Source organism: Podarcis vaucheri (genome assembly GCF_965113315.1).
Source record: "Podarcis vaucheri genome assembly, chromosome: 5".
Taxonomy (NCBI): Eukaryota; Metazoa; Chordata; class Lepidosauria; order Squamata; family Lacertidae; genus Podarcis; species Podarcis vaucheri.
This window is the reverse complement of record NC_138763.1, coordinates 64744838-64884703: the sequence shown is the minus strand read 5'-3', so window position 1 is coordinate 64884703 and position 139866 is coordinate 64744838. Positions and strand designations below refer to the sequence as shown.

At 41.3% G+C, this 139866-nt stretch overlaps 1 protein-coding gene across 1 annotated transcript; it reads left to right on the top strand.

Moving 5' to 3' along the window:
* Positions 1-22554: 22554 nt before the first annotated feature.
* On the top strand, positions 22555-117837 carry DNTT (DNA nucleotidylexotransferase; the record flags this gene model as incomplete). The annotated part of the gene is made up of 11 exons (XM_082223752.1): positions 22555-22586; positions 27296-27464; positions 34842-34970; positions 47486-47656; positions 48277-48348; positions 54697-54820; positions 57489-57621; positions 89878-89980; positions 99823-100086; positions 101611-101694; positions 116387-117837. 11 exons carry the CDS (start codon positions 22555-22557, stop codon positions 116471-116473), a joined length of 1368 nt encoding a protein of 455 aa, XP_082079878.1. The 3' UTR covers positions 116474-117837.
* Positions 117838-139866: the final 22029 nt, after the last annotated feature.

Here is a 139866-nt window from a genome sequence, read left to right as displayed (position 1 = left end):
AAATGTTAAAACCATTGTAATCTGCCTTAGTTACTACTCCATCATAAATTCATGGTTTAGTTAGTACAGCTGGGGAAAAAAGAATTGTCCGTCACCCTCTTGCTACTTATGCATCAAGAATTCCGTTTCATCTTTCACTTTTTAATGGCTGTTGCTGAAGTGCTCAGTTGTGGTTTTGTGTGCGTGTGTATTTCAATGTGCTTCTCAGTTTAATTGGGCAATTTCTTTGAATTATATTTGTTCTTTGGCTGCAGTCATATCTTGGGCTTTTCAGAGTCTCTGTTGTATATACTGTTTATGGCAATCGGTTGATATCAAAACCCCACTCAAAAGGAATTTGCAAAATCTATGATAAAAAAAGAAAAAAATAGTATTGTGAAAATAACAGGGCTGTGCCGAATGTTTTCCTGTTAACATTTGTGGGATGAACACTGTACTTTTTTTATTCAAGAGTCACAAAACGTCCCTGAAAACCTTGGGTAGTATCCATTGCAGCTGTTCTACTGGTGCTTTGCTATCCTTTTCTTTTCCCTTTCTCCCCAAGGGCACCCTCAGGATCTGCTGAAGAAGGCTGGAGGATCCCAGAGTTTCTTATGAAGAGGGATTTATGGTTAAATCACTCTAGGAATTGTACCCTTCTGGGGGGAAACAGGCGTTTCCTAACAACTCTCAGCACCCTTAACTAACTACAGTTCCCAGGATACTTTGGGAGAAGCCCTGATTGTTTAAAGTGGCAGCTTAAATGTTAGGATGTCTAGACGTGGCCTAGACATCTATAGGATGTTTCAGCCAACAATGCTGCAATACTCCAAAGTTGTAGCTGGAAACCACTGGCGCTTGCTCAAAGGGCACACACAATGGCAATATCGATTCAGCAAGAAAATTCTTGCTAAGCATGAAATGAGCTTTCAACTTAAGACTTTATTTAAAGATGATATGTAGCTCTTGGTTATAAGCCGCATGGCGTCTAACACAGTGTTTTGATTGATTAAGCAGCACTTTAAAGCCAGGGAATTGGGATTAAAGGAGCTCTGATTGCAGTTGCTCCACGTGCTTTTTTTCTGCTTCAGCAGCTCAGGTTCAAAAAGCTGTGTCAACAGTATGCTAGGAATAATACCTTAATCTCCACCGAGCCTTTTACAAGAACAGTAAAAATTTCATGTGAATCTAATAAAAACAACATAAAAACACATTACTGCTTTATACTGACCAATATTGCCAGAACAGTTGCGGTGGTATTTCCTCCCTGACAAGCCCAATTGTTAAATTTGTTAGCTTATGTTGTGTGTAAAAATGCACTAGATGATAATCAATGAATAACTGGCCAGTGAACATTGGGAAGAATCAATGTTAAGGGATTCTTTTTATTTTTGTTTTACAAAAACCAATAATGTTGGAACTGCGTAACGTCAATACCCATTCTTTTCTCTTTTAACTCTCTTATCTCTTTTGTTGTTGATCCTTAATGGGTCAGGGAGGGATTTACATTTCAGAATTATTGTCTCCTGCTGTATTGAAGCGCCAGCTCTACATTATTACCTCAGTACGGAGAGGGAAGTGTAATCCCCATACCCCTTAGGGAGCTCATCCATTTGCCAGTTTAGGATATCGACAAACAAAAACAAAACTTTTATTTTAAAGCATGGAGTAAGTTTGTTTCTATTGAGGACATTTTGTCACCAAAAGATATCTATCACAGTGTATCACTCTGATACCAGCCTTGGGGACAGAAGGTCTAAGACTTTTTGGCAAGGGGCCCTAGAGTTGGTGACCTTGTTCTCATGCAAGGTTAAACCATAGTTCAGTAGTGGAAGCTGTGATGGTAAAGGTAAAGGACTCCTGGATGGGGAAGTCCAGTCAAAGGTGACCAAGGGGTTGCGGTTCTCATCTCGCTTTCATACCAAGGGAGCCTGCGTTTTTCCGCAGGTAGCTTTCTGGGTCATGTGGCCACCATGACAAAACCACTTTTGGTGCAATGGAACACCATGACGGAAACCAGAGTGCACGGAAATGCAGTTTACCTTCCCGCCGCAGCAGTACCTATTCATCTACTTGCATTGCTGTGTTTTTAAACTGCTAGGTTGGCAGGAGCTGGGACAGAGCAACAGGAGCTCACTCCACACCAGGGATTTGAACCACCGACCTTCTGATCGGCAAGCCCAAGAGGCTCAGTGGTTTAGACCACAGCGCCACCTCCATCCCATGGAAGCTGTGATGACACGGTAGTGACTCAGCTTTAGGTGAGGCCAGGTGAGTACTGGCACTCACACCATGCTGTCTGCTGCCACCATAGTTAAAAATGAAACTATGTTTTGTTTTTCAAGTTTTGATAAAAAAAACTTTCATTAAAAAAGCCCTCTAAAATATGGTTTAATGTGAATAAGCAGTGTGCTGGTGCGTGCTGTTTAAAGATCCCTGCTTTATTCCACTCCCACTCCTGACTTTGCCATGTTGGATGGGAAGGTGTGCAGGGCAGGGGGGGGGGCATAAACTAGAGGCTGGATTTGCATCATGTGTGAACCAGAGCTCATGAGCTGTTTCACCCCCAAACATAATAATGAGTGGGAGCCACTGGTAATATTTGTTCTTTCCATCTCATCCACATGAAACCATAGTTAATTTTTAAAACATCTTAAAACACTTGCTAAATATATTTTAAAAGATTTTCACCCCAAAAACTTGCCTTTGACATGTGAATTTGGAGATGGGGCTTTGAAATCTCCCCCATTCCCTAAGCTCCTCTTCTCATTCCACAGTTAGGAAGAGCTGTTTGACTTCTTCCTCACAAAAGGGAATAACCAGCCCTTGCTCTGGCCCTGCTAGACAGTTCGGTGGGCTCTGGTTGCTATACCTGTTGCTCTGCAGATCAAACGCCAGTTCTTGATTTGCAGGGGTCTCTTAAGAGGACCCCAAAGGTGAATTCCATTCTGTTTGCCTCAACAATATATTTCAGTTTGAAATCTCTTCGGTGTTCTCTTGAGAATCTCTTGATTTTTGCTCATTCCACCTGAGGTGGTTACATACTGCTCCAGAAAATACTGCACAAAAGAGTCTTGTGTTGAATTGGCCTGCAAAGAGGTCTTTCCGTTTGTGGAATATTGCATGGCTTGACTATGTAATAGCGCCATTGATTCAGATTACAGCAGCTTTAGCACATCTTAAATGCTTGTTCATTCCATTCATTTGGTTTTTTTGTTTGGGGGCATGAAAACTAGAGAGGGGGCATTGTCTGGGTTTGGATCTTTCAAATTGATAAATATGTCCTGGATGTGCACACAGAACATTTCTCCGCCAAGCCTTTGCCATTCTCCATATCCGACAAATTACAGCTAGTGCAGTTGTGAAGAATGAAGGCCCTTAGCAAGTACATTTCACGGAAATAAAATTCTTCTCTGGCAAATGCTTTGATTAGCTAAAACAATTCCTTCTCTCTTTCTCTTTCCTCTCTCTCACACAACAATTTAGACTGATATAAGATGATAAATGGTTGTTGTTAGCTTGATTCGATAAACATTCTCTAAAAAAATACATTAGGCCTGGCTTCGGAAGGATGGATGGATGCATAAAACAAAATTTGCCAAAGTATATCTGAATAAAACCAGACATCGTTCTCATGTGTGTACAGGGCTGGCTCAAGAAATTCAGTTATTTGAGGCAAAGATGGTCTCCACTTTCATGTATGCAAACGGATCTAACAGGCACTTAAACCTCACTTCAACACCTAGTAGAGGGGCAAGGTCTTGAAAACAATGCTTGCTCAAATGCAGAAGGTATATCTAAGAGAGTGTAGGTCATGGCACAATATAAATAATAAATTTTTTTTTATTTGTACCCCACCCTTCCCGGTTGGAGCCGGGCTGAGAGTGGCTAACATCATATAAGTAATACAATATGCATAAAAACAAGCAATCAATCGATTGAAATGCACCCCAAAATTAATTCAAATAAATTAAAATTAAAACTGAACAAATGAAAGTCCTCAGGTTAAAATTGAAAGCGGTTAATACTCGCCAGGACCAGCTGTTTCCACTGGTATTATAAGGACCTGTGAACGGGCTGGGAAACCTCCTTCGTGCTTGTTCTTGTACAAAGAGAAAATGAGTCCGACTTCTGTATTCGTTCCATGCCCCTCAGCACCGGCCACCTGAGGTGACCATCTCACTCTGCCTAATGACAGGGCCGTCCGTGTAGAAAGAGAAAACTAAATAATTGCACTGGATCTGAACTTGCCACTGAGGGTACTTCCAGACAGGGGGTTTATTGTGAGACGGGTGCTCCCAATGCATGAAAATCTTTAGCACTATCTAACAGATGTCACTGGCATCAAAATGGCAGCCTGCATCTTCCCGCTCCCTTTGCTATTCAACCTGGATATAACCTTTCTGCTAAAAGTGTGATATGTTAAAAATACCTCACCGGTTGCCTACAATCTAATGACCTATTTGCAATATTAGGTGCCTGTCCGGAAGCATCCTAAGAAACTACATATTTACAGAGCACGTTATTGGAATGCACATTTCCTGCTGTGAAAGATATTACAGTAACCCGGGCAGTAAAGTCATAGTATGTGCTGCTCTCTCTATACTGCTGAAGTTTGCTTTTTTTCAGAAAATCAGGAAGAGTCCAAGGATAAAGCAATAAAGGTTTCCCACCTTGCCTCCCAAGCTGCAGAAGGAAGTTACTAAATCAGTAATAAACTATGTAGGCTGACTTATTTATTTTAAGCTTTTTTTTTTTTACCCTGTTGACCATCCTCCAGTGCATAATAAGCACAGCGAAAGAAATAGCACATCATTAAACCAAGTAAAATAAATAAATAAATGCATGCGGTTTTTAATAGCCTTATTTAAAAGGTGGCAGCGATGGCATTTTGCCTAGCTGGCTTCTTCTTCGCAGAGCAGTTGGCTGCATCAGCCTCTGAGGGAAAGAGGGGCCAGTCCTAGCTGCTGGAAGCAAGAGGCAGAGAGGTGTCAGTGGTGACAGCTGGCCTTTCTGGCTGTCCCTGCTGCTTCCAGATACGGAAATGCTCTCCTCTATTGCTGGAAAGGGCAGGAGGGGAAAAGAGGCCTTCGTACCCTGCCTCTGGGCTTCCCACAGGCATCTGGTGGCCGCTGTGAGAACAGGGTACCAGACTAGGCGGGCCATGGGCCTGATCAAGCAGGGCTGTTCTTCTGTTTGTTTGTTTGGGTGGGTGGGTAGGTGGGAGGAAGAAGAAATGCTCACACTACTGGCTGAACAGCCATCTCCACGTTTGTAGAGTAGATGGGAGACCAGGGGCATCTGCAGGATTCCCCCCCCCCAAGAGATTTTAAAAATAATAATAATAAAAACATTAAAAGTGCGAAGTCAGGCTGATTTCTTAGAAAAATTGAGAACAAGAGCGCATGTGCATTTTCTATAATAGCTGAATTTATACAAATGCTTGAAACATCCCTGTTTAAAACAATGAAGTCTGGGAATCTGTGGAATAATAATAATAATAATAATAATAATAATAATAATAATAATAATAATAATTTATACCCCGCTCATCTGGCTGGGTTTTCCCAGCCACTCTGGGCGGCTCCGAACAGAATGTTAAAAGCACAATAAAACATCAAACATTAAAAACTTCCCTAAACAGGGCTGCCTTCAGATGTCTTTTAAAGGTAAGGTAGTTTATTTCCTTGACATCTGATGGGAGGGCATTCCACAGGGCGGGTGCCACTACTGAGAAGGCCCTCTGTCTGGTTCCCTGTAACTTCACTTCTCGCAGTGAGGGAACCGCCAGAAGGCCCTCAGAGCTGGACCTCAGTGTCTGGGTTGAATGATGGGGGTGGAGATGCTCCTTCAGCTATACTGGGCTGAGGCCATTTAGGGCTTTAAAGGTCAGCACCAACACTTTGAATTGTGCTCAGAAATGTACTGGGAGCCAATGGAGGTCTTTCTGTTGCTGTCTCCCCTGTGGATATCCATGGGTGGGGCCTCTGTGTGTACTTTAACTTTTTTTTTAAAAAAGTATTATCTTCACTATACTGGAAGATGTAACTGGATGGCAGGGTGGGGGAGATCATTGCTCAAATGCTCTTATGAACTGGCCCTCAGCCCAAAGCCAGTACACGACAGATTGCTGCCTGAGGCGAAAGACAAGATGGCACCCATCTCATTCCACATATAGAATCTGACCAGACTGACTGTTTGAAACTTACTTTGATGTAGGAATTGCAGTGAGGGAGCATCCTCGACTGCATCTGTTTTGGAATAGAAATGATGGCTTCATGCCCCAAAGTGAAAACTAAGGCTTAATTTGTTCTTAAGTATTTTAAAGAAGGTGCAATAGGTCACTTAGGTTCTTGAGCAAATTAACAGCTCTTGATTGTTCTAACAGCTGAATGGTGCTTTTAAGTTACTTGCAAGCTGTGGATTTTGCTGAAAATTCTTTCCTGGGTGGGCAGTGTCAGTGACCGTCAAAGCATAATTCTGACAATGAATTATGAGTTCAGCAGGGGGAAAAAGGCTTCCTTTAAATTTTTGGTCATAGAGTTATTGCAAATCAACTTCATGGAATGATCAAAGGTTCTAGAATTTTGAGGCAAAGTCAAACAGTAAGTTAATATCCATTTGAGTTAGGAGATATTGCCTGAGAATTAGCTATCATTGCTAAATGGACCCTCTGCTTAGGGAGATTGCATAACTTAATAATGCCAAATGGCAAGAGCTGAACTGGTTTTGGATATTAAAATCACTGGACTAGAAACTCCTGTTTGGCTGAGGTTGGTGGGGCAATGTCCTATTTGCTTTAATGGACTAGCGTCCACTAACTACAGACCCAAGATTTACCTGTAGGTCCAGATCTACCTTCTTTTAAAATACAGTGGTACCTCGGGTTACATACGCTTCGGGTTACAGACTCTGCTAGCCCAGAAATTGTGCTTCAGGTTAAGAACTTTGCTTCAGGATGAGAACAGAAATCATGCTCCGGCGGCGTGGCAGCAGCAGGAGGCCCCATTAGCTAAAGTGGTGCTTCAGGTTAAGAACAGTTTCAGGTTAAGTACGGACCTCTGGAACGAATTAAGTACTTAACCCGAGGTACCACTGTACAGCAGGTAATTTGTAACTGGGCCCTTTGCACACCCAGTGGTTTATTATTGTTTAACATACTTAGAAGGGAATGTCAAACCACCTGAGAACATCTGATACCTTCCCAACATGTGCTTAAGAAGATTGGATGTGTTTAAAGGACACATACCTTTTCTTTACCTGCTGATGCATCTTTATTTGACTCCTTTCTTCTGCACGCAGTTTTGTTTTTTCTCTCCCTCACAAACTTTAATAGGGAAGGAGCGATGCAAAAAGCGGAACCAAAGCGTTCTGTGCAGATTTCATGGGAACCAGAAGGGGGAGATCAGGAGCTTGCTCTGCGTTCCTCATCAATGCAAAAGCGATGCTTTCATTTTCTGTGACCCAGCGATTTAAAAGTCAGAACAAATTTACCCACCAGGTGATAGCAGTAAATGCTTTTTATATGTTCCTGATTGGTAGTAAATTAAGTAATTAAAAATGATTCTTGATCCTATATGGAATTCAAATGCCCACGTGTAACATATAGTGGTATTTATTCACTATTCAACTGATTCACTATAACTGAAATTAAACTGCTAAGATATTTTGTTTGAAATTATTAGATGCCCCTCTTGTTTCCCAGCTTTCTCCTCTATCCCAAGTTAACCTAACAATTACGGTGGTATCTAAAGGTATCAAGAATTTCCATTGCAAATCAGATTGAAATGCTCAGATTACTGGAGATAGAGAAAAAAAATTTAAAAAAATAGCCAAAGGTCTCTTTACAGAGCAATTATAGGTATGTTTAAAGGGACCCCTGACCATTAGGTCCAGTCGTGGCCAACTCTGGGGTTGCGGTGCTCATCTCCCTTTATTGGCCGAGGGAGCCGGCGTACAGCTTCCGGGTCATGTGGCCAGCATGACTAAGCCACTTCTGGTGAACCAGAGCAGCGCATGGAAACGCTGTTTACCTTCCCGCCGGAGCGGTACCTATTTATCTACTTGCACTTTGACGTGCTTTCGAACTGCTAGGTAAGCAGGAGCTGGGACCGAACAGTGGGAGCTCACCCCGTCGTGGGGATTTGAACTGCCGACCTTCTGATCGGCAAGCCCTAGGCTCTGTGGTTTAGACTTCAAAGTAAATCCTAGTGAGTACAATGGATCTTACATCTTGGGAAGAATGCATAGCTTGGCATCTTCAGGCCATTGGAAAATGGTTCCGGAGAAACACACACAGATTTCCCCCCCCCCTCCATTTACATAATAATGACACTGAGTGAGTGAATTGAACGTATGGCAATCATAACATGGCAATCATGAAATGTTTTTCTCTGGCAAGAGATAATGCCCATTTGGAATTCAGAGTTATAGCGAAGAAGAAAGTGGAACTAAAAAAAACCTTCACACAAAACACATGGGAGATCAATGGGTATTACCTAGGGTAGATAGAACATATATCTCCTAGGTAATAATGTTCCTCAACAGATGGAAGTGATCATTTAGGAATGCAATGTTCTTTAAGGGCTCAGTGCCATTGCAAATGGCCTTTAAAGCATCTGGCTCTGCCCCATGTGAATGTCATGCAAAGGGATTGGATGATATATTAGTGACTGAGTATACACCATACAGCTAAAGTGCATTTAAAGCACACCACCCCCAAGAATCCTGTTAAGGACTCTGTAAGGGGTGGACTATAGTTCCCCAGATTCTTTCTTTGGGTGCGTGAGAGCATTAAGTGTATATAGTGTCTATCCTGCCATTGTCCTTAGCGATACAATTTTTACTTTCTTACCTGTCAACATTTGCCTTTTGGGGCTCAGGTGTCCAATGCAATCTGAAATCAACAATGAGCAAATGTGATCACTCACTGAAATGATCAGATGCCAACATAGAAAACATCTCCAGGACTTTCCTGTGTCTCCTTCCCCCTTGCAGGGACGGTAGCCAACACCGACTCGAAAGGTAGTTTAAACCATCTTGAAGAGAGTCACAACTGAAGAGTGTAAGGAGCTAAAAACACAAAATGCGGCACTATCAAAAATACCTGCACAGGTGCAGGAAGCAGATCTTGTTGGACAGCAAAGTCTAGGTGCTCTTTATTAGATGGGCGCTGATTCACATAGCCTGCTTTCTCTTGCTCCAAAAGGAGTCTTTGACTGAGCTACTTCTAAGTACCGGTACATGTTTACCCCTGTTTTACAAAAACTCTTCTTTGTTTTACAAACTCTTCTTTGTCTAGACTATGCAAATATGCATTATTTCAAAGGTATGTGGCCTGCTGTGTTTCTGGCCAAATCTTCATTTTGTCAGAATTCACAAGGTTCCTTTTTTGATGCTGAAGGGTATGGAGTTTTACTGTTGAAACTGATACTCGAGGTTCATATTTGTCAGAGATATTAACAAAGGTTTGTTTAACCTTTCCCCAACCTGCGTAGCAGGTATGGGAAGCCTTTTGTCCTCAGGGTGTTGCTGAACTGCAACTCCCATCAGCCCCAGCAAGTGAGGCCTAAGGCCAGGGATGATGGGAGTTGTAATTCACAAATTCCGAAGGACCAAAAGTCCCCCACACCAGCTGTACTGTGCTTATAACCAACCTTCCTCCTTTTGATACCCTAGTTCCCTGAATAATAACAGGGAACCATGACTTAGTTCATACAACTATAATCTCTGGCCACTCTTTGTACAGTACCCGCCCCTCCAAATCTTCAAAGAAACTACTCCACCTGCAGTGCCAATGGACACATGTGTTAACTCGTGCACACAAACACCAATCGGAGGGCATTTAACTCTGCCAACTTGTATAGCACTGCATGCATTGCTGTTGGATAGCCACCAGATGGGCACAGAAGGATGTGAACAAAGCAAATATAATTAAGAGTGGCAGGGGATAATTTAGTGTTGCTTTAACTCATCTATGAAAGTGTGCCACAGGACAATTAATATCTGCAATGCCCTTCCTTTGCCAGAGGTGCCAGCTGACATAGTTCTGTCTCATAAAACATCTGCACGATATATAATAGATTGGTCAATTATTTCAAATCTTCCATTAGTAGGAAAGTAATTATAATGAGAACCTACACCTACCTGGCTTATAATTAAGTACATTTCATTTCTTCTTTAAGTGTTGTATCAAATTAACACAAGGTGACTTAAGTGGCATGCTTATCGCAGGCACGAAGCCCGATATAAACTTTTGTGCACATCTTTAGCCTCTTAACAATGGTGAGCAGCCTCTCTATGATGTCTTCAACCATGCAAAACGCAGCAAAATCTCAGACAACTTCCACCCTTCAGGGAATAAATGTGGTATTGCAATACAACAGGGTTGGGGAATTTGACCTCCCATTATCCTGACTCTTGGCCATGCTGATTGGGACTGGGAGGAATTGAGAGCCAACAACATCTGGTTCCTCATCCCTGCAATGATCACCTTGAACTTTTGGTCCTACAGATGTCATTGAACTGTATCAGCTCCAGCAAGCATGACCAATGGCTAGGGAGGATGATGGGAGCTGTAGTTGTAGAAACATTTGTAGAGCCTCTGTCTCCCCATTCCTGAGTTTATATATAACTTGGCTTCCAGCCTTCTCTATGTCATGATAAGAGACCAGGCACTACAAGCTCATATAAACTAGTTGGCCTGGTTTTTAGTTTCTTTTGCATTTAGCTCTTGTCTTGGTTTGAATCCTGGTTGGCTGAAGACATTGTAGTGCCTGAGGTGGCTCACAAAGTTAAAGCGAATTGTACCCCAAGGAATTGTTTTGACAACCGCTGCAGAAAATCCCACAAGTGCCTCTCCCTGTCCCTGGCAGTAAAAATACAATAATAAAGTAATAAAAAAAATGCTGCTCTTGCTTGCTAACTCAAAACCAGCTGATTGAGGTAGTCACCTCATTTGCAAATGATATTCCCAGTAAAAGCTCTACATATTGATTACTATCACTATGTTGAGCTATTACTGGAATAACATTTGTGATATTCTTGTTCTTAGTGATTATATCAGATATAACATGTTGACTTGTAGGCACCGTGCAGCATATTTCAGCTTTTTTAATGGTGGTGATAGGGAACAGAAATATATTTTAACTTGCTTTATACCACTCTGAGAAGTTGGGTCTCATTCTAGTTTTCAAGCCGCGCACTGAATTCCTGCTTATGTCAAAAACAAGATTTTCAAGGGCAGTTTATTTGTACGTCCCATGATATTTCAGCCAGGAGCAAATGAAAAGAACGATAATGAATTATTAGTGTATCTATAGTGGTGTAATGAAAAACCGCAGCTGAACCAAATTGCCTCTAAATTATAAAACAGCAAGGACTATTTTTTCTTTCTTTTTGGTTTGAGTTATTTGAAAGCAGAGTTCCAGCTGATAACTACACTAGTCAAAACAAATAGGGTTGTCTGGTATAAATAACTGCTGTTCTCCAAGCAAGTACTTGATGGGCATTAATATCAATTTAAACTGAGAATATGTGAAATTCTAAACAAGGAAATCTATCAGAAGACAGCAGTCCCGATGGCTTTTCAGTGACAGGGGGCCTCTTAAGGTGGAATGGTGAATTCTAAAGCAGCCATGGGAAAACTGAAAGGCTGCGGAGCCATTTTGTTGTTTGCTAGAACTCTGAGGTCCATGAACCAAAACCAGGTGTGAATTGCTGGTCTGGGTGGTTGAGGTGGTAACAGAAGCAATTGTCTACTTGGCCACATGAGTTATACACTCCAATTGGAAAAGAGCCTTTACCAAAGGTGTCATGGACTTCGAAGACACCCGAACTCAGGACTAAAGGGAGAAACATGCTAAGAGGAAGGCATGCTTGGCAAACCCTCGCCATGATTAACTCCCACCTCGAAACCTTTGTCCCCACTGTGGAAGGAAGTGTGGATCCAGAATTGGCCTCCACCGTCACTTACGGACTCACTGCTAAAACCCTGTTTTGGAAGACAATCTTACTCGGCTACGAGTGATCGACAAAGAAGACGACACTGGGATGACCTGTATGCAACAAGTACAATCTTACATCTGAATTGTACAATCTTACATCAAGAATTCTAACAGCTGATTTTTAGGTGATGGTGGAGCCCTTTTATTGATAGAGATTTGCTTACTTGCTTATATGTTGTATGTATTGCCTAACAATCTCCCAGTGGATCTCAGTCTACCATTTGTCTATCTCTTTGCTACAGAATATAGGGGTGTCTCTAAGGCTGCCACTACCACAGTGTAATGGCTATGTAAAAGTGAAACACCGCTTGCAGTGGTGGACCAGGATTGAGGCGTTGCACTCTCACTGGAGCCTGGCCAGCCAACCCAGGGAAAGACAGAACATACACACTGAGGATTCTCTTAGACAGCACCTAGTCTTCTTGGAAACTGCGTCCAGCCTGGAAATGGTAGTAGCTCTGTTTAGAGTAGTCCCTATAGGACTCTAGCAAAATCCAACTCTTTCTACAGCCCTGACTTCTTATCTTATGTTTCCGTTAAAGCTGTTTCAAAAGCTAGCTGCCAACTGCCACGTTATTGTCAGCCATACTGATGCCTTGCAACCGATTGGCCAGGACTGGAACGCTTAGGAATTGAGAACGGCTTTACTTCTGACCAAGTAACTGGGTAGAAGGCTGCCAGCACATTGCTCCTTATGTATCTTGGTGTGTGAAAAGGGTAGATTTGTTGCTTAAAATATGGAAATGTGACCATTCAAGGGAAGGGCTGAGGTGGTATCTGGCTTGGAGTGGATTTCATGGTCTGGTCCAGCAAGGTGATTCATACATTTGTTCTCACATGTTTGCCATTGACAGTTGGTCAGGAAGCCTCTTCCCTTCCCTTTCTGTGCTTTCTCTCTATGGTGTGGTTTTCTTCATCTGGAGCCAGTTACTTTTGCAGGCAGCTTTGGGAGTGCACCTGCTCTGTTCTTGTGGTATGCTGTAATCTGGATTGTGTACATTGCTCTGTAGGGGCTGGTGGCTGGGTGCCCCTGACTTTGGGGGAAGGTTTGGACAAGGTGACCTCTGAAAGTGACTTTGACTTTTGGATTGTGAACACGCCATACATATAAAGTGCATGCCTTTTTTGAAAGAATCCTGGGAACTGTAGTTTCTTAAGGGTGCTGAGAATTGTAGCTGCATGAGAGCTAAATTATGGTTCCTAAGATTCTTTTGGCCAAGTCACATGCTTTAAATCAGTGGCGTAGCATGGGGGGTGCAGGGGGGGGGCGGCCGCACTCGCAGCTGGGGGGGCGCTCGCACTCGCAGCTCTCTGCCCCTACCTGGCTCACTCTCTCTCTCTCTCACTGCAGTTCTGGCTGTGCGAATCTGATCCGAGCCGCTGGGTCGCTGACCACTGTGGAGGGGGTGCGTGCCAGGCATGCGGTGCGGAGAGAGAGCGAGGGACTATCTGGGGGAGGGACAGTGCAGCGGCCGCCCAGCGCAGTGCTGAGCGCGGGAGAGAACCACACCAGACCAGACCAGGCAGCAGCAAGAAGAAGCTGGCAGCGGCGGCAGGTTAGGGGTTAGGGGGCACAAATTACTTGCCTTGCCCCGGGTTAGGGGGCGCAAATTACTTGCCTTGTCCCGGGTGCTGACAACCCACACTACGCTGCTGCTTTAAATATATGTAATGTATGCAGCTGTAGAAAAATGAGGCTGCAATAGCAGTTCACACAATCATCATCTTCTATATTCTTATTTGTTATTGCTTTCATTCTGTTTTTCTAATCTTAGTGCTTTGACTGATTCTACATTGTTTCTGAATATTACAAGTGGAAAGTAAATTTGATATATGGGATAATTCCCAGTGAATAGCTTTGGTGATTAAAAAGTCACATTATTCAGCTGAAACCCTCTGGGTCACTTATCGTCAGGGGAATCATTTTCATTATCTAAAAGTTGTTCAAGGTGTTCCTCTACAGCAGATGTGGTAAACACATCCTTGGATGTGATGGGGGTGGAAGGAATCCAAACTTCCCTATTTAAGGCATGAATATTCCACAAAGCTGCCCCAGTTATGTGACTGCTTCCTCTTTCTCACGATTAAAAGGATCATTCCTTTCCTGTCTTTCTGTTTGTCTAAAAATATAATTAAGAATAATCAACCTGGCTTAATAGTAATTTAAGACCTTAACCAAATAAACACAAAAGCACAACCCAAGCCCCAAAGCACTCTCCCCTCCTGTGGTTTCCAGCAACTGTTACTCAGAAGCATTTCTGCTTCCAACCTTGGAGTCAGAACGTAGCCATCATGACTAGTAGCGATTGATAGCCTTTAATTTGTCCAGTCCTCTTTTAAAACCATCCAAGTTGGTGGCCATTACTGTCTGCTGTGGCAGTGAGTTCCATAGTTTAACTATTCCCAATGTGAGTAAGTACCATATTTTTTGCTCTATAAGACTCACTTTTTCCCTCCTAAAAAGTAAGGGGAAATGTGTGTGCATCTTATGGAGCGAATGCAGGCTGCTCAGCTATCCCAGAAGCCAGAACAGCAAGAGGGATTGCTGCTTTCACTGCACAGCGATCCCTCTTGCTGTTCTGGCTTCTGAGATTCAGAATATTTTTTTTCTTGTTTTCCTCCTCCAAAAACTAGGTGCGTCTTGTGGTCTGGTGCGTCTTATAGAGCGAAAAATATGGTACTTTCGTCCAACAATTATTAATCCACCTCAATAGACTATTATTGTGTCTATGACATGTTTCAGAAACCTGAGGAACCCACCAGTCTGGAAGAGCCCTGAGCTTTATGAGTAAACTTGAATAGGCTTGGGCTGCACAGGACAGAGGAACTGAAAATAATCAGCTGGAGAAATTATATCATCTCTCTCCTGCTAAGACAGCAGCAACATGCAATATTTCTTTGCATCACAGTTAGTTCAACAATAGTTAAATGCCTCCCTTTAGTAGATCAAATGCCTGAGAATATTGCAACGTGGACTGCAATACTAGTTAAGCATGGCTTTTCTAAGTACTGCGGCAATAGCTTTGGGGATCCTTTGGTGTTCCTAGTGCATTCTCGGGCTATTTGGTTCATATTTACAGAATAAGAGGCAGTTAATTGATTCTGAACCTTCACTTGGGAGCAAGAACCTCCTGCATCTCATCTAACAGTTGAACACCTGCTTGGCTCTCTCTAAGGCAAGAGGAAAGGGGCATGTATCTCTTTCAACCTTGTTGTTGCAATTTCTGTTATCTCTCTTGAATGGAGAGTACAAAGCAGACACCATCCATTTGAACTCTCTAACGCTGAACTACAGTTTTGAACCATGTGCTTGCTTCAAAAAACAAAGCCAGCTACAATAAAATGAAGACACCTTACAGAAACTGGATGCTGATATTACAGAAACTGGATGCTGATATATAAGGAAGAAGATGTTAAGTTGGATCTAGACATAGTCATACTAAGTGGACTGCACTGAAAACACATTACCTTGTAATCAGTAGCGGACAGCATGGTGGGATGGAGGTGTTTATCTGATCTCCCAGCAGGTGAGTCATTGCTGCTGTTTTTTGGGTTGGGGAAGGATGAGGCGGTGGCAAGGTTGGTGTGGTGCAAACACACTGGCTGAACAAATCAAGCCTTCCTGCTTGTGTGTTTGCAGCACACCTGATTTACCTCTACCTCTTGCTTCCCAGTAAACTGTAGTGACTCATCTGCCAGGAGGTCAGGTAAGTCCCTCTGCCCCTAAACACCATCCACTGCTGCTGCTATCATTGTACACTTTACAGAAACCTGTCATTTATCCCCATGGGAATATATTCAAAAGAATTACTTTTAAAAGGTGGTATCTTTTTTTTACACTACAAATCTTATTTAAACCCAACACTTTGGGTTGTTTTCATTCATTTCCACTAATTAATATGTACCTATCTTCGCGAAGTGTCATATGTTTTCCACCATCAGTGGCACATAATGCATTGTAATCAGTTACTGTTTGGATTTTCATACAACTCTGTTAATCTGGAGAATAATAATAAGACAACACACAGAGAAAAGTGTTTTCAACAAAATTAGCAAAGCATTAATTGAATGTGCACTTTGGAAATGTAGCAATGGCGCGGATTTATTAGGTACAAGTAGCAGTCTTCTTGATATTTACTGGAGTGTACTAGAGAAAGCATGAAGTCAAGCAGAAAATACTGTTTTAACATAAAAATTCATAAAATACTGTTTTAAGTCAATGAGATATTGGACTGTGTGTTTCCATGCTCAATCTTGGTGGCATTGGTTTGTCAGAGCATCAGTAGGGATGTATTTGTTCTGAGATTACATACAAACACTCCCAAAATCATGGAGTTTGTCTGTGCTGGATCCAGGCTCAGGGACGCGGACTTATAAAAAATATTGGGGGGGCCCGGGAAAGCTCATGAATAATAAATAAGCTCATGAATATGCAAATAAAGTGGCGCCGCCTCCTCGTGAGCGAATAGGGGAGAGCGTGCTGCGCCTATTAATCAGCTCCGGAACAGCTGATATGCGGGAAACGTGGGGCTAGCCGGAGAAGAGAGGGCGAGCCCCCTCCGCTCCGGCCCTAAACCACTGAAACCGCCAGGAGGAAGGAAATTCCCCCCGGCAGTGCCTTGGGAGTGGTGGTGGTGCTGCGAAGCAGCGAGGCAGGAGCCCCCGCCCCCGGGGATTCCCTAATCTCGCGGGGGACGGCTGGGGCTCTCCGACTAGGGCGCGCGGCTGGCTGGCTGGCTGGCCAGGGAGCAGGAGGGGAGGAGGCGGGGGATGGCGGCGGCGCTCTGCTGGAAGGGCGCCCGAGATTATTGGGGGGGCTGAGCCCCCCAAAAAAAATTTTGAGGGGGCTCGAGCCCCCTCAGGCCCCATGGAGTCGGCGCCTATGTCCAGGCTTTAGGAACCTTTGGGGAAGAAGGCACCAAGGGGCCCTCCTCCTTGCCACTGTTGGCATTGCCCATTCACCTGACCTCTTCTCCTGGGCCTTATCTTATCCAATGGCTGGTCAAAGGGAAATGCAAGGTGAGTGGAGAGAGCTGCTCTTTCTTCTCACTGCTGCCAGCTTCCTCACTCGGAGGGTGCAAGTGAACAGACATTATCAGCAAGGAGGAGTAGGGCCTGGGGGTTCTGGAGTTGGCCGGGGCCTGCATTCTGAGGGGTATGTGCTGCCTGAGAGTTGTCTTCAGTGCAGAAGCCAGAAATTGTTTGGCCAATGTCTCAGAAATTAGCAGGCTGTTTGAGTAGCATTACATGGGACCCATTTGGCTTTGATGCCCTATGACTCCTTACGATACCTCCTCAGCAGTAGAAGCACAGTAAATCAAACAGGTTCAGCAGATATAGCCAAACAAGAACCTGTATTGGACTACTACTCCCAGCCAGCATGGCCAACGGTGAGGGATGATGGGAGTTTGAGTCCAACCACAAAAACAACTGGAGGACCAAAGTTTTCCCAACTTATATTTAGAACAAAGGCTTGTGCATATTCTCAATATTTGCTCCTCTCTAGTGCTAGCTCGCCTCTGAAGCCATAATCATTTTAAAGTAGCAGGATAATGCTTTGTTTCTTTAATATCCTACTGCCTGAATGAAACCTCTGTGTGCAGTTTATCATAATTTATACTAGAAAATGCTGGGAGACACTGTCTCCAGAAATAGATACATATGGTGTGCTTTTCAGGGGGAGTATTTGCTGATGCAGCAATTAATGTCCAATACATCTGATCAGAGCTATAAGTCATGCAAATCCTTTGTGTGCACCTAGTGGAATCCATATCCTTAGAGCCTGATGCGCTGGTAATATTTTGCTGCGGCCTGGGGCTGCCAACTTAACAATGACAGCAACTACAACTAATTAACACTTTACCCAGACAGAGCTGGATTACGAACAGAAGTTTCAAGCTGTAATGAATGCAGAATCATTCCCTGGTGGTAATAAGAACAGATGCCTGAAGTGATAATAAATTAAACAAAAAGAAAGAAAGAAAATACAGAAAACAACTTTAGAGTACATCTTATTTATCAGTCTTATACCTGGCTTACCGTATATTTATTTGTTTGCATGTGTATGCCTTCGCCCTATTCAAAGCAATATGCACCCCGTCCCCCGAAAACCCCCATTATCTATAACACATGTATCCCTGTTCTAAATCTGTTCCTCTGAGATTTTAGTCAAAGACAAAGAAAAGGACCAGTGGCAAGCTACTTCTAAACGTGTAGACTTTGGTAAAACCGGCATTGGTAACAGATGGAATGCACAGCAGTAAATAAAAACCAGATCTCAAACGAACAGCAAGTCTCGTAAGAGAAACAAGTGACAGAAGGGCTACAAAAATGACGGGGAAGATATTCTGAGACACTGGAAAATGCTAACAGTTCTTTACATCTGAGGAAAGAGGTGACAACACACCTCGAGCCATGTCTTCACAGATCGTTCCAGCACATGTAATTTTGCACAATTCCCTTGTAAGGGGTGTCTTATTTCAGTCTTCACCCACCTGGTGCCTTCCAGAGGGATTGGGCTACAACTTCCATCAGCCCTGGCCAGCATGAATGGGGGGGGGGCACCAGGTAGGCAAAGGCTGCATTGTTTCTTAATAGGTAAAGGACCCCTGACCATTAGGTCCAGTTGTGACCGACTCTGGGGTTGCGGCGCTCATCTCGCTTTATTGGCCGAGCAGGCGTACAGCTTCCGGGTCACGTGGCCAGCATGACTAAGCCGCTTCTGGCGAACCAGAGCAGCACACGGAAACGCCATTTACCTTCCCACCAGAGCGGTACCTATTTATCTACTTGCACTTTGACGTGCTTTGGAACTGCTAGGTTGGCAGGAGCAGGGACCGAGCAACAGGAGCTATTTTATTAGAATAGTTGGTTGGCTGCTTTATAAGTGTAAAACTCTCTCAAGGTTACTTACGGAATGCAATTCACAAGAAACACATGGATCTAACACCCTCAGGTCTGTTGTGTGCCAAAGTCTGTATGGGCACCTGAGCTTTCTGTTGAAATCAGAATCAGAATTGTAGTGTTGGAAGGGACACGGAGGATCATCTAGTCTAGAGGTTCTCAACCTGTGGGTCCCCAGATGTTGTTGGACTACAACTCCCATCATCCCTGAGCTCTGGCCTTGCTAGCTAGAGGTGATGGGAGTTGTCGTTCAACAACATCTGGGGACCCACAGGTTGAGAAAGGCTGATCTAGTCCAACCCCCTACAACACAGGAATAAGCAGTTGTCTCATATGGGGATCGAACCTGCAACCTTGGTGTTATCAGCACCATGCTCTAACCAAGTGACCTACAGATACTTGTGTGTATTCCTGAGTAACTTGTTCATAACTCAGAACATTTCAGATAATGTTTACTGAACTAAGACACTTCTAAAGTGCTATCTAAAGAAGAGCCTACTGCATCAGGCCAGAAACTCATATATTCCAACATCCTGTTCTCACGGCGGCCAACCAGAGAAACCCAAAAGCAGGACTCAAGCATCACAGCACTCTCCCCTTCTGTGGTATCCAGCAGCAGGTATTCTGAAGCATACAGCCTCCAACCACAGAGGCAGAGTATAGCCATCATGCTTAGCAGCCACTGTTAGCCTTTTCCTCCATGAAATTGTCCTCTTTTCAAGCCAATCCACTTGGTGCCCATCACCATAGGTTAACTATGAGCTGTGTGAAGAAGTACTTTTGCCTGCCTTGAATCTTCCAACCTTCAGCTTCTTTGGATGTTCCTGAGTTCTAATGTTATGGGAGAGGGAGAAAAACATTTCCCTATCCACTTTCTTCAAGCCATGCATAATTCTACACAATTCTATCGTGTCGCTTCTTACATTCTTTAATGTATTTTTAATCTTTGTTGGAAGCCACACAGAGTGGCTGGGGAAACCCAGCCAGATGGGCGGGGTACAAATAATAAAATTCTTATTCTTATTCTTATTGTTGTTGTTGTTGTTTATTTATTTACTATTATTAAAACTAAAAAGGCCAAAATGCCTATAACCTTACTTCACAGGGGAGTTGCTCCACACTCTTCCTCATATTGGTTGCCCTTCTTCTGAACTTTTCCTAACTCCACAATTTTCTTTTTGATGTGAAGCGACCACAACTCAACACAGCATTCCAAAAGTGGCCATACCATAGATTTTAATAGTGGCATTATAATATTGGCTTTGTGCACCACTACTGGTGGAATGATCTCCCTCAGGAGGTTGTGAATTCTCCTTCCTTGGAGTTTTTAAAGCAGTGGTTGGTTGGCTGTCTGTCATGGATGCTTTAGGTGAGAATCCCACAGGGGTCCCTTCCAACTCTGCAATTCTATGATTCTGTGATTCTACCTGCACCTTGAACTTAGCTTGGGAGCTAATTGGTAGCCAGTGCAATTCTTACAGCAGCAGCATCATAACATGGTGGCGATAGTCTGCACCAGTGAACAGTTGTGCTGTGACTAAAACACCCCACCTGAGATTCTGGAAAGCTCCTGCCAGTCAAAGTAGACAATATTGTGAAAGAGAGAGAGGATGAAGGAAACTCTCTATGTCCCCATTCTGTATAGGCCCAAACTTTATACAGCTTACTGTGAGTAAGACTTAGTGGGCTGGGCACAACCTAGCCAAAGTTAGTTGCTATTAATGGTCCAAATGTTTGTGGAACTCTTTTCTCTCTGCTCACAGCCTGGCTATTTGCTTTTAAATAAGCTTTGAGTGTTCCTTATCATCCCTGCGCTGCACACAGCACTCAAGCAGCTTCACTTACAAAAGGCTTAAGGGAAGTCTAAGACACACCCTGTACCACAAACAGTTCTGTGGCCATTATGGTTTTGTACTACTAGTCATGGGTGGTGAAGAGTAAGACATTGCATATGGTGCTATGACTCAGATAACTGGAAGTTTTGTAGGGATGTTTTCACTTTAGGTTGGCTTCCCGCCAGCCTCTAGACAACTTGGTTCCACACCTGCTGAAAGTGGTCATAAAGGGAGAGTGTTTTTTAAAAGTCTAATGTAATATTTGTGTGGTCTTTCAGCATGCATTGGAAATATAACATCTTTCTCTGTTCATGTATTGATCTGAATATAGGAAATGTGTCCAGTAGTCATGATGGTCCACAATATTGCACAGAGCAGTAGTCCATAGTGCATTGACCCATTGGTATATTGTATTGGGTCAAGGGATGTCATGGATCATATGAGATGGAGGTCCTGTTCATTTTGCCACAGTACTCTTTGGTGTGTATCCTAATTAACTGCCTTTACAGGTTGACAATATTAAGCCATGGTACTAAATCATGAATCTGTAGACTGTATTTGGCCTCTTCAGAAGAGTTTCTCTAGTACGAGTTGATTGCTCTTGGGTTGTGAATTGACTAGTGACATCCAAGGTAGTGCAATGCAAAATGTGTCAGGATGGAACCATGATTTTACTGAGAACACAATTGTGGGCCACACATTGGACCACCCAGTACTACATACTGCTAAATGGAAAACACCAGGATTGGGAGATGTCTGTGAGGGGTTAGATAAAGCAGAACCCTGTGGCAGGAGAGAGAGTAAGGAGAACTCTGTTGTTGGTGGCTAGAACAAGCTTCCAATCAGAGGATAGGATTTTACCAAGTTTCAGTCTCAGTGCTTTGGAAGAGGAAAACAAATGTGTTTCAGTTCTGATCTCCTCCAATTAATTGTAAATCTTGCACACAAAATCTGTGGCTATTTTTTAAATTTCCCAATAGTGAATGGAGAGGGGGAATTGCTTTGTTTTTCCTGAAGTTGACTCTGCCACAGATCCCGAGCCAAATTGTGCAGCCTGCAAAGTGTTTCAGACTGAGTCAGACTGATTTCTGAAGCACCAAGCTGCAATCTGATCTGAGTCGTGTGGTTGGGGCACACTTCTAGCTTAAGAGAAAGAAACCTGGCAGTACCATTTCACTGTACTGATGATATTCTTATTTCAAAACCAGCTGAAACCAAAGTTTTCTGAAGCTGCTTCACTATCTTCTTGGACAGATTTTTCAAACAGAATTGGGAGTGACAACTGCACTACCTTTTCTGCTTTCTGACTTTAGAGAAACTTGTAAAAGTTGCGTGAATCACACAGAGTCTGAAAAAAGCCTGGTGTGTTTACTCCCATATAGCTTTGAGCTTGTCAGCCTGGAAGAGAAATAGAGCAAAATGACATCACTGGATGGTGCCATCAAAAGCTGCCTGTTGGCTGGGCAGACAGACTGAGTGCAAGCTGGTTTTTCTGAGTGAAGCGTTGGTTTAGACAAAATCTGCATTGTGTCATGAATATGATCAGAGCTACAGGCCTTATTCCCATGAGGAAGAAGTGGAAAGGGACGCAACTTTCAGCTCCTGTGAGCAGCTACAAAATACAGTTCAATGACATAATCATTTTTATTGTTGAGAAGAAGATGGGAATGAGCAGAAGGACATTCCTGATGGATTTAGCAAGAAGAAAAGGCTTCAGGGTAGAAAATGAGCTAAGGTATGGGGAAAAAAACCACCACTCCACCCTCACCATTCATTAGATTCTTTTGTATGTAGACTTGGAGCTTAACATCTTTTGCTGACAGTGCAGTCCTATGCATGTCTACTCAGAAGTAATTTATCCCAGGTAAGTAGGGATATGGAATTGCAGCCTTGGTTTGCAAGGATGTGCTTAGATATTCTGTAGCTGTCTTTTAGTAATTTTTCTGTCGCTTAAAAGTTTTGGAAATTGACAGGAAGATAACGAAGCAAAGAGATCTGAACTGAATAGTAAGTGGAATAAGTGGGCTGTTTAGCAACATTTCTGTGAAACTTCACTTAGCATTCGAGTTACATATTTAGTTTGATGTCTATATAGCTTCAAGGTAATGAATGTTCAAATGCACTTTAGTTCAACAGAGGTGTATTCTGTGCATAGGCTACAATTCTTGACTGCTGCAAGAAACTAGCATCCCTTAGGAACATAGGAAACTGCACCATACAGGATCATACCATTGGTCCATCTAGCCCAGTATTGTCAACACTGGCTGGCAGCGGCTTTCCTGAGTTTCAGGTGATCAAGATGCTGGGGATTAAAGCTGATACCCTCTGCATGCAAAGCATGTAGTGCCACTGAGCTTCAGCCCTTGTCCAGATGACCTTCATGTGAGTCTTCTTCCTAGCTTTCAGCATAGAATCATAGAATTGTAGAGTTGGAAGGGACCAGAAGGACATCTGCAACACAGGAATCTTGCCCAACATGGGGTTTGAACCAACAACCCTGAGATTAAGGGTCTCATACTCTTCTGACTGAGCTCCCACATTTCCCCCCTCAATGGACCTCTAGGCCATTTAGAAAAATTATAGGAAAATGTGGGAACCACAGTGATAGTGGCTTCAGATTTGGAAATCCTCCTGAGACAAGTTATTGTATCAGTTCTGAAGAAACAAGAGTCCTTCATTTTACATTGCTGCTTCTCAGAAGACTATTCAGACATTTCATTCTTTTAATGATAAAGGAATAAATTGGTTTCTAAACAATTTTCAGATCACCAGCCTGAACACACACACACACACACACACACACACACACACTTTATCTTCCTCTGTTTGTTATGTGTCGACACATCCCTAAACTCTGTACCTAAATGTATTTGTAGAGTTCACTCATAAAATCTTTTATCTCCCTTTCTGCTAGAGTCTGAATAGGCAGTTCTTTCAAATGCACCTTTTAAGAGGCTGATGTGCTTTGGAGTTGAACAGATTTCCATTCTGTCATTATTTTTAAATCTTTTCTGATCTGGGCTGAACAGAGTATTGCAAATAAAGGCCTCTTCCTGTGTCTTTTGAGTAAACACAGACATGCTTCTTTTTCTCTTCTGGTACAACATGGTCGATGGCATCCACAACAGGCTGTGTGCATTCTTTGCCATCATGTGGCTGGTGACTAATGATTTTCCGACCAGTTGTCCCAGTTGTCTGACCTTTTTTGTCATTCCCATGCTTTAGGGCACCAGTGCAGCAAAACTGCTAATCACTTTTGCTCTTAATTCTTTCAAATAGAATCTCTCAAGTCAAGTAGAATATCAGGAGTGCATCTAATTCATCTCGCAATGGCTTTCTTATCTCTTTCCATACCGACAATGGTTCCTGACCTAACATGATGGTATGATGAAATTTAATCAAACATGCTTGTACAGTGGTACCTCAAGTTACATATGCTTCAGGTTACATACGCTTCAGGTTACAGACTCTGCTAACCCAGAAATAGTGCTTCAGGTTAAGAACTTTGCTTTAGGATGAGAACAGAAATCGTGCTCCGGCAGCGCGGCAGCAGCAGGAGGCCCTATGAGCTAAAGTGGTGCTTCAGGTTAAGAACAGTTTTAGGTTAAGAACGGACCTCTGGAATGAATTAAGTACTTAACCTGAGGTACCACTGTACCTTATTTCCTAACAAATACCAATTGCACATGTAAAAGAATGTGCAGGGATGGTGAAATGTATGTTCCATATGTTGGACTACCATCATCTGAAGCCAACATAGCCAAGGATCAGGGATGATGGGAATTGTAGACCAACAACATCTAGAGAGCCACAGGTTCCCATACCTGCTCTAGTGTGACCAAGATACAGAATTCAAAGCAAGCCTATGTTAATGGGGGCTGGGGTGGTTCCTGGAGGCTCCATTAAGTTATTTAATCCTTGGCATTTCCAGGCTAGGAAAGATACTTGTGTGTGTGTGATTGCAGAGTAATGCCTTTGGAGCAAGGAAAAGGTGGAGAAACAAAATCTTGCAAATATGCTTCATATTGTTAGTGAGGAAATGGAATGCATCGCTTTGTTTTCCTGCATCCGTTCTGAATTCACTTCAGCCAAGACCATTTAACCGTCAATTTTAAAATATTGTCAACAATAGCTGTGGAAATCCCACACTTCTTACATTTTTTTTTTGCCAAGAAGATGATGCAGCAGCTGTAAAAGTATCAGAGGAAACTGTGGCACTGTTGGCTGAGCTGCTGTTGTTGTGAGTGCAGAAATGGCAAAGTTCCCAGATCGTCAGCTTTATACATATACATTAAATATGCACATTTTTATATAAAGGGATATAAACCACAGGAAGCAGAAGTTAAACATCTCTAACTGAAATTTGTTGTTGTTGAGACAACAAGGCAGAACCTAGCTCGGTGTTGATAAGAACATTGATGCACAGTGAATCTGATTACTCAGATATGTTTTTAACTTAGGAAACAATATCCCATCTTTCTAGCAAAAAAACTGAGCTTACAACATCAATGGAAAAATGCAATAAAACAAGCAATTAAAACAATTTATAATCCAAAGCAGAAGCAGGATGGCAATTCTTTGGATCCTCCCTTCTCTAATATGCCTGACTAGTGGCATTTCAAGATGTATTAGGGTCAAACTGCACATGACCTTCACTGTGTAGTTCTGCCCTTGAGGGCAACATCCCTCTCTCCCCAGTTGCCCTGATAACTGGATTGGGCTCCCAGCAAGCTGGGTAGAGAACTTAATCCTACCCGCCTCCCTGCTGCAGCCTGCAGTTTGCACTGCAAACCAAGTTTTCTCTGTCTGTGACAATGAATCCTGTTCCTCTGAAGTCAGTTATAGGAACATAGTGGTGAGTATTGACCCAGCTCAGGCACATGGTGTAGTGGCAAAGGCAATAGTTGGTTGTATTGTGATGGTTTCACTCCTACCTGCAAGGTCATACTAGGGGGTGGTTGTTCAGCTCTGTGGCTTTTGTCCTGTGGGGTCCTGGCTGCAACTATCCATCCAGTTGCTTAATGTTATTCAGTTGTTGTTGTTGTTGTTGTTGTTGTTGTTGTTTAGTCGTTTAGTCGTGTCCGACTCTTCGTGACCCCCATGGACCAGAGCACTCGAGGCATGTTATTCAGTATTTGTATGCAACTACTGGGAACTGCTCTTTGGCTTTTTGGAGCACCAGGTCATTAGTACAGCTCTGTCTCTCCATTCCATCTGAATCAGGAGGTGCCTGAAATCAGTGACACAGTGCACGAGGACCAATGTACTGACGCTGAATCCTGATAAGGCAGACATTGCTGTAGATGGACAGTTCCTGTATCTGGGAATTTGGTAGACAACCTGTTCTGGGAGCGGTTGAAATCCTTCTGAAATAACAGGTTCATAGCCTGCGGGTTCTCTTGGATTCCAGTCATGTCACTGGAGTCCCAGGTGGCTTCTATGCCTAGAGGTGTTTATGGTCATACTAGGCTGCTTTGGCAGCTACAGTTCCTGGACCAGGGCAGCCAGGGCTTAGTAATCTATGCCGTAGTGACTTTCATCTGAACTACTGCAATGCACTTTATGTGGGGCTGCCCTTGATGACTGCCTGGAGGCTGCAGTGAATGCAGAAATGTAATAAATACATAATAATTGTTAATTTTTCTGCTCTGCAACATATTCCAGCATTCTCTGGAAGGCGTTGGCTGGTTGTTAGCTGCTGTGGCAAGTCAAGTCACTGTGCCACTGCAGCTAAATTTGATTGATTGGCTCTTGCTTCCATCTGGTAAATTAATGACTCACCATATATTTCACATATGGCTTATGCCACATGAAATTATGCGAGAAGGTGCTATCCTATTTGGGCAGTAATTTTAGAAACAAGTTTTGGTAAGTGTCTTAAACGGCTTAGCACGCTATCCCTTGAAAAGGACATTTGAAGCACATTTCCTCCTCAATGAATTCTGGGCCCTGTAGTTTATACCTCACAGAGTTATGATTCCCAGAAACCCTTAACAAACCACGGTGCTCAGAATTCATTGAGGGACAGAATGTGCTTCAAATGTCCTTTAAAGGTATAGTCACTATGCAGTCCCTGCTCTGCTTGGATTAAACCAGAGGACTGGTATATTGAAGATCACAAGCCTGTGGGCATCAGGCACAAGGCTTGTGCTGGTTTTCAGCTGCCATATGTAGAAGCTCAAGTACAGACAGCTTATTGAGACATACCAGCAGTAGCACTGCCTGAAGGGTTTAGCCCAACTGTCTCTTAACTGTTATGAAGCTCCAAGTCAATGAACAGGCACACTGTTAATTCTCAAGGCTGTCAGATAACCTTAAGGAGGCTCTTCATTGCAACAGCATGTGGGCAGGCCAAATGTTTTCAGTGCTGCAGGCAATGGTGGGGGAAAAACATGTGCCTTAAGGGCATCAATTGATACTGAGCGTCAGAGGACAGTCCAGTCTGAAGGTGTCATCGAAAGCATCCTGGCGTCAAATCACTTCCCCCTGTTCATTTTGTGAACAGCAAAATTCCAGGTTATGCCTGATAACTGGGAGAAACACTTTTTTTCTTTATATTTGTTTCTTTCCTAGTGATTCTGTCACACACATTGTGACTGAGAATAATTCTTGCGCTGAGATCTTGAAATGGCTACAAGCACAGAAGGTGGAGGACAGTGCGAGATTCAGGATCCTGGACGTCTCGTGGCTGACAGCCTGCCTGGAGGCAGGAAGGCCGGTGGATTCAGAGAAATATCGGCTTGTAAGTAAAGTGGACTCAGTGTGAAATCAACAGGCTGGGCAACATGTTGGAAAAGTAAAACCACAAATACCTGTAATGGATGATCATGCCAGAATACTTAGGTTTAAATGGATTTGAAGGCTGGCTTCATTGAATCCAAAGTGGCTGAAATCCAAGGTACTTAACTTGCTTGTTGGATCACAGCCGGACTTGGCTTACCTAATTTATTCTCCTGCTAAAACATGGCTTGGGGTTGTTTTCCTTCTCTGTGGAAGCCCCCTGAGAAACATGAAGCAAACAGATAATGGCCTAGAGTCAGTGCTGGTACACATGATCTTCTCTACCCTTCTGACTACCCACCTCCATAATTTCCCTGATATCCAGCTGTGATGATCTTGGAGTGTATTTGTATGGAAAAGCAGCATACAAATTTAGATAATCAATAAATAATCTATGGCAAAGTACATGGTGGTGCACATGTAATTACCAAATGCTGAACTCTGAGTTGGTCAGATTTTGGGTGGGTAAGGGGCTGCTGCCACTGAGACCAGGTGATGTATCTTTTTTCTTTTCAAAAAACACATTTTCTGTCATTTATCCACTTACAGAGAAGTGGACTCTCCCATTTCCCACCTGGGAGCCCACTTCTTCTCCCAGTCCCTCAGCCTGGGAAGAAGAAGAGGAAGAGTTTGGATTTGATATCCCGCTTTATCACTACCTGAAGGAGTCTCAAAGCGGCTATCATTCTCCTTTCCCTTCCTCCCCCACAACAAACACTCTGTGAGGTGAGTGGGGCTGAGAGACTTCAGAGAAGTGTGACTAGCCCAAGGTCACCCAGCAGCTGCATGTGGAGGAGCGGAGACGTGAACCCGGTTCCCCAGATTACGAATCTTAACTACTACACCACACTGGCTCTCCACACCACACTGGGAGACCCTTTCTACCCTGCCTTTCATGTAGGGAGGTCGGTCATGGATCCTAAACCCCTTCATTCTGCTGACATGTCCCTCAAAGCGGGACTGAAGACATAGGAGCCAACTCCTAGGGGCCAAGGTCCCTTCACCCCCTCCCCTAAAATATTTGAGGGGGCCAGGTCACAGCTAGCCAACAGAACAGAGGACATGGTGGTAGCTTCTCAAAGACCCCCCTGTCCACCCCCCCCACCGTAATATTGCTCTGTTGCAGAATGCTTTCAATGCAGGAACTTTCAGTTTGTGTGTGAGCACAACGTTAACTCTACAATCCGTCTTGAACATTATAGCACTGTCGTTTTCCCTATAACTTTAGTAATGTGCTTCATGCCACAAGCCAGAGAACCACACCACTAATTGTATCTGCCCAGCTGAGTTTGCGACTTACTTTCTCACCCCCCCTGCCCAGAACAGCAGCCCCCACCACAAGCAAGACACTGTTCTTATTCATTTAAGCCTAATGCAGCTCTGTGGCTATCTTGAAGAAAGTAATTAGGACAGCCCTGCTATTGGAACTCCTTATGTGTAGTCCTCATCCCATGTCAATTACAATGCCCAAAGAATGGGCATAAAAAGCAGGAGCAATTGCTGCCATCATGGCAAGCTCAGCAAGTGCCATCATGACTACAGGAGGGATTGCAAGGCTGTCCAGTTACAAATGTGAATGCCGTGCTTTAAGAGATTGTGGGTGTGAGCAAGTCAGAGGATAATTACATGGAGAGAACAGTGGCAGCACCGTTAAGTGTGAACAAGCTGTTAATGTATAGTATCACTTCAGTCTTTTTGTTCACAGAACCTGGATAGCTCATAGTTGGAGAATGCTAGAATTAGTTCTTATGAGTGCAGAGCCAGGGAATGACAATTGATCAAGAAATATGGATCTGGCATCATCAATAATTTAAACGCTCTGCTGAGATGCGAGTCTCTATCACCTGAGCAGATAAAAAAATATACCGCAGTTCCCTAATTTCTTCAGGATATTGCAAGGCCCAGATTTCTTTGGGATATTGCAGTTGACTGATTTGTTCCGGATATTGTGATCGCTCTGTTCAGTACAGGTGTTGCACACCCTGGATAATTTGCTAAACTTTAAGAAGGAACAACTCTATTTTGGGTGAGCCCTAAGCATGTGTCTAAAATCAAGTCGACAATCCAAGTCTTGTGTTAGCAAAATCCACATGTACCCACCAGATGGCGATATTGCTCTCAGGCACCGGACGTTGTACAGCGCTTATATTATTTTTTTGTAAAAAAAATATTGCCAATGGATTTGTTGAAGAAAAGAATATAGTCAATACTTTGGATGATGCCTGTTTATGTCAATACATTTGTTGATTTATACAGGTTAAGCTTCGGTATTGGCTTACATGAGGGGCTGTGCTAAAAGATTAAAAGAACAGGGAGCAGGAACAGGTAATGAAAATCCCTCTGTGTGTGCATGCATGCATGTTTGTGAGTGCACACACACACACACACACACACACACACACACACACAGAGAGAGAGAGATTAACTCAGTAATATTATATACATTTGCATAACAATTAAGGGATTTGATGTATAATAACCGAGCTTTCCAAGTTTATGGAAGCAATTTCTCCCAACTGCGCTACTTATGCCCCAAACTACAGGACAGATGTCAAAGATTTGAGATGGTTAGTTCTACTCAGAGTTGACCCATGGATAATGATGGCCATGTACGGTGTGGATCTGGTCATAGGTGCGTTAATTTCAGTGGACCAACCAAGCCCAGGAAGCTTCTGCCTGGTTTAGGGAGGGAAGTGCGATGCAGTGATGGGGTCCAAGAGCCACCCTGCCCGGTTTTGGGAAGGAGGCAGTAGGGTCCTAGCATTCTGTCAGACGCCTGAGAAGCTTCAGCCTGGCTTAGAGAAGGAGGCTTGATGCTCACATGTACAACATTGTGATGTTGTGATATCGCCTCCCCAATTGCCCTCACAAGCTGGCGCCTCTGTCCCTAACTGCTCGCCTACAAAAAATTTCACCACACACCACTGTTTCCTTCCTCAGGCTGTGGCTTCTCTCAGACCTGATGCAATTCTTTATGTGCTGCAACACAATCCTTTTCTCTATGGCTTAAAACAGGGGTCAGCAAACCTTTTCAGCAGGGGGCCGGTCCACTGTCCCCCAGACCTTGTGGGGGGCCAGACTATATTTTTTGGGGAAAAAGAATGAATTCCTATGCCCCACAAATAACCCAGAATTGCATTTTAAATAAAAGGACACATTCTACTCATGTAAAAACACCAGGCAAGCCCCACAAATAACTCAGAGTTGCATTTTAAATAAAAGGACACATTCTACTCATGTAAAAACACGCTGATTCCCAGACCATCAGCAGGCCGGATTGAGAAGGCGATTGGGCTGGATCTGGCCCCTGGGCCTTAGTTTGCCTACCCATGGCTTAAAAGGTGCAAATATTTCATGCTCTAAATGCTTACCCGTGTAGGAACAACTCTGGCTTCGTTCTGTACAAGTCGGCTAATTAGAATCCATCTCAAATGAACTTTTCATAATCAAGACACATATCAAAGCAGTAAGAATTTTAATGAAATTAAAACAACAACAACACACCAAACACTGAAATTGAACAGAAGGCAGGGAAGCCCTTGCCTTAAGCATGTTTAAAACCAGCCCATGACGTTTTGCTACCAGAATGGTCTTTCAGATTTTCTGCTGCCTCCAGGAATAAGGAAGAGTTGAAATAAAGGTTAATTGGTTTTTAAGGGTTTTTCAAATTAATTTTGTTGTAATTTAATTGGAGCAACATGAAGTGGAGATTTGTTTTACAATGATCAGCTAATTTTAGACAAGGGTCAGTGACAAAATAATGGACTCTACTGGAGTGTGGACTCTGCCACTGCAGGGGAGCCCAGCGAGAGGAGGAAAGGCCAGGATTAGCCAGGAGGTGAGGGACAAGGCAGTGAGCTAATGCTACAACTAGGCAGAATGAGGTGGTTATCTCAGGTGGCAGATTTTAGGCAACATTAAGCAATAGCATTAAAACAAAAAAAAATCATTTGACTCTCACATCCAGCCACACAATATCCTGGTTGCCCCATCGTGATTTTGCTCTGTTGAAGCTGCACAGAGCTAGGATCAGACACTGGGCAACCACCCCTGTTCTGAGTGGGGCGACCAAGATGATCAAGGGTCTGGAAACCAAGCCTCATGAGGAACGGTTGAAGGAGTTGGGTATGTTTAGCCTGGAGAAGAGAAGACTGAGAGGTGATATGACAGTTATCTTCACATAGCTGAAGATGGAGTTAGTTTGCTTTCTGCTGCTTCACAGGGTAAGACCTGTGGAGGGTAAGACCAATGGATTGAAATGAGAAGAAAGGAGATTCTGACTAACCATGAGGAAGAACGTTCTGACAGTAAGAGCTGTTTCAGAGTGGAACAAACTAGCTTGGAGGGTGTTGGACTTTCCTTCTGAAATATACTTGGAGTCGCTCTTGATTTCATGCTCTTTATTGCAGCTCATCAAAACAGTAAATGAACCCCCCCTTCAGAAACCATTGGCTTTATATTCATTATTTGCACAATAGGTCCCGTGTGATTGGCTGATTCTGCTTCCCTCGTGGAGCCTGACTGGCCTGCTCCTGCAGGCCAATCGGTTGTTGCATTCTAGGATCCTACTGGCCTTATAGGCCAATTAACTTCCTCCTGGGCCTGATTGGGGTGCTCCTGCAGGCCAATCAGGTTGTTGCATTCTAGGATCCTACCTGCCTATTATTCTAGGATCCAAGCTCAGAACATAACACCTTCATTGGAGGTTTTTGAACAGAGATTGGATGGGTATCTATCAGGGATTCTTTAGCTGTGATTCCTGCATTTCAGAGACTTAGACTAGATGAGCCTTTGGGTTCCTTTGAACTCTTCAGTTCTATAATTTTGTGATCTCACCATCCCCTGCAGGTCCCAGCAAGGAGGCAATTTTCTGTTTCAAGTCTATTTGTGTCTTCAAAAGCTGGCAGAATGCAACTGATGCAGTATTAGTGTAATATACTAAATTGACCAGGCTCCTGTCATAAGTCTTCATGCCACATTTTGCACCAATTCGAGTTTCCGGTCACTTTTCAAAAGCTGTCCCATGAACAACACATTACATTAGTCTAATCTGGAAGTGACTGGAGCATGTGTAACTGGCAATTTCCTTGTTGCAAAAATGTAGCATCACTGATTATATATGTTACAAAATCCTCTGTCTAAACAGGCTCTTGGAATTAACTTAAATCTCAAGAGAGTACAGTATAAGTTTTATATTGAAAGGAACTTGTTTAAGGTGATTAAATTATTTTCCAGGCCATGTTGATACTTAATCATGTTGTACCAGGCAAACTGAAGCTATAGGTCATAAATTGCACATAATAGACATATTCTTCAGCCTGCTCTTGCATAAAATCATTGAAACTAGAGAACTCAGAAGTTGGAAGTTTTACAAAGTTAAGAGATGACTTAACTTCCGAAATTTCCCACGCAGCACTACTGTCTTCTGAATTTCTTTAGCTGGCATTGGGTCTCTGGCAGCCCATTTAGCTGTGATATGATGTCTGCAGTTTAAAATCCACCATTAAAGTATAATTCACAGATTGTATTATTATCAAGTCTGAATGATTTTGTCGCAACCTACTGAATCCCTTTGGGCTATTTGCCAAGGCAGGCTCAGACATACGCACACTAATTTCCCTCCTTTCAAAACACACAGCGAAAATTACCAGAAAGCCGCGCTTACTACTGCTATTAGAAATTATCCTAATACAAATGCCATTGAACAAGTAAATGAATTTCTAGTCTCCACTGGATCATATATAATGCCAACTTTTAGATGAAATATTATTAGCGGAAGGGCTTATCTAATTTGGCAAAAGTCTTTTGTCCCATATATTATAGGCATGTCTCTGACGTAGACATGGAAGAAAGCTTTTCACGCTATACCGGGTTTCCTACATCTTTGTCCTTAAATGTGTCAATACAGAATGAACCAATCTGGAATGGGTGCTTCCCCCCCCCCAAACTGAGATGTTCTATAATTTGACTTTGTGAATCATATTTATTAAGAAGGGGAGCAGTACTAGGTGCTCTCAAGTAACCTTAAGAATCGATTCTTTGACAAACTCTGCTTTTCGCAAGAGGAAACCACTTATAAGCCACTTGTTCCTTGATTCTCTTGCTGGTCAGCTGGGATTCAGTTGACAACTTTACCATGTTACAGTATCAGCTCAACATGGAGTCCCTGTGGTCTTTGGAAAGGAGGAAGCAATGTATTTTCCTCATTTGGGTACTGGCTAGGATAAAGAACACAGGCGTGGAGAAGTTTTAATACTAGTCAGAGCATGTGTGGCAATATGGCTTAGCCAGTCTAACCCAGGGGTAGGAAGCCTCAGGCTTAGGGGCGAAATGTGGCTCTCCAGGTCACTTTGTGTGGATCTCCCTAGCCACACCCTCTTTCCTGAGGCCACACCCCTCACCAGCCCTTGATTTACATCCTGCCTTAGTGTTTTTGCTTGGTTGGAATGTGCCCTTGAACTCTAATAATGACTCTTGCTGGAGGATAGAGAGAGGTGTGTGTTGCATTAAGAAACCAGCCTAATGTACTACAAAGCTAAAAATATATATATTCATTGTTTTGCCCAGTTTTGTCTCTGACCCTCCACACGAGTGATAGGTGAACCTGAGAATGTTGCCCAGAAGGGAATGGGACCCACAGGCTGTATGTTTCTTCGCCCTTCCAGTCTATCCCTATCTTTCTCCAGAGTCTGTGTTTTATGGTCATTTGGTCACCATAGAGACATTTTTCATAACAACTTTTTCATGGCAAATGTAAAGTTTGCCCTCTGGGAGAAGGGCTACACGCCCTGGGTATGAACCCTGGGATCTCCTGGAACATCTCCTGGGCAACAGCTGCCAGTCAGTTTAGATAATACTGAGCTAATGGTCTAAGCTGATATAAGGCGGGTTCCTGTGTTCCCATGGTAACTCAATACTTGAATAAAAAGCATCATGTCTGGGAATGATGGGAGATAATATGATAATATGAAAATTCTATCAGTGGTGTGGGTCCCATTATGGATCCTTCAGACACAGGCCAAATGATGCTGCGGTCATTTGGTATCTCCCATAGCTGGCAGTAAGAGGCGTTTGCGATGTTCATTCTATATTGGGAGCATCACAGTTTGAAACTGTTGCTGTCAGAATAAGAGAAAGATGGCATGAGAATATGGGTGGGTTTGTTCAAAAGCACATTGTCTCCACGAGAGAAACAGAAGGGGCTGTTTGCTTGAAATGTTTTGCAGCATGGCGAGAAAGGAACTGAATATATTCTGTAGAAATAGAAACTTGGCAATCAGGTTTTGAGGTAATTATTAGAATGACAAATTGCCCATTTCCCCCTCTTCTCTCTTTCTAGGTGGGTGAAAAGTGTTCTGCTACTTCATCCATGCAGTCAGTGGATACGTCAGTCCTTGGTACGGATAGTGTCTCCCAATATGCCTGTCAAAGGAGGACAACATTAAATAATTACAACAAAAAATTCACGGTAATATACATAATCACTTTCTTCTCAGAATAGATCGTCACACTAAACCACAGGCACCTTGAGGAACTAAATACGTTGTTCATACAGTAATACCTTTGTGAACGTCCACCTTGTCTAGCATCCATTCTGGCAAACATCTGCAGCAAAGCTGGAAGTATCGGAATGGCTCATGCATGCGCAGAAGCACAAACAGCTCCGTGCCTGTGCGCAGATGTGGTGCTTTGCCCCGTATCCTTTTCGGCTAGTGACCGGAGCTCCAGAATGGATCCCGGTTGCGAAACAAGGCATCACTGTATAGCTGCCCACGAAACAGCAACACCTAAGGCGGAGGATGAACAACCATCCTAGGCATATTTATTAAGAAGCCTATCTTGCTTACTTTTATGGGAACTATTTCTAAATATGCACAGAGCTTTGGCACAATTCTAGTTAATGAATACACTTTTTTAAAAAAGCTAATCAATAAACCGTGTTTTTTTTTAAAGCACTTGTTCCTTTAGAATGGCTTCTTGATCTCACACAACCTTGCTGTGGTGTCATGAAGCACTCCTGGTGGTTGTGTGTGGGTCAAACAACTTTGTGGATAGGGTTTTTCTCAATCGATCAAGAGCTGCACAATCAACTTTTTCCCACATGGCTATTTAGTTCACACACTTCCCAGCAACATGGGATCATGTCGTGGGGAAGTAATGTAATGTTTCTTGGTTTTTTAAAAAAATGTTTTTGTGATTATTGCGAGCTGCTTATGAGCCCAACATTTGTTGTTGGAAAAGCAGAACAGAAATGACTTGTAAACTGCTTCAAGAATTGCTTTAGCAACTTAAATTATGCTTCCTGATGGACACAATAAAAATGACTGTCATGTGGTTATATAACCATAGAGTTGGAGAGGACCTTGTAGTCCAATCCCCTGTTTGATGTAGGAAACCTCGAGTTAGAGGCTTCACCCCCAACAGATGGTTGTCAGGCCTCTGCTTAAAGGCCTCCAGTACAAGAGAGAGAGACAACCAACCACCTAGTGTCTAGGTCCATTGTCATTTTCTCCTTAATGGGTTGGGACAGATGGTAGCTTGTGATTATTTCAATGTGTGCCTCATTGGCATTTTCAACCTACATTTTCTGTCCCACCGCTGCTATTACCAATTAACCTTTTTAGACTAGAGCTTTCCTGCCACATGGGAATAAAAAATGGTTCTGTTTTGTGATTGGCAAACACCGAAACAAGCTCATGCCTCATTTCAGTGCATGGCTAGTTGCAATGTGGTTCTGGTCAGTGAGCTCAGCTTAGTTAAGCAAGCCATTCTCTCTCAGCCAAAACCTTTCCACCCCCCAATTTGTAACATTTGTTGCTGTTGTTAATTACTCTTGGCCTACTTTATAGGGTTGGAAACATTACTGAGAACTGTGTAACCTTTTGAGAACTTGTGAAAAATGCCATGTAAATGTCCTTTTCTAAGGAATCTTTCCCCATGGTATCAATAGCTGGGAGATGGGCTTTCAGATAGTAAAGTTTTTCTGCTCTTTCTGTATTATGTCAAGTGAGTATGAGCATCCTCTGTTAGGCCCTGAGGATTCTAATCATTCTACCAAAATGAGGAACAGATTGGCTATGATGGGCTACAGACTGCAACTGACTCCAGCTGAATGTTGAATTTCATTTTCCTGAGCCACTCAAAATTCAGAGCCTGTTCAAGCTGCTGTGTTGTCCTCCTTAGTTATGAATTTTCCTCTGCAATCATTGGCTGCATATTACCCCCACAATATTATTTCAGATATGCCTAAACATAAAGATTTATTGCCTTGTTTTGGCTTTTTAAAAGTTAAGCTCTTTTGTCATTTCCCCCCTACCTCGTTAAACTGACAGCTCAAAACAAGGGCATTTATTATATAGTTTTTGTGCCTGCTTCATGCTGCATCTGAACTCACTCGCAGAATCTCCATCTCTCTCATGTCCCTCATTAAAGTAACAGCCATGACCCTTTTTGTGTTTTCCACAAGTAATACTAAGTCAAGGTGGTGCTGCCTAGGGAGGATGGGGCCGTAGTCCAAAAGATTGGGAGGGCACTGGGTTGGGGAAGCCTGCTATAGCATAATTTGGAACCATTTATGAGGCCTACTTTGTATGAAGGCAAGCAACTGCTTATAGATATACAGTGGTACCTTGGTTTAAGAACAGCTTAGTTAATGAACAACTTGGATTAAGAACGCTGCAAACCTGGAAGTAGGTGGTTTGGTTTGTGAACTTTGCCTTGGAAGCAGAACATGTTTCGCTTCCTGTTGAGTGTGTTCCATTTGTAAATTGAGTTCCCCACTGCTATGGGAAAGCACACCTTGGTTTAAGAAAGCTTTGGTTTAAGAACGGACTTCCGGAATGGATTAAGTTTGTAAACCAAGGTACCACTGTATAGGTATTTCCAATGAATTCCAAAAGTCTGCTCAGCAGTTAGTTAAGTGGTAATGAGAATAAACGTGAGTAGAAAGTCTGTGGAGGTGAGGAATTACAACCTTCTTGGGAAAGACATAACCCGCCACGAGCCATGCTGAGCTTATTGACTAGGCTTGCCACCTGCCCCTAGAAAAATGTGATTGTCCATTTTTAAAGAGTAAAGTGTCTTGTGTCCTGTTTGGATGCCTTTTTTCATGTTTTCAAGCTCATCCTCCTCCTCCAAACTGTGTGGGCAGAGAGTGGGTCAGAACAAGAAAGGGGGTATGCATGGCTTTGGTGGAGAGCAGGTGGAAAGATTTTTTGTGTGGGCAGAGGTTGAAGACAGAGACTCAGAGTTGGAGAGCTGGAGAGAGTAAGGGCTTGCTTTGAAGTCATTTCTGCACCAGGTAAATTAATTTTTAGCTCCCCAATTCCCCCCCTGACCTGTCCTGTATTTTGCCCAACCAAAGGTGGCAACCCTGCTCTTGACTCAAGTGTCAGATTGGGGAGGTGGCGCCCCCCCTGCTGTTCTGCCCAAGCTCCTCTTGTGCCGCCTGAGTCCCTGCTGATCTGCATGTAAGTTCAGGACCAGTAAATTAGGTCAGACTGCTTTAAAATGCTGCTGCATAGCAAGCTTCTTGTCCAAGCAAGGGCTTCTGATGGGGACCTAAATGTCCAAGTGGGCAAATGTGGAGGCGGGTCATACTTCAAGCACCCTGGCACTAAGGCAGGACATGAATTAAAGGACAAGACCAACACTTGGAACTGGGCCCAGAAATAGGCTGGGAGCTGTTCCAACCACTGAAGGGCTGACATAATATGCTCATAGCAGCTGTTCCCAAGGAGAGAACAATGTAACAGTATTGAACTCCTTGGAGAAAATGTAGTGTATAAATGTAATAATAATTTGTCTTGGTGACTCGCACGTTGCGTAGGCCTCATGTTCTATGCTTTCCTTTTCCTGCCTTGTTTGTTGCCCTCTACAGTGAAGAGGCATTATTGGCTATTTGAGCTCAGTAAATTCCTCCATTGAGAATAGGCCTATCCCTTGTCTTTTAAATGTTAATGTCAAATAAAATTATATATTTACTCCATCAATAATAGGTTGTATGGTTAGTCGGCATCCAGCGGCTACTGAGAATGCTCAATCCTCATCCGTCTTTTGCCTCCCCCTTTTGGGTACTCCCCCTTTTTTTGGTACTTTGGGGTTCTTCCAAGCATGCCGATATCTCCCTCTTGTGTGTAGATGTTGCTGCTTTGGCTACACAAGCAGTAGTGTCCATGCCAGGACATGGTAGTGGAAGTGACCCATAATGAACAACAACATTGCAAAACAAGATGATGCCTCTGAGGGGAGGGTGTGCCCAGTCAGTCCATTGCAGCTGTACATGCATATAATTTTGATGTCTTTCTTCTTATTTCAAAATATAGTCCAGCTGGCTCTCAAATCCATCACTCTAAAGGTCAGTAAAATTAAACTCTGAAAGGCTGAACAGTGGCAGTTTTAAACAATTGATGACTACACCCCAGTGGGTCATTTTGTAGCACCTAAATAAATCAGATGTGTAGTTTATTTATTTAAAAAAAGTTTGTGTGATACTTTTTACTATTATTTTTACTTATTATGTTCTCTTCATTTGAAAGCAGTTCATTGCAAGCAATAAAACTGCATTCTGAAGCATATTTTATTGCTTTGGGATCTCCTGAGCTTCCACTCTTCTGAAAAGCTGTGAAGGGGGGAGAGGTCTCTTTCATGGTAGATATAAGCCCATCACTTTGCAAATATATTCACTTGTGGTTAAAGTTTCTTAGGCGGACAGATCGTCATTTGCATCATCTGCTTGTGCTACAGCCATCATTGCAATGTCAGATGGTTTTTACCTGTGAACTACAGGGGCTTTGTGAACATCCTTCAGCAGCTATGTTTATAAAAGGCTTTCAGATGTGCCCCCCAGGTTTCTCCTCCAAATGGAGGAAATGTGTGGGGTGGGGGATTGAAGGGGTACTCCCACCTGGGTGGGTGGGAACATACCTTTCTCAATCAAAGGACTAACCAGGAGATTTCAGCTCCCAGTTGTTCCTTTGAAGCCCTTAGGTGGGCACGGCTTCCTGAAAACGGCATTGTGAGCCAAATGAGGAGGTCTGGCAGACCATCTTTGGTCTGTGAGCTAGCAGTTCCTCAGTTCTGGCTTAGTGTGCCATGGCACAGAGCAAGGCCAGAAACGGGCCTTTTTCCTTCTCAGGAGATTAGATATTCTACATCAGAACAACCAGTCAATGCAGGATAACAGATGCTAAGGCTTGGTCAGCTGTTGACAGATCAACAGATCAACTAGAGGGCAATATAAGAATTAGCACAATGCCCACTTGTTGTGACCCCCCCCCGCCTGCATGTTAATTCTACACATGTAATAGCATCTACATTAACATTATAAATTGATTTTGCACTCCCATGAAACTCTGGGAGCTGTAGTTCTATGATGGAGTCTAGGGATCTCAACAGATAATTCTTACCATCTTTGCATGCTATTATTTTCCATGATTTTTTTGCAGGGCAGGAGAGACCTTAACAAGTTAAATAGGTGCAAAACTGAAATAGGTTTGCACAGTAGATATACCTTGAAATGACTAGTAAATTGCAGTGGGACCACTTAACATCTTGTGGTGAAGAACAATGCAAGAACAGCATTTACTGGGAGGATTTTCATAGCAATAGTTTTATATTTAAACTTCTGTCCCGCAGCGTTTTTATCTGGGGCCTGTGCTTTGACTGTAATTCATACATTCAGAAAAAAGATGTCCTGAAAGATTATTTTCTGTGCAAATATGGAGCTGCGATGAGGCAGCAGTATAATTTACTTATACAAGCTGTGGGCAACCAACCATTAAATGACGCATTGTCTCTGGCTGAATGCCACATAGCCTGCAAATTAGGTCCAAACTGTCTTGAATTATGTGCTGGTGATAGCATCTTGTTATAACCACTTTATTTTAAGATATAAATATATTGCCTTTTCTTTCCCTTTGTAACTTGGCAATAGCTTTTTTCTTGCTGTTGCTATTTTTACCTTTTAATGTTAGCACTGCAGTCTGTGTTGGGCTGTGTGGTCTTTGATAACGACAGGGATTTTTCACTTAGAAGTGACCCGTGGGACTCTCAAACCCCATTTTTGAGCTCTCTTGTATAATAGCGGTTGCTTTGTAAAGGCAATTAAATGTGCCATTTTCCATACTCTCAAGTCAAGCAAGAAAACAGGTGTTTTGCTAACACCGCAGCCACTCTCATGTAATGAGGCTGAAGAAATCTTCTTTTCTTACAAGTCGTGGTTTTCAGCGTCTACTTCTAGGGATAAAGCTTGTGCTACGTTACATCCTAAATCATAATTGTCAGGTGATGCCCAGGGCTGCAACATTTCCACACTGTGGTGTGGACCAGGGCAGAGTGGCCACAAGCTCTAATGCTTTGGATAACAAAGAATGTAGGCCAAGGGACCTCATCAGCCAACCTGACAGCCAGATGGAATAAAGGAGGCCAGAGCTGCAGATGTGGTTACAGGCCATTTTCGGTGGCCCAAGGAGAAACTGAGCAGTGGGGAAGGACTGAGAAAGAAAGCAGATATTAATATTGCACAGTTTGAAGTGACTGGAAGCGTAAGAACTGACTCCTATGGGAAGAAATCATGGTCCAGACCCATAAAAATATTATTCAGCGCTCTTTGAAAACAGAACATAAGCATCAAAGATACAACCCAAATATCTAGGCAATGTCATGTGCTGTCCAGCACAGGACCAGTATCTTAGAAACAAAAGATAGCTCCCCAAATCAAACTGTATCTCTCCTCCCCATTCCAGCCTGCCTTAGCCTGCCATGGCTATGCATGGGCTGGGCCTCCACAGTGGCAGTTTCTCTTCCTCCTCGCCTGCTCTCCAGAAACTGCTACGAGCTCCCCAAGGGAGGAGGTCAGATGATCACTCTCAGCCGCCGCCACTCAGGACAAGTGCCAGCTCCTCCTCCTCCCTGAGCTCGGTGGCGGTGGCACTGCCGGGGTGTGTGTGGAAATGCACATTCTGGGATCAGATCAGAAGCTGGGATGGCTTTCATAATTCTGGGACTGTTCCTGAAAAATAAGGGACGCGGGTGGCGCTGTGGGTTAAATCACAGAGCCTAGGACTTGCTGATCAGAAGGTCGGCAGTTCAAATCCCTGCAACGGGGTGAGCTCCTATTTCTCGGTCCCTGCTCCTGCCAACCTAGCAGTTTGAAAGCACATCAAAGTGCAAGTAGATAAATAGGTACCGCTCTGGCGGGAAGGTAAACGGTGTTTCTGTGTGCTGCTCTGGTTCACCAGAAGCAGCTTAGTCATGCTGGCCACATGACCCGGAAGCTGTACTCGGCCAATAAAGCGACATGAGCACCGCAACCCCAGAGTCGGCCACGACTGGACCTAATGGTCAGGGGTCCCTTTACCTTTACCTGGAAAATAGGGGCAGTTGGAGGGTATGCGATGGGAGTTGTGGTCCAGCAACGTCTGGAGGGCCAGTGGTTGCCCAGACCTGTTGTAGACAGATGTGCATGTCTCACACATGTGTGCAAGTTGGGTGGGTTTTGAGCAGACCCACGCCCCACTTTTATGTAGCATTTTCAGGTTGCTAATTGTGCCTTACCTATTACTTAAGTTTCAAAAATGAAAATGTCACTTGTAACCTGTAAGCAGTTCTACAGCAGCCCCGTGTGTCTTCTTGCGTGATGAAGGATTAATAAATGTCCGAGAGTGTAAAATCACATGGTAGTTTTCATCTGGAGAGTCTTTAATTTCTTTCTCTGCTTCTGTAATAAATCAGTAACATGGTCACCGGCTACCCTCTCTGAGCAAAGGATTCTTCACATACCAAGACCTTGTTGCATTCCTGTCTTTTTCCATAAGCCTGCAGTGTGATTTTTATGAGCCAAAACAAACATTGTTATTCTCTCCCCAACCCTCCAAGAAGGTTGGTTAGCTTGGAATATTAATACTGAACTGCAATAAAATGCAGAAGGACATTTTTCTTATAGACAAATACAATTTAATTCTGAGAACAGAAAGTAGTTAAGGCTGGCACAAAGGGCGGAGCAATCCTGAGGTTCATTACAAACAGTTTTTGAATTGTACTGGCCTTGGGCCATTACTCATGAGAATAAGAAAGTGGATGTTTGACTATAGACTGAATACCAATTGCCTTACTATATCCGGTATGTGGGTGATGGGAGATTGTTCTTTTTTTCTATTACCGTAGCATTTCATTATTTTGCCCCCATCCCTAAAAGAGTCTGTTGTGTCACTGACTTTGGTAAACAAGTAAATTATTTTTAATGCAGTTTAAATCTGACAACTTGGTGACAATATCTTCTAAATAACATTTTATTTGTAGTGTAGAAAGTGTTTAGGGAAGAGAAATTCACAAACTGATGTGTTGAAACAATAAAGTAATAGATGGTCTCTGTGAACCTTAGCACTATGTAGAAGTTGCTTGCTCTGAATGTGGAAGGTCCTGTGCGAGGGACCCAATCCACTGGGAAAGTACCCTATGAAAGAAATGATTGACAAAGTCTTGAGATCTATTTCTGCAAACTTCTATGCAGTTTTGGAATTCAGTTTGTATTTGTTTCTGATTCATTTATGGAAAGCTTTCCCCCTCTGAGGTATGGTTGGTGCTGACTTTGTGGCCATTTTCTCCTCTGCAGTTAAAAATATGCAAACGACAACCATGCAGTTTTGTTTAGTTGTATAGTTAACACCAAAAACAGAAACTGTAATCTTTTTATTGCCAACTTCTAGAGTTGGAGACATCTGTAAAATGCTTTTATAAGAGGTGAAAACTGGATCAACTTTGCAACTAATTAAAATCTCTTGGAGGTGATGCGTGGACCAGAAATATTACAGTCCTGCAGGAATCCGGGGTTCTCCTCTGTACTAGATTAATGTAAATGTTGCTTTTAATACACAGTATGGAAGATATCCTTTTTATTAAGATGTTTGGCTATGTTGCTTTTTAATACACAGTGTGGAAGATATCCTTTTTATTAGGATGTTTCTGGCAGGCTAACAGACAGTAAAAATTATCGGTATCATATACTGATGTGGTATCCTACTAGGATACAAGCCAATTAAATATTTGTTAAATCCAAACAGTTAGCAGTGCTTCACTTCTCCCTTGATTCTGATTACATGGCAGTGAGAAGAGATAGAGGTGGTGAAGCAGATTTTTATTTTATTCTAATCCTGAGCAAATAAATCAAAACATGCCAAAATGTGTCTTACAGGGAAAAGGCAGTCCTACAATTTCTTTCAGCGTTTGCTGGCAGTGGTTTGTTTAGGGGGGAATACATATTCAAACGTTAGTCTGATTGTTTATTTAAAATGTCTTAATGAGCTCTTGGGTAGTTGGAGAAAACACAGAGTAATGAAAACATCACTGAAATGAAGGCTTTGATGACATCTTTTAGCTGACTGTCAAGAATGTTTGAGTAGACGTGGCATTTTAGTTTTCTTCTCAGTTATAGGCAGTAACACATTTTTCCTCAAGACCTGTCCACCCACTAGCAGAAAGCAAGGCGTAGCCTACCTAAAATAGCAATGGCATTATGCTTTCTATCATTTATCTTGATAGCTTAAGCAAGTGCAATGTGACTGGGCCATTGCTTTCCCTCTCTTTCTTTTTTCCACTTAGATTGCTTTTGTTCTTTAAGGCAGCTTTCATTATTTCTTGTACGAACCATGATGTCCTTTGCTACACCCATCATGCACTGGCATTATTTGAAAAAGTTCTGCCTCTGGATAACTCCTCTCCATGATACAGTCATACCTTGGTTTTCAAACAGCTTAGTTCTCGAATGTTTTGGCTCCCGAACTCTGCAAACCTGGAAGTGACTGTTCCAGTTTGTGAACTATTTTTGGAAGCCGAAAGTCCGACTGGGCTTACGATTGGATGCAGGAAGCTGTGCTTTGGTTTCTGAATGTTTTGTTTCAATGGAAGTTTTTAATATTAAAAAATATAGAAGAGGAAGAAGAAGAAGGGAGACCTCTCCGCAAAAACGCCTGGCAACTAGAGCGAAATTATGGCTTCTACACACACACAAATCTGACAAGAGGCCCATTTCATTTTAACGGACAGGCTATTCCCCCACCGGTTGGTAATCATAATCCAAAGGGAGAATAAAATTGTCAGCAATGCTTTCTCCTCTCTGTGCTCTACATGAAGTTATATTGGAAGGGGTGACGGTAATATCCTCATTTGCTCAGGAGGAAGCAATCGCTGCAAGAGCAAATAGGAAGATAATAGAGCTCGTGGAAGGTGAGTCAGTAGCAGCAACAGCAGCTGGTGAACTCATGATTTGCCAAGAGCATCTGGCAAGGTGAAGCAAGCATGAGTGTGCTTGGATGCATTTCCCAGCCATTTCTACTTGCGTTGGCATCTGGAGGACTGCATCTGATCCTTCCTTCCAGTGGTTAGTACAGACAGGGCAGGTCTTTATTGCATGTGTTTCCTCATTAAGAGGGTAATATGTGAATCAGATTTTTTTAAAAAGGCATTGTAATAATGCATTCCTCAAGGATAGACCCTACAAATGTTTGAGGTTCAATACACACCCACACAGGCAGTTTAGTTACAAACAGAGGTACAGTATTTGGGTCAAATTGTTGCTAGATCAACTTTCTTCTACCTTGACTGCAAGTGCAAAAAAGCAGAGGGAGGCAAATGAGACTTCCCAAAACATAACATGCTCTCTGAGTGAAACATCTGCCATGTTTTTCTATGATGGAGGGGAAAACAGGTGTCTAACGCGTAGGGGAAAGCTGATTATTTCTAAGTATGTGAAAGAGACAGAAACAAGCTTAAATAAGAGTTTTCATTTTATTTTCAAAGTGTTCTGTAATCTAGTTCTTATACTGCAATTTGCAGAAGTCATATTTTACCATTCAAGGTAAACAACATGGTTTGGATGAATAGTGTACGAGAGCCAAACTAGACAAGACATTTGTTATGTTGTCTGCTTTTCTACAGTTCATTCTTTATTTTATGAATAGCCGGTGCACTTGGGGCTGGTGAGTTTCCCTCCTATAGGGTGAGGGGTCCTAGTTGGGACTGTGATGGGGCAAAGAGTTAAAATAGAGGTGGCTAACCAATGGCCTTCTAGATGTTGATGAACTACAATTCCCATCATCCTCTGACAGAAGAACATAAGAGACTGCCCCAGAATGAACTTAATTTACATTCATCTTACCTGGCAATTATGAGAACTTCTTTCTGGTGTAGTTCAGAAATTCAGTGAACTTTGTGACACTTCAGTACTTCAGGTTTTTGTTTTTTTTAAGAAACACACACATTGATCTGCCACTTGAACATTTCAGTATATTATCTAACTTTGCCAGGTGTTACAGTGTGTCCTAGACATTTTGGGTTTCTGGTTTTGTTTTCTCATCAGGCCTAAGATTCTTGTCATGTCTTGCCTAATATCTGACAAGGCTGACATTATCTAGGTTATCCCCCCCAATGAACACATAACTCGACAATGAGTGAACATAACATACATTGTTGTCAACAGACATAATGCACCGTCTTAGTCCGGTACACTTTCACAGGAAAGCTTTTGACATTTGTGAACTTTCCTTGCATTTCAGTGACCCAAACTGGACTCCCAAATTAGTTTGAGGTGGCAACAAGATGTTATCTTGGCAAATGCATTTCTCCAAACTCATATTTGCCAAGATAACCCATTTACTGAACTGAGACAGCACATTATATTGTCCACTGAGAACAATGGCTGTTAAAGGTCTGTGTAGAAGACGGATCTTTGGTTGAGTTTTCTTGCTTTAATTGTAAAAAACGGGTCCAACAATCAAGATACCATTAGGCTTGTCAGATGTTATTAGATAAGATGTGACAACACTCTTAGGCCCATTGGAGGACCAGTTAATACAAAACCATGGTCATGTAGTGGTAAATTTTGAAGTGAAGGTGAAGGAGCTAATAATGAAAGCCCCCATAACCCCATAACCACAGAGTCCAAAAATGTAAACAGCTGTGTCAAGCCATTATTTATCCACTCCCTTCCCAAACAGCAATACTACATGATAACAACCAATGTATTAGGCTCAGAACAACGTCATTCTATGTATAGTTTCCTTGGGAGTAGTTTCCACTGAACACAACAGTGCTCACATAGGTTTGACTCATAAAACACATTGAGCTTTAATGAAAGGTCTTCAGCTAGCTGAAATGCAGCCTATAACTTCGTTAGAGAGTGCCCATCATCTTGCAAAGACGTGTTTCCATTTAAACTGCTAGCCTGAAGTTGGAACCCTATCAAAGAAAAGGAAAAAAATACCAAGGCTGTGCTTGTTTATATTCCTCATCCCCTTCATTGAGCACTTCCCTGGGCACCTCCAGACTATTACCATTTTGTGGGAGGTTTGTGCAGTTAGTGGATTAAAGCACTCTTTTGCCCTAGCAGAACAAGCCCACTTTAAAAAAAGAAATGGTCTTTGTGTGGTTAGGGAAATGATGTGGAAATGAATGCTCCTTGCCATATAGCCTTCTTGTAAAACAAACCAGAATGCATTCTTAATAAAGACAAGAACTGTGAAAGCAGATCAGGACCAATGCTCAATATATAGGAGCCCCAGATCAATTTTTGCACCTACTGACTCTTCTCCCTCACCCACCATTTCCCCCCTCGATTGTTTTGAAGAAACAAAGATGTCACACCATGACATACTTGACAAATTGGATTTGGGCAGATTTCTCAGTATTACAGAAGCTGCAGTATTTCACCTTTCCTGCCTCTGGTGTTTTGGTCAAATTGGTGGTAATATGTCACCTATTCCTCTTTAGGTCAAAAAGCCACAAAGCAGTTCATGGAAAGGTCCTTTTATTAAGTGTACCTAAGAGCAAAATGTCACAGACAGTTACTAGCTACGTTACATTCACTGCGGTCTAAGGAAGTCTGTGCGTCAGCTTGCAAGTTTTAAACTTTCTGTGTATGGAATGTATGAGTGTCAGTTTTTTAACAACTCATTCTCTGCTTCTGTCCTCATTCCTTGTCCCACCAAGGATGCGTTTGAAGTACTGGCTGAAAACTATGAGTTCAGAGAAGATGAAGGGCATTGCCTTGCATTTAGGAGAGCTGCTTCTGTGTTGAAATTTCTTCCTTTTGCTGTCGTTAGAGTAAGTGATGTTGAAGGGTTGCCTTGGATGGGAGAACAAGTCAAAGCGATCATAGAGGTAAGTTATAATGTCTTTAAAAAACACAGAGATACATATATTGTCTTTTAGTGTTTTGACAATAGCAGAATTGTTGAATGAAGGTAGAAAACAATTAAAGAACAATATATTGTGGGAAGATTAATAAACCCAATTAAATGAAGGCTACAAATGCTGGGCAATGCATTTAGTGTTAACTTGATTCTGACCAAGCTAAGCCTCATAGAGCAAAATATATATAGGATATATATATGTCCTATCTGGAACCAAAGGGGGGGGGGACATTGTTTGCCAGCTATAGAATATATTGGCATTATTTTCAGCTCTCCTGACTCCACGGCTTAGACTGCAGCCTTCAGGGGTGCCAACTTGGCCCCGTGACTGTGCAGCATGCATGGCCCTGGCACTGAAATTTATGGGTGCCTGGCCCCTTCATGGGGAATTTTGTGGGTGCTTGGGCACCCATGGCCCAGGAAGTTGGCATCTATGGCAGCCTTCATCTTAAAACAAAACTGCCAAGCTTTTAGAAGTTGAGGGTGGTAAGTTTGTAAACATGACCTCATCAGACTTTATTCTCCTATAAACAAACCCTATAAAAAACCTTTCTACAATAAAGATCTGTATGCATCTCATATATACAGGATATAATAGAAGATGGGGAGAGTCCTCGAGTAAATGCTGTGTTAAACAGTGAAAACTATAGATCAATAAAAGTAAGTCTATTTTGCTCTTTTCTTTTTTTGCACATAGAATTGATCTTCTAGCTTGCCCCCCTAATGTGTTGCCTTCCTTTCCATTCAATGTGCACAATCGCTTGGTTTCAGACATGAAGGGAAATCTTATTATTTCAGTCAATGGATCAAATGAGAAAATGACTGCTTAAGTGTACATGTTCTCTCTGTTGAAACAAATGAAATAGCTTTTACAGGCAAAGGAGCATCACATGTCTATTAAAGTTCTCAATCCTGTAAGAATTACTAGATGGAAACTATAAGAAAACAAATATTAAATGTTAATTTAGATTTTGTAAAAAAAATATATTTCCAGTACAGTATTTCAATGCCAAAGTTATTCCGAGGTGACTGACATACAAAGTTAATATATAAAATATGTTACAATGAACGCTCAAAGTCTGGTGAATTTTGACATTTACACATGAATCCTGGCATCAAAGAAGAATTTTATGATTGTCCAAATTATATATGTCAACATATATAATATGTCAACATTTTCTCTCCTTCTCACACACAGAGGTTAGTTGGATTTGGAGGAAATGGATATTAAGAAGAAACTGAGTATAATTTCAAGGGTTTTTTATATTAAGAAACTTCAGAACAATTACAACACATATATTTTCCACATGTAGAAAATGTAGATTGTGAACAGTTTGTGGGGTGGTAATACAGCTGTGAAAAAAATGACACACACATAGCAGAATTTCATTCTGCAAATAGTTTACTACAACTAGAAACTGCAAGTAGCACTGCATAGCTTGACATCAGAAGAACAAAAGGAGCAAAAAGATAGAAAGGAAGATGCTTGTATCAGAGAAAAAAGAGAAACAAACAAGCACTAGCCAACTCACAAGACATGTTACAGCCCCACCTACTGTTGGGAAGGAACAAAATATGTTCATAGACAGTATACATTGATCAGTAGTTTTAGTTTTAGTTTTTGGTTTACCTTTTTTTAAAAAAACTCTTCTCCCTTGGTTTACCTTTTCTGACCAGGAACTCACCTTTAACCCAAACATGCCTTTGGGGACCTATTTCTTAATTTTTTAATCATCTACCTATGTGATGGTAGTACTGCGACCGAGACTCACTTTAGATTAAGATATCACTTAATAATAGGTCCCAACCCATGGACCGAAGACCAATGATCTGAATTTCTTTGTACGTTGTAACTTCTTCTGCATCCCTTTTCAATGGTATGTGTACCATTCTTCTGTAAATTCCAGAGCACATCTGCAATCTTTTCTTCAGATGGACAATACTGAATGTCAACAATTTCTTGATGCCTGCTAAACCTTTTTGGACTCTTGATTGTGCTTGAACACTGATATTGATTCAGGTCTATCCCATCTTAAATTTAATCTAAATGGCTTCTTGATGTGCTTTTGCACCTGCCACATATTATTCTTCCATTGAGGGAGGTGTATCTGTTGTGTCCTTTCAACCGGTCCAGCTAATAGTTCCTTCCCCATGTTGATGGACTTGAGAGTGGTAGCACCCCCAGGCTAGTCAGCCTCCACATGCCCAATTCTCTTTTAATCTAGAGTTGCTGGCAGTTGCAATTTAGTGTGGACCCCCCCCCCTTGGCTACCATATCCCTGTTTTCACTGCATTCCAGTCACTTTGTGCTATGATTTTTCCTGTACAAAATTACTGCAGCTCCAGCTCTATCCCTATAGATGTGCCAGCATCAGTAGTGGACAGTGAACAGTGGACTGGGCTGGGCTGGGCAGGGTTGTGTTGCTAATCAATGCTGCATGTTGCTGCCTGTTACTGAAAGGATGTTGTGTGGAGCTTGAAGTGGTGCCTACTTCTGCCTACTTCTATGGTGCTTTTCACTTTGTTTCAGCACCTCACTTGAGCATTCATCCTGATTTGTTCTGCACAAAGCTTGCATGGAGGTTCTGTGATGTCTGCTGTTCATTGAGCAATGGTTCTGATTGTTTGTATGGAAATTATATGACTTTCCATCAATCCATTGTTGTTGTCCCACACTTTCTAGCACATTTCCTCATCAGTTTCCTTGCGGAAAAAAAGCATTTTCGTTGCTTTCTTACTTGTACATTGTAGTGCAAGGGTGCCAGAGTACTTGAATCTACTTTAATTGTGCAAACCTAAATTTGCTGGTATGTGATTGAATTCCTCCCACAAAATAGTGACAATCTGGAGTGGACCTTTGTATCTTTTTCAAGCTAAAATGTCCCAGTATCATTGCGATATTTTTGTTTCCAATTAAAGCTCCTGTCCTTCTTTCCTTCCATCTGGATGCTAGAGTGATTTGTGATGTTTCCCAGGTCTTTCATTTCAAAATGTTGATTTGATTTGCATATTATCCCATCGCTTGTCTCACTTTTGTTAAAAGCAAATCATTATATCAACAATGAAAAAGCAGCCCACATATGCCCATTTATTCTCTTGTTTTCTGGAGTGCAAGTTTGGATTGGTTTTACCTTGCATGAATCATTCCTTGGTAAGTACTTCATTTATTTTCTCATTCCATGCTCCAGCAGCCAGTTTAATTCCATAGACACTCTTTTGAGGTTTACACATGAGGTTCTTGTCCTTTAATTCCTTTAAATGGGGTGGCTGGTCCTTGTAAGTGTCTTCCTTTATGACACCAGGCAAAAAGGCAATATTTATGCCTAGGTCCTTGATTTGCATCCCCCTTCTGGCTGCCACACTTAGGAGTGCTTTTATAGTGATGTGCTTTACAACTTGGATGAATGTTTCATCATATTCTTTGGCCACAAATCTATAAACAGAACACCTCTTCTGCACCGCGTATTATTTTAAATGTCCATTTACATCCAATAGTTTTCCGTCCAGGTAGCAACAGGGTGAGCATCTATGTCTTATCATTGTGAAGGTTTTGGTTCTCTTCTGCTGTTGCCTCTTTCTGGTTCCTCTTTCTGGAGCCAGTGTGGTGTAGTGGTTAAGAGCGGTAGTCACGTAATCTGGGAAACCGGGTTCGTGTCTCCGCTCCTCCACATGCAGCTGCTGGGTGACCTTGGGCCAGTCACACTTCTTTGAAGTCTCTCAGCCCCACTCACCTCACAGAGTGTTTGTTGTGGGGGAGGAAGGGAAAGGAGAATGTTAGCCGCTTTGAGACTCCTGAAGGGGAGTGAAAGGCGGGATATCAAATCCAAACTCCTCCTTCTCTTCTTCTTCTTCTTCTTCTTCTTCTTCTTCTTCTTCTTCTTCTTCTTCCTGGCCTCATTGTTGGGCAGATTTGAGATTACTTTGCAGGATGAAATTTCAACGTTTCCCATCTCTTGGCAAAATCTTTGGCTGTTCCAGTTGAACACCAGGCACCCATTGCCATGCTAGTTTTGCAGGGCCAGTCCAATACACTTTGCTGCCTGGCAGGAAGGAGAAAGTATCATCCCTTGCAATTCCAAATCCAGCAGATGGCCATGGCATGGTTCTCTAGTTTTTCGTACCCTGTTCCTGTTGATAGGCTTTCACTTCCTTTCCTTTGTATTCCTCCTATTGTCTGTGCAGAGTATTTGCAGCTTCCATTGAAACTTGTTTCTGGGTGCTGCCATAAGCTCTAATAATTTTTCAAGCATCTCGTTTTTCTGCTTCATGAGAGACGTGACAGTGTGCCTGGAATAGTCTTCCATGAAGGTCACCAGGTATTTGCTCCCACTTGGCATGTGAGTCCTCTTGGGTTCACAAATGTCACTGTGGATACTTTCCAAAGAATGAGTAATCTTGCTTTGGATGCTTTTGGGAAGTAGGGTGCTTTCACTTTTATACAGCACATGCCCTACACTCCTGAGGCATGACAACATCCTCGTCTCATTTTCTGAATTTTGTTTTATAAACTCCCCTATGGCCCCTGGAATTCTCTGTCCAAGGCATCTGTGCCACAAGTGGGTGCTGAATGGTATTTCAGCCTGCTTGTTCTTGTAAATGAATTTGTACAGGGGTTTGTTCACAATTGACTTCTGATTTTTGTTCTTCTGGTAATGGCCTCTTACCTGGTCTGGAAGGTAGGTGGTGGTTGCAGCCCAGCACGGCAGCCCCTCATACACCTGATGGTCAAATTGACTTCACCATGGTGGCCTGCCATTGGAACACCTCCCCGGCTGGCTGCCATCCTGAAGTTTGAATTTGCCCAATCAGGGGCAAGCTGAGGGTGGGGGTGCAGCCTGGGTGGTGGACCTGAGTGGAGAAGTCTTCACTCTGGCCCGCCTCCGGGAGCTAAAAGCTGACTGGCCCCAAGGATGGCACAAGGGAAACTTACAAATTTGTGATAAGATGTACAAAATTCATATTCATCTGAACATCATGTTTTGGGGCGATGTGCAAGTTTCTCCATCCCATCTTACTGAAGGTGCAGAAAGCAGAAGCACAAGTCATCAGGATTAATTTTTACTTGTGAGTAAGTTTAGTTGGCTCCTTTGAGACTAATTTCAAAGGAAATTTCTTTGTCCTGAAGTGTAAGTGCAGGTAAAACTACTCACTAACAGAAAGACAGTTATCAGTGAATCTAACTTGACTCACAGTTTTAAAAGAGACAATATTCTTCAGAGGAAGAAAAGTTTTTAATTTTGTTTCCTTTTACTATCATTGATAGCCCATTTTTTATATAAAAAAGAAAACCATTCCAATCTTTGCACAAGAACTAATACAACTTCTTTGAATCCTCTAGATCCCATTAAAACACTGCTAAGCAAACAAAGTACTAAAAATTAATAGATAAGAATCTAAATAATTTTTGAAAAATGAGATTACAAAATACAATTACTCTTCCTCATAAACAGAAAGCTGTCCACAAAGAGTAGGCAATTTCACTCTTTATATCTTAAATGTCGAGTAATATGTATTTTAAATTGTCCAGGATTTCCATCCCCTTCTTTTCTTTATCATAATTGCTTAAAAAAATAGTCTCATTAGAAAGACAAGATAAAATTAGCATGGTCCATGTTTCAAAGGCTGGACTCACTAGGAAGAGAATTATAATGGGACTTTACAGACAGGTCTCAAGACGAATGAATGACTGTGAAGCATTGAGGAAACACCACATTGATAAAATAGATATAAAAGTGCATTGTTCATGTAGGATTCATATCTGGAAATGTTTGCTGCACTTTACTTTTCCTATAAAAATATTACTATAGCAATTGTCAATTAGTCAAACGCATTATTTGGAATAATCCACCAGGACTTTTCTCCTGTAAAAGCTTCAGTGAATGGAAGGAATAAGACTCAGACAAGTGTATGGATGTGCTTTTGAATAAGTCCTGTTAATTTCTGTAAGACTTGTGCAGGAGAAGCTCCCGGTGGGTAGTGCCTATTTCTGGCTAGCTAGCTATATTATGTTTCTTGAATATCTGATAGAATCATAGAGTTGGTAAAACTTTTGAGGCTAACTAGTTCCCCCCCTCCGTTCAGTGCAAGACTTGAAGTTCTCGTACATAAGTTTAGCGAGTTTTGTTTATTTAATTTATGAGTCATAATAATAATAATAATAATTTATACCCCGCCCATCTGGCTGGGTTTCCCCAGCCACTCTGGGTGGCTTCCAACAAAATATTAAAATACAACAATTCACCAAACATTAAAAACTTTTCTATGCAGGACTGCCTTCAGATGTCTTCTAAAAGTCAGATAGTTGTTTATTTCCTTGACATCTGATAGGAGGGCATTCCACAGGGCAGGTGCCACTACTGAGAAGGCCCTCTGCCTGGTTCCCTGTAGCTTCACTTCTCACAGTGAGGGAACCACCAGAAGGCCCTCAGTGCTGGACCTCAGTGTCCGGGCAGAACAATGGGGGTGGAGACGCTCCTTCAGGTATACTGGGCCGAAGCCGCTTGCATATCTTGATGATACTGTCTAAACACCAAACCCTTCCCAATGTTCTGTCTGAGCAAGCATTGTAGCTTGCCAGATAGGACAATACCCCTTTTCCTCTTCCCCCCATGTGCTGTTCTGGGGGCTTTTCCAACACCCTCGAGCCAATGTCAAAGTGCAGGGGAGGGGGCACATGGGAGAGGAGAGGGGAAAAATTGCCTTGGCAGGGCTTCCATTGGCGAGGTGTATTATGAGAATCCTGTCCCAAGAGTGGCAGGAAGGCTTGACGCTGGAAAATCTGAAGATCTGCGCACAACAGCATTAAGAGTCTTTGTCATCTTCATAATCCATGGAATCCTACCAGACATGAACTCTGTGGTCATCATTTGCAATGGAGTTGGGGCAATGGGGTTGAGACTCTTTCCTTTGTGCTAAAATGCCAAAGAGGGAAACATGGAAGCATTGTTGTCCACAGCTATCCCAAAGCTCCACAGCTCATTAAACTGAGCATCATTCCATTCTATGTAGCTCTTCACTTCTGTTTTTGGAGTGGGACTGAAGACATCTGAGAAGTGGTACAGGGTGGGTTTCCGGACGCTGGAAGAAGTAAAATGCGACAAGAACTTAAAACTGACAAGAATGCAAAGAGCAGGTAATGTCCTGTTACCATGGAATCTAGGTTAAGTTTTGAAAGCAGCATGAATCAGAATAGCTATTACTGATGAGTGTAAAAATATGATCTATTTCTTCCACATATGTCTTACATATTTATTGGCTATTCACAGAATATGTAATAAAGCTGAATATTTTTTTTACCATAACATGCTTGTTTTGAAGATCTCTATTTCCCATGATAAATTACAAGGTCAATCATCCTAGGTAATATAAAGAAAACTCTCCTGATTGGTTTTAGGTTGGAAAATGAGATGTTTCATATTTTATCTCAATAAACATTATCTTGATAGGAAACATTCTCTTGTTAAAATGAAATAAATTAGTATTGCCAACATATATTGTTCTAAGCCACAAAATAACTGCACAAGAATCACATAAATTGGATTTTATGCTATAAATAAGTCAAATTCTGTTTCTTTGGTAGCTCAGTGCTCAGAGAGAATGTGCCATTTATTTGTTTTATTTGTCTCAATGATAATATTCTCTTCTTCCCTTCCATCTTACTTAAATGTTCACTTTTTTCTTCAGCAAAAACAAAACCCAAACCATCAATCCTTCAATGCCAGCCACGAGCTAGAAAATAGAGTTCTAGATGAATTTATGCCAAAGGCCTAGCCTTTGGAATTTTACATTATCTGTCGGTTCAGTTTTCAGGAAGAATTTTAAATGAAACTTCATACTCAAAACTGTTTGACCATCTCAGTGGGTTACCTCTCATGTTGCATAATATATCCAAAAATATATACTTTTTACATAATATGTACAACAATATAGACGTATTATTTGAGGCCTTCTGTTTCAGTGGCCCTTTGTCTGGTTTCAAAAAGAAGCAATTTTTGGGTTGAATGAGTTTATTCTGTATGAAAACTAATCACTGAACAATTTCAGCCCGTATCTTCCCCTGTGTGTTCTGCCCCCCAAGGCTCCCTGCTCTCAAATGATGTAGGTACCGCTGTGGTCTAAACCACTGAGCCTCTTGGGCTTGCCGATTGGAAGGTTGGTGGTTTGAATCCACCTGACGGGGTGAGCTCCCATTGCTCTGTCCCAGCTCCTGCCAACCTAGCAGTTTGAAAGCATGCCAGTCCAAGTAGATAAATAGGTACCACTGGAGCAGGAAGATAAACAGTGTTTCCATGCAGTCTGGTTTCTGTCACGGTGTTCCATTGCACCAGAAGCAGTTTAGTCATGCTGGCCGCATGACCCAGAAAGCTGTCTGTGGACAAATGCCGGCATGAAAGTGAGATGAGCACTACAACCCCATAGTCACCTTTGACTGGACTTAACCATCCAGGGGTCCTTTACCTTTTACCTTTACATAAACTCTGTAGTCCTGCTTTGTGTTTTCAGTGTTGCAAGACTCCTAGAGCATGAGCTGAACCACAGATCTTATGAGAGTGCCAAGTGCAAGTTCCTTAACCAGAGCTACCCATCCATTTCCTTTCAGATTCTTATTCCTATGCTGCCCCCATCTCACTGGCAGTACAATAGGTACTGATAGCCACATTTCCCCCTTAATTGGAAAAATCTCATTCTTCAAGACTTCGCTTTTCTGTTTTGAAAACAAGGATAGTCTTATTGCAGTCGACATCATCACCTATATTTTTGAATCCTCTTTTTGTGTGGATGGGAGGAAACCTCATGGAGCAAGTTGCATAACAACAGTATAAGGTAGCCAATCAAAAATAATCAGCCAGAACTCTGGAAAAGGACAAAACCTGAATAAAACCAGGCATCACTCTTCACAGTGCAGTCCTATGAATGCTTGCATACCAAAGCAAGCTTCATTGAATCCATTGTATCTGGAAACAAACTAACACACTGGCACCCAAAGAATAGCAACGTCAGTGCTAAACAAGTCTTTTTTTGTGAAACTTTCCAAAGACAAAGATCACTAGAGAAAACTCTACCCACCCATTCAATATAGGAAGCAGGGACTTGTAGAAAGGCTGCACAGCAGATCTTAACATCACGGCAGGTTTGTGTATTTGGATCTGAGCCACCTGAATGAGCAAACCTTCTGGGATAGGCAGATTAAAATATTGTAAAATGATTGACCCAGTGGAGCTTATGTATCTTCCAATGGAGCTTTTATTTTGAAACAGAGGACACACAGAATTGTCACATAAGAAAATAAATAGTCTCCTTTAAAATAAAACAAAATCTTGGATATTTCCTTTCCCCTGCATTCTATTTAAAAAAATATATTTTTTTCCCCTGGTAAAAAGTCTGCATTTAGTTGAAAAATGCCACTCATTTAGCATAGGATCAAAATCTCACTGACTCCTGTCGCTTAGGGGAATTTTCTTGCAATGATATCACTACTTTGCAGGAAATTTGACACACATATTTACATTCATGGAATATTAGCCAGCTTTTGGTTAGAAAACAGCAATGGTGAGTGAACTGTTAGTGAAAGTTATTTATTGGCCTTGGTACATTTCCATAATATATTATGATCATTATTCCAAGCCTATGAGGTAGCTAATTTTTAGCTTAGATGGCAAGCAAAGACTGACAGTGAGTTGAGCAACATCCAATTAGTCCCTGCTTCATCTGGGACTTGAACTTAGGCCTCCTAGATTTTCAAGCTTAATATGTTGTCCACTAGACTATGCTCATTATACCAAACTTAAATTGCTTTTCAGGATTCCTGCACTATGAAGACCTTGTTAGCTGTGTATCTAAGGCAGAGGCAGATGCAGCAAGCCTAATTGTTAAGGAATCTGTGCAGAGATTTTCCCCCAGCGCTTTGGTAACTTTGACTGGTGGTTTCAGAAGGTATGTATAATGAACCATGGCCACCTTTGATTTGTGGGACATCATGTCCCAAAGGGTGACATGGGGGGTAAAGCTCTTTTGGGACCAATCTCACCTACTGTCCATCCTCCTAGGCCTCAGAAAGCTGCCCCCACCAGTCATCCTTCCCCGCTCCAAAAACCAGGTAATTAAAAGCTTCCATGGCCCAGGTATCTACTGCCCATAGGGTGTTGCATTTGTGTTTTGAGGACCCATCACCACCCCAATTCCAACTGCCTCCTGGAAAGAATTCTCATCCAGTGTGGTGTAGTGGTTAAGAGCGGTAGTCACATAATCTGGGGAACCGGGTTCGCGTCTCCGCTCCTCCACATGCAGCTGCTGGGTGACCTTGGGCCAGTCACACTTCTTTGAAGTCTCTCAGCCCCACTCACCTCACAGAGTGTTTGTTGTGGGGGAGGAAGGGAAAGGAGATTGTTAGCCGCTTTGAGACTCCTGAAGGGGAGTGAAAGGCGGGATATCAAATCCAAACTCTTCTTCTTCTGTTCACATGTAGCTACATCACTGGGGGGATGGGGAGGGGAAGACTCAGAGGAGGTTGAGGGATGGGGAGAAGGACTGTGCAAAAGTGCAGTTGAGTTTTTGCACGTGTTCACTTAGAAAGCTCACATAGATTCAACCAACCCTTTTGTGGCAAGCGACGGGAAGCTATCACGTCTATTTTGGCCCTCATTCTAAATACCTAGCAGTGTATAGAAGCAACACGTACACCTGTCTCAGAGGCAGGACAGATTGAGGGCAACACTCTCGAAGCAGCTCTGAAGGCTAGAGTGACCTCTCTGAGACAGATATGTCTATTGCTGCAATGTTATATTTTATTCAGACATGTGCCTGATTCCTAGGATTGCTTCTCTGTTATTTAAATGATTTCTCCCCTATATTGCTTTTTTGACAAGGGAATACAGACACTCCTTAGTAGCCTGATAATCCCAAAAGTATTAAACTTCAGGAAAATTGATCTGAAGCCCAAGACAGTTTGTTAATGGGTGGATCATTGTTTCCTAGTTGTATTAGAAAGAGGGGCGTGTTTTCTGTAAATCTGCTGTCTTATCAGCACAGTGAAGTCGTGATTGCTGTTTGGTTCTCTGTTTTGTACCTTTTGAAGTACATTTATATGAAAGTGAAGCATATATTACTCATCCAACTTTCTTCCCCAAGGTTCTTACACATGCCACATCAACAAAACATGACAGCAGAAGCTAAGATAGTTCTCTGCAATCTGTTCAGCCCATGTGTTGCATTTTTATATCTTGAGATTTAACTGTATATCTCTGCTTTGCAAAGAACTGAGTTTTAGCTAAGTGTTTTTCAGAGTTGGAAATTAATGTTTTGCCAGTTGTTCCATGGCGGTACTGACCTGTCATCTTGTTTGTGGTGAAGAAATCCAGCAATAATTTCAGCACTGATTTTAACATTCAACCACTTTCCATGCTATACTATTCCAAAAGTGTCTTGTTAATTGTCCTTAAGTAGTGCTGAAGTATGGTTCCTTCTCTGGCCAACATTTCTTTCACATGAAAGGTCACTCCAGAGAGGCAGAGACTTCAGGTGATAAGATAAAACATGCCTAGTTCTTCAACCAGAGGTCACTGCCTTTTAAAAAAGGAGGGAAATGGGTTATTGGCAGTAATCTGACACACATTTTTTTTACATCTTTTCACATGAGTCAGTTATCAGGTCACACTGCTCAGTTCAGAAGCAACAAAACTTTTCAGCAGAGGCAATTTCTAACCAAACCAATCATTTCTACTTTCTTAAATGCCTACATACAAAACAAGCTGGTTTTTCACTGACCTGAAGTGAAATGCAGGTTATGTCAGCCACACGTTAGCTCTAATTCATAACAAATAAAATATGGCAAGCAGATATGAAACACATGGACAGTAAATAACACCAAAATAGATTTACATTGAAATATAATGCCTTAATTGGTTTGTGCATTGCAGCCTGAGTCAAGTACAGAAAGCAAGCAGGTTCAAAGTAAATCTGAATCTAGAAAGCTATGTGAATAATGTACCACTTCACAATTCTCAGGTGAGGTATTAATCTTTCAGCTGAAGTCAATGGACGTTACTCCCCAAAATGCATGCTTAGGATTTCAGACATGGGCCATAATTATGAAATCACTTATCTGGAAGTAATCGCTACTGAAGTCAGTGGACTTTACTTCTGAATAAAGGTAAAGGTAAAGGGACCCCTGATCATTAGGTCCAGTCACGGACGACTCTGGGGTTGCGGCGCTCATCTCGCTTTATTGGCCGAGGGAGCTGGCGTACAGCTTCCGGGTCATGTGGCCAGCATGACTAAGCCACTTCTAGCAAACCAGAGCAATGCACGGAAATGCCATTTACCTTTCCGCTGGAGTGGTACCTATTTATCTACTTGCACTTTGACATGCTTTCGAACTGCTAGGTGGGCAGGAGCAGGGACCGAGCAACGGGAGCTCACCCTGTTGCAGGGATTCGAACCGTGACCTTCCAATCGGCAAGCCCTGGGCCCTGTGGTTTAGACCACAGAGCCACCCGCGTCCCTCTTACTTCTGAGTAGACATGGACAAATATGTCATTGTTGTTTCTTATTTTTCCAGTGCACATTTCCACACCAGCTTGTGATTTTAAAAAAACACCGTCATGAATATTCATTAGTATTTCAGTGTGAATCTCTTCTAACTTACATATGTTTCATGGCATTTTGCCTAATAATACAGTTTTTTTTCAAAGCAGTTTCCCTTATTACAATGTACGGTATTTGTGTATATTGCTTTACTAACATATGCATTTTTGTGCAATCTTTGTACCACCAAGTATATACACTTTTGTACACATTATTTGACTGGAGAACTGCATTGCAAAATCAACGGGAGCACAAATTTTGAAGGCTGACTGTGCTTTGCTTTGCTTATTGTTTCAAAAAGTATGAATTAGGCTGGTTTGCCTTTCAATGCAAACTGAATCTAATCTCCCCCTGCCCTACTTATGAGTAAATGTGGTTGGGATTAGGTTACATGAAAGTTGTACTTTTACTTGTGCATGTGTAGTGGAAGTAAAAACCCAGCTGAATTTCAAATGGTCTTTTCCCCCTCTTGTGATTTGCAACTTTTAGCTTGTGTCTGTCTGGTGTACCAGGCTGGGAGATGATAAAAATGCCTTTCAGCAATCACACTTGTATCTGGGTGATTTTTGAAAAACAAATGGCAAAGCAGAAAGTCTTGTGCAAATTTAGAACAGCTGTGATAAAAGACTAAATATATCTCCTGCTTTTCCACCCACACCGTCAATGGGAATGCATTTTATTGTTTATTTATTAAGGCTTTTGAACAAAGCAGATCAGTAGACGCATTTGGGCAAAGGTGTTAAGAATCAGCACATGATATTATGAGTTATCAATGTGGACTGCCACATATTATGCAGTGCTGCTGTACAATAATAGGTAGGTACCACCTTATACCAAACAAGAAGCATAAGTCTTTAAACCTGTCACTAAGGAAGTTTTGTTTATTTCTCACTCTTAAAACAATATTAAGGCATCCCTTCTCTTTCAAGGCTAATTTGGAACAAAGGCAAAGCCTAGGACTTTCTCAACTTGGTGCTTTCCTGGTGTTTTGAACTCCCAATTCCCATCATTCCTGGCTATTGGCAATATGGGCTGATGGGAATTGTAGTCCAAACTATCTGAAGGACTCTGGGTTGGGAAAGGCTGCTTTAGAGATTAAAGGAGTACAGCCTGCCATATATCACCCAGCCAGAATAGTATAGATCTAAAATAAATTGTTGGCTGAAAACCATCTCAGTCAGGAAGGTACGTCTGCATGGTACTTGGATGTTAACACAGTAAACGATGTTGCCACTTTGTACCTAGCTGTGATTTCTCTACGCCTTTTCCTTTGTCTGAAACATTAGCTGTAATAAAGGAAAAGAGAATTTGCACTGAGATGCTCAAGTGCAAATGACAGTAATTTTTGTAGATTTCTTCACTGTGCAGTTCTGGGGATGACAACTGTGTTATCAAGCTGTTATTTCCCTTTTTTTTTGGGTGGGAACAAATCTACTTTAAGGGAGCATTGTGGTAATTTTTCTGCATGGGTGCTTGAGACAATCAATTGGTTTGTACATTCTCTAACTTAAACAAATCCTAGTGGGATTTGGCTATTCTGTCAAGGACAGAGGCTAAGAAGAGCCTTTGGACATGTTCCATGCCCTCAGTTCTGCCTCTGGTAAACTACTTCACTGCACATCAGGGTTTCCCCCCAGGGACCCCACCAATCCATTCCGTCGTATAACCCACTGAAAATACATTCAGTCTCAGTCTAGAGAGTTCTTGCGGATGCGTTTAATAGAAGTTGCTGATCTGGTGCATCTTCAGAAATTTACTGCGAGAGAATTTGAGTGACATGTTATGCAGTGAGCTATATGAGCAGCATCAGACTAACTCTGAATGATGAGACAAGCTCAAAAGAGACATGTGCACAAGACAAGGGCATGTGCTAATTTGGTGCTTCCAGATCACCTAAATCACATGCGCTCTGTGTTCTTGAGCCGCTGCCTGTTTGAGAATTGACATCATTGACCTAGTGCAAACACAACGATGCATGTTACCTATCCTGCCTTTGTGGCGTTGCCTGCATAGTGGTGCTGAAAGTCATCTCCAATTCTAGGAACAGAAGGTGGCCCCAGGAAGATGTGTCCCAAGATAACCAAAATGCAGTATGTGTGTGTGTTTATTTAAGGAAAAAGAAAACCCTATCCTAGCACCATTGTCCATGCCAGATGTTGGGAGACCCTTAAGCAAGATATCCTCAGTGAGGTTCCCTTGATGAGTGGATGCATCTATTTCCTACGGTCACTACCTGCCCTCTCTCTCCTGGCCCAGAAGGAAAAATACTTCTCCTTCTTGCTCCTATTACTGCTCAAATACTTAGAGACAACAGGTGAACAGGCAGCAACAGATGGAGTGTCGGCCTCAGGTACTGCTCAGCAATGCTGAACCCTAATGTAGGTCCACACAGCTGCTCATCACTCAGGAACTGCCTTGTTAATTACTGCTAAAAGAATGATAACTTCTGGAAGAAATATGTGTGATGTAGTGTATACATTTAATCCTGGAAGCATGTAGTGCAGTTTTCACTCGGCTACTTCCACTTTGCATTTGACACATTACACAATAAACCATTTAAATGGTTGTTGTGATTTGTTTATTGTGGGTTCAGTCTAGAACAGCTGTGTGATACGTGTGATCCTCCAGGGAGAGACTCTGTGTACTGACCGGCACTTTCATTGAAAACATCCAAGGGCTTATCTGCTCTTCCTCTTGTCCCACTGCTTTCCCCTGTAGAAAGCAGCTCTTTAGTGCTCATTTGGAGCCAACAGCAATCAGATTTTCAGCAAATTACCAGGCTAAAGAGGCTGTTTTCCCTGAGACAGGAGCAGGACAAAGGGAAAACTACTTGGACCTCTGCTTTCTAGGCACAGGACAAGCAGAAATTTGGACGAACCCTAAGTAAACTTCCTAGAACTGAGCTTTTGGGGAGGGGGCTGATCCTGGCACCTCTCTTGTCAGAGAGGTGCATTGCACCCTGCCCTACAGCTCCTGCTCAGCAACGCTTATTTCCCTTCTGCCTTGTCCTTCAGTGGTAGAGAGAAGGAAGTTTAGCTGTGATTCTGCTGGGAACCAGACAGGATCAGAGTTAAGCACCATCTTCTAAGGGAAGAGAGAAGAAAGCTGAGCTCCTTTCATTCTGAAAACCCTCTAAATCTGGGATGAGTAATGGACTTCAGCTTCTATTATCCATGGCCATTGGCCAAGCTGGCTAGGGAGCAACATCTGGAGGACTCCAGTTTCTCCATCCTTGTTCTTGGATCAGATCTTTGCTTCCATTTCCCACAGGAGAGCGATGAAGAACAGGGAACTGAGGTTAACCATGTGTATCTGAAGAAGTGTGCATGCAAACGAAAACTCATACCAAGAACTAACTTAGTTGGTCTTTAAGGTGCTACTGGAAGGAATTTTTTTATTTTGACTATGGCAGACCAACACGGCTACCTATCTGTATCTAGTATTTTATGTTAGGTATTTAAGTGCATTCAAAATTTATCAGAATCTTATAAAGCACTTTGTTTATTGTTGACCAGAACCCAAAGTGGTTTTCATAAAAGTGCACATCAATAATAACAAAATCAATAAAATACCATGAAAATATAATATTAATAAATGACACTAAAGGGTGACACTTTCATCTTCATGCAGTTAGTACAGGATCCAGTAATTGGCATACTGGAAGCTTATTCCATTTCATACTGGAGAGGTTGCAGTCTCCCTTGCATGCTAACATAATTGACTGGCATTCTTTAATGCTCTTTGTCACAAGCAAGCTGATAGATGTTTATTACTGCACAGACATCTTCAATAACTCTACAAGGAACTGGCTGCCGATTAATGTGACCCTTACAAGTGAGACACACACTTGTTGGCAATTATCTTCAATGCATAACTGCCCATCTCTGTGGTCTCCTGTGGCGTTTCAAAGAATGTTGGTGATGATATGCAAACAAGGACGGCAAAGCAATAACAGGAAATGGAGTGGAGTGAATGAAATGGGTCTAAAAAAAGAAGAGAGAGCTCTCCTTGTGAGTAGTTCATGTGAATGCATTCATCTGCATACTGCATAAGAGCAAGCTGTCAAATACCCACAGGAGCCAATGAAGTTATCACCTTTGATTCTTTCTATAATTTTTCTTTTAAGGTCACGCATCATCATTTTTCCTACACGAGGGCCATCCACTTGACAACTCCGGGCTTCTAAATTATACGGACATATTTTTAGAAAGCCTGCCATTGCATAAAACGAAAATGTTAATGGCATTGCTAAGTCAAATTAAATTTTAATGGCCCCGGTTTAATTTTTCTTTTAGCCCGTTCACATCCTTTAAATAGCATTTAATGTGATTCAGTCGACTTTAATACCGGCAGCTGACCTGAATAGCCTTTTCAATTAGCCTTTTTAGGTGAAGCAAATCTGATACATTTTAAATAAATAAAGATAGTTTTTATTATTGGTTAAATGCCAATATTCATGGCTCAGTTAATCCATTTATTAAGAAGCAATGTCAAAAGAATAGCACTTCTTGTGGAGATCCCTGTTTTAGTGAATGAACTCCTGGTAGGGGGGGAGGGATCTCTGTGTGTCTGTTGAGTATGCAAAGGAAACAGCCTGTTAAATATTATTAAAAGAAAATGATTTGCTCAGTTAAAATCACTTGATGAACGTGAATGGGAAACAACAAGTTAACAACGCAAAGAACCATGATTAGCTTTTCTTTCTTTTTATACCTTGTGTATAGTGCAATCTCAAAACAAAGTTAGAACTTCCTCTGTGGTCTCTATAGCCATCTATTCTGTGTTCATGTAATACGATTTAATAGAATATCTTCACAGTCAATCCAAGCGCTTTAAAGACACATAGGCTTATAAATAATGGCATTATGATGATACTTTGAGAGAGCAACTGCAACCCTTTGGTGTGTTCAGCACCATCTTTGATTTGCTCACAATAACGTTGCTTCAGCTTTATTTTAATTTCTCTGTGACAGGCTCTCAAAACCATCTGTACAAAGTGGAGACTCCTACTGAGATAAAACCTTCACTGTACTTAGAAGTGGGGATAGTGAGAGAAATATAAGCCTGAATATCAAGCAGGGAAATCAACTACCCTAATTCTGACATGATGGAGTTCTCTCTTTTTGCCTGTGTAAGCATGTCGAAAGTACTATGACTTCGCTGCACCGAAGTCTGACATAATGCCATTTTTGTGTAACTATCGCTATTGTTGTTTGACTAGCTGCAGTAGTCGCATATAAAAACAATTTTTATCATTCTCATGAATTTCTGGACCTACCAAACAAAGTAAAAGAGCTTCTGAGTTTTTTTGGGAAATGTATATTTCAACATTTTTAAAAATTTCATTGTAAATCATGAAAAGTCTCTTACTTTTTTACATTCCCACCACATATTGCCTGCTTTTCTTTACATTTACAACATTTATTATTTGTTTTGTACATCTTGGCTAGTATTACTGGTGTTTTTTATATATATACCATCTGTACATCATTTTCATTATATTTTCTTTTAATGCACTGCAAGCAGTGGAATTTATTCCCTCTTCTTTCATGCTGCCTTTGAGGCAGTATAGATCCTGATGGTCTTGCCTGCCATGATTTTGTCTGATCCTCCTTTTAATGTAGCCCAAGTTGGTGGAGCAAATGGAGATGGTGGAGGGCAGAGCTGAAATCAATGGATTAAAGTTACAAGAAATGGGGTTTGTATTGAACATTTAGGATGAACTTTCTGATGCTGGCACATACAGTTTGACAGTGGGGGGGGGAACCTCCACCGGAATGTGGGGGTATTTTTCTTCATGAGAGGTTTCTAAGCAGAGGTAGAATCCAACCTACCAGGGATGCTGCAGCAGGTGAATTTTGTGCACTGACAGAAGTTCAGATTAGATACCCTTTGAAGAAGTCTGATTGTATCTGGGATATTTTGGCTCAGCCTTAGGAAGAACCCAGGCAGTATTCATGGGCAGCTTCTTATCAACCATGTTTGCCTACACTTTATATTGCAATGGAAAGGAAAGCATTCAGCAGGCAACAAGCAACATATCAGCCATGCTCATTTGCTTTGAGACATTTATCTTCTCAGATGTTACACTCTGCTGTTACTTAAACTTGCTTGCCCCCAGGCACTATTAGAATGCGTGGTGCACTACAGCTGTGGTTTGGTGGTTCTGCAGCCAAAGAATATGTCAACTGTACTAAAACTGAATTATTGAGATGAATTTAAGTGCTAGAATTTCTGTTTCAAATACTGTCTGCTGATCATGTGTTCCGATAATTTATGATGAGAGACTGCCAAGGCAGATGTGAAAATATCTGAATTACACAAAAATGTTGTTCTTATTTAAAGAGAGGCTGCACAAGCAATTGTTGCCTGACAATAAAATGGAAGGGGATCATTCTGAAGAATGTACCACTTTCAAATCTGTGGGAGGAATGTCAAGATGTTCTATACAAACCAACCTCAGCCAAGATCAATGATGGGATTAGCAGTATTTTGCAACAGAATTGTTATCAAATAGTTTTCTAGTAATCTGAAGAGGGCAGTGGTCTTCTGTTCATTTCTCCTTTTACATGCTTGTAGCCTCAGCAGAGTTATTTTGTCTAAGAATGAGACAGTGATAAATTCTGCAAGTTTTTCAAGAAGGAAAGCGGAGATCCGGAGCTTTTGATTTTTCAGGACATGCACTTTATTATTTATAGGATCAAATCAAAGACTAAAGATTACTGAGGTTTTAAGCGATAGGCTTACTGTATCTCACACATCTCTTGGATGGGCGGAGTTAGTCCATACAGTGACCAAAGCTCTTCCAGGAGTTCCCATTAAAATTTCATTCAATAAGTAATCTTGGCTGAAAAGGTGTCAGAAAAAAGTAGGCCTTTAAAAGTACCAAAACGAAGAGTAGTGGTTGTAGGGATTCACCAGGGAGCTTTTCTGGGCTCTGTGCCCCTTGTTTGACTATTGTAGGGTATGAGAGTGCATGCACAATGATGTGGCAAGGTTTATGCATACATCTAATGTAAATAACATAATGTAATACTTGTCTGACAGACTGCAAAGACTTTTAAAGCTTAGCCATGCTCTGAACTCAAACAGCAATCCTATATCACCTATCTGGGAATGAGTCCCATTTGATCATGAGTAGGTATTCATATAATTGCATGTTAAAGTGGTTAAGCAGTCATTCCACTCTTTGGGGAAACTGCAACAGCTAGACCTGCATAGTCATAGCTCAGAGGCAGAACATATGCTTTGCACACAAAAGGATATCAGGTTCAATCCCTGCTATGAACGACCATTGTATGATATCCTGGAGAGCCACCACTATTCCAGATGGAGCTGGTAGACAGCTGTCCTGGACACAGAATTGATCTGCACCTCCATGGACAGCTGTGAGTCCAATATGACTCCCAGGCTGTGCACCTGGTCCTTCAGGGGCACAGTTACCCCATTCAGGACCAGGGAGTCTTCTGCACCTGCCCGCCCCCATCCCCCCAAAACAGTACTTCTGTCTTGTAAGGATTCAGCCTCAGTCTGTTAGCTGCCATCCATCTTCCAACCGCTTCCAGACACTCACACAGGACGTTCACCGCCTTCACTGGTTCTGATTTAAAAGAGAGGTAGAGCTGGGTATCATCCACATATTGATGAACACCCAGTCCAAACCCCCTGATGATCTCTCCCAGCTGCTTCATATAGATGTTGAAAAGCATGGGGGAGAGGATGGAACCATGAAGCACCCCTCAAGTGAGAGCCCAGGGGTCTGAACACTCATCCCCCAACACCACTTTCTGGACACGGTCAAGGAGGAAGGAGTGGAACCACTGTATGACAGTGCCCCCAGCTCCCCGCCCCTCTAGACGGTCCAGAAGGATGTCATGGTCGATGGTATCAATGCCACTGAGCGATCCAGCAAAACTAAGAAACAGCTTTCACCTAAGAGGACAAATGGTCTGATTTGGTACAAGACAGCTTCCTGAGTTCCATGTGTGAGAACAGACAATATAATGGAAGATTATAATTGGAATGTTCCAATTGCTAAATGGACACTGGAGGGGGGGAATGAAACAGATTTACACATCTTTGGGTTCTAAATTTGGCAATTGATATTCAAGGTCCTCAAATCCAGGATGGGCAAAAGGTAGATAGATAGGTAGATCTCTGCTGGGTGATTTGCAATAGGTCAGCAAGGGTTTTGTAGATCAGTAGGCTGTCTCCCAGTCAGGTACTGACTACACCCAGAACAGCTTAATTTCTGCAAGGTGACTGCATCATGTGCTCTCAGACCACCCTCTTGATTCCAAATCAATGGGCTGTAGGTTAAATTCACTTAGCAGTATACTTGTTCCACTGGTGAAAAGTTTGGTGCTAGTGGAACATTGATGAGCAAGAGGTTGCTGGTAACTTTGCTGTGCAATGGATTGCACAATCTGCTGTGCAACTAGTCCAGGAATTCTTGCACAAGCAGACCCAGAATGTCAGATAAGGCCCAATATAAATAGCTTTTTTATTTTTTTAATGATTCTCCTCCATGGCTGGTTTTGTGCTAATTGCTTCTCTCTCACCATCGGTACCCCTCTCTTGTAAAAATAAGAGTCACAATTGGTTGCCTTTGACCAAGGCTCTGTGCAGCTCTGCTGGTGAGTTATAGCATTTGCAGATGTTGGAATATCTGATGTTAATAATTCAGATGTGGTTAATGTGCTTGTATGTGCAGGCCAACCCAGTGTATGGCTCATGTGGTGCAGGAGGTTATTGGCTTCCCCACCCCTTGAGCCACTATTATGCACTTGGCTGTGGGTGTCAGATCTTGGGGTTCTAGCAAAAAAATGAAGTAGATCCTGCAAGCTTGTATCCTGCCCATCCCTGCTGCAAATGGCAATCTTTCCTTCCTTCCCTCCTCCTCCTGCTCTTGTGCTTTTAGGGGCTGCGAAATCTGCCTTATTGGTAATCCTCAACTGTGTCCTGGTAATGGGATGATGTGCAATTTGGAGAAGCAGAATAGGAAATACTACCTTTTTTTTGAGCCAATGGATCCAGAACCCCATCAGCAGTAGCCTTTAGTAGCAAACTCACCACCCTTAACATTCTTCTTACTCACTGGGACTGATTAAGAGAGTTAATTGTCAAGAACGGGCAAACTTAATGTTTAAGTTCCCTAATCAAAAGCAGCAGCAAGCTGGCATCTCTTCTTTGTTTCTGATCTATCTACCATTTACACTTTACAATCCCTCTCATCTTTAAATAGCATTGTTTATTCCTTCCCCTGAGCAATGCAAGCAAAAAGCTTGACATGTTCTTGCTATTCTAGGGCTGTTTTGTTCCTCTTTCATCTTATGTATAAATACATTTCTTCTTCAGTGTCAATATTTTATTTCTGTAGGGTTGTGGAGGCTTTGCAAGAAAAATAGTTTCCTTGAGTAGGGAATTTGCTTCCAACAATAGGCCTACTCAGAGTAGACCCACTGAAATTAATTGTCACAACTAACTTAGGTCCATTAATTGCAATGGGCCTGCTCTGAGTATATGGATGCAACTCTATCTTCCCATGTTTTAAATAGTAAATAGATATCATAGCCTCAATGGGCAGATTGCTCATTTTGCTGCCCATAATCACAGCTGGCCTGCCATTAGGCAGAATGAAGTACGGTAGCTACCTCAGGCAGTGGGGCATGGAGAAGTGGAGAGGTGTTAGAGGCTGAGCTGGTGCAAGACACTCTGACACCTGATGCCACCTCTATCCCCTGGCTGCCCTTCAACACTGTCATCCTCCTTTTTGTCAGGGCCAGCCTTATCGTTAGGCAGAATGAGGCAGCTGCTTCAGGCAGCAGAGGACTGGGAGACAAGGTGAGATTGAGAGTGGCTGCCTTCAGATGCAATACAGAGCACTGTTAGATCATCAGTGCTGAAGTACGATTCATCTGCCAGTCCATTTAGTTTCTGAATGTGGAAAGGAAGAGTGTCACTGTGTCCTTTGCCTAAGGTAACAAAATGTCCTGACCCGGCCCTGATCGTTGCTTTTGTCACTGCAGCAGCACTGAGCGTGCTGAGGCTCTCCAGGTCTTCACACCGGACAGTATCTTGCTGTAGTGAAACACCAGATGCTGAAGGATTCTTTAAAGCTTAATAGTAGTAAACTATTTACTACTTGAAGCAGTATTGACCATGTTAGAGTGAGGGAGACACTCTGTCGAGCCACCTCACATATGCAGTCATACCTTGGTTCTCGAATGCCTTGATACTCGTACATTTTGGATCCCGAACGCTGAAAACCCAGAAGTAAGTGCTCCGGTTTTCGAACATTCTTTGGAACCTGAACATCCAGCGTGGCTTCCACAGCTTCCAATTGAGTGCAGGAAGCTCCTGTAGCCAATCGGAAGCCATGCCTTGGTTTTTGAACGTTTTTGGAAGTCAAACAGACTTCCGGAATGGATTATGTTCGAGAACCAAGGCTGTAATAGCAAGGAGTGGGTGACCCAGCACCACCAAAAAAACTATGTAAGAGTCCCACTGATCACTTTGATGAAATGGCAGCAGCATTCCTAGTGCTAAACAGTGGTGGCTGGCTGGCCAGGCAAATCCACTGGTCTTCCCAGTCTGCCACCTGAGCAAAGATCTCTGTTTGACTAACAGGTGGGCCAGCCCTGATTGGAAAACAGAGCTGCATTCCTGAGCAGGCCTGTTGCCCTTAGGTATGGTTGCGTGAATGCTTTCGTAGTGGCAGTGAAATAAGATACAACTGGCTGTCCTGTCAGTTTCTGTATATGGAAAGGGAGAGATTCAGGACTTCCGGTGAGCTGCGATCCCAGCGCAAGCAAGGGTTTACACCGCGAGGTGAAACCCAAGCTATTCTGAAGGATAGGGGCGACTCCAGGGCGCGGAGACCCCCCAAACCCCTTGGAAGGGTGTTCAAGGAGTCCAGTCCCCGGCACGACCAGAGAAAGGATCAAACCGGCTACCAGGTAACCTCGAGAGAGGCGAAGAGTGTAGCGGAAAGATTCAACGGGTCGAGGGGGAGCCATTTTCTCGCCTTCAGATAGCGAAGCCCTGTTGCCCTTAGGTATGGTTGCGTGAATGCTTTTGTAGTGGCAGTGAAATAAGATACAACTGGCTGTCCTGTCAGTTTCTGTATATGGAAAGGGAGAGATTCAATTTTTTTCCATTGCTTCCATTGCATTGGAAAATACTTAGCCTGGCCTGGGTCCAACCTTCCACATTCAGAATGCAACAGAAACCCTGAATTTTAGTAGTATGTACATGCATTCTGTACAGATACTGTTCTAACTCCCTGGTAATACTTTAAAGAAGGATACGTTCGCGTAAGTTTTGGACATTGCAAATAAGTGGTGCCAGCTTTCTACATGATGAATTCTGCATTCATCTTCAAATATTGCCTGGACAGCTTTGTGATGCAAGACCTTTTGGGGATATTACAAAACAAGCAGGACCAGATGAGTGTGGAAGAAGGCTGTTTGCAATATTTGAAAGAACTGTACAAAGAGAATAAGGGGGAAGAGAGAATAAGTCTCAAAGAAGTCTTAGCAATGTTTCAGTGAAACCAATTTGCTGGTAGATCCATATGGATGAATTTAATTGTGACCTCCGAGAGCAACAGCAATTTAAAGGAAATGATTTGCACAAATCAAATTAGCATGGTGCGGAAGCCACAACAATTACATTCCGTGCAAAAATTCAACTGGAGTTCGTTTATCATCCAATGTATGAGACCTAATTCTCAAGTCCCTCCAAAATGTTACGTTATTTATTTATTTAACAACCTTCCTATGCTGCTTAAAACCTCTAAGCTGTTTACAAAAGATATAATATGTATATTAAAATTGTCAATAAAAATCAAATTTAAAAGCAAAACGAAGAAAATCCACAGTTAAAAGTATACACCGTAAGCTAAAGGTATAGAATAAAACACACACCAGCTTTACCTGTCTGGGAAGGCTTGCCTAAACCGAAATGTTTTTAGCAGGCACTGAAAAGAATACAGCGAAGGCGTCTGGCTATTATCAATGGGCAGGGAGTTCCACAGTGTAGAAGCTGCCGGCCACACTAAAAGATCGATTCCTTACAAATGTGGAATGAACATTTGTGCCAGTTCCACAGATTGCAGTGTTTGAGTGGGTCTATATGGGATGAGGTGATCTTTTGATTAATAGACAGATGTCAAAAAATTAAGAAGAAGAGCCTTTTGCCACCAGGCCATCCAACAATGAGGGAGGCGGGGTCAGAACATTAAACCCCAAGATTGTCTCTCATTGCTCCTTTCATAGCTTCGGCAAGCTTGGGTCTATAGCAGCAGCCAACCACGGTCCCTGGTCTCTCAGTCCTTGGTCTTCCAGCCAAAGTGCATTGGGTTCTGCTCACTTCCTGTTCATCCTTCCAAGAAACCCCTGTCCCCCAAACCTCACCCCTTTCCCCCCTGTGGTGACATCATGACCACTGTTACCCCGGCAACCTCCCCCTCACAATAGTATTTCCTTCTGCTAACAGTGAGAGAAGAACTTCACCTCTCCTTGTCTGCTGCTGAATGTTTTGCATTTCGTTAGGGAAATAAATCTTCCCACCTTCTTTGATAGCACCCATCTAACCCAATCTCCTGAGGAAGATGGCTTGACTTCAAACCCCACATTTACTAATTTCAGAGATTATAAGGAAGAACTTGGCACTCAGGAATTTTAGGGGCTCCTTGTTCCCTGCAAACCCACAACACCACTTAGATAGAATCATGAAGTCATTTAAAAGAATCTCTTAAAAAGTAAGATCACCTTCACTGGTACCGAAAATGGTGGCCCATTTCTGGAAGTAAAGAGGGGGAAAAACCCATGATGGAGCATATCAAATTTCAGGCACCTATTTATTTTTTGGGAAAAAAAGAAAGGAAGAATAGCAGTGAAGGAAACAACCCAAAGTTTAGACAACTTTCCAAAATGAGTCCCTTTCATGTCTCATTGACTTCACCAGCTGTGTAAACAGCTGTGCACTCATTACTGCCATCCCTGCACCAATTCATAGCGAAAAGGAACACGATTCCCATTTTATGTTAAAGGACTGTCCAACCGGTGTGATTTTCTTCATTTGGCTGAATTTAAGTAATCTGTTTTTCACTTCAGAGCACTTTAATAGAAAAGCTGTCATGTTTACATAACTTCTACTACAATTGCGCTGGAAGCCAATTTTGCTTATGGATGGCTGATTCTGATGGGGCTGGTCCACTTCAGATGAATGCGAAAGCGAGATTTGTATTTTGGATACCAGCATAGATTTCTAAATATATTCTATATATTCTGCTGGGTTTCCATTTCCATTCAAAAGAGGTGGCAGGACATGAACCCAGATAGATCTTCTCTGTTCATTAAAAGGAATAGGAAAGCCCAGTTACACAGGAGCGCCCCGTTGCCTCAGATCCATCAGAGCATGAACAGAATGATGGATTGACAGCATTATCTTTTGAAGGATTAAAAACAACAACACTGCTATGTTTGTTGACATGCTAAAATAGACGTGCGTTTAAAAAGAGCACATTAGACATTTCAGCGGTAAGTGAGACAATGAAATAAATCACTTCAAAATCCTCAAAGCAGACAGAGGGAGTTCAAGTTGAAAGCACACTTCCCCCAGCACATCAGACTGCATTAACCCAGCAAACATTGCTGCCATTAAGTAATTTGTTACTTTTATTAGAGCTTCGATAAATAAAAATGTCTTCCTCCTCCTTCCTACGCAATAGAGTATCATTGCTCAAACTTATTTGTGTGTGTGTGAGAGAGAGAGATTCTGAGTAAGGAGAATAGAAATATAATTCCAAAACAAACAACTCTCTTTTGGATAATAAAAATTGGAACTAGTAAATTGAAATTGCCTTGCTTCAAAAAAAACACCAACCCCTTTCTAGCAGTTGTTTAAAAAGTGCAACAAATAGCATTATAAAATCAGATTTCCAGAATACAGAGCTTTCATAATTAATAACCTGAAACACTGTCCACTTATTTCAGTAAATAATTTTTATGCAGCTGACCTTTCTCTTTTCCACAGCTACATTATTAATGAAAGTGGAGCAATCACTTGGTTATTGTTTGAGCAAATCTGGCTCTTCCCACTAATCCATTTTATAATTTAGTAACTTTGGTTAGCAGATTATGTAAAAATAGTCTTTAAATTAAGGCATCTGCTGGTGAAATTCTGTATAAAAAGTAATAAAAGCCTTTAAAAGGCATTACTAGATGTGTTCTACCATTCCTTCTAACATTAAAGGCAAACTGAGGTAGCAGAGTGCCTGTTTAGAAACAAAACTGGGCCACTATAAAATAAGGCAGTGCTCTCCTCGCACTCCAGGGACTCCTGAGGTATACACAAGTATTTTAGCTGAAAAGTTAAAATACACTTTTTTTTTTAACCTCACCATAATGAGCTGACAGGGACCTGTGAATTTCCAGGATTTGCAGAATGCTGATGATAATTGAGCCTAGAGAGATTAAAAACAACAACCCCAGAGTAGCATGCCCCACTCCCAGGATACAGAATTCTGGTTTATTTTGCAAGGCACTCTTATGCAGGTCTACTACCAGGGAGTTCAATGCGATTTACTCCCAGGTAGGCGATTATTGGAAATGGGAGATGCTCATAGTACACAAAGGCAAACTCCAGGATGTGAGTGCAGCTGTGTGTTTTGTAGCTAGTGTCTATCCCAAAACAGAAGGCAGGACTGGTATTGGCACTGGTGAGGTCAATTGTTTAATTCAGAAGGAGCAAATCCATGACCCTCCAGAATCTGTCCCCACTGGCATGGCCAGGGAAGATGGAAGTTGTGGTCCAGCAGAGGCCCTGTTGGTTTTGTCATCATCAACATGGATCTGTTTGGTTGGTTCTGACATCAGGTTAAAATATTCCTGTTTCATTGGGCCTTTGAGCAAAAGTAACAGTCTCTTAATTGTCTTGTCGTCAGATAAGGATTGGTATTGAATCTTTGATTATGCAGCTCTTGTTCAGCTGTATAATTACATGGTTTGAGAGCATGTGTACTTGATATTGTTGTTTATTTATCATTACATTTATATCCAACCTTTCCTCCAAGAAAGTAGATGGTTCTTCTCCTCACCATTTTATCCTTGCAACAACAACAAGATAGGTTAGGCTCAGAGACTGGCCCCAGGTCACCCACTGAGTTTCATTGATCAGTGATCCCTCAAATAATTCAATAATCCCTCAAGTAAATGGGTCCCAAGATATTAAGGACTTAATATCTTACTAATCAACCATCAGTATGTAAACCTTGAGCTTGGTCGATTAGTAAATCTGCAGCCTGAGCAGATCTTTGAACAGAACTATAATGTGCTGGTAGGATCTCACTTCTGCCGGCTGTTATGCTACAGAATAATTCTGCATTCTGCACTAATTGGAGTTTCAGCATCAACACCAAGGGAAGTAACCCAGTCTTGATGTTATCAATGCTTGGATACTGTGGTCAAGCTATCCCAGTCTAGAAATAGCCACAGAAGTTGCACCAGATGAACCTGGTGGAAGGCACTTTTAGCCAGAAGAGGTCAACTGGACTTCTGGTAACAAAACTGGATAAAGGAACACCTCCCAGATTTTGTACCTGCTGCTTCAGAGGGAGGGCAACCCCACTCAGGGCAAGCAGCTGACCCATTTCTTGGACACAGGAACTGCTCACCCGCAGAACCTGTGCTTTCCCAGTATTCAAACTCAGTTTATTTCCCTTCATTCACTTATGTGAATATTAATAACCCTCCACCCCAGAAAGAAGATTGTTGCATTTTATTAATCACAAGCAGGAATTCAAGAACTGTGTGGAGTGGATTATAGATTAAAGAGATGATTGGTAAACAACGGAGAACGGAGGAAAATTTTATGACGGAGCTTTAAATGGCGTCTCGCTAAGACAGGCTTGTCTAAGAAAGATTGGGGGGGGGAGGATCAGGATCATCGGAATGTGAAAGATGTTTGGAATGTGATCTTAACCTAACAGAGCCCTCCTGATATACTTGGCAAGCCTGAGAAAATTAAAGGACAGACCGAAGATAATTTTTTTATGGAAGTGTGGAATGGCGGCTGTCCCTAAGTGATATGATCTTTGGAGAGTGTAAAACCTACACAGAAGATATCTGTTTCCAACTCGCTTGTGAAGATTATCACAGAAAGGAAAGGAATATATGATAACAACAAGAAGATGAAGAAACTAATAAAGAGACTATCTGGATGGAACTGGATAGAACTGTTTAATTAAAGCAGCAATATAAGTGATGCTTGGACCCCCGTTCGGAGCTTGATGTATGGGTACCCCCAACAAAATTTAAAAATTTGGCTGTATAATTTGGAACTAATGTGATTTGATTGGCCTGTTAATAATTTTTTTTTTAATTTCCCTTCATTCAGCCTAGCCTTGTATCCAGGCACCAGTCCAAGCCCTGCACATGCTTTCCTGATTTAAATGTTGTGGAGAAACAGAGCTGAGTGTCATCAGCATAGTGCTAGCACCTTGCTGCAGATCTAATGAGCACTCCATATAAATACTAAATAGTATTTATATATGGCTTCATAAAAATAGTAAATCGTTCTGAGGATAAAATGGTGCACTTCAGCTCACAACAGTAATAATAATAATAATAATAATAATAATAATAATAATAATAATAATAATTTATTATTTATACCCCGCCCATCTGGCTGAGTTTCCCCAGCCACTCTGGGTGGCTCCCAATCAAGTGTTAAAAACAGTACAGCGTTAGATATGCAGTTGAAGAGCTCTTGACCTCATAGGAAGAAGCAAAATCACTGTAAGACAGCCCCCCAATAACCATCCCGTGGAACTGGTCCATGATCAACAGCATCAAAACAACAGAGTGATTGAGAAGCAGGGACAAGAGCCACTCCCTTTGTCCCATTCTCAGTACAGGTAATCCATCAGGGTGACTGAGGCTGATTTGGGCACATGGCCAGGCCTGAACACAGATCAGAATTAATCTCAAATGAAAGGTCTGAATTCTGGATTGTCCAGTCTGTTTTATCATGTCACACAGGACATTTCACCTATTAGAAAATTTGCTGCAGAGCGTGAGAAAATGTGCTGACAGTTATTTTGTGTGTGTATGCAAAACCCAGATAGATGTTTTAAGACTAAGAATTGCCGACTGTATGCTCTTAACATTTCAGCTGAGTACAGCTGGTCCCCGAATAGGCATCAATATTCACCGGGGTGTATGTCTTTTATTTATTTATTTAAACAAGTAGAAGGTTTCTGCCCCCCCATCCCTTCAACATTGATTGGCACTCACAAAAATTTATGCATGCAGGAAGTTGCCATGATGTCATTTGAAATGCTTGATTGGAAAGGAATGCAATTTACAAGATCTGCCAAGACAGCAAAAGGAAAACTCGAGCCATGTATTTTATGACTTCATATAAAACAGTGACAGATTGGTATGTTGCATTTCATAAGCTTTAAAAGCTTGAAATTCTGTGGATAGCTTCCAGGTACAGTTGTTTTATTTACATGAACCTGAGACTAGCAAGTCAAAGCTTAAGCACGGTGCTGGTTTTGGATGGTAAAGTACTGGAGAGACTCCAGGAGAATTAGGAATTATCCAGTCTGGATAATTTAGTAGTAGACTGGAGCTTTAGTATTAAAACTTCAACTTGAACCAAAGCCCAAACAGGAGCAGCCTCCAGCATTAGGCCATAATTAAAGAGCGTAACATTTATATGCTTAAAGTATACACCTTTCAGTCTACAGTCAGTTTAGTTCCAGATAAAATGGCTGCCTAAGAATCCTTTATAATTTTGCATGTTGAAATAAATGTGATGACTTTCTTCAGCTTTTGACCATTTGATTTATAAAAAAGTTCAGGGTGATACCCAGCTGTGGCATCCCCACTTGTCCAACAGCCAGTCTACTAGTGAAAATCTCATTCTTAGCTTAACATAACAGCCAAATCCAATGGGCGCATTAACCCTTGCAAAAAGTGTTGTGCAGCTCCTAGTGCAACAGCTGCAATGATTATATTCAGTGACTGTGAAGCTTGCCTGCTCCCATTTATGCAAGAATGTCAATGCCCCAAACCGATTGCACTACCTTTATGTTGGGTCTTGCCCTCCAGCTTTAGTATTTCCTTTTTTTTAATTTCCCAACATTTGTATTCCACTGTGGAAGCCAAGGTGGCATACTTGCCATTTATATGTGGTATTGTTAATAAATACCATATAGTACTCACACGTGTGCTGCCTTGCAGAGAGCCAGTGTGGTGTAGTGGTTAAGAGCGGTAGTCACGTAATCTGGGGAACCGGGTTCGCGTCTCCGCTTCTCCACATGCAGCTGCTGGGTGACCTTGGGCTAGTCACACTTCTTTGAAGTCTCTCAGCCCCACTCACCTCACAGAGTGTTTGTTGTGGGGGAGGAAGGGAAAGGAGAATGTTAGCTGCTTTGAGACTCCTGAAGGGGAGTGAAAGGCGGGATATCAAATCCAAACTCTTCTTCTTCTTCTTCTTCTTGTATTCCACAGTGGAATATAAATGTAAGAAAATAAATAAATAAATAAAATATGACTGCTAGCAGGTGAATCCAGTGTAATGTTAGTGCAGGAGGTTTAGAGAGCTGATGTCATTGTCACAGACCACAAGCTTTACTTATTGCTAAGGTGGTATTAATAAAAAAACAAATTATTTACACTTAGTTTTTGCTGAGAGGGAAATAACATAGGAGGTGGGTATTTTAAAACTAATTCCAGAATTTTTTTTAAATGCAAAATTGGTTTTTGATGGTACATTATTGTCTCCTACCGCAGAATGCAAAAGCTGTTAATGTACATGATAATATATTTGTTTGTTCAGGTGTTAACGTTTTAATTTGTCAATGCTGAGTGGAAGAAAATAGCTGCTTTTGACTCTGAAGAGAACAGCTTTTAAGTAGAAGTAGAAATTATGACCAAATTTAATCATCAAATAGAGCCACTTTCAGTCATTTTGGCACCCGTGGAGCATTAAAATAACATTTCAGTTTTATTAGTGAAGTCATTAGTGCCCACACTCAGATGAGTTGGTGCTGGTCACTTGTATAGAAAAAGTGTGTGAGCCTAAAGGCAGATAGATAGATATAGTGATTTGCAGCACAATCTTATTCAGGTTTGCTTCTAAATTTGTCCCCTGAGACTATCATCTACATATCTATCATCTATCTATCTATCATCTATCTATCTATCTATCTATCTATCATTCATCTATCTATCTATCTATCTATCTATCTATCTATCTATCTATCTATCTATCTATCATCTATCTATCTATCTATCTATCTATCTATCTAATACAGTGGTACCTCAAATTACAAATGCCTCAGGTTACAAACACTTCAGGTTACAAACTCCGCTAACCTGGAAGAGTTACCTCGAGTTGGGAACTTTGCCCCAGGATGAGAACGGAAATCATGTGCCGGAGGCACAGTGGCAGCAAAAGGCCCCATTAGCGAAAGCGTGCCTCTAGTTAAGAACAGGACCTCCATTAAGAATTAACGAATTAATAGAAGAAATAGAGGAATATATAAAGAAAAATAAATTAATAGAGATAGCAGAAGAAGACCATAAATTATTAAATGAACCAATATCAACCATAGAAATTAAGGAATCAATTCAAAAATTAAAAATAGGGAAATCCCCAGGTCCGGATGGCATACCAGCAGAATACTACAAAGAAATGTTAAATGAATTAATTGACCCACTAAAAGAAGTAATAGAGGAAGCAGTAGAGAAGGGGAATGTTCCAGACTCTTGGACTCAAGGGTATATAACGCTTCTGCCAAAACAAGGTACGGATTTGGAATTGGTCTCAAATTATAGACCCATTTCATTGTTAAATTCCGATTATAAAATTTACGCAGGATTACTGGCTAATAGGTTGAAAAAAATTATAGGAAAAATAGTACATAAAAATCAGGCTGGATTTGTGGAAGGTAGACAAATAAAGGATAATATCAGAAATATAATAGACATAATGGAATATCTACAAGTAAGAAGAGACAAACAAGCAGCCCTGATTTCAATCGACGCGGAGAAGGCTTTCGACAAAATCTCATGGGAATTTATGAAAAAACTATTAAAAGAATTGTGTTTAGGTGAAAAATTCCAAAAAGGTATAAATGCAATATATAACCAACAGAAAGCAAAAATTATTATTAATGGAGAGTTTGGAGAAGAAATCAACATCTTTAAAGGTACAAGACAAGGATGCCCCCTATCCCCAATGTTATTTATAATAGTATTAGAGGTTCTATTAAAGAAAATAAGGCAGGACAACCAAATAAGAGGAATAGCAGTTGGTGAAAAAAGATATAAGTTAAGAGCCTTTGCAGACGATGTTATGATCACAACAGAAAATCCCCTACAATGTACACCTAGAATATTGGAATGCATAAACGAATATGGCAGATTAGCAGGATTCAAATTAAACTATGGGAAAACCAAAATACTAGTGAAAAATATGGAAGAAAAAGATAAAGTGAAATTACAAGAAATTACAGGATTGGAAATTAAAAAGAAAATAAGGTATCTTGGAATAAATTTAACAACAAATACTATAGACTTAAGTAATGAGAACTATGGGAAAACATGGAATGAAATAAAAAATGACTTGCAAGTATGGGGAAAATTAAATCTTTCCTTACTAGGGAAAATATCGGTAATAAAGATGAACATATTACCAAGGATGATGTTTTTATCCCAATACTAGGAGGAGATAAATGTTTTAATAACTGGAAAAGAGATTTGGCTAAATTCATATGGTCAGGAAAAAAACCAAGAATAAAACACAAAATAATGATAGATAAGAAGGAGAGAGGAGGATTTGGTCTCCCAGATATGGAGTTATATCACGATGCGGTGGGTCTGACCTGGATAAAAGAATGGATCAAATTAGATGACTCGGATGTATTGGATTTAGAAGGAGTAGAGACAAGATTTGGATGGCATGCCTATTTAATAGATGAAAAAGTGAGAGTACATAAAGGCTTCCTAGGGCATATAATCAGAAAATCTATATATAAAATATGGGAGAAATACAAAAGACTTTTAGAACCGAAAACTCCCTGGTGGGCATCGCTGGCAGAAATTGTCGCAGTGAAAAAATTAAATATGAAAGAAAATTGGGCTACCTATAAAACTGTATTAAAGGAAGAAAACGGGGAATTGGAATTAAAGGACTACACAGAAATTAAAGCTCATATTAGTGATTGGTTTCAATATATTCAAATTAAGTATAGATTAGCAAAAGACAAAAAGTTAGGATTTGAAAAAGAAATATCAAAATTCGATAAATATTTAATACAAGAAAAATCAAAAAATATATCTAAATTGTATAATCTGATTTTAGAGTGGGAAACAAAGGATGAACTGGTTAAAGCATCAATGATTAAATGGGCGCAAGACATTGGGAAAAACATTATGTTTGAACAATGGGAAAAATTGTGGAAAGAAGATATGAAATTCACCATGTGTTATATACTGAAAGAAAATTACCTTAAAATGCAACATAGATGGTATTTAACACCTGAAAGAATAGCAAAAATGAATAAAAACTGTAGCGATATCTGCTGGCGATGCAACACGGGAAAAGGTACTATGATACATATATGGTGGAATTGTTTAAACATCAAACAATTTTGGGAAATAATATATAATGAAATGAAAAAAATGTTTAGATACTCATTTAGGAAAACACCAGAAGGTTTTCTATTGGGAATAGTACCAGGAAGCGTAAAGGAAGAAGATAAGACCTTATATTTATACGCAACAGTAGCAGCAAGGCTATTGATTGCGAAAAATTGGAAAAGTGGTATAATACCAACAAAAACAGAGTGGCTTGCCAAATTATTGGAGTATTACAATATATCCAAAACAATGGAAGAAATTGGAAGGATTTCGAAAGAAAAGATAGATAGGGACTGGAAAGTGTTTAAAAGATACTTGCAAAATCATATCGAAAAATCAGAACTCCTATTAGAATAAACAAGTTCCGTTTCAAATACTGAAATATCAAATAAGATGGAAAACAACGTGTAATAGAAAAAGAAGTATGAAATTAGGGTAAAGGTGTGTGAAAGAAAGTAATAGAAGTGGAAAGATATTGTAATTGAGTAGATTGGAAGTCAACACAAAGGTGGGGTGAAGGGTCGGTGGATGGTGATGGGGAAAGGAACTATTTGTGGGATTGAGTGTAAGTATGTTTGAATATTTTTAAAGATTGTATGAAATGTATGTTTGTATGCTTGTATATGTGTATTAATGATAAAAAATAATAAAATTTATTTTTTTTAAAAAAACGAATTAAGTTCGTAACTAGAGGTACCACTGTATACTGCTCTTCATCACAAGATTTCATGGCGCTTCAGAGAATAAAATACAAGTGAAAAATTAAAACAAAAGCAACCCCCACAGACACATTTAAAGGGCTGTAGATAGATTATTAACCAGCCCAAGGCTTGGTTGAAGAGGAACATTTTCACCTGGCGCCTAGAAATATATAATAAAGGCACTGGGTGAACCTCCCTGGGGCGAGCATTCCACAAACAGAGAGAAAGAGGTTTCTCTAGAGCATCCAAGTGATGGGAATTCCAAGTTGCTCACCTGCAGTGTTGTTGTTTTTTAAAGATATTTTTTATTAAAGATTTCTTGGTTTACAAAAGTATGTGCAAGTGTTGAGGCCAGTAGGGTCTTAAACAATAAAATTATCATTTGTCAAAGGAATAAAACGAAAGAGCCATCAACGATGAATTAAGAGGCGCCTGCCATTGCCCATAAAATATTTGACTCCACTGAAATAAACAGAAGTTTAGGCCTAAATAGCATTCTCTACCTGGAAGGGTTCTTTCCTTTTTCTTTGGTACAGGCACAACACTGAAACTGTAGGAAATCTACTTCAGTATCAGAACTCTAAACAGAAGACTGGGTGGAAGGATATGCAATGCTAAGAGAGTCCTGGGAGATAAGTGGGATTTAATGGTGCTGAAGTATCAGGACAGCCTTATTTTCTGGAATGGCCTTCTACATTCATGGGGCATATCTAATCAGATGGCAGCAGCTTGTTCAAAGCTGACATGTTGTTTCAGCTACAGTATTATGTACTATAAGAGCCACTGCTCCATAGCTCTCCATGCTCTAGGCATATAAAACTCTGAACTGCATGTCTCTTCTGTGATAGTCCCAAGCCTACCACAAAGAGGTTTCTCCTCCCCTTGTATAAAGAATGCAGGTTTGAGTCTATAATGAATTATTTTAGACACAGCCTTTGTGATGTCTTGTCATCCTGTGTTTTGGTACACCATATTCTCATGACTCTCTGTAGCTTCTGACCATATATCATGATGAATTATAAAATGAAATCTTGCCTCCGGCTTTGTCATCAATCTTGCATCTTTGTCCCCAGTTGGCAGATGAAGGAATAAAGATCATGCAGCAAGTGCTCAGGTGAGCTCCGCACAGAGCTTATATGATCAAATGCCTGGGATTTCATCTCAACGCAATTCCTTCTCTCCTTTTGCTTCCCCGTTCATTAACAAACAGAAAGTGTACAATGGAAGATAAACCTGGGGAGGAAGAATGGCAACTTTTTGCATTTTGTTCTCTCCTGTGTTTTTCTCCACTGTTGTTCGGACTGACACTGCTGATTTGTTTGGTTTTGCAGTTTAGGGAACCTTTATTTTCCTACTCTAAACGTATGTGAGCAGCTATTTCACTGACAGCATGAATCCAAATGCTATTTTGAAAAGCTGTCTTGAATGCACATGTGACCAGAAACACCCACGCTTAATCTGGCCATTCATCTACTTCCTGTTGGAATAGGAAGTCTGGTGTGGACTTCTTCAGATTTCCCTTTCAAGAGTCAATGCCTGTTCTTTCCTAATGGAAAAGGGGAGTGGGGAATCTTGGAATTTTCATTTTTCTAGAAAAAGTTACTAATGGTGCAGTATTATGCACCACTGCTCAGAAATAAGCTTCGCTGTGTTGCATCAAACTAAATGAGTCGTGTCCATTGGGTTGTATCCAGTGTGGTGCTAAGTTAAAGTCGCTTAATGGTATACTTGTTCCGCTGGTGAAATTTTTGCCAGACATTGTTGCACAGGAAAAGCACACAAGGAAGTTGCTAGTAACTTTGTTGCGCAATAGATTGCACAAAGAGTTCCTGCTTGTGCAACTGTTGCATTTGAATCCTTTTTTGCACAACATTGTAACTTACCTGTTTGCTAGTGCAAGAGAATGCTAGCAGGCAGAGAATGTTGGGTACAGCTCATTGTTTTCAGTGGATCTACTCTGAGTACGATTTAAATATTAAAAGACAACGAGGCTTACTCCTAGGTAAGCAGATACAGGATTGTAGCCCAAAAGGTTACAAAATGCAAAATACAATAAGGTTAAATACGTTCTAGTTATAAAGAAAAAAATACTTTGAAAGGTTATTGGATTCTTTTTTAAAAATGGACTTCAGTAACTTGCTCAGTTTTTAGTTGGGAAGAGTTTCAGAGGAAATAATGCTAAATTAATGAAAATAAGCTTTGAACAGGTTCAATCTAAATAATGTTAAAAATTGATTAGGATATTTATATTCCACCCTTCATGTTATCACACACAGGGTGGCATGCTGGGGATTGTGAAATAAACACCCAACACATTGAAACAAGAAAGCATCAGAATGGTGAAAAATAGAAAAGCAGTGGAAATAAAGTAAGTTTTAAAAAATGTGTTTTAAAAGCCTGGGATAATAAAATCCTTTACCAGGCACTGAAAAGACTTGAGTGGGGGCATCAGGTGAGTCTCCATGGGGGCGAGGATTCCATAAGCAGGGTGCCAAAACTGAAAATGGCCTTGGCAGATGATATCAGCATGTTGGCAGGCTCATGTGGCTGTAGACAGAACTGTCTATTCCATACAGCCATGTATATTATTTTTCTTCCAAGCGATCAAGATGAAAGAGACCATCTCACTCACCGCAGCATGAGACAACCCACCAGGTGGCGGGGGGAGACTGTCAAGTTAACTCCGGCAGTTGCTAGCGGTAGAACTCATTTTATAGGTTGAACCAGCTAGCAAATTAGCTTGTAAGTTGGAGGGTGGGTGGGAAATAAACCCAACTCTTTAAATAACCAGTACGAATGACAAGCAATCAATGCCCTCCAAACTTGTGAAAGTTCTTCCAAATTTCCACATGTCTGATTACAACCTCTTCACTTATCACTGTCTCTTCTAATATAATATTTCTTTAAAATTCAAGAAAGTAGATCCAAACTTGGCTGGTGTTTGCATGTGAGGCTTTGTACAAACTCTACACATGACATTCTGAGTAACTCAGCTGTTTGAGGTCTGGGATTCTCCTGGCTGATTATTGGCTCCTTTGTGGAATAAATAACTTACTTATTTTTTTAAAAAGCACCCATCATAACCCTAAATTATTTCAGCTACCTAATAGCTATCATTTTCTGAAGGCTATTTTTCAGTTGATTCTCCCTCACCCATCTACTCAATAGGCATTGAAATGATTGAGGTAAAGCTATCTATTAGCACTGCTAATGCAGTTTGAATTTGTGAAATGGGCATGTGACTCCAGCTACTGCTCTCATTCTTAGGTTTTTAAAAATAAAAATAAAATAAAATGGGTGGCTTATAGTTTATAGCAGTGTTAACAGCTTGAAAGCTGGCTGTACACAGTCCCTCCACCACTTGTTCTGCCTCATTCACACATTGCTACTAGAATTACTTAAAAAGAATAAATAAAACACACTGAGGGCCTGTTAGGAATGGGGGTGGGGGGAGAGATTCTTTACTTCCAGTTTCTTCAAATTTACAAGGATTTCAAACCTACAAGGTGAGAGCTAGTTTCATTGCTGCCTCCTGCAGGAGAAAGTGGGGCTGAGGGACAAAGCTTGTGGGTTGAGTAGGAAATCACAACATGTATTTTCCTCTATCTGTTAGTCTGGACCCTGCTCTCAAGTGACTGGAGGCATGCAACGTTGCTTATATCTAACACTTATTTCATCATCCTCTTTGCTCAAAATGTTATTCATCATCAGTAATCTATGAACTATGATTCCAGAAGCTCAAGAATAGGGGAGGGGTGTCCGTCAGGTCAGGGACTGAAAGCAGCCATTCAGGCCTCTCTGCTTGGCCTCCTTTGCCTTGCTCTAGAGCAGGCTTCCTCAACCTCAGCCCTCCAGATGTTTTGAGACTACAATTCCCATCTTCCCTGACCACTGGTCCTGCTATCTAGGGATCATGGGAGTTGTAGGCCAAAACATCTGGAGGGCTGAGGTTGAGGAAGCCTGCTCTAGACCGCTCTCTCTCTCCCCCAGGCCACACTGCCCACTGCCTCTTCTCCACACCCTCCTCAGGTGTCCTCAACCTGTGATCACGCCTGTTGCTTGGTTGGATGAAGGATGGAGAAAGCAGGAGCTTTTTTCCGTGAAAACTCCTGGCAAAGAACTTCCAACCCAGAATGAGAATGTGGGAACAGGGAGTGCTAAAGTCCTCTACCGCACTGTACCAAGGTTCCAGTTGGGCGCAACCCCAGTCAACCACTGGCAATTTGTGGAAGAAAAAGGCCTACATTCAAGGACAAACGATATTTGTGTCACAAGTAGTTTGGTCCTAAATGCTGTGATAGGCTCTCATGTCCTTCTCTGTAACCTTTGCAGATGATGATGATGATGATGATTTAGGTACCCCCCCATCTGACTGGGTTGCCCCAGACACTCTGGGTGGCTTCCAACACATATAAGAACACAACAAAACATTAAAAAAACCTTCCCTTGCACTGAACTTATGACACACATATTGTGGGAGCCTTTTTTATGGAACCTGGTTCAGCTGCACCATATGGTCCATGGTAAATCCGGCAATTAAAAATTTCTTTGGTGCCCTCCTTACCTTCATGCCCTAAGTGCATGCTTATTTTGCTTAATAGTTAATCCAGCCCAGGGTAATCATATATAAGGCTGCAGCCTAAATATAAATCCTAAAATGAAGTATAGTGTAACTAAACCAGACTATTTTAGGAGCAATGTAGAGCATCATGCTTTTTAGTATGGTTGAGGAAAATGAAGAGCATATTGTACATCTGCAGTACAGTGGCACCTCCTGTTATGAACTTAATTCCTTCCAGCGGTCCTTTCTTAAGCCAAAACTGTTCTTAACATGAGGCGCGCTTTCACTAATGGGGCCTCCTGCTGCGCCGCCCACGCTTGACGGCTGCTCGCATCCCGTGGCAAAGTTTGCAACTAGGAGCATCTACTTCTGGGTTAGCGGAGCTCGTTACCCGAAGCATTCGTAAAAGGAGGACAGTACATAACCCGAGGTTCCAGTGTAGTAATGAAATACTTTGTGACGTATTATTTTCATAGTTTAGTGCTTTCAGATCACAAAACTCATAAAATGTTTTGATATTGAAGGATGTGATTCAGGGAAGTTCATGAATAGCTTTGGATGCATCTGAAATGCTGCTTGTAGGGTGAAACATCTTTAATAGCACACAAATTCTAACCATCATGCTAGCATATCCATCCTAAATATCATTTCCAACTGAAATCTATAAGCAATTCGAAGTAGGATATATTGTATATCATATTGAATAACAGGAATATAAAACTGCCAAAATATTTTGGAGGTGCAAAATATGTATTTGTGCATCATTTCTTGTTTCTCCTAGCAAGGGCAGTGATCGCTTTCTAGTTGAAATTGAACCTGGCGTGCATAACCCTCCATAACAACATCTTTAGTTATTAAAAGGAATGGTTAAAAATTACAATTCTAAAACATCTAACTGTTTCTGAGGGACTGAAATGTCTCAGTGCCATAAGGGGACAAATTAAAGACTGGAACTTTCCAAAGCATCTTGAATTTACTCTGCAGATACTGCATTTTACATTCTGTTTATGTTTTCTTGTCACATATCTGGTTAATGTAAGCATTTAATCTTGCAGGCCTGTGACTTTTTGTTGTTGTTAGTTCTTTTTCTTACAGTTCAAAGGGTTGGGGGCTTACAACAAACTGATAGTTTACCTGGAGGCAAGAATAGAAATTGAAGTCCATTGTTTCCCCCTGTAAGCACTTGAACTCTATATGAGCATGAAAATTACTGAATAGTTTGTGAGGTTTTGACAGATTGTCATGCTTCACAAAAAGAGTGTTTGAGTCCTTCCATTAGCAAACTTTTTCTAATATGCTAGGGGGAGAAATAGCACTCCTTCAAATTCCAGCTAAATATGGTGAGCGTCTATTCTTTAAATTACATCGAAGAGATAATTACTTCAGTTTCCTTTTTCATGTGATACTTTCACAATGATGCCTTAAGAAAATGACTTTATATATAACAATGAAGCCTTCACTCTGGAAGCCATCATATAACTAATAAAAATACTTAGCATTTATATAGTGCATTTCAAGAGTAGAAAGTACTTCATATGTACTGTGATGTATTTAGGTAGTTGGAAAAGGAGAGTATCCCTAAACATTTTTTTAAAAGAAAAAAAGCACTGCTTACGGGTGGTAATGCGGCTTACTAATGGTGGCAGTGCCAAAGCAAGCATGGAATTTCCTTAACCAGGCCTGTAAATATGTCAAACTACTTTGCGCCTGGTCTGTTATGACTTGATTAGTTAGAGGTCAGGAAGAATAGAAATATATCTGCATTTTCTGGAGGGCTCTTCCTGGTATGAATAACTATTAATCATTCAGGGTCAAACTACAACATTGCCCTTGGTGGTCTTGAGCCTCTGTGTGATGTACCAATTGCAGGTAGCATGGGGATTCTCTGGGGCCAAGGTGTTAGAGGGCATACTTAAAATGACAGTGAGGCCGAGCCTCTCAGTAACACTCTGCAGACGTGTTTGTGCTTCATCTTTGTTCTTCCATGGCAATAGCAGGTGAGATCTGTACTTGGCTACAGACAGGTATATAAATAAATGTGCTTAGAATTTGAGGCACTCCACTAAGGCTATTATTAATACTGAAACACAAAAGACCTTCATTACTCCTATATTGTAAAAGGAAAGAAATACCTGAATTGTGAGCAGAAAAGAAAGAGAATAAAATTACCTGCAACTAGACACTTTTTTTTGTAATTAAAATGTCCATCAACATTTAAACCAGAACATTAGATGGTGACAGGACTGCCAGGCTTATCAGAAGTTACTGCCTTGGATTAATAAAACACGTCTAGATCTGTATCTGTATCTCAATTATTATTTCCTTTACAGAAGACTAATGCCTTCTTTTTCAGGATTAACAGAAAAAGAAGCAACATCACACCTTGCCCCAAAAGATCTGTATTATCTAGTTTGAATAAGAGATGAAATACATCAAGCCCTTTAAATTATTGCTTAACAAAGAACAGTGACAGTCCTTGTAAAAGAAATAGGAGATTTCAATTTGATTATGTTTTAAGAAACATTGCTATCATTTTATCCTGCAAGCTGTTTTCATAAGGCCTGGCTGGGGGGAGTCTTTGAAAGTTGGACTTGGATCTCAGCAAAAAGTTATATGGGTGTTTTTTTCCTCCCAAAGACAGAGCACCTCTGAGTTTTATTCTGCTTTGCTTATTTGTTATTGACAGGGGCAAGAAAGCTGGACATGATGTAGACTTTTTGATCACAGTTCCAGGATCAAGTCAGGACGATGAATTGTTACACCTAGTGATTGACTTTTGGAAAAAGCAGGTAGGACAAATTGTCGTAAGATCACTGTGTTCAGCACTCTCAACTTGATGAATGTAGGTAGATGCTGAATACTTTATCTGCTCCGATCAACACCCCAGAAGTTATTTTTCAATCACACTTATTGGCTTGTGCTAATTTGTGAGGGGTGCTAAATAGAAAAGGGTACTAATTGCATTCTGCTCATCTTGCTGTTTCTTGACCACAGATACTTAATTGCTCATTTGCTTGCCAGAATGACCAGCAGAATCTCTGGGTTGATACATGACTACATTCTTTCTCTGAAGTTTATTTTCTAAGTAAAATCCAGTTGTACAACACTATACCTCTGACTCAGGTTACAGTGACATCACTAAAATGCCTCAGGTCACTGAATGGGGAGCAATGATATTGCTTATAAGCCTTATGGTCTATATCAGCTACATGCATTTTTATTAAAAGAAAAAGGATGAGTTATTGAAAATAAAAGGCAATGTAGGAATTGAGCAATAGTGGCATCAGAGGGAGGTGGGATAAACAGAGGGGATGGTCTGAAATGGCACATGATGCAGCAAAACAAAGACAAATTTGGCTGAAGACAAATCAGAGTTTGGTCAGTGTCTGGATTATGAGTTTCTATGAGTTTCATAATACCATGAATTCAATATAAGTGTACCTTAATGCAATAAAAACAAAACAGTCATTGTTAGACAACAATACAAAATAGCATACTTCTAAATTGTCCAGATTTTTTTTTAAAAAAATGCCTTTTAAATGTGTTGCTGGGAAGGGGAGGTTATTGGGATTTTTTTGTTTTATTATGTATTTTGTGTTCTCATTTTGTATTTTTATGTTGTGTGCTGCCCTGTGATCTTCAGATGAAGGGTGGTATACATATTCAATAAATAATAAATAATAATAAATGATGTAACTATCAGATACAGTGGTACCTCGGGTTACATACACTTCAGGTTACATACGCTTCAGGTTACAGACTCCGCTAACCCAGAAATATTACCTCGTGTTAAGAACTTTGCTTCAGGATAAGAACAGAAATCACGTGGTGGTGGCGCAGCGGCAGCAGCGGGAGGCCCCATTAGCTAAAGTGGTGCTTCAGGTTAAGAACAGTTTCAGGTTAAGAACAGACCTCCAGAACGAACTAAGTTCTTAACCCTAGGTACCACTGTACTAGGAGAAGGTTTTGTTTTGTTTTGCTGTGGAGGCAGCTGCAGCTGGGGAGGGAGGACATAATTAAACCTCCCCTCCCTGTGTGAGCCTCATCCAGATTTGCCCTTTTGCACTTTTATTTGAGTTTAAGAGAAAAAGCACATGCATAGCTGCAGACCTATAGTTTGATCCACAGTCACCATTTTAAAGGCATGTCACTTTTGGAGAGTGGCTAAAGGAAATTTCTCAAGGACAGTAGCTTCAGAATTTTTTATATTCTTCTTGCCTTTTGTAACACTGCATTTCTCAGCAGAGTGCTCATAAATTTTACTCCTGTGTTTCTTGGATGGCTTACCAAGATGAGACTCCTTTCTGCTAGCTATTCTGTTTGCATTGCATTATGAATAGCCAAGGGTGGGATCTCCTCTATATCTATTATCTCTCCTAACCAGGAGAGAATGAATATCACTACTGTAATTCTTCGTTCTCTCTTCCCTCTGGATATCCCCTTTGAAGTGAAAGTTGTCGTGCTTTTTGTTAGAGTCAAGCTGCCCCATTCTGTTGGTCTCTACTGAGACTTAGTGCATCTCTCTGAAACTGAAAACTCGTCTCAGGAGCTGAATCTGCCACTTTAGCTCTGGGTCTCTGATTTTATCATCACATTCCCTGATTTGAGTCTGTAATGGATCTGCTCTCTCTGCTAATTTAGCCCTCAGGCCCACTTTACAACTTCTCAGTAAGTTGCTTGGGGCTGCTATATATTTTCTTATCAGGATTGTCATTACTCAAATCATTACTTCCTCTTTGAACTCACCTGAACCTTCCACCATCTCAATGATTCTCAATAGATTTCCCAACTGCTCTGTCTGTTAAGTGCTCACCATTTCAGTATTACAAGGCTGAACACCAAGTACCTTTCAAAGGGCCTACTGTGTGCTAAAGTTTTTCTCTAATTTCAGAGATCCCCTATTTATTTGAGTTGGGCTCTCTCTGTTTTAGCCTAAGGAATTTCTGGTGCTGCTTCTCCAACAGTGGCAGAGGCAACAGGGCAGGTGGACTGGCCACAGGAATGTCGCATCGGTTATGTGGTGGGAATGTGAAGAAATCAGAGAGTTCTGGGACATTGTATATAATGAATTAAAGAAGATACTCAAATTCCCATTCGCAAAAACACCAGAGGCCTTCTTATTAGGGATAATGTCAACTAAAATCAAGAAAGAAGTAAGGCCACTCTTTATGTACACAACATCTGCAGCCAGGATTCTGGTTGCAATGAATTTGAAGAGTTAAATTACACCTACAAAGTCAGAATGGCAGGTAAAAATGACAGAATACATCCAAGTGGCAATAATGATGGGGAGAGTTAGAGGCTCCTCAATGCAGAGGGTGAATAAAGAATGGATAGTATTTAAAGAATATTTGAAAAACTACTATGATAGCAAAAATCTCATGGAAGACCTTGAATGATTTTTGTAATGTATAGATAATAAACTAAAGAATTTTTCTCTGAAGGAAATTAAGGAAACAATAACATGATACTGTGTAAAAAAATAACAAATGAGATCCAGTTTTTTTGAGAACAATCGGAAGTTTATTTTATCTTTCTTATCTTTAGTCTTTATTTTCTTTTTTCTTTTTCTCTATTTTTCGATGTATTTTTCCTTTTTCCATGTAGTGTACATGCATAAATTTTAGCATGGTAAATTTTTGTGTAAATATGTGTTGAATGTTTAATAATTATTTTTTTTTAAAGGAATGTTGTATCAGCAACTTCTACCACCCGAGGCGGCTGCTTCTCCATGCCACATTATAGGGGCAGTCCTGTATAGACCTCATTTTAAACTGACTGTAATTCTCAAAGCAGAGACAGATGGGTGCCAACAACCATTGTAGAAAGAATGTGCTTTCAGCACTTTCAGCACAGACTTAGAGATGCATGAATGAAGATTTGAGTTGAGAATGAAATATCCAAGCCAAGGCCAGTAAGGCAGAATATGTGATAACATAGTGATCTGTCAATTGGGAAAGTTGAAATCAATTATTCTCCTGGGAATTTCCATGGTTTGTAAAGCATGAACCTGCTGCCTCGCTGCCCATTCTTTCAGCTGATTGCAACCCTGTTTCAGTCCTCTTAAGCCCTTTCCCTACCATCAGGGCTGAAGGAACTGGCTGTCAACAAATATCAAAATGCGAAAAAAGACAAAAAGACCTATACTCTCCCTGCCTTTTCTGAAAAGCATCTTTGATTGCTATGCAAATGGAAAGCATGCTTTTATACTTGTGACAGCAAGCCTGTCTCTATATTCACTCCTTTCCTGCTTTCGTGCAACAACTTCAAAGCCCAAAATGCATCAAAAAGAAAGCCACTAAGGTCACAGTGCTGACTTTCTTTCAGCTGTTTTCTTGAGAAAGAATTCTGCAGCATTTAACTTGTAAACAATGAATAAACCTACCCCTCCCATCAGTTCAGTAGTTTGGAAGCATTGCTTTTCCTCAGCTGAAAGTTTAACATTGTCACATCCTCTTAAAGGCAGTTGAAAACAAATGGGGTAAGTCAGGCCTATGATGCTTTTTGATGTGGCATCATTGGGGATAAGCGAGTCTAGGAACAGAGGCTAAAAAGGGGCCTCTCAACTTAAAAGCGTAACAATAAAACAGAAAAGCTGCATTGCAATTGATGGATTATCTTTTACAATAATGCTTTTATAAACATGCCACATGGGCCTTATAAAATGACTTTGCTGTGGGCTGCCATCTGGAATGCTATAGACCAGTCATTAGTATATATTGATGCACTTTAAAGCAAATGTTCTTCCATCCAGTGATCTGGGAGATGCCAGGAACTAAGATGGTTGGATGGCATCTTATATGCCTCCTTCCGGCAACTCTGCAGCCAAGCTGGTGCCAAACGTATTGCTCTGCTTTCCTTTGGACCACATCAGAGAGGCTGAGAGTGGGGGTCTCGTCATATGTGCAGCCCAGGTCCTCTGTAATACTGTCCAGGCTTGCGCCCCAGAGAGGTCAATTCAGTGCCGGTAACGCAGCAGAAACAACATGGGAGACAGCAGTAATGAATTACTGGTCTCTGCAGCCACAGCAGGCACTGTGATTCTCCAGTGGTTTCACTTCACCCCTGGGGGCACACTCCATTGTCTCTCAATACAGACAGATGCCAACAACAAAAGCAAATGTTGATTGACCCTTCATATTTGCTGTTATATTTCAGTGCATAGCTTGGGATAATAACATAGAGGCCTCTAGGAGTTGGTGTCACAATCAGAATACCCCTGTAGAGGAGGCCTGGTGTAGGAGAATTATATGTCTTTAGTAAAGGGTGGTAGAGAAATGAGAGAGAAAAGATTGTGGCCCTGTCCAATCTTAGCCCCGACCCTACCCATAGTCGTCATGACCCTCTGATAGGGTACCCTTGAAGGAATACAGCCCTCAAGAGCAAAAATGTTGCCTCTCTGCTCCCACTGTCTAGCCACGCTCTCTCTTGTCCTGCTTTTATGATCTGTACTACCAGGCTCCATCGCTCGAAGGAGACATTGATCTGTCTCTCCCCCACTGCACGCTACATATAATGTGCTTCCTCAGAACGGAAATATGAAGCATAATATCCAAAGTAATCACCATTGAAAGTCAATGGTAGTCTTGCATCTGGATAATGTCTTTTGTTTTGTAAGCATAGCCCTTGGCTTCAAATCAATATCTTGAGTCCTATTGGAAATCTATAGGCTTTTAGCTATTGTCTTCAGAGTACTCTGAAAACAACTTCGATTAAATGTGTGTCCATGGAGCTCTTTGAGCTTCAGCGTTGTGGGTTTCCACGTGTCAAAACTGCTGTATATCCTTCTAAAATCACTGGTTATTTCTATGCCACTGGTGTAATATCACTAGGGCTACCTATATTCAGGGCTGAAATAATATTTGTCACTAAGGAAAACTGAATTCATTTATGAACTTTGGGTAAATTTGTATAATTTCTCTTATTTTACATAGTCAGCAATGGTATATTTTGCATTTCACCTGCCTTTTTTATGTTTCTCATATTGTATTTTATTATTTTATCGTAGTAGCAGCAGCATTGATATGGGCTACCTTGATATCCATTTTGTGGAAAAGCAGGATACAAATATACATGGGTTCTTGGAATTTTATCCTATAATTGTTTAACTATTGTGATTAAGAAGAAATGTCTGGATTAGCATGGTTTTATCCTTAGGTTTTTTCATCTGTGTGTAAATTGCCCTGCCTTAAATTAGAACAGGTTTTTAATTGCAAACCTCCTTGGGGTGAATGGGTGGGAGGAGAAAGGTCTTCATACCTAACTGAATGGTGCTAAAAACTCTTTTCAGTCATCTTAATAGTTTTACTAGCATAGACTGAAGGCAATATTTTTTTCCTGCAGCACAATCAATTTTGGATAAAGCTGTAACTTGGTCACTGAAAACAAACTCTTAAATGATAGTTTGGGATTTGCACATTAGATGGACCCTAAAATTATGCAGTTTGTAATTTTTTCCAGCCTAATAATTTTCTCCTGTTCTTGTTGCTAGAACAGTGGTTTCCTGCTACGTGAAACAATTACAGTCTCACTCATGCCGACTGATTTAGCAGCTGTCTAAAGATGGATGCATTTGTGCTTGTCAAGCTATGCTAGAAAGAGAGTCTAGGTCAAATCCTCAGCTGGTCTGACTTGGCACAACGTCTCTGGGAGCCAATGGAACGTTGCCATTTTACATTCGCTGAGGCCTGGCATGCTCTAAGATGTTGTGATGATGAACGATGCCTCTCTAGGCTTTTTTCTTTTAGTGTAAACTCTGCTGGGTGAGGGCTTACAAAGCAGGGCCAGTAGTATATCAACTGCTAATAATTTATCACGTCTTGGATGGTTAATACACCTGCATTTGCTGCAGCAATTGAAATGAAGAGACAAACACAAGGCTCTGCGATGAGAAAGCCACAACTTCATTGAGTATGATTTGTAAGGCATTCAGGTCAAGATAGCCAGTACAGGGAAGAAACTAGCTTGCTCCAGCTAAACCACTAAGTTTCCCACTCAGGCTCACCACATGGGGTCTGCCTTCATAGTTTGTTCCATTTAATACACATTTCATTTAAGAGATAAGTGAGCATGGGTTTTCTCAGGAGCGTACCTTAGGGTTGGGTAGGCTGGCCCCTGCCAAAGGTGCAGGCCCAGCGTGTGTGTGCATGCAAAAACCAAGCCTCTCCACTCTGTCTCAGAGTGGCTAGGACCTCTGCTTCTCTGGGTGGCCAGGTGAGTCATGCAGGCTCCTCTGGCTGCCTTGGTGGAACTCTATGCCAAGGCCACAAGAGATAGCCCCCCCCCCAATACAGCTCCTTTCCAAGGGCACAAGGGACCCTAGGATCGACCCTGAAGTTCCAGCTTCACTGCTACCTTGGAGCTTGCTGGACGGCAGTGGCAGAATGTGCACCTGAGTCCCAGATTTGTCTGTCCACTGGAATAACAAATACTGCTCTTCACTTGTCATTTTTTGGGAGTTTGCATCAACTCCAGCCTTCTGGCTGCTTCCTGCCATTTCTTCATAGCACCCTAATTGCGACTCTAACTTTCCCTACACTTTGAGTTCTCTCTACCCAATGTCATTTGCTAGTTTTACATTATTTCAACTCCACCTCCCACCCTTTTGCTCAATCCAAAGGGGAGTACAGACCTGGTTAAGTGTACATTTTACAAAATTTGTTATGTTTCTGTGTCGTCAGGTATTTAGGAGTCATTCTCTTCCCTTAAGTTTCTGTTTCATTGGTGCTCTTGAACTTGTGAATGTTCCACCCCTCCTGCATAGAGCAGCCCATATCTAAAAAAACCACATTTCTATTAATTAAATCTGTATGTCACCTAAACTGAAGCTTCTAGGTGAGTCACAGCAAACAAAATAGGAATGCAATTTGAAATCCATAAATACAACCGCATAATAACATCAGTATGCCATCTGTCCATTATACAACACTTTATGAAATGGTTTTCCCATCCCAAACCTTAAAAATAGACCACAAAACCCTAAAAACATAATACAAAATGGCTGAAACAATTTCAAGTCTTCACAAAGGCTGTAAGGTGATTTGACATATTCTGAATGGCACCCTATTAGTCTAGATAATAAGCCAACCCTGCAGTAGCTTCCAGAATTTCATTCCTCAAAAAATGAGGAACCTTTTCAATGTTTAAACTAGTGCAATTGACACAAAACTGGCAATTTTGACAAACAGTTGGTTCATATAAGAAAAAACTTTTCATTTTTTAATGTTAAAAAGTCTATCCAAAGGCCAGAAATACTGCCTTGTATTAACACTGAGCAGAACAATTGAACTCCATGTTAAAATGGTCTGTATGATAACCCTCAGCTAAAATTTAAATCTGGCATCTAGTCCTTTGCAAGTGTAGGAATATTAAAATGGGGGTGGGAGTAGAGAGAAATGCTTGAGGAACTGACATAAGAGTGTTGTTTATTTCATATTCTGTAGACTACAATGCCCAGATTACAGCATTTTAAGATTTTCACGGCTAGCTGCCTTCACAAAAGGCCCCATTTGTAACCTAGAGAAGTGCTGCTTCAGCTGTGTTATGTGAAACAAGGGTATTGTCCGGTGCCTCGTCAAATTAAGTTAATCAGAAACATTGTCTCAATGGATATATCCTAGGCCTTGATTACTGTTTAGAAGTTGCATTCTGACTTTGAGTCAGATTTCAATTGCTTGCTGAAGTCAGCATCCGTGTAACTGTTGCCTAATTGCATTTTAAAAAAGAAAAGAAAAAGAAAAAGAAAAGCAATGATATGGTTATTTGCAGGTTTCTAGCCTTTGTGTGTTCTTACTTACTTCTACAAATTGCTAAGCCATTTAATGATAGGGAGGCAGTAAAGAATAACTTAGAGGCATTCATTCCCAAAATGCCTTTCTCATCATATTTGCCGCACAGCACCATCCGCAGATTCTGAAACCGTATCCACTTGAGTTTATATTATTAAATCAGCAAGGGAGAAAGAATGTTTCATACCTATGTTTTATTGCTAACTTATTTAATGGCCTATAATTGCCTGGATTAAGGGAGTGAAGTGCTCTCTGGAAGGGTCTAAGCCACAAAACTGGAAGTGAAGATTCCTGTAATGAATGAATCATTTCAGGGGGTTCTATCAGCAAAAATGTGGTTAAAAATTAAAATCACAGTGATGGGATTTTGTGCTAGGAACAAGTGGGAAGACTCAGATTTGTGGGATCTGCTTTGTTTTTTTTACTGTCCAGAGTCAGACCAAAGTACAGTGGTACCTTGGTTTGCAATCATTTTGGATTACAACCGTTTTGGATTACAACCAGGTCAAAACTGGAAGCGTTTGTCCCTTTTTTGGTGGGGATTACAACCAATTTTTTTGGGGGGGGAGGCCCCATTGGCGAAAGCACGCCTTGGGTTTCAACCTTTTTTGGTTTACAACCAGACCTCCGGAACGGATTATAGTTGTAAACCAAGGTACTACTATAGTGGGTTGGGACAGAACCAGGTGATACTTCAGGGGATGGAGCTAATTACATATTGCATTCCATGAGCATAAGTTTGGAATGATCTGCATATATAAAATTATGAACCATCACCTACAGATTTGAAATCTAATTTAAAGAGGGAAGGGATGGAGCAGGGAAGAGCTGTTTGTTGGCAGGAACATAGGAAACAGCCTTATGTCATTTGCCCATCTAGCACAGCGGTGACTCTTCCAACTCCCCTGGCAGCAGCTTTGCAGGAACACAGCAGCTTTGCAGAAACACAAGCAGAAGAGAGATTGCCCATCTGAGGCATCAGAATGCACTGCAACATGTCACAGGAAAGAGATTCAGCAAACAAAATTCAAAAGCAACAGCAACATTGCAGCAGATGACAAAAATGGGTAGAAATGGCCCAATAAAGGTTCTCTTGAAAACCCCACACATAGAGCACAACTTGCATCCTGCTAGTAGAATAGTGGTGGTTGCCAATATGCAGGTGATTGGCATGGATGTATTATTCTCTCTTTTGTAAACTCAAATGTGAGAAATAACAAAGTGACTTTCGATAAGTTAAAGGGCTGTAAAAATAAGAAATGCATATTTTTACCCCCCCCTCAAAAATCCTTCTTTTCCACCACCACCTGGAAAACTCCCCATGGCTCCAAAATTTCCAGAAAAGTTGTGTCTCTAGGTCAGCAGTTCTCAACCTGTGGGTCCCCAGATGTTGTTGGACTACAACTCCCATCATCCTGAGCTCTGGCCTTGCTAGCTAGGGGTGATGGGAGTTGTAGTTCAACAACATCTGGGGACCCACAGGTTGAGAAAGGCTACTCTAGGTGGTGTTTGAAGAAGGGAAAGGCCCTTTCATCTGGTGGGAACTAAATGGTCGTTTAGATTGTTGTTCTGCTTTCCCTTTACCCATCCACTCAGAGCGAGATTGCCCTTATGGTTATGGTCGGAGGAGGAAGTGACCATCTCAGCTGGAACAATGAAAAGCTGGATGGAGACGCAGCTCATTAGGCTGTTATGTCTTCTCTTTCTCCTCCTCTTGGAGCAAGATGACTCTTAGATAGTCGTATGGTGGTCCTAAGACTTGCTGTCCATCGAGCATTAACCTACATTGCTAGTCTTCTGATTTCAGCTATTAATTAATTATCTGAATTGTGTGTTCTTTCTAGGGATTGGTCTTATACTATGATCTCATTGAATCTACATTTGAGAAGAAAAAGCTGCCGAGCAAAAAAGTTGATGGTTTAGATAATTTTCAGAAGTGCTTTATAATTTTAAAATTACCCAAGGGCAAAGTGGACTCTGGCAACTCTGTTATATCAGTTGCTTCTGCTGAGGAAGGCAAGAAGGACTGGAAAGCAATTCGTGTGGATCTTGTTGTAAGCCCCTTTGAACAATATGCATTTGCACTCTTAGGATGGAGTGGATCTAGGGTAAGTAAGCTCCTTTCCTTAATTTGAAATCTCAGCCGAAATTCTGATATTTGCAGCATAATAGGAAGATCCATATATCTGAACAATATTTCATTTTCTAATTGTTTCCTATTGTCCACAGTGGGGGTTATTTATTTTTAAATGTGTATCTCATTCTTCTACCAAAGAGTTGAGAGTGCTCTTTTATTTTCTGAGTAGTCTGAGAAATAGTGACCTGATCAAGTTTTGTCATTGAGCTTTTTAGTTTATTGGGGATTTGAACCCAGATCACCCTGGTGCAGGTTCAGTTCTCTGTCCTTTACACAGTAATGGTTCCATTCTAGGTTGTGCTAGGTGTTAAGAAATTGTTTATATTGTTAGAAAATGCAGTTGTTAAAAAATCAGTCCTAATTTTAAAATTAATCATGAATCTTTGGCACATTGGGGATTTGTGGAATTTAAAATATTTCAGCAAATGACGAGCCATCTGGGACCATTCTCTAGACATTTCTTTTCCCTGAGATTGTGGCTAACATTTCCCAAACATTCTCAAACAACCATGAGAACTACAAATGTACTTCTTTGAAAAGACAGCTGAGTATTGTTATCCTTTTAAAAATGGAATTTCTAGTTTCCAAGACCCCTTAATGAAAGCACCAGAACTGGAAAACCCTAATGTCTCCCTTTCCATATTGCATAGTATTCATGTTTGTGACAGAGAACCTGATATGTCCCATTACTGCTCCTTTCAAGAAATAACAGGTATTAATGAGCCCCATCAAACTCTATGGGACTTATTTCTGAACAGACATGCACTGGAATGCTATACAAGCCTGAAAACAATGCTATGTTCAGTGTGTTCCTTTGGCAGCAGCGTGAATGCCTTTAGGCGGATAGCTGCAGCCAAGCACTTTGCAAACTTCTGTGCTCACTGGAAAAGTGCAAACACTTAAGCTTTTTAGACTCAGACAAATTGTGTGAGTCACAAGCAAATGGAGTCCAGTATGTGTTTAAATTAAACTATCTCTTCTTATAAAACTATAACAATCGGCAAGGCAGTTAGTATCAGACAAAGCTAATGTGATGTAGTATTACATGTCAAAAGACAGTCCCTCTGGGTGAGCATCCATTATGGAGCTCGCATGAACTGCAGGCTACATTCATTACAGAGAAGAGGGTAATGTATGATCGCAATTTCATATTTCTTAATGTTATCTGTACAGTAATGGGATCCTGACAGACTTCCTTGTAGATGGTGACTTTGCCTTCCCCATTCTTTTAATGCCGGCTCTAAAGGATCAGTCTTACTCCAGTATTTCAAAGTAGCCGAAATTGATGGAGATCTGTTGAATGCATCAATTTCAAATCAGGGAAGTGTGTTGCAACACAAGCCTTTGGTAAATCATATGCTGTGAATGCATTTCCCCCCCTTTCCTGAAACCGGAAAACACCATTTCTTCTTAAAAGGTGTCATTTCAGCGAGTTTGAATTTGGAGATTCATTTTGGCTTATTATCATATCGTTGCAACTTTTCTGTCTGTGTAGCAATTTGAACGTGACCTGCGGAGATATGCTACCCACGAAAAGAAAATGATGCTGGATAATCACGCGTTATATGATAAAACCAAGGTATTCTCTCTCTCTCTCTCTCCCCCCCCTTCAAATGGCATTGTTGAATTCATAAAGTTTCCCTTATGTTGTGTGCTGTCTGTCTTGGCTCAACCCAGTCGTATCAAACAGTGCCATCCAATTCTTTCAGTAAGAATGTTAACTTCCAGAAAACTCTAATGGCTGCCAATAGACCTCTTATTGCTAGGTTAATTAAAGGTCAGTATGCAATTACTGTGAAATATTTCACAAGAGCAGCAGTATGCAAAAAGTGCAAATAAACTATATATTTTTATTTATGTTTGCTGATGCAATGGCCACACTTCAGTGATTTCGCAGCTTAATAAACTGAGATATGAATAAACCTCCTGCATCCACATGCAGATGATTCACTCATCCCTTAGCCAAAGAGGGAAACAAGTCAGAAAGCTGCAGTTAACTATAGTCTCCTGCTATACTGAAACTTGGAAATTATGGATAATGGCTTCCAAATAAACCAGGATATGAAGCCATGGTTTAAAATTGGCTGGATAGCCTGGCTTGTTTGGAAGCCATTAAGTGTTGTTCCCAGTTTTGGATGCAATGGGAAACCATAGTTAACTAGAGTTTTCTGGCTTGTTTCACTGCTTCTGCAAAAGGAGGGGGCAACGAAGCTATTTGTGGGTACACAAAAATCCTTCATATCTTGGCTACCTCTGATGAAGTCTGATCATCCAAATGAAACCAGCGACTGATAGCTTTCTTTCTTTCAAAAGTTGGACCCGTGTCTGTTTTGCCGCCCACTTCTAAAGCATCTGTTTGATTTCATGTTGGGGAGTGAAGCTCCCCTTCAGGAAGTAATCATAGTTTGGAAAGTGATTGCTTTGCCCATCACGGATAAATTTCACTTAGCCAACCTATGGAAACATTTTCATCTGATTTAGCTAAATGGATTTGAAAACCGAAGCCTTGCCATTCAAACATGTAGTTAGATAATAATAGCTTTTGAATAGAAGCTGGAGCCTGAGAGAAGAAAAGGCCCCCATTCTCATTTTCCTAGTTTCTTTAATCCTCAAGGGAATATATTATACGAGCTTACATTGTTCTTGCAAACAGAGACTTAAGTAATTATACAAACCTCACACAAAGAAGGGAGATGTACTCTCATAAAAATAGAGCAAAGCCTAGAGAATATTCTTGAAAGGCCAATAGTGCAGTTTGGCTGTTGAAACACAGGTAGTCTGAGAACTAGAGGTAACATACTCTGAGGAAGAACGGAGCATAACAGAACTTTCCTCAATAACCAGACCTTTGGCCTTTAACTATCTATCACCATTTAGAAGTTGGCAGGATGTTTTTAATGTATATATTTTCCCTCTTGGATTTAAATGTATCTATGTGAGGTTTTCTGGTCTGGTTGGTTGGTTAGTTGGTTGTAAGTCACTTTGGATTTCTCTAGGCAAGGTAAAGTGACTAACAAATTCAGTGAATAATAGTGATGGCGATGATGTTTTCTATAAAGATTCTATAAATGTTTACTTCAGAAGTCAGTCTCCAAGTGATATTTACTCATAGGAAAATGTGCACAGGGTTGCAGCCTTTCTCTAATATTAATGAAAATAGGCCACATCCCACTTACAACTTGAAAGAAGCTTGTAAGAGGTACAGTAGTACCTTGGTTTTCAAATGTCATCTGTTCCGGAAGACTGTTCGAGTTCTGAAATGTTCAAAAACCGAAAACTCAATAGCCGGCAGCTAGGTTAGAGGATCTTGCATTCATTGGAAGCTGCGTGGCATGTTCAACTTCTGAGGCGTGTTCGAAAACGGAAGCATTTCCTTGCAGGTTTATGGCATTCGAAAACCGAAATGTTCATCAATGGAGACGTTTGAAAACCGAGGTACCACTGTACTCATTCGGGTTGCTCACAGCTTTAGAAGACAGGATGTATTTTACATCACAATCTAACCTAGTATCCTTTCAGGGCTCATCCTGGCCCACATTTTACGGATGAATCAGAGCAAATGACAACCTATGGGAAATCCTATTGCCATTTGCTCCAATTTAGCGGTAAAACACAAGTTTTCCCAGGAAAAGAGCTGGGACAAAGGAAAACAAAAACCCACTCTTCAGACATGGAGCTTTAAAGCTTGCACTGATGCCTAGAAATGTGGCACTAAAGGAAGTCTGGATGAACCCTCTATAACATCGACCAGGTAGGTTTTTCTGGGTTCATGAGTATGAAGGACAAGTAATAGCTGACTAAACTGGATGTCTAGTGGTGAGACATTTAGGGAGAGCACTGTTCTTATGTCTTCACGTAGAGATTATACCCTCCATGCGCTGCCTCCAGACACTGTAAAACGTTTATTTCCATTCACAGTGCAAAATTGTATACTCTAATTCCTTCTCTCTGTGAAGGGAGGACGTTTGATCCATTGCTGCTGCTATCCAGTGTAACATTTGTTTGTATCAGATTAGTTTCATAGCTTGGGGGGGGGGAAGCATTTGCTTTCAACACTGTAGGACCCAAGGTTCTCCACCCCCACCCCCCAGTTAAAAGAATCATAGGTAGCAGAAGTAGGACCTTGGGGAGTTGCTGGCTTCTTCTGTGTAAGACAGATTCATATATGCCATCTGAAACTGGTCCTCTGGCTTGTAACATATGAATATGGCCTGTAACTCTCCAAAAGGCTTTTTGGGTTCCAGGCGGTGTTTATGTTGCTTATCTACTAAAAACAAACAAACAAACAAACAAACAAACACTCCTCCATTTTTTAAAGGCAGTTGCCTTTCCGTAGGAACACAGAACATTTTGTTTCATACTTGCTTTTATTACAAAGAAACTCTAGAAGTGGATTTGCTTGCCAAGTTAAAGAGGGGCTTTTAATGGTTCTTTGCAAAACTGGATGCTCTAGTCTAGAGTTTGGCAGATGCTCAGCTAAAATTATTTGGTGATAACAGAGAGGCAGTCAGTCTTGAGAGAACATCTTGATGAATTAAACATGGTACAGCTGCAGTGTTTGCTTTAGATGTCTGCAGTAATGACTGGATTAGCCATAAAGTAAACATAAAGATTCCAAATTTATAATATTGATTTCCAATGTGATTGGTGTTGTTCACATAGTCATTACTACAATTAAACACTGAGTCATTGTAAACAGATGCACATTCTTTCACTTACTAAGTGCTTCCCCAGCTTTTATTTCTCTGGGCAGAAGAGCAATTTTGCATTCAACTCTGGGAATTTGTTTTTCTCTGCACCTGGCCTGCTTTAGAAACCAAGTGCTCAGATAATCTCAGCTCTTCCTCCAAAAAAAGAATAAAAAAGAATGACCATGCATTGTTTTGCATATTAAAGCTTTCTGCACAGCAATCCAGTTGGTAACTTTAATTGCTAGAGATTCATAATTGATAGGTCACTTTTACATGGGCAATGTACAAATCCACTTAAATCTGAAACTAATTAAATTACTTTGCACACAGAATTCTTAGCTGTGCTGTGTTTTCACTTAGGATAAAAACATAGAAATCCCATGTTCAGCACAAAAGGTTGTGATAGAAGCACCTGTGAAACTGTGAAAACGTTAACAACACAAATCTAACAGTTGTCAACCTGTTAGCTGACAAATCCACCAATGTGGTGGGCAGTATAACTTCTTATAAGAGCCGCCGCTTCTGTTTTGTCTACTTGCCACGTTTTCACTCCAGCCACGTGATTCTTTAACGCCAATAAAACCAAATCAGTTCACTTGGGGCTTGCAACTGGCTTTCACATGTCACAGTGAGCCTTCATTCCCTTTACAAGTCAGCCAGCTATGACTGCCATTGGCTCAGATATTATGGTGTTTGTGATATCATTGAACCACGGGGACACACAACTGACTGTATTGGGGCAATGGATTGTGCGTTCTGAGGTCCACGAGCAACTTTTGTATAATTAAAGCTTGCTGCTGCGTGTTGATACCAAGGGGATCCTGATAAAGATTGGTTTAAAGAGCCTCAGAGCCTTTTGCTGTAAAGGGACAGACTTCTCTAAGCTGCTTATAAAGTAGAATAGCTAACTAAAACACTGCTTCAGAGTTATAGAAAAACAGTAGCTCTCATATGACTACTGTATCTTAAAATGTTTTAGCTATGCTTTCCTTTATCTACATGCTATGAAGCTCTGAGGTGCTAATACTCTTGTCACAGTTGGCATTTGGGGGTAATTTATCTAAAATGAAAGTACATCAGAAAAATGGTTAGATAATTTCATCATGATCATGGGCACAATCCAGTGCAGTATCTTGTCCCCTTCTACACCACTGAGTTCAACAGAATTTAAGTGCATATAAATGTCCACGGTTAGTATCCCATGAGTATGAATGTGTCCTGTACCACAGACATGTTGCCGTTGGTTTGGAGAGAAAGACAGCAACCGTCTTTATCTTTGGTCCATGTTTTATCAATTTGTTTAATTGTTTATTGATTTGTACATGACCCTGGAATCTACTAGGGTGAAAAGCAGTGCATAAATATTTTGAATAAACACATCTTAAACTTTTCATTTCTTCTCATAGAAAAGCCTTCTATGTGGCATCTACTGATCCTACACTAGGGCTTCACCTTTAAGAAATAGCTAAAAACATGCCCATCAGATGTTTGGTGAAGAAGCAGGAGCTGAAGCCATGTGCTTTCCCTTCCATTGGAATTCTAGCTTTCTTTGAACAATTGAACATGCACAACCCTGGCTTATTGGCCTAGAAAGAGGAAATGCATGTCTGATATCTGTTTACATGCACAATTGTGTATTGGTCTGGGATCTGATTGTGCATGCTCTTGGAGCCTAGCTAGACTGGGTCATGGATTTTACACACAACTTGTACCAGACTAAGGAAAAGGTGACTCTCATCAGATATATTAGTTTACATGGGATTTGGGGCACAATTCTTCCCTGCATAAACTCACATGCAGAAGGATTCCTGTATGCATACTTCTTCTCCCTCCAACTTTGCACATGCACAGTCCGCTGACCAGAGTTGCCTGGGGGGATGAGAGGCCCGCACATACTCCCCATATTCCCATTCAGTCACCCACCTCTTCTACACCAAGTTTCTCATAACCATCTGCTGCACTCTATGTGCTGAGAGGGAGGATCAAGGAGCTCTATTGCATTCTATGGGAATTCCTCTGCAGACACCACATCCTCCCAGAGGGAAATACTATGCCCATGGGATTATATAACAATATAATATAAATATGGTGAGCATATAATCATTCCAAAGGAACAGGGGCTAAACCTGATGTGCTTGCAATATTTTTTGCCAAGCAATTTGTAAATACTTGTTATTTCCAACATTTGCTTGATAAATCAGTTTTATCTAATAAACACATTAGAGGTAATTTTTTCCATAGGATAGATATCACAAAAAAATCATTTATAGAAACATATAGGTAAAGGTAAAGGTACCCCTGCCCGAACGGGCCAGTCTTGACAGACTCTGGGGTTTGTGCGCCCATCTCACATCTATTGGCCGGGGGCCAGCGCTGTCCGGGGACACTTCCGGGTCACGTGGCCAGCGTGACAACGCTGCTCTGGCGAGCCAGAGCCGCACACGGAACGCCGTTTACCTTCCCGCTGGTAAGCGGTACCTATTTATCTACTTGCCCCCGGGGGTGCTTTCGAACTGCTAGGTGGGCAGGCGCTGGGACCGAGCAGCGGGAGCGCACCCCGCCGCGGGGATTCGAACATATAGGGCTTCATTAATTTATGATTCTAAAACTTGTCCAATGATCAAATGAAACTAGGGTACATAATTCTGCTTCATATTTGCTTCAAAGTGTATTCATGCTTAGACTGCTTAGAATAAATTCCACTGCATATTTTAATACTGTTCCTCATGATTTTTCTCAAGGGCTTCGAGTCAGTGGCTTATGTTCAGAAAACTCCTTGTTCAATCAGAGTTTGTTATAATGTCATTTCAAAGAGTGATGGTTTTCCATCTAATTTATTTGTCGTTATATTTGTAGCTGGATTAAGGATAGATTAGATCTTTAAAGCATGCACTGTAATGCGAATATTTCTACAACAAAATGCCAGTTAAATGTGGAATTTACATTCGTTGTATAATATAAGGCCTAAGGCATGTCAAATTGTTTACCCCTGGAGTCTGTTTTATCAAAGTGAACATACATAAATATCTCATGTACAATACAGTGCAAAATTACCTCTACTCTTCTCCCGTCCAACACAAATTTCATGCCGTTATCTCATTTGCCCTTTCAGACTTGACCCAGTTTGCACATAACAATAAGCCAAATTTTAGCAAGTGTGCTGCTGCATGGTGAGAATATTTTTGCCATTTTGTTCTTTTGTTCCTCTGGTCCTGGTGCTGCTGCAATATGGTTTGGCTTAGCATTACATCAGAACGTGGATTTGTAGTTTGTCTTCCTCCAAACAAACCACAAGCTGTAACCAAGGTTTGTTCTTGGCTCACCCAAGTGGCTGTGATTTTTCTCACTGTACACCAGCACACTTGCTTGTTCACACTAAGCCACAGTTCATGATAAGCAGACCCATTTTTTTTTCAACCTGTTAATCATTTTGAAGATCAGGAACTTAGTCCCAAATCTGTCACATCATCCACTTAGCAAATAAGCTTCAATAATTGGATACAATTTTTGCACACACCAGCAGCCGGTATAACTTCTGGGCAAATAGCTATGAAATAGACGAAGGTATGTATGCTTTAAGATGTCTTCTGAACAGGAATCTTTTATTTTCTTCATTAGTAAGTTATTCATACTGATGTCATTTAAATAAATAAGTATCAGTAAAGATAAAGTTGATAAAAAATTGATATTGCAATCCTCTTGGGAAGAAATGTATTTCCTGGTTTTCTGTATGGCACCATACACATTGATGTTACGACATCATCATTGTCATCATCATCATAATCATCATCACAGGTACAGCAGCAACAATAGTGTTTAGAGTTGCTACTAAAATATTTTGTATTCCATCTAGCATTAAAGAATTTGGGTAGAGCTTTCTGCAACCTGATTTACAAACTTGAATTACATTTAACTCAGCATTGCACCCATTAATTCACATCCCAAGGTATTAGTAATGCCTTTGTGGTCTGAATTTCTCGATTTTATTTTTTTTATGCTGTTCAGACTTCTAGAGGAAGAAGGTGCTGTTCTTCACAAAGCAGGGATATTTGCTTAAAAACTCTAGCTCAGTATTATTTCTGGTTTTCTGATACAATTTTCATGTAGTTCTCAGTCAGATTGCCAATGGAAACCTTTAAAATATCTCTTTTTTTAAAAAGGGCTTGCTAATCTAAAAGGCATAAAATAAATGATACAAGACAAAGCTAGCTTTTCAGCTAGAATGTATAAAGCAAGCAAGCGATAGAGGTGGGAGAAGAGAAGAGGCAAGTTCCATAATAAGTGGTAATCAAATGGGTAGTCCTGAGCAGTAGCCAGACCAATATATATGATATGGGGATCCAATCAAATTATGTTCCCACTCAGTTTTATAGACAGAAGCACTAGATTTGTCTTACTGGATGTTGCAGCTGTTTAATCTGTGTTGTATCCTCTGCAATTGAATAAAACGGGTAATAATTGGGGAAGTGTAGTCCACCCGATATTTCAATTGAAGACTAAGTATTGATGTTGATATTTGTGCAGTGAAATATCTGAGAAGAACATTTTCATCATGTTGGCTTGTGCTGTTGGGCCAACATACCTTTGAGTCCATGCCTAATTTTTAATCCATGATATTGCCTTGTCTAGTGAATTCTCCCTCCCCCAACCCCGTGTGTCTCTGCCTCTTCAATAGGATCTTCCTTTCTGTGCTTTTATTTAGGATTGTTCAATCCTGAGTGCTTTAGGAAAATGCTGCCAAGTGCTGCAGACTCATGGGACTGGGGGACGTGTAATTGAAATCAATAGGAACAAGAAAATAATCACTTAGAAGTGCTATTTTGGGATTTGTAGAAACGTGAATGTCAATAAGATGAGCATCCAGTTATTTGTGCTGTAGCGTTTGTTTTGTTGACATTTGATCACTTAGTCCATTCAAACTCATTTCTGATTTACCCATCTTTGGTGTATGAACCAAGCACATACCATTTGATTAATTACTAATTTTCTTCGGACAGCAAGAAAAGACTGCATGTAACTCCTGAAATATCTCAATGTTAAGACTGGGGGAAACCTTCAAGAGTGTTTGGTGTTGGGAAGATGTTTGGTGTTGCCTTTGCTGTTAATTTAATCTGCTCAAGGCTTCCCTATCTTGCATGCTATAATGTGGAATGGAATCTCCCTTTACAGCACAGTGGATGAACAAAGGGGATGATTGATAATTGGTTATGCCTCCTCCTCCTCCCCCTTGTTAGGGAAATGACATTGGTTAGGATCTCAAACTCAGGGGAGACCCCAGTTAGCAGTGGAAACAGTTTTGCGGCACAGTGCCATGCTGTCTTGCCAAATGCCAACTCCAGCTACAGTAGGAGAACACACCAATCTCCCAGGACATTCAATACAAGATCTCAAAGCAACTGTTTTATTGCAAAAGAATTTCAGAAACAGACTTGAAAGAGAAGTTGCTGAATTACAACTTATCACTAAACTGAAAACTATGGAGAGACCTGCTCTTAATAGAGATATTGGATTCCTGTCTCATTGCGCACCGACCCCTCTCGCTCTCCAGGCTTCAGCGAAAGCCTGCATTCGCCCCATAGGACGCACACACATTTCCCCTTCATTTTTGGAGGGGAAAAAGTGCGTCCTACAGGGCGAAAAATATGGTAAATGCAAAAAATAATTTGTACTCTTTTCCTCATCTGGCATTGCTCAGAACTTCATTTAAAGTTCTTCACTTAAAGACATCATTGTTTCAGGCTCAGTATTCAATTGGCATTTATATTTTAAGGCTATATATACCTGAATCACAAGAACACCTGCATGTATATATTGTGAAGGTGAGTATTCTCTGAGCCTGAGAATGTATTCATTGATTACATTTCCCATTCAAGGCATTCTTTCAGAAGAAAAGATAAGGAATATGATCAGCCAACATAGAACATGTTTAATTTCAATGGGTTTCAAAGTTTGACTGCAATTTTTTGAAGAGTTAAGTGCATGCGATCTTAGTTGGATCATGTTCCTATCCTCATTCTCTTACACTTCCCCCATTAACTGTGACCCATTAAAATAGTAATTAAAGTATAACATACATACTTCTTATAATTTGCACACTATCATTAATAAGTCTGTTGAAAGTGAAATTATGATCCACATATATATATGGGTCTAGTAAGGGGTGATAGAGTTGTCTAACATTTTCCATGGAAGAAATAATTTGTGTTTTATTGGAATGTTTTAAATATTATTGTTCACTCGTGGAAAATTCTCCAAAAGGTGGACTATACTTTTATTTATTTCTTAGTTTAAAAGTCAAAAGGACTGTGCAGATTCCTAATGAGTAAGAATATATGCCACTGCATTTATATGAATCACTGCTGTGAGGCTGAATTTTTCCTGAGGCCCATAAGCTACACTCAGTGGAATTTTAGCTCATAGGAACCCAGGCACCAGGTAAATACATCTTTCCAGATTGGATTCCACCCCCACTGGATTTTATCCATATGTTGTTCAACAATGTAGGAAACTCTAAGGATGATAGCCATTGTAAGTGAATGTACTGAAATCAATACACTTCCTGTGGGAATGACTTTCTGGAGATGGTTGCTGGATCCTTGATTCCTTGGTATCCTAAAAGGATGGGCATGAAAGAAGCCTGAGTGGAGACTGATGCCAGTAGTGTCAAAGAAACCCTCCTGGATCTGATCAAAAGCCCATCTAGTCCAGCATCCTGTTTTCTCCTCTTCTTCACCCTGTGTCCTTTTTTTGTGTGCTTCAGAATTTCAAGCCTGCACTGCTCTGCTTGGTTTCACAGCCCAGGTGATTATTCTGTTTTCCTGGGCTCATTTCCTCCAACCTTGGATGCCTGCCTTATTGGCTCTCTGGATCCAAACCATTCTGAGAGCTAATTAACAAGCATTGAGTTTATTGCATCTGACTTAAGCCTTATTCTGATATTACATTGTACATGTGGTTCTCCTGTTTTGTGATAATGCAGACGTCAATGGCTTTTTTGCATTTCCCCACATAAATTAGGAAGTGTCCACAGTTCTGCATCGGAATGACTTGATATGAATGAATCAGAAGCTTGGATGGAGAACATCAGAACACGCAGATGGATTGGTGTTAATGCTGCAATACATGCCGCCAATTTTCATGGTGCTAGGAGTAAAAAAAAAAAAAAAAAAAAAAAGCTCCTTTGAGAGTGTCTCTCATTATCGGGCACTTCATCTACATAAAACTGAAGTTCGTGTCTCAGATAGAAAATCCATCCTAGCAATTTCCAGCAATGAACTGATCATGATAATTACATTTGTAACTTGAGAAATGTGCAGTCTGAATATTGACTTTAAGACAAATGCACAGTGGTTTGTAGCTTGAGGAATATGTGCAGCTTTAGGTGGCAAAATATGAATCTGTACCACCCAATGGCGTATAGAATTTCAAAAGAAAAATATTTTATATTGAAATGGACAAAAGGGCAGTTTGACTGCTCTGTGTGAAACTTTTCATCTGTCTTTTGGTTAATTTAGTTGAAAGTTCTTTATCTGTCCCCATCCTTTCTGATTCTGCCCATCTTAGCTGCCAGCAGTACATGTAAGCTCAGAGTAGGGTCTACTTGAAATACAATAAATGAAAAAGGGACCCAAGGTGAACCCTGAAAAAGAGTGTTTTGTTCCTTGTTCCACAGGCTTTTTGGGATAACAAAAAAATGGCTTTCAGTTACATGTATTTCATGTAATAACGGTTGGTCTGTCAAGAAAAACCTCTATGGACTGTGGCGATGTTTCTGGGATTGGCTGCAGAAGTGTACTGATACATTCAACAAATATCAGTGGGCTCTTGACTTTATAGAACCTTTTGAGCTCTGGTACATCTATCTCCTTACAAGTGTAAAACTTTCTCTGGTGCCTGCCTTATGATGGCATATTTGACATGGGCTATTCCCCCACCTCTTAGACTACTATGAATTTTGAGCAAATGTATCCATTCATGTGATTTCAACCACATATCATTGTTGGAAGCAGCACATTTCTTTGTGGGTTTGATCATATTCTTGCAAGTATGCTCCCCTGATCCAATTTAGGACCTGATCACACACTTTGAAGAGGCCATGGAGATTTGGGGCCAAGCTGGATCTGGGCTCCGAACCAAATCAGGGGCTGGGAACAGTCTTTAGTTAGGCTTGAAAATCCTAGTTAAACACATTGCTCCGGGGTGTTCCTGAACTGATCCAGGGTGATCCGGGGCCTCCTCACCCTGCTCCAGCCTAATCCAAGCTCAACCAAAATCACCTCAGTTTGGATCAGGATTTTCTTGTGCACAAATCACTCGCCTTGCTGGTTTTGCTTTGTGTTCTGCAAGCTGTTTGGGGGGGTCACTTGTTACATAAAGGTGGGGTACAAATTAATGTTCATCCATAACAATAACAAGTTCCTAGCAGAGGCAAGAGTCAAACCAGAGACTTCCCAGTCTGTAGCTCTCTCTCTTAGCCCCATGGTGTCCTCTGAGATAGTAACAATAATATATGGGCTCTAGGAGAGGGAGAAATTGCAGGACCTCTCCCTAAGCTCTGCTGAAAGACCAGCAACTTGGCTCCTCATCTCCATGGAAATCTTTCCATTTCAGCTGGTTATGACAAGAACTCAGCAACTAAGAAATAGTGCCTGAGTTTGCTTTGTCCCTCCTCTCCCAACCTCCCTTCCTTTTGTGTCACACCTTTAAGATTTTAAGCCAGAGAGTGGGGGGGGGGTCTTATCTTAACATCTGTAAGCCTTTTTTTTTTTGCCTGTGGAGCGTGAGAAAAATGTTTATGTTGTGTATGTAATAAAGACAACAAGCATGAAGATTTTTTTTTTAAATGGATCAGGATCTGGGATTTGGCCCAAATAGCCATAGCAAGTACTCATTGTTATGATGTGGGGGAAGATAGGAAGAGGAAGATGAGGTCAGAACCGAGCTCGTCTGGCTTTTTCCTAGGCCTGTGAGGTAGTGCCTCTTTGTGTGCTCCACAGAGAAAGAGGCCTTGGCCTCTCCTTTTAGCAGAATTGGCTGTGTTTGGGGCAAGAGAAATATCCTTCCTCTTCTAGAACTGCCTCTACTGTCACTGCTGTCTTGCTCTTACAGGGGGCAAGCTAGCGGTAATGGGAGACCAAACTCAACTGTATGAAAGGGAGGCCTTCCTTTTCTCGGTGTGCTCTTGCATATCTCTTCTTGGCTGATTTTCTTCCAAGAAGGCAAATCCAGTGGTGAAGTTCCTTTGTGCGTAAAGTGTCTCTGTGCCTTCTACAAACAGAATACCTTTTCCCATTACGATCTGAACTACTCATGGCTATTGACTTTGCAAGACCCAGCCTTCAGAGCACAATAGGCAGATGAAACCACTTTGTTCCTTCATCTTTATTGTGATTGACCCACCTGCATGAATCTTGAAGTGCTTTCAGGAAGAAATGGTTTCATTATTGCCCTTTGTGTGGAGCCCTATTGAAAAGGAAATCATAGAATTCTATGATTTCCTTTTCAATAAGGCTGTGCACAAAGGGCAATATTTGGGTTCAGATTTGTGACATTAGTGCTAGGAAGGATCCCCGTGCTCTGCTCCAGCTGTCACCTCTCCCTCTCCCATTGAGATCCCAGTTTCTGCTGTCACCTTCTTATCACTTTCTGTATTCAAAGTGGCACCACTTAAACTTGTGAGTGGGGAGGGCTTGGGTGAGAAAAGCAGGTGGAGGCAAGGGGGAGGCAGATAGGACAACCGGCGAGGGACAGAGAGGAGGTGAGAGACTGGACTGAATGTGCACATTTTCTAATTTCAATCTTTCTTAAAGCTGTGCACAGCACTTAACGTTTAACTTACAGAGCCAGATTGTTCAGGGCAATTTAATTTTATGGAGTACCTTCTAGGAGCCATTTACAAGAAGCTCAAAGACTTGTTTAGAGATGCAGAAGAACGGAATGTCCATCAAAACATTTTATATCTCAGAGTGAAATCACAGCACAAGGTCATGTAAGCCATGCCTAAATGTTGATGCGCATTTCACGAGACGTCAAACACGTGAAGCGTGTTATCAGGTCATCCTTTGCTTCGGGGCTCCCAGGTTGCATGTGGGAGAGACACCTTTTCCCTTTAAAACTTCTACTTCATTGGGAGACTTGGGCACATTCTCAATCCTGCATTCTGTTCTCCTCCTCAATCCTATGTCCCAATCTATTATGGTTGGGGTAGGTAATAGGTATGGGTAGGAGAATTTGTGGCTGCCTTATGTCTCAATTTAGCAGTGATTTAAAGCTCCTGGTCTAAAGAGCACTGGATATTATATATAGATTATATGGAAAAAATATAATAACAAGAAAATTATCATAACTGGATGAACAAATACTCAGCAGTATATGCTTCAACATGAGGTAAGCTAATGAGAATAATGTAGAAGAACAAGAAAACACAGTTAAAACGATAGTAGATAGGAAACCAAGGAAAGAGTGGAAGGGAAGTAAAAGTAAAGATATATAGGATTTAAACAGCTTGGAGGAATATATATATGTTACTATTACTATTACATGTTTATGTTTTATATTTATGTTATCGGGCTTCTTTTTGGTTTGTGCATGAATGTAACAGAGTATGTGTTGATGGCGAGATATAACAGAAAAGCAAATTAAAAAAATATTTGGGGGATGGTTCTGGTAGAATAGCAAGATCAGAACCAGTGGGAACAAAAAGTAGAAATCCTACAGCTCTGGGTTATAAATGTATTTAACTGAATATAGCTCACCTTCCCAGCCAGTATGCCATTCATTCACAACCTAGTTAATGAAGGGCACTTTGGAAAAAGTGCTCAGCAAAGATAATTTGTGAATTTAAGATTTCTCTTGTATGTCAAATCATTTTGGAAAAGCTACATTTGCAATATTAATATAACAAAGCCAAAACAAGTTATGAGTTAAAAGGTGGTTTTGAAATCTGATCCTGGTGCACTAACAAAGATTCATTGATTAAAATGTTAACGAAGATCGTTCACTTCACGCTTCACATGTCTTATTGATAATTGAAACCAGAATGAGAAATACAGCATTGCAATTCATAGACAGAAGTCATTTGCAAAACAGCCATTTTGTATTAAGTGTAGTTAATGGTCATGTTAGCAACCATAAATGTCATATTTATATTCATTGAAATAATTGCTCAGTTGAGATAGGAAGAGAGTTCCTGCAGACACAAATAATTGATCCTGAGTTCCAAAAATATCATTTCAAGCATAAAGAAAAGTGAAGCCTCTGTATTTTTGCGTTTCTGCACACTCTATGAAAAGTTAGTGCATTTGTCGGTCCAAAAAAGGATGGCCCTTCATTCAGAACATGATGATGAATTTTCTGGTTCTTTCTGATGAGATCGAGATTAGTAGTATCTCTGTGATTCTCTACCCAGTTCCTTGGGAATCACTGCACTGAATTTGATGGGATTTACTTCTGAGTAGACATTTTATACAGTTGGATTATAAAATGGCTAAGAATGTTATTTCAAATAGAAATGTGTTTTTTTTGTTTTCAAAAATTATTACCTTCCCAAGGCTTATGCTGCTCTCTCTTTTATTTTTACAGAAGATTTTCCTGAAAGCTGCAAGTGAGGAAGAAATTTTTGCACATCTTGGTTTGGATTACATTGAACCATGGGAAAGAAATGCATAGAGTGACTTGTTAGTGTGTTATTACGAATTCACAACTATTATTATTATTGTTACTATTAAAAATCTCCCACATTGTAGAGGCGCATTTACCTGACAAGCCTGTCTTTATTATTTAGAAAGTCACATATTAAATATACATAGTCAGGTGTAGATGTCATTATCCTCTGAATAGTTAAAAGAAAGAGGATTAATTTAGTGCATCTGTACATAAACTGTCATATTTGATTGTATTTTTCATGTTACAAAAAACAAAACAAAAGCCAGTGTTGAAAAAAATGTATTGTACCATACTTTTCCATGTATAAGACTAGGTTTTTTTATTTAAAATTTATGTTCAATATTGTGGGTCGTCATACATGGGGGCATCTTATACACTGAAAAATATGGTATACAGGTAATATTGACACAACTGAATCAGGAAGGTGAAACTCCTTTACTGATTTACCTGGGATTAAGTCTCACTGAACGCAATGGGGCCTACATATGAGCAGACATGCACAGGTCTGTTACCTTAATTGACTATTGTGCATTTGATTTCTATAGCATTTAAAGTGGTGTAGAGATTTTGGGGGTCTGGTCTTATGGATCCTGCAACTTGCTGCATAATTCTCTTTTGGAAGCTTGAATTATTCAACTGCTATAATGTTACCAGCAGCACCAAATGTTACCTGAATAAAAACTATTGAAAATGTTGAGAATGCCTTGCAACGGTCTGGGACATTTTGCACGTGCTTTAAGATGAGGAAAGGAGCCTTGCTCAGAATCAAGGCTATGCGTACAGTGTCCCATAATTAGAAGAATAGAATCGTAGAATTGTAGAGTTGGAAGGGACCCTGAGAGTCTTCTTGTCCAACCCAATCTCAGCTAGATCATACATAACAGACGGCCACCCAAACTCTGCTTAAAAACCTCCAAAGAAGGACAGCCCACCATCTCTTGTGGAAGTCTGTTCCACTGCTGAATAGCAAAAAGCACAAGGCACAAAACTAGCAGGCTGGTTCTACAAACAATACAAATTCAGAATGCTCCGCCACTGTCCCTTGAGCTTCACATCTGTCACTGGGTCAAGAGCCACTGTTGCAGCCACTATTGCCATTTGCTTTGGTTTTTCTTTTACATTAATTCATACACCATGCAGCAAACATTACTGGCAGCTCCAGACTGGACGTATCAGGCAGTGGTCTTTATCCCGATTCAGCTGACCCCAACTCGACCAAATACATGTTCTATGCACTCCTCCACACAGATCAAGAGAAACTTGTGGTATGGTTACTAATTGACGGGTGTCTTTTCTCTATGAATACTGATGTATAATTACATTGGTTCTTGCTAAACAAATGCTATTGCTTTGATTTAAAGAAAGGATTGTGGGCTTGAGTAAAGGTGGTGTTTAACATGATGCCAAAAGCTCTTGTATAAGTATATGATTACTTTTTGGTGCTAAGTGGTTTGAGCAATGGGGCCAGATGTCAGCAAGCTGAAGTCCAATAATGGTGTTGGCACTTAGATGCAGGCAGAATGACTAGCTGCAGTGAAAATTACTGGGGTGGTAAGTGGCACATTTTGTCCTTTAATATTCTTATTCGGAGCAAAGGCATTACTTTATCCAAAATACAGTAAGAGGTTACAGAGTGGTTTCTAAAGTGTCACTGTAAAATTATGGGCATTTGAGCCCATTGGGTTGGGACTGGATAAGTACTTTCTTGTTAGCTGCATATTTTCTTAATGCTTAGAGAAGCTTGTTTCCTACAGTTTCACAGTGGGAATTCAAAGACTTGAGGGATCCTGCCCATCAAATTATCCCCAATGTTAATAACAATCCATATTTAAATATTCCATGGCAACACTAGACTTTAAAAGGTTTCTCATATACAAAAAACAAAACTAAAAACAACAACCCATGGCACTAATGGAAGGATGATTTGAAGTGTGGCTCTGAAAAGTAATTAATATCTGGAATTTCTTTCTTTCTTTTTGAAAAGCTGCTCTAGAGAAGTACTGCTGTGTTAGTAAACATGACTGTCAAAAAAATCCTTCCAGTACATATTTCATTATGCCAAAATTTGACTCCAATTTATTTTTTTAAAAAAGATAGATAACACACTGTGTACTGTGAAGTGTGACCTCATTTTACTGAATAAGAAATTCCAAAGATCTTTCGTAAGAATGAAATCTTGGCACAGTTACAATATGGCAGGTATGGAGGAAGCCTGTCTGTCCTGTAACATTCACTTATGAGAAGAACAGCCAATTAGTTTAATGGACTTGTTCGTGGAACCAAGGCTTTGTGGGAAGTGAAGAACAGCTGTGGTAAAATGTACAATAAATATACAAAAGAAAGAAGAGTGGTTTGTGTAGACACAGCTGGCATATGCAAACTTGGCTAAATAATTCAGCTCTAAACCCAAGTAGTGGATGAGTTCAAGTGGACCAAGTCTTAACCAAGGTTGAACTCTTTGTACTATGGTATTGTCCCATTTTAAACTTGGGCCTGCCCCACCATTATTTCCTGTTGAATTTAATTAATTAGACTTGGGTAATAAAATGCCACTTTTGATTGTAAAAATATATCTATATAATTTATACTGCATCTAGGCTAAAATTCTGAAAGCTCTTTAGTCATGAAAGGTCTGGTTGCCATCAGTGCTGTTTTTCTAGAAAAAGAGGTGCTGGAACTCACCATGAACACCTCCCTCATTCTCTTAGAATGGGAATGGCACCCACCTGAATGGTGCCAGAACTGAGTTCCTGTGAGTTCCCCCTGAAAAAAAGCCCTGGCCACAATAGAACTGTGAGTTGTCTTAGGTTTCAAGACTCAGGCTTCTGAATGACTAGGCCACCTTGGCTGTTTAGAAAACTTGTGAACCTGAAAACCACAGATAAGAGAAAAATGCAACAAATCACATTTTAGGTGATGCTATTTTGTTAACTTTTACATCATGTTGATTTCATAATAAATGAATGCCAAATTGTTAAAAATAATCGTATCTCTTGCTATTTGCACGGGTTCAGTGCTTGAAGTGGGGTAGAGGTTGTGTACACAACCACCTATTAAAAGCACATGACTCGCCCTCTCTGGGAATCCTGGGGACTGCAGTTTACTCCTCACAAAACTATTATTCCCAGCACCAAGCTGCAACTCCCAGGATTCTCTGGGGGGGAAGTCAGATGCTTATAAACGTGTGATGTCCATGCAGTCAGGATGGCATGGGATGCCATCCCATTTCTTTTTAGGTGAATCTAAAAGCACCCCTCTTCTTTCCAATAGTTATAGAACCATCTCAGAGTGCTGTACAGAAAACGGTTACACCAATACTGTGAAATGTCACTAGATCCAGGCCAGAGCTGTTTGTGGAGCTGGGAGAGGCAGATACCAGCAAAGGCAGTTTCATCTTTATCCAACAACTGCAATCTCAGATCCATGAGAGCCTCTGCTGAGTTTAGAGCTTGTAGCCCTCCATATGTTGCTGGACTGTAACTCCAATTGTCCCTGGTGATTGGCCATGCTGACATGGGCTGATGGGAGTTGTAGTCCAACAAATATTTGGAGGGCCACAGGCTTCCCACTCCTTGGTTAGAAATAGGCCAAATACATGAGAATATCGTGGCATTTTTTTGAAGGGATGCCATCATGACTAATATTAAGCCACAATCATGAAAGGTTTGACTTTCTTTACTGGCAACATTCTTTCCCTGGTGGGCTGGTAGTGATGGCTAACGGGCCATAGCTATTTCAAAGTGTGAATGTACTAACTCAAACTTGCCATCAAATACTTTGCATGGTTATTAAAAATGGTGAGAACGGCTTTGTTTGAAATGAGACTGTTTCAGTTTTTTTCTACCCACCCACAAACTTCAAGCACTGCATGGAATTTAAGACCTTTACCCCTTTTGGAACATTCTTTACATCCATCACTAGTGACGTGTTTGTCATGCTGTGTGGGAAATGCTCGTGAGTTGTAGGCCCTCGCTGAAGAGGCATGGTATATACACAGAGGTTTATGTTACCTTATGAGGAGATCTAAGTGAATGCCACGTTGCTGGGCACCTGGAGTAGAGGGCATTTCTCATCTCTGAGGTCACTAGAGTTGGGTGGAGAGCAGGTTGGGTTCACCAAACCCACTCAAATGATCAGTTAGAAACGTTTAGTTTATTCCAGGAACTGTTACAATGCAGCATAGCTGCCTCCCTGCACCGACCCACAGTGATGATTTAATGTAACTAGGTTTCCATCGGTCTAGTGGTAGAAAGGTGGTTAGAAACAGATCAGACTCACTGAGATTTGAGCTGGAAGCAAGTGGAATGCCCTGCTGTGTTGACTAGTACCTTGTCAAGATCCATACACTGTCATGAGCCTCACATTGCTGCTGGGATTGGGTTTAGGTTGGCAGGCTCTGATGGAGGATGAGGAAAACCGAGGGAATGGGATGAATCATGGTATTCTGAGTTGGTATCGCCCCTAACCACACCGGCTTCAGTCACTTTGGATGGGGCAGCAAGGATGGCAGCTCTATTGAGGTTATGAATATTGCGCACTTGGAAGCAGCAAGATGAATAAAATCTGTCTCTTCCTGAAATAAAAATTGTCCATTCAAAAATACGGTTCAAAAGCTTTTCTTTCATCCAAGTAGAGCTACAATCTAGGGCTTTCACTCAAGAAATTCCAGGCTGTGCCTCATGTAATTCTCTCAGAACCTGTTTTCCAGGCTGAAGTGCAAGTTGGGCTGTAAGTCGGGAAGGAGACCCTGTGTCACAAACTGGACTGGGACACACAGACAGCACATGGAAGACTGGGGGGCTAGCTTCGCCCCTCCGTGCTGCAGTCTCCCACCACTGTGCATAGCTCCACCCTTCTCTTACAATTTCTTTTTTCTTTTGCCAAAGGTGACCAAGTCACTTTAGATTTCCATTTGCATGATAACTAGCAAAGGTACAGCCAAAACAATGTGTGTAATTAGTTCTATTGATCTACAGTATCGATCAAACTTGGATTAGAAAATGAAAACAGTACACAGGAGCCAAGTGCAGTCACTTAAATGTACTGGGAAAAGTAAAGGTTCATTGAGATATCAATGTTATAACTGAGCAGTAACATTCCAAATGGGTAGCATGTAGAAACAGTTCACAGTTTACTGTGCTCAGCACTTTTATATGCAGCACTTTATAGGCAAGTGAATAAAGCAGTTTGCATCAGATTCTGCCATTGTATGCCAGATTTCGATTTCTCCCTTTGTTATTTGGCAATGGGGGGGGGGAAATGCTCCCTTCCCCAATTTTGAAGGAGATTGTACTTCAATTGGCATGTGTTTGCAATGTGGCCGTGGTCTTGGTCCCACTGCAGCCACAGCACAGCTGCTTCCTAACCAATGTCCGCAGCCTGTTAACATATCTTTCCTATTCACCTTCTTCCTTCCTGCGCCTGCCAGAGAGGTTGCTTGCTCACTCAGATTTGAACTTCATATCTGCAAACGGTGGGTGGGGGGAGTTGCCGTGAGAGCGGAACTTTGCAGCTGTGAAGTTCATTATGCAAGGGATCATTTGCAAGGACCTTCGAGAGGGAAGATGATGATTGTGAGTGAATATCAACATGCTACAGCTTATAATCCAAAGGGCGCTCAAAGCATTTGTGTATTCAAATGATGTCTATATGTATGAACACTGATGGCACAACAGATATCACTATTTGACCTGTGTATTAAGCAGGACCGCAATACTTAGCCCAGCTTTTCCGCTGGAATTTAGTGTGAGTGTCTGTGGGTATGCATGCGCCAAAACACCCTTGAGGATTGATTTGATCTTGGGATGGGGATTCTAAGACATTTCATGTGCAAATGGGGTTCCCCTTATGTTTTAAATATGAGGAAGGTTCCTTTCTTTTTTTTTCCTGTATAAGAAAAAAGAAGGGGCTTCAGAACTTCATTTACAATATAAGACTGCTTGTGAAAGATGTTAGGATTTTGTCATTGAAAGTCACTGGATATCTACTTCCAATTTTGCAGGGGGAAATGGTCCTACAAATATGTGGGAAGGAGGAAAAGTACTTGACCCAGCTTTTTTCTGTATATGCTCTAGTTCCCCACCCCAGAAAAAGAACGACATCTCTGTGCCCAGATACTCCAAGGTTTGGGCTAAACAATACTCTGTGCCAAAGATAAATTATGAATATTGACAAAATGTCCATAGTTCTGGTTATTTTTTTTAACTTTTTTTGGTAAATTCTCTTTGTCTGGATTTGCAGTAGTTTTGGCATTTGAAAGCTCCCCCCCCCCATTTCCTTGCTTGTTGTAGTGGTACACTTACACACAGTATCATGTTACCTCTAAAGATTGTAGTTTGTTTTCAGTTACTGTGTCTCAAAGCACGAGCCATAAAGGAGAGCAGCTTGGAAACTTGACCCTCTCCCCCTACAACAAACACACTGTACAACAAGAGAGGAGTTTTGATCTCAAGCAGCACCCACAGAGAATATTGGCATGGAAATGTCTGCTTTGTTGGTTACATAACTCAGAATGGCAAACAAGAGTTGAACTGAGAGGAAGGAGTTAACATACAAGACATCCTACAGAAGAAGATGCACACATTGCAAAGCACCTGCACTGCTGAATGCTGACTGCACACATCCAGAACCTTCATTAACATTCTAAGGTGGAGGACGACTTCTTTAGGAAATGGCAATCAATTTGCAATACAGCCGAGTATTATAAGCTAAGCAAATGCACACCCCAAAGTAGGCAAATGGGAATTTTGGCAAATCATTACTTAATTGGCAAAGATATGGGAAAGGGTGGAAGAAAGTGGAATAATTCAGCCATGAAACTGCATATGAGTAAAGTAAGTAAGTAAGTAAGTAAGTAAGTAAGTAAGTAAGTAAGGGTTAGGGATTGAGAATATCTTCTTTGGTTGAGAGAGGACAAAAATCAAGTTAGTGGATACTTAGGAGGAACAGGCAGTGAGGGGCAAAGAGACAGGGCAGCAAATGAGATAAATGTGAATGCTCCAGTGCCATTCAGATAATCATCCCAATGTGTTTCTAAATATGCTGCTGTTCTGAATTTGCTAGGAAAGGAAAGATATATATATATATATATATATATATATATATATATATATATATATATGCAGGTTTTGGTGTCTTCGGGTGTCTTCCCGTGTAAGAGTCGGGGTGTCTGTGCGACGTTTCGACGAGGTCTCACTCGTCATCTTCAGGCTGGTGCTTTCGGCTTCTTGTTACTGGAACAGAGCAGAGTCTGGTGTTTGAGTTCCTATAAATACTGTTGAGGGGTGTGGTGTATAGCCTCCAACGTTCTGGGTAAAGAGGAAGTTCCTAGATTAGTGTGCCTTTTCTTCTTTTGTTCCTTAATTACTTGAGGGATATCTTGGGTGATTTCATGAGTGATATTCAGAATATCACTGGGTGGGTCATTAAGTGTAGATTAGTTGCTAAAGCTTTCGTGTCTTGACCTCTTGAGCTTGTGAAGAGTTTTTCTGAGAAGAAGGCTGTGCTGCATTTAGTTGTGCTCTGGCTTGGCTTCGTGTATAGGGGCGAGCTATGGTTTTGTGCCTTGTGCCAGCCAGATCTGTGTAGGGATTGCAGGGGGGTGCAGCATCCGGAGGTGCCACTATAGTTTGGCTACTGGATGGAGTCTGTAATATGTCTGTGGAGAGGGTCTGGGTTTGGGTCTGGTGTGGTTGATTGGTGACGGCGTTCTGTGTGCCCCTGGTTCTGGTGTCGGTTTTTGTGGGGAGGGCTAATTTCCAGATGTCTGGCAGGCGGGACGTGTCGTCACGCTTGTTCATGTTGTGAGGGTGTTTCTCTATCTCGATGGCTTCCATGATTATTCTCTTGTGGTGATGTTCCATGTTAAAGAGCAATTTGGAATCTGCAAAATTAATTTCGTGTCCTGTTTCTTTCATGTGTTGGAAAAGAGAGGAAGTTTTTTCTTCTTTTTTGACGGCATTCTTGTGTTCTGCGATACGTGCATTTATTCGTCTGTTTGTTTGTCCAATGTACGTGGCTGGGCAGACTTTGCAGGGTATTTCATAGACCCCTTGGTTTTCCAGCTGGATTTTGTCTTTTGGGTTTCTGAGGATATTGGCTATTTTTTGGTTGGTGCAGAAGGCTGTTTTGATATTGTGTTTATGGAGGATTTTGCTGATTTTGTCTGTAGTGCCCTTGATATAAGGAAGGAGGGCCATGCCATTGTTTTCTTCTGTGTCTTGGTTTTTGGGGGGTGTTTCTTTTTGGATTAGCTTCGTAACCCTGTTTTTCTGGTATCCATTGGCGATTAACACATTTGAGAGATTCTGTAACTCAGTTGTCAAGTGGTCTTTGTCAGCCAGGCGTTTGGTTCTGGAGATGAGAGTCTTGGCTACGGAGTTTATTTGTGCAGGGTGGTGGTGTGATTGTGCATGTAAGTAGCGGTTGGTGTGTGTTTTTTTCCGGTAGATAGTGTGTCCTAGGGAGCCATCAGGTTTTTTGTAGATTAGGACGTCAAGAAAGGGGAGTTGGTTGTTGTCTTCTATTTCCATAGTGAATTGTATTTTGGGGTGTAGGCTGTTGAGATGTGTGAGGAAGCTATCTAGTTTTTCTTTCCCGTGTGGCCAAATTACAAAGGTGTCGTCAACATATCTGAGCCAAAGTTTGTGTTTGTGTTCTGACTTGTCTAAAGCATTGGTTTCAAAGTGTTCCATGTACAAATTTGCGATGACCGGTGAGAGGGGTGATCCCATAGGTGCTCCTTCTATCTGTTTGTATCTTTGTCCATTGTGGATGAAGTACGTGTTGGTAAGGCAGTGGTTGGTCAGGTCCAGGATGTATTTGGGGGGGTTGTATTTGTTTTGAATGGCTGTCAAGGCTTCATTAATGGGCACTTGAGTGAAGAGAGATACAACATCGAAGCTCACAAGTAGGTCATCGGGATGTAGGTATTGTTTCTTTATTGTTTCTATGAACTGGAAGGAGTTAGTAACGTGTGAAGCGATGGATTCTGCATAGGGCTGAAGTTGCTTAGCGAGAAATTTAGCGAGATTTTGTAGAGGTGAGCCTATGGAGCTGACTATTGGTCTGAGTGGTGTTCCTTCTTTGTGTATCTTGGGGAGACCGTAGAGTTTGGGGCATCTGGATGATTTTTCTCTGGGGATGATTCTTAGCTGGATTTCTTCACTGATAGGAGAGGCTTTTATTTTGGATTTGGTGGTTTTTTCCAGATAGGTGGTGGGATCTGTTTTTATAGGTTGGTAGGTAGGGTCTTGGAGTAGATTTGATAGTTTTGCTTGGTAGTCCGATGTGTTCATCACAACAGTGGCGTTGCCTTTGTCTGCTGGGAGAATGATAATGTTGTTGTCTTTCCTCAGGTTGGTGAGTGCTTTCTGTTCTTCTTTGTGTAAATTGCTTCTGGGTGGTTTGCTGGAGCAGAGGATGTTGGTGACTTCAAGTCTGATTTTATTGGCTTCATCTGGGTCGATTTTGGTTAGGCTAGCTTCGACTCCGCATATGATGTTTTCCGTGGGGATGCGTCTCGGGGCGACTGCAAAGTTGAAACCTTTGGAGAGTACTTTGGTTTCAGTTGGGGTGAGGATCCTGTTTGATATGTTATGTACTGTTTGTTTCATGGGTTGACACCAAAACCTGCATTCCTGTACCCGTGAAAATCTACGAAAGCAAATATATATATATATATATATATATATATATATATATATATATATTTAAATAGAGCAATCCTAACCCCAACTGGTGTCACATCCCAAGCCCTGCTGGCTTCCATGAGCTATGACAGAAGGGGAGAAGCACTACATGGATATATATTCAAAAAGTTCAGAATAGTAAATCTAGAGTTCCCAGATCAGCTTTCTGCAACCTGGAACCCACAAGATGTTTGGGACTATAGCTCCCATAATGCCTGACCATTTGACCATGTTCACTGGTGCTGATGGGAGTTTGGAGTTCGAAACATCTGGAGGGCAAAAGCTTTTAGAATGCTGAAAGAATGGATCAGTTCATTGAAAGGACAAGATCCAAACCAGCACAAGTTTCCTGTGCTCAGATATCACGAAAGCCAGGAATAGATGCAGCATTTACTCTGTAAATGACAACTTAGTAGTGTGCTGTCGCATACTATTATAGTTAAGCGAGTATAGGCTGAAGAAACAAATTAGCACCACAGTTTTCTGTAAGGTGGTGGCAAAGAAACACAGTTTCTGCATGTTCCTGCTGGATCAGCTCCAGTTTGCTGATAAAGGAATACTGACCACTTAAGCCAATGTGTGAATAGCAGCAGCAGCAGACGTAAATGGAATAACGAACGAATGTGTTACTTTATTACAGATAGTGTAATAAAATAACTAATTTTTACCAACAAAATTTAAGCAGAAGTTGGGCTTCACTGATGATTGCACTAGCAAACTAATAGATTTCAGAAAGATGCTAAAAAGTGCTGTGGCTACTAAAAATATCTTAGCTCAACACAAAAATCCAGTTTCCTCAAACACATTAGCATTTGTGACTGATAATGCAAATGTGAATTATGTCACGGTACACTCAACGTACCATCTGCTCCAAAAAGAAAAACAGCTGTTGGTAAATGTAAGTTGCAGAGTTGACGTGGTATGCAATATGCTCAGATACTGTATGGAATAAATCAGTTGAATGTTGACGATATATTGTGTTTAAAATTATTCATCTGCTTTTTTAAAAGTTTGCAGAAAAGGGAAGCACTCAGCTGAAAGCAGTTTTGAGATAGCAGAGGAAATTGCAATGCAACATCCTGACCAGATGGCTTTTTCTCAAGGCAGTCATTGACAGGCTACTCCATGGGTTGGCAAACTAAGGACCGCAGGCCAGATCAGGCCCAATTGCCTTCTGGATCCGGTCCGCGGACGGTCCAAGAATTGTCAAGTGGATCGCCAGCATGCATGTTCTCTCCCTCACACGACGTCAGTGCCAGCGCCTCCTCCCTCCCTCCTCTTGGCTTCTTCCTGCCCTGCCTAGAGGAGGAAGGGGGCTGGGCTTTGTTGGTGCCAGCAGCAGCAGCAGTGCTCGAGCAGCCACCATTTTAAGCAGGCCCTCTCCAGAGCCCTTTTGCACGGCACTCATCGTCCCTCCGCTGCCGCCAGACCCTGCCGCTCGCAAGACACAGGTAAGCAGCCACCGGGGCTCGTGGTGCTCTTGCATCATCCCCCCCAAAAAATATAGTCTGGCCCCCCACAAGGTCTTAGGGACAGTGGAATGGCCCCCTGCTGAAAAAGTTTGCTCATATCATTTGCAGTTAATATTCCTCCAAATGCCTTTGGAATTAATTGGCAGGTGAGTTCAGTTGTAGTGTTGTGGTGGTGAACCCAAAGCAGGGTTTCGGAGCTGAAACCAAGAGTCAGGATCTCGCAGTCAAATTAGGAGCTGAGCTAGCTGAACATGGTTGGGTGCAATGCATGAAGGCATGAATGAATGAGCAAGGTAAGAAAAGAGATGGAATAGTTCAGCAAACCTTTAGCTCAATAGCAGGTGACATGGTGGGACTGTGCCACTCACCTGACCACCCTATGTTTCAGTTGCTGCTGCATTTCAGGATAGAGGGGAGGAGGGGCAAGGTTGGTGCAGTGCAGTTGCACCTGTGGAACCAATCCAGCATTCCTGCCACCACATTTGCACCTCACCAACCCCCTACTGCCTCACCTTTCTCACCCCGGTATATAGCAGGAACTCAGCTGGAGGGAGGAAAGGTGAGTGTGCCTTTTACTACTGCTTGAGTCTTAGGAATGTAGGGAATTGCCTTATACTGAGTCAGACCACTTGTCCATCTTGCTCACTAACTGGCAGCAGCTCCCTGGGGTTTCAGGTGGGAGTTCTTCACAGCCCAACCTTACAGATGCCAGGGACTGAACCTGAGACCTTCTGAATGCAGAGCATGTGCTCGACCACTAAACTCCAGCCCTTTTGAGTCCTGCAAATGTTTTTTGGTGCTACTTTCAGCCTCTAAGAAGCAACATGGATGGACTCACATGTGCAGTTTAATAATTTTGTATTGTTTCATGCAAAGGTGCAGAGAGGTGTTCAGTGCAAAGGAATATGCTACTGAAGCATTTCCAACAGGAGTATAAAAAAATGACCATGCTTGGATGTTCATATTTGGGTTGATTAAGCCAAGAGGTGGATGAATTTTGTGCACCCTTGAGTGTGCATGGAAGCAGGAAGTTAGGGCTTCTTTCATACCATTGTTTCCTACCCTGGCTTCTTTGGAAGTCATTAGACAAAGTTTTTCAGTTCCAACTTCATGGGAAGCTATAGTTAACCGAAGACTTCCTGGCTTGTTTGATCACTCATCCAAAGGGAGGAGTAAAGTTGCTACACAGAGAGGCATGGGAAGTGCTATCACCAGAACGTGATCCTAGAGGCCATCAAAATCTTGTATGAATGTCTGCCTGCCTAGATCCAGTCAATGAGGAATCTGAGCAATAAAACCTGGGCTGGAACCACTGTAGCCTCTGGCTTGCTGAGAGTGGAACAATGTGTTATATATGACATGGGGATGCCAGTGAAAGTGACACCCCATGGTACCATCTTGTCTTCTTCCTTGAAGCACATAGGATTGGTTTCCTCAGGTTGGGCAGTATCACATTTTTTTACCTCCTGCGCCACTTCATTGGCTGCCACTGAGAGGTGCAGGGAAATGCACAAGATGATGGTATCATGCCACAAAAGTGAGTATTTCCACATTGGTTGTATGCAAGTAGTGCTACATAGACATTCCTGTCTGTGCAAGGATTTCTGCTTGTACCAAGGAATGTTCTTCCCTTCTCTCCCCCCCCAACTCCTAAATCTGTTCTAGGGGGTTCCTTTAAAGCCTAGCAGAATTGCAGGGAGGACAGGAGGCACATGCGTGGGAAAGAGAGAAAGTCCTGTTGAGAAAGTGGGAATCCTTAGGCTGATAGCTGAATACCACCTTATGTTGCAAGCGACAGGAGAAACACAAATAAAAGGAATGCCATTCTCGCCAACATCCCCAACTCACACCTGTGTCTTTCTGCCTGAAGCTAATCCAAAAAAGAGAATCAAGGCATTACATCCATTTGAATTCAAGGGCTAATCTTAATCTTGAACTTCAAATCCCTGGGTTGTAGAAGTGCCTGCCTGGAAAAAAGCAAGTCTGCTGAGGTCCACAGCTGCTCCACATCTAGTGTGCCTTGGTGTGTGTGTGTGTATGAGAGATAGAGAGAGAGAAAGAGAGAGAGAAAGAGATTTTGAAGACAGTGGCCAGGATGCTTGCGACTTTAGACTCTTGTTTCCTGGACAGCCGTCTCCTCCACTACCACACTTCACAGCAAGCCACTTATGTAATTGCAGAGAGTTTCAAAATCAGTATGTAATGTGGCATCAGGTGGTGTCTGCTGTTCAAAGGAGGGGGAAAGTCAAAAATTTCACTGGTGTCTGCCAGCCCTTGGGCTTGCCTAGAGCAGCTGCTGGCTACTTAGGCGGAATTTTATGTTGAAATGGAAATGATTAAAAAAAAGTATGCCATGAACCCTAAATACCTGATTTTACTTTCCTATACGGGAAAAAAATATATTTTCCACTAGAGTTTTAGCTCATGTGCTGTTGCTAATAGTCCTCAGAAGTAGCATTTGACAATATACTTCTTTTTTTAAAAAAAGCTACCTTGCTTTAATAAATATGACTGAAGAGGACATTATGGCTTTCTTTAAGTTCACCTGGAGAAATGATTCTGCTTGTAGAAAGTGTTACAGCTCTGCAAGGGGTGACTACTGATACGTGTGCCTACCCTCAAGGACCAAAGTGGAAGATTTACTGTTGGCGTAAAGGGGACAATTACTTATGGGCAGCATGCTTTAAAAAAAAAGTTTAAGTGAAATAAGAGAGAGCAAAACAGTATACAAGAGAGCAAGACACCATTAAGTGAATGGAGGTGGCAGAAGGATAGAGCAAATGCCCTACAAAACTACAAAGGACATAGGAAATAATAATAATAAAAAAATATCCTTGCACAATTACCCCTTCTTGAAATTTGGTGTGCTCCATTTACCCAGAAGGGGCTAACTAGGCCCGCAAATCTCATTGATTCTGCAAAAGGAAAAAAATGTTTGATATCTCCATTCTAGTTAATGGAGATGACATCAGAGTCTTCAGAAAAATGAGGCAAAGCTCTGCCTCAGTTCTGAAGTGAAAAATGATGCCACTCTGAACTAGAGAGACCCGCCGTTTGAGCCAGCGAGGTGGGTTCTGAGAACAACGTGGGTTTGTGTTTTTACAGACCTCTTAATATTTACTAGCCAGAAAGTGGTTGCTGCATAGTGGTAAGAAGGGAAGTGAGAATAATCTGGTGCGACTGTGCATGCACAAAGCCACCCCCCCAAAAAAATGGCATCCCCAAGTGGCCTGAAGGGAATAAAATGGTGATAGGAGTTTGAAAGGGATGCGTGCCTTCTAGTCAGAGCTGTCCATGATAAATAGCAACAGTTAAGGGTGTGGGTTGGTTGATTAGCCAGACACATTCCAGGTAAGTTCAAATTTAGGGGACAGCATTTGTGGTATAGCCAAACAGTTGTGCGGTTTGTTAGCAAATGAGCATCAGCTGAATGGTCATGAGGGAGCCAAGTCTTGTACCTTTGCCACAGATGTTGTGGCTCTCAGCAATGGGCCAGAAGCCTTTTTTCAGCATTCCCTTCTGAGCAACCTCCCAAGAGTCACAAGCCGGGGGGTGGGGGGTAGGATGCTAATCCAAAAAGAGAAAAACGAAGTTAATAATAAAAAAGAGAATCAAGGCATTACATTCATTTGAATTCAAGAGGTAGGCAGGGGCACAGGCAAAAGTGGGAGGAGCAACAAACGTAAATGTTACCTTTGTACAGTAACCTAGTTTCTCCTCATGGTCACACAACCGTCCCTATTGCACATATCGATAAGCAAGAGGCATCATCAGAGTTAAAGGACACATTCCAGCCAGGCAAAAAACACTCAAGGTGTGACATAAGGTCTAGTGAGGGGTGGGGGTCTCTGGGAAGCGTGGGGCCTGGAGAGATTTCTGAGGACCAAACAGAGAGGCCTGGGGGGCCACATTCACTCCTGCTCTTAGCCAAGGGGACTGGGATCTAAAATCATTTATCTTAAAAAGTATGCCTAGATGGGAAAATAAGAAGTTCCAGCTTTACAGTTTGACACTCAGAAAGACCAGTGTATAGGGAGGAGATGTGACAGAGGAGAATTGTGATTCAGTGGGCACTTAAAGTTGAATCTATCAAGTTTGAACTTTCCCAAACTATATGTGAACTGAAACACATAACTTACGGTAAGTACTTATCTGAATGTTGAGATGCAGTGCTCTAACCAATGTTTACAAAAAACACACAACAAAACCAAATAGGAGAAGGTGTGAATTTAAGTGACTATATTAGGGGAAATGAAAATGTATTACTTTCATCAAAACTATGTATAAAATGTGTTTATCAGGGGAGATTTGCATTGAAATACTGATAAATTTTCATGAGGATTTAAAATAAAAATAAATTTCTGAGGACAAAACTGTGAAGAACTGAATTGAAAATTAGGAAAATCAGAAACTAAGTGAACCAGATCTGTTAAGTTGTGGGTGAACATATCAGACGACACAGCGATTTTTCAAACAGCTCTTGTTTATTCACAGGCCAGAACAGAACCGAACTGAAGGGTTTAGCCAGCCTACTTATATAGAGCTCCACTAGAATGCAACAGTAACCGTTTTCTGTAACTATCCAATCACTGAATGTCACTTTCAATCCCTTATTTGCATATGTGGACCTGAGTGAAAACTATCTACGGTATCCCCCTGCTGGCCCAGGGTGAGAACTTCAGTACATAACAAGATCCTTCCAAGCAGTGCCTTTTTTCTGGGGATACTCAAGGTACTCAACACTGGCACCTTTTTCCCCCTAGAAGAAAAGCACTGGTGAAAAGCGTGGGACTTACTGTAACAACTTCATGGTGAGCACTGGCACCTTTTTCTTTTACAGTGGTGCCTCGCAAGACGAAATTAATCCGTTCTGTGAGTCTCTTCGTCTAGCGGTTTTTTCGTCTTGCGAAGCAACCCTATTAGTGGCTTAGCGGATTAGCGCTACTAGCAGTTTAGCGGCTATTAAAGGCTTAGCGGCTATTAAAGGATTAGCGGATTAGCGGCTAAAAGGCTATTAGCGGCATAGCGGCTTAGAAAAAGGGGGGGGAGCGGAAAAAAATCGGAACACTTGCAAGACGTTTTCGTTTTGCGAAGCAAGCCCATAGGGAAAATCGTCTTGCGAAGCAGCTCAAAAATGGAAAACCCTTTCGTCTAGCAGGTTTTCCATCTTGCCAGCCATTCGTCTTGTGGGGCACCACTGTACAGGAAAAGCACTGCTTCCACCCCTAAGGAATTGTAAATGAGAACACCCTTTGCACAACCATGTTAGATTTGTTTGGGGGTTTTAAAAGTTTTAAAAAGCAGATGTTAGGAACACCTTGGCAGAAACCCTGGAGAGATGCCTCTAGGCAGAACAGAAAACATTGGGTCAGATGTACCAGTGATCTGTCTCAAGTATAAAGTAGCATCATATGTTCTTATAGTATTATGACATGTCCAGTTTTTTTCTGGTTGTTGTTGGTGGGTCGTTTCTTGCTCAAAGCTGGGCTATGAGCCTCGAGGCAGCATGCTCAATTCATCCCCCTCTTTCATTCGCCCTCCCCTTTTCACATTTTAACTGAATGAAGGCTAGGAATGTTGTGTCGCACTAATAAGTATGGACTGGCAGGTTCACCCTCCTGCCCAAACACTTTCTCAAAATTAAATCCAAAATATTTCAACCCATCTTGTAGCGCTGATCAGATGAACAATGTGGTATCACTGTGAATGCCTGAGGGACAGAAGCTGTTCCAGAAAGATATAGCAGAGTATCAGCATCCATGTACATTTCCAGCAAATTAGCCTTCTAAGTGTTAGCATATAAATTAGGGAAAATGCTCGGCCCAGAAAAGACGCCTCTGGGGACCATCAGATCTAAGCGTAATGCTCAGGAAACGGAAGAAAAAATAGCCCAAGGTAAAAAAACTGACCACTCTGCTGCAGATTAAAACACAGCAAGCCCAGTGTAGCACCAGTGGCATGCAATGTAGGTATACAAAACTACTCAGTGTTCAAAGACATCAGTGGTCTGCAGTAGAGCAAGACAATACACAGACTCCAAAGGCCTTTGTGTCACTCCTGGAATTGCTTAAGGTCTGATTTCCTGAGCACACACTAAGTGGAGATTCTAGATGTTAGCAGATCAAATGTTTCTCATCATCTGTAGTCTGCGTACTGTTTGCTAAGCTTAAGTATAATTTTTCAAAGAGATTTCCCCACTTAGTGCCATATGTGCCATTGGGCCATACAACTTCAATAAACCCTACCGTGTTCCAGTGTAAAGCTCTGTAAAGCAACCAGGTGCTGTGTTTTGAATAGCTGCTTGCAGGTATAGACCTAGTCAGTGGCAAAGCTGCATGCTTTGGCATGTCTGTAACCTGAAGTGTCTGTAACCTGAAGCATCTGTAACCTGAGGTACCACTGTATATTAATAATCTCAGCCGATGGTAGCTCTTTGGAGATATGGCCAGCCTGGTCCATGGCCACCATGGTTCATTGCATTGTATAGACATGTTTCTGTGAAGAGGGAGACCTGCATGGAATTCAGCAGCATTGGCCTTGGGCGCAAGTAGGAACATTAGATGGTTCCATGGACTGAGATGGTTGTGTGACAATAGGTTCTTTATGGGGAAGGGATGTAGCTCAGGGGTTGAGCATCTGCTTTGCATGCAGAAGGTCACAGGTTTAATCCCCAGCCTCACCAGGTGGGGCTGGGAGAGAATTCCTGCCTGAAACCCTGGAGAGCTGCTGCCAGTCAGAGTAGAAAATACTTAGCTCGATAGGCCAAAGGGCTGCTTTCTATGTTTCTATGCTTTCATTTTGTCCTGATTGATGTTTAGCAGGGTCAAAGCACCATAAATCATGGAACTACTTTATGAGATGGGAAGAAAGAACGGTTTAATATCTGATATGATTTTAACATTGCTGATTTATTTGGCGTGGTCTCTTTTACTGTGTTTTTGCATTTTGTTATTTATTTGTTGAACATTGTCAACTTGCAACTGGTTCTATGGCCCAAGGAAACTTGTCTTTCTCAGAAAGCCTCCATGCCAAAGGGCAACTAAGAGGGCCAACTAGTGTTCAATGGAAAAAAAAAAACAAAAAACCCCACTTTGTGTATCCAAGCTTTTGGGGAGTATAACATAGCTCTTTGGCCAGTGCCGGATTTACGTATAAGCTAAACAAGCTATAGCTTAGGGCCCCACTCTCTTGGGTCCCCCAAAAAACTTTAAAGGAAAAACAACAACTGGATGTACGTTTCCAAAATATAAGATAAAAAACAAATAAGATAAAACCTACATACAGCAACAGTGTTTTGTGTTGTGTAGGTCCATAAATTACCATATAGCATACATTCAACACAAAAAACAGTGACAATTTGTTGTTGACAAAGAACAGCTGGACCTATAAAGGGCCCCATTACCTTCAGTAGCTTAGGGCCTCATCAGACTAAATCTGTCCATCTTTGGCTTTTGGACAATGCAATTAAGTTAAAGAAAGTTTGTTCTCTGTGTAAGTTCAGACCTCTGTGTGTAGTATCCCTTCTGAAATATGCTTCAGAAATGGGCTTCTTTTCAGGACATTTTCAGGCGATACTGGCCTTGCTGAGAAGCCAGTGAAATAACTCATGCAATCAGCATAAAACTGCTTACCGTTTTCAACTGCAGGGGCCATTGTAGCCTGGTGTTGCCATAGGAAACCTGGGGGGAGAGTCTCCTGTCAGTGCGCCTGGTTGATGTCATCATCAGCCGATCATGGGGGCTGATGGGATTTCCTGCCAAAAATTTCAAAATTAAACTTCTCTGAAGGATTTACAAAAGATGTTGTTGGTTCCTAACCCCAATCAGTCCTAGTTGCTATGGCCAATGGTCAGGGATGATGGGAACTGTAATCCTGTAACATGAAGAGGTCCCTGTGTTCACCATCCCAATTTACAAATTCACCATTGTACCATTGTAGGTTCTTCTCTCTCTCTCTCTCTCTCTCTCTCTCTCTCTCTCTCTCTCTCTCTCTCTCTGATATAAGAAGGCATTGTTTTCGATTCCACCTTGTATTTGTTGCATGTAGCACTGTTTCTGCGCCGCTGCAGTTCATTTTCTGCCCAAAACTACATTATTTATCTCTCTGTCAGCTGTGGAGGAATAGTGTTGGAATTCTCTGACATCTCTTCGTATGAGGTGTCATAGTTATGTATGTCTTTATGGTTACTTTACACTCATATTTTATCTTGTAATTACTTCACCCCGAAAAAGAAATGAAAAAGATTTTGTGTCTCCCTTACTAAATAGTGCATGATGAAATTTCAGAAATGCTTCAAACATTCTTTATGACACTTTTTCTGGAAGGATTTCTAGTCAGTGCAGGGAATAGGTCATTGCAACTGTGAAATAGAGCAGGTTCATTTAAATTTTTTGGCAACCACCCTTTTTTTTTACAAATCTTGCTTGACAGCCATTAGGATAAAAGACAAGGATACTTGATAAGCCAGGCAAAGAAATGGAGCTTGAGAAGGCAGAATCGGAAAGGGGTTGGGAGGTTGGGAGAAGTAACAGAATGTCTGAAGAGAAGAGCTTTGCTCTCCTGGGAGACCGCAGAAGTGCTGGCGGTTGACAGACCGAGAGAAGTGCCTGGCTTCTGTGCCTGAGGGCAGGAGAGCCAAAAACCTAAAAGGGCTGGAGGAACATGGCCCTGGAAAAATAGTATTTTGTAAAGAAAGAAGTTGGTGCAAAGTTCAACAAACTATTTATAACAGAGAAGTGTCAATGAAATGAAAGGCAGGTGGATTTTAACAATTATGGCGGCCATTTTCTTACCTGTAGTTAACTGTGACAGCAAAGAGAGCCCTTAGGCCAGAAGAAGCTTCCTTGACAGCATGAGGATGAGAGCTTAGGCTTCCACTCCAACATCAGAAATGGGCTACCAAGCCACCAGTGTTGGGTTATGTCATTTGGTGCATAGCAGCTAGTATAAGGAGACAGACTTCCTCTGATACCAGAAACAGAACATAACAACCCTGGCTGGTAGTCACTGGAAGCCTTATTTGAATTTGCCTAACCTCCTTTTAAAGCCATGCAAGTTGGTGACCCCCACTTCCTCTTTCAGCTTCATGGGATGGCCTTAAATTCTAATGTGATGAGAGAGGCAGAACAATATCTACCTATCCCCTTGTGGAAGTGAAAGCTGGACTATAAAGAAGGCTGATCGCTGAAGAATTGATGCTTTTGAATTATGGTGCTGGAGGAGACTCTTGAGAGTCCCATGGACTGCAAGAAGATCAAACCTATCCATTCTTAAGGAAATCAGCCTTGAGTGCTCACTGGAAGGACAGATCCTGAAGCTGAGGCTCCAATACTTTGGCCACCTCATGAGAAGAGAAGACTCCCTGGAAAAGACCCTGATGTTGGGAAAGATGGAGGGCACAAGGAGAAGGGGACAATGGAGGACGAGATGGTTGGATAGTGTTCTCGAAGCTACCAGCATGAGTTTGACCAAACTGCGGGAGGCAGTGGAAGACAGGAGTGCCTGGTGTGCTCTGGTCCATGGGGTCACGAAGAGTCGGACATGACTAAATGACTAAACAACAACAAATCCCCTTGACCACACATGCATACTTTTATAGACCGCCTTACCTTTTTTCTAAGCTACAAATCCCTTGCAGGTTGCCAGGCAATCAGCTGATACACATCTATCTCTTGTGAATCTTTATGTTTTATCTGATGTTAAAGCCAGTGATCCCACCTTTCTTTCTGATTTGAGGAATTATCTTTTTTGGGGGAAGAGTTCTGGCAAAACTGACATTTTCAAAAGCAGCAGCAACATTTTGGAGTATTACTGCTTATGATAAGAGATTTTCTCCATGGAAGAAAACTGATAAGTGGTGTTCCCATTTGAGGGCTTCATCAGCCAGTACAGATGAAGGAGGGAACAATCAAACAAGCTTACCTCTGTCATGTCCTCCTAAGTGGGTGACTCCTGAGTGCACATCATGGAGAGTAAAGATCCTTTATGCTATGGGAAAGTGATGTCCTTAATGGATTCATTTGCTATTTATGGTTACATGTTCTCTCACATTTGAGTGACACCACCTTTGTGCTGTCTGTGAGTGACAATCCGTAAAGACTTCAAATTGCAAGGCATGATATATATATTTTTTTCCAGTGAATGTTTATATTTGCAGAGATTGCTTAATTGTATGCCTGAGCCAATTTTTCATAAGTTTTGTTTCCCCCCCAAAGTTTTATTTATGCTTTTCAGGTTTAGACATTTCACTAATTTTACAATCATTTTAACATTTCAAAACTTGACTTCTTTCCCCCTCTTTCTGCGGTTCCTTAAATTTATTTTCAATATCTTCTGCATATCCAAATTAATTTGCTCATTTATTCATCTACTTTAAATATATACTCTTATGAAACTGCAGGTTATTACAATGATCTTGCTAATTTTCTTATCTGTTTACAATTTATCTGTAAATATCCAGTAAACCATTCTTTTATAAAAAGTTTATCTTGATTTCTTATTCTTCTGGTAGGTTGTGTTTTCTGCATCCAGAGGTGACATTGGGAATAGCGGCAGCAGCTGCTTCAGGGGAGTCAATCCAAAGCAGCACACATCCCTTCTCACTTGTCAAGACTGAGATGGGCAAGACTGTGCTATACACAGAGAGAAATGTTGATGGCTTCCTTTAAAGTAGCAACAGTCACCCTGAAGGAGGCAAAGACTTTTGCTCCTGTTTCTTTGCCCTCCAACAAATCATCAAAACAGAGGTGCCTCTTTTCACAGGCACGAGCTATTTAGCAATAAAGGGAGGCCCACTTACACTCCAGCCTACTTAATATAGATTCCCTTTGTAGAAGGAATTGGAATTAGTTTAAATATATTACCAACAATGGGGTCAACCAACTCCTCCTTGGTATTGCAGAACCTCATTTATTCCAGCATTGCCTGCTGTGGGCTGTGCTAGAAGGTTGCATTCCTTTTTTAGCAAAAAACCTCTACCTCAGACTGACATGCAATTAGCTCGGGTGAAAACAGTTAAGTAACATATTTTTAAGAAACTACAGTAGTGAGTTCGCAAATTTTCTGCTTTCGGCTGTGGTACAACCCCTTAGGAGATAATCATGTCATGTAAAAGGCATACAGAGGTAGCACGTAAACATTGTATCATTGCACTGAAGACCTATGAAAATCCTAGTTGGTAGAATTTACCTTGGGAGTTCTCTGCCATGAGAGTCTGCTCAGTGACGAAGGCCTCATTAGCTCCATCTCTTGTGTTGTGTTATGTTGTGTCCTCTCAGCTGCTGCCTTGATGTTTTTTTCTTTATGCTCCTTCAATCTTCCTCTCTGGAAATGCATCTTGCAAAAAAGAAGAGAGCTATCAAAAGGAAGGTCTGAGGACACAAATCTTATGAGGGCATGGTCCAAAGCAACTGGATGTAAGGCAGACACTGAGGTCCAACTCCAAGAGCCTTCTGGCGGTTCCCTCCCTGCGAGAAGTGAGGTTACAGGGAACCAGGCAGAGGGACTTCTTGGTGGTGGCCCCCGCCCCATGGAACACCCTCCCAACAGATGTCAAGGAAATAAACAACTATCTGACTTTTAGAAGACCTCTGAAGGCAGCGCTATTTAGGGCTGTTTAGGGAGCTTTTTAATGTTTGATCTTTTATCGTGTTTTTAATATTCTGTTGGGAGCTGCCCAGAGTGGCTGGGAAAACCCAGCCAGATGGGTGGAGTATAAATAAATTATTATTATTATTATTATTATTATTATTATTATTATTATTATTATGTTTTTAAAAACTAAAAATAATCTCAAATAGGGATTTGCTAAGTCTGTCCTCAGAGGAGAAGACAATAAGCAACTATTATTAACTGCAATGTGAGGCTATAGTCAGAACTTACTGTTTGAGAGTATGAAGTAACATTTAAACATTAGGAGGAATTCCCAAACTGTAAAACACATGCTTGTATGTTATTTTCACCAACCCATGCATTTAGCTGGATATATATATATATATATATATATATATATATATATATATATATGCTTTCGTAGATTTTCACGGGTATAGGAATGCAGGTTTTGGTGTCTTCGGGTGTCTTCCCGTGTAAGAGTCGGGGTGTCTGTGCGACGTTTCGACGAGGTCTCACTCGTCATCTTCAGGTTGGTGCTTTCGGCTTCTTGTTACTGGAACAGAGCAGAGTCTGGTGTTTGAGTTCCTATAAATACTGTTGAGGGGTGTGGTGTATAGCCTCC